We start from the raw sequence: 121,896 nt of genomic DNA on the forward strand, positions 1-121,896 counted from the left end.
GTGAATGTCATTTTGCTGCTCAGTGCACTGCCCCAGAATGTTCTGCTACCTGCAAATGTCATCGTATTCAGGCTGCTGTTTGCTGAGGACACAGATTAAGAAAGCAGTTGGGTTAGTTTCAATCCAGGGTGTCTGTCAGAAAATTTACAAATCCCAGCTGCTCGGCAGGGGCGTGATTTTGCACTAGCCAGCGAGCAAAAAACATAAAATTAAAAAACAAAAATAAAGCTAAACTGGTTACTCACTGCTGGCAGGGATGCACTGGTTAAATCTTGCAATTAGATTTATTCTTGGTCCCTGCTGGTCATAACACAGAATGCAAATTTTAGGCAATTCATTCATTTTTATGTTATCTGATTATATTAGTTAGAAATTAAATAACTTAATCCCATAACCCTTTCAGTGTCACTAAAGAAAGTTTCTTAGTGACACCACCAAATGTAGTGATTGATAGGCCCAATATATCCTTCATGGCAGGTTAAAGGAAACTTTAGATGCTTTCATGACAACAAATCAATATGCTGGGACACTCAGAACAAGATAATGTACTTTAACTTTTAGAAATCCTACAGCTGGAAATTCACGACAGATGTTGACAGTTTTGCAGAAAAATAACGTCATAATTAGTATTTTTATCATAAATGTGCATCCTTGCAGTGGTGTGATGTTGACTAGAGGGAATAGCTTTAAAGATAGGGCTCACAAAAAGACCAGATAGCTGAACACATAGTTCCATCAAAGGAGGAGACACAGAAAATGTAGTTTCCATTATTTTCAGTGTTTTCAACCATGTAATTCTACATCCACATGCATGCAGACTCTCACATTCGTCCACATTCATCTAGCTTTCTTTTTTTTAACTCATGCCATTGCTCCTAGCTGTTAAAGTAAAAAAAAAAATGCATTCATATGTTCAACTAGCAGAAATGATCATGAGAAATGTGTGAAAGTGCTGCTTATTTATTCAACCTTTAAATAAAAAAAAATCAAGGGAGGTGGAAAAAACGTTAATCACAAAATGGCACCGAAGCCATCTCATATAGCACACACACAGAGCTTCTATTTGTTTTGTTGCTTATGTTTTTCCCTCACATTTTTTTCTCACAGCAATTTAAAACCATGTGTCTTCAAAGGTTTAAAAAGTTACAGTATAAGAAAAAGTACATCCATGTTTGATAAGAGCCAACCCTCATTTGTTTGTACTTTTCTAGAAAGGTGGGGGAAAGGTGCAAACATTTATTGAAACATTGCAAAAATAAATGTAACTAGAGTATATAAGAAAACAGATTATACAGTTATAACCAGCCTTGAAAATGTTGTTAAAATTCCCCTTTATTCTTAAACACAGTCAGAAAGCTTACAAAAACGTTCTTGTAATTTCTTCATGTAGTCTTTAGAAAGAGTTCTCCAGTTTTCTTGAAGGACAGTCAAAGCTCTTCTTTGAATTCTCTGTCTGCTTCAATAATATTGAGGTCTGGGCTCTGGGGAGGCCAGTGCATGACTGATTATGTACCATTGTGTGCTTTTCTATCCCAGTACACTTTAATGTATTGTTTGGGATCATTAACATGCTGAAATATGAAGCCTCTGCCAATCAGAAATCACTATGACTTCCCAGATGGCACTGCAAGGTTGATCAAAAAGTGACAGTACTTTTGCAGCCCCAAACCATGACTGAGTCTTTAGGCACATCTTTTGTGCCTACTGACAATGATTTGATCAAAAAATTTCAACTTTGGATCAAAACTGTTGGCACTGATTTTTATTCAATTTCTTGTGTAATGTGGCAAACCTTAGCCTTTTCTCATTGTTTCCCTTTCTTAAGACTGGCTACTTGACAGCCACCCTTCCAGTGAAAGCATTTCCGATGAGGTTTCGGTGAACAGTCGATGGATCAACTGAAGCTTTAGATGCATCTCTCAGGTCGTGTGTCAGGTCCTTTTTGGATTTCTTTCCTATTTCCTAAATACATGATGTTCAGATACTGTTCACCTGCTGTAGACGGTTTGTTAGACCTGCCACTTCTTCTTTTGTCCTACTCTTATCCAGTTCACTCAAAGAGATTAAGGATACACAGCATGCCATGCCAAGATATTCCAAGTTTTTAGCTCTTTGAGAATCACCTTGTTAGTGTATAAATACTAGTTTTTGCCTGTCAAACTGTCTTATCTTTGGCATTTTTTATAGATTCGACTAAAGAAATGGGAACAAATGATGTGTTCTTGTAACAGCATGCTAGCAACAAAGTACCAGCAGATAAAATTGGTTCTTTGCTATGTTGTCTCTTATGTATATGCATGCCTTTTTACGCTTTAATGAGTAAATGAAAAATTGAATGAAATAAAAAAACAAACAAACATTCCTCTGAAAAAGGTCAGATACAAGGACAGGGCTTGTGCCTGATAAACTTTGAAAAACCTTCAGAAAGCCCAGAGAACTATTGCTCAAAACAGCTTTAAAATTGACCAGAACGTCTAGCTGCATGAAAGCAAAATATAAAGAAAAGTAAATCGGAGTAGTTTGAGACTTTTGCCTAATCCTGTATACATTACAAAGAATTCACTGGGAAGTTTCTCTATCTTGGTTTACCAAGGCTTTTTGATTTTGTGTTTGTTTTTTTTTAAATAAAACATATAAAGTAATAAAATGAGGGTCCCTAAAGATTAGTTTAAAAGTAAAAAAATGTATGAATGTTCAGCCGCCTACAAATGTGCCGTTACACCAACAGTACCTACCTGCAGCTTTTAAGATGCCATACTGTAACATACATTATCATCATCCTACTCAAAATAGCAATGAGAATGGGCATACTTGTTAGAGTGCATCAATTTACACAGCCAATGCTTGTTTGTCATTTATCCTTGTGGGCAGTGCATTTTCATAGGTTCTTTAACACCATTAGAGGAAGACTGTAGGAAATGTAATGCAGACATGGTTGGATGGCGATATTACCACACTTGTATATTTTGGATTCTGAGTACCACACTAATGTGACAGTGGGAATACTGATTAGCTCAATCCAGGGTTTTAAGCTTGACATTGATGTTATGCTAATGCAGCGCCACTCTCCTGTGCCCAATCAAATGGAGCAGTTTCTACCATTAGCCGCCAGTTTCATGTGATCTGTCGATAATGGAGAGCCATTTTATTCAGAGGAAGTGATGGAGGATACCAGGTATAATCATAGCTGTGAAAATTACACCTATTCATCTTTGTCTCTTACGTTTGTCTCTTATAACTGCTCCACATAAAGATGCAGGATTCCCCTGCAGGACATAACATGATGTTCAACAAAAAACGATATATGACCTCTGTATTCTGTACCCAGAACACAAAACAAGATGGATTATGAAACAAGCTCAGGCCTATGAAACATAAATCATCAGCTTGTGTGTTTAATTTTTAAAGTGAAAATGCAGGATTAACCCTGCCTTCACAGGTTTTGGTGGTGGTATGTCAATATCATAGAGACAAACAACTCTAATCAGCATGACAGAAGCCTCCCCGAGGTAACCTGAGTGAGCATCACTGTGGTTTTTATTTTAAAAATCAATTTATCATGCACGCATGAGGCATCGGCTAAACAAACCCAGTGTTTTAATAAAAGTGACGGCCTGCTGGCTGGCACATGTTGCCACTTGTATGTCCTTATGGACGACTGCATGTGTGTCTCTGTGAAAGTGTCTTTATCTGGTACTAAATCTGATTTCAACACTGAAGGGTGCTCCGCTATGAAAACAAGACAAGTAGGTTTGAATTTACTTATGACGCATGGGTTTTTATTCAACCAATCATCTTTCCTAATAATGAATGACAATGCAAGTATTTAGTGTTGTAGCTCACTAAAATGCTACAAGGGGGTGAGGATATAATTTTATGTTTGATGCTGTAGCTTTTCCTCTTTTTCAGCAAAGTAATTCTACAACATAATAACTACAAAAAGGAAAAATAAATAAAGCAGCTTTATGATTTTTTTTTTTTTTTTTAAATTGTTGTCAGGATAAATAAATGTTGGCTAAGTAGATCAGTAAATGAAAATGCTAATTGGGGTTATCTTTGGAGTGCTTTCTGCTTTGTGCAAAAACAGCAAGTCAGTGGGATTTTAACTAACCTCCAAGATAAACCATCAACGTTCGCTCCTCTGGCCATTTCCATTGCACTAATATGCTGAACCAAGCAATTGATCTAAATGTCTTAATTACTGTGCAACCTGAGATAATGCTTGCATTAGCCTCCTTGAGCAGGGATGCACAAATGCAAATGCACCCACTTATTACGCCTGAATGTTAAAGCAAGGTTAAAACACACCTTAGCGTAAACACCTTTTGTGTATACATGGTGACTGATTATTTCCTGCTTATGATAGAGACCGATGCGTGTTTTTATTTATACACGTCCCCTACAATCTCAGTGGCGTTGACAGCTGTGAGTATGACTTGTAACAGGCTAGTGAAAAAAGAGCCATTTAGGAAATAGCCTCTCACATCTTATATCCCTCAGGATGCACTGCTTTCCTTGATAAATGTTGCTAATTATGTATAGAAGGACTTACGTTTTAATTATAGCTGGAGATTATTTTCAACTAGGGCAAGGTATCTTGAGAAGCAACTACCGTTTACCTTTCAAAGTACATATGAAATGTTATGTTACCTGACTTTATTTTGACATTTTGGGTGACACTAGCTGAATAAAAGTCAGCACAGGACTTTTGCAGCATCCATAACTTTGAGGTTAAAAGACTGTGCATGGGATTGATATAGTCTATTTCTTGTACTAAGAGAAAGATCTTTAGGACACCCTTAAAGCTGATGCTCAGACACATTCACTGCTAGACCTTCTTTAAGAAAGTCTTCCAATAAATGAGAAGGCAACATGATTTTTTTCCAGAAACCGGTAAGGATCTGTTACATTCAGCACGTGCTAGATCGTCAAAGTCTGGCAGAATGCTTGGGAAGCATTGCTTCAGTATTGCGAAATGAGTTCTTTTCCATCACTCTTGCAATTTAATTAAACCCAGTATAAAGCGCCTATCTCAATTCAAAACTGAAGGCAGATTATCATCTGCTCATTTTCAATTGAGGGGTTTTAATCAGAACGTGTACTGTTGCAGTATTTAGGAAACTAGAAATTGGGTAATTAAATGTTTGCTTTCCATGTAAACTCTGTGGAAGCGTACAAGGGACTATGATAAAATGATAATGTAATGCAAATTAAACTCTACAATAGCTGTATGATTGTCCACATGTTTGTTAATATTATTTGGGGGCAAAAAGTAAAAAGCAAATGTGCTCGGATAATTTACAATTTTATTTTCTCTTTCTCCGTTGGACGTCATATCACATTAATTTGGTTAAAAAGTAATCCAGAATTAGGTGGCCAGTATTTAAATGTTAAAAGCAATAATTGACTACTATCAATGAAACATGGATGGCAGCTGACCTGGGAACATGGTTCTCTCCATTTACAAAGGAGTCTGAACTGAACCTCATCTGCCTGACTAAACATGCACTTTAATCTAGTTAAACATTTTCAATAAAAGTTATTTGTGTCTGTGTGTGTAACTGCGTCAGACTCACATCATATTTATGTCTTCTGCACAGCAGACACGAGGCCCACTGATCTCCAGGGGTTCTCAGTTTATGCAGCAGACAACAGAAATGGACCCCACTCTTGCCTTTGTGTGTGTGTGTTTTGTTTTTTATGTTTTTTTTCTGTAGACTTAGTTCCTGTTTTAAAAGGCATTTTTGTTTCTAGGTATTCTTTCTGGGCAGGTTAAAATAAAGGCAAAGCACAAACTGTATGGAAAAGATGGATGTAGCCACCACTGCATTATTCACTGAGTGCCAGCAGGAAGCCTAAAGCTGATCTGACTGAGGGGTGGACCTGATGCTGCTGGTCACTAGTTTAGCCTCGCTCGTTCAATAATATGAAATCATTTTTTCAACCACAGGAGTCTCCCCCCGTTTCTGAACAAGAAAAATGTAGCTTTAAGCCATTTTTGCATTGGCTTCACTATTCAAGAACTGTTGTCTGCTGCTCACAACATATCAGCTCAGTCCTAGATGTCTAGTACTCTTGCCAGCTCCAGTACATGGACAAGCAAAGTGAAAACGTTAGTGAAGAGCATGCAGGTAACTCATTACAGATAGCTATGATCAAAATTCAGGAAAGCAACCATAATTACTGCAGGTCACACAGTGTTTGCACCCTTATATTTTGCTGTTGTGTTGAGTGTATGGGAGGGTACTGACTGTATAGGCTTCGTGCTTGCACCTTCCTGTACTGGGATGGACCGCCTGTGTTTTAAGAACTGCCTCACTTCTTCATGGCATAGATTCAACAAGGTGTCAGAACCAGAGATTTTGGTCCATGTCACATGACAGCATTATGTAGTTGCTGCAGTCAGCGGTGCATTCATGACGCAAATCTCCTGCTCCACCACATCTGAAGGTTGCTCTATTGGAATGAAATCTGGTGACTGTGTTTGCAAAAAGTAAGCTCATTGTCATGTTCAGGCAAAACAGCTGGAGATGGTTTAATCTTTGTGACATGGCATGTTATCCTGCTGGAAGCAGCCATCAAAAGATAGTAAACTGGTCATAAAGTAAAGAACATGCTCAGCAACATTCAGGTAGGCCTTCTACTGCTCTTGTGCCATTGTAGCCTATCAAGGTTCGATGTGTTGTGTATTCAGAGATGCTCTTCTGCATCCCTTTGTTGCAACAAGTGGTTATTTCAGGTATTGTTGCCTTCTTATCAGCTTGAAGCAGTATGCGCTCTCTCAGACCTTTTCTATCAATAAGGCATTTTTACCCAGAGAACTGCTGCTACTGAATATTTCCTCTTTTTCCTGACAATTCTCTGTAAACCCTAGGGATGGTTTTGTGGAAAAATCCCCATAGATCAGCAGTTTCTGAAAAACTCAGACCAACCTGTTGGGCACCAACAAGTATGCCACAATAAGAGTCACTTAAATCACTTTTCTTCTCCATTCTGATATGTTGAACTTTAGCAGCTACATGCCTTGATGCATTTAGTTGGTGCCATGTAAATAACTGATTAGATACTTGTATTAACAAGTATCTGTATGATCAGGTGTATCTATAGATAGTGGTACAGTTAAACACCACCTGTATATTATAGTTTATATTTATATTATAGAGTATGCTTTTAGAAAAAGTTTTACTGATGCAATCCCATTCCCCACACTTGTGTGTCAAAGACTTTGGGGCACATTCCCTCTAAGTGAGCGGGGATTTGAAGGTGTCAACATGTCTAAAAGTTAAGTGCATGGGCTCTGATGTAGATGCATGCAATTATACACCCCATGATTCTAAATATCTGCAGAATTTTTGAAGGGACTAGAATTCATGTATAAACTAGTGACGGAATGTATTAATTGTTCTGGTCTCCACAAAAGGCTCACCACACCAAGCACTAATGGTAAAGTTTTTTCTGTTACTAACAGCAGCATCTGGTTGCTTACTCCACATTGTTTGTGTAATTTTCATTCAAATCACATGGGCTTCACTTGTGTTCATGGCTTCTCTTAGTTTTGCTAGTTTTATAGAAATAAATGATTAAAAAAAAAGCTTTGAAAAATGTAATGCTACAAAAAGAGTGATCAACAAATAAAAAGCTTTTTCACTCTAATTGCAAAGCTTTATTTGTAGGTTTGTCGTATTCCTCCTTTTCATGCCATTTTGAGGCTTTATGAACTCATACATTCAAGCACTACAGCTGGGCGCACATACAAATTCAATTAAGGCTGTGAGAATTTCAGTGATTAGGCCTTAGGGTGGAGGTTGGGGAGGGAACACTGCCATTAGCTGCTTATTTAACACTGTCTCATTCAGAGTAGAGGCTCAGATCAAACCTGGTTACATTTTATGTAGTCAGTCAGGGGTTTTCTTATTAGTACCAGTTAATTTTTTTACATTCAGTGCTGACAACAAGGAGCCTTGTCAAACTATAGATTCTAATTCAACACCTGTGAAATGACAAAAATGTTAGGATGCCTGGGTCGTTGACCCAGAGGTTTGAGTTTATTATATTATTTATCATTTCTAGTCTTTGGTTTCTTGGTCTGTGTTCTGTCTTATGGTTTACGTCTCGGTTCCCTCTGTTGCAGTGCCTGCGTGTGAGTCTGTCTTTAGTTCAGTCTGTGTTGTTTCCTGTTTTATTTTGAAGGTCCATGTCTTATGTTAATGTATCTGGTTTTGCTTCCCCTGTTTCGTTAGGCCTGATTTGCCCCAGCTGTGTTTCCCTCCTGTTACGCATTCCCAGATTGCTCCCTCTGTGTATTTAAGCCCTGTGTTTCTCTGTCTCCGTGTCGTGATCTACCCTTATCTTGCTGTGTGTTCTGTTAGTCTTCCGGTGTAAGTTTATTTTGGTATATCCAGTTTGTTACCTTTTGAGTTCAGCATTAAAGCTGTTTTGAGTTCACGTTTTGCCATCGAGTGTCTGCACTTTGGGTCCTCCTACTACCACTCCTGCCTGCACACAGCCTTCACATAACAAAAAAGCTGAAAAATTTGCTTTTCATTCTTCAAGATTTGGTGTTAAACAAGAGAAATTGTTGTTTTGCTTTGTTTTTTAATGCCCTAAGGGATTCAGTATCCTTTTCCAACATGTTTATGCTGAGGTAGTGGTAAAGATCTATCACGCAATGCAGAAGTTAGCTTGTTTAATGGCAAAATAGTTAGTATATATTGATTCCATCTTTTGAATATCTTCTGGGTCTGTTATGTAAGGTTGATTTGATGTTCAAAGACAACTTTGAAGGAAGTGGTAAAAGGTAAAGAAAGTCTAACTACTGCTCTGTTAAATTGCTATTCAGTGAAGAAAAAACATTTATAAGAACTTTAGGGTTGAAGCACTTCAGCGTCTGACAGTTATTGCCTATGTTTACAGTTACAGTGACAGTTATTTCCCATTTCCTCTTTTAGATTAAACACATAAACCCTCATTACTTCATATCTACATTCTTTACTAATGATACAGGGAAGTCCCACTGATACCTATTTCAGTACACGTGGAAGCCAAAAAGCATGTTTTACTCCCTTTCTCACTGCAACCCACTGACAGCGAAAATATCAGGAAACAGCACCTTCGGTGAAACACCAGGCCATTTATTATTCTGCTCTCCGGCTGTGACGGGTCTTTTAATTCCACGAGACCTTTCACTCTGCTTGCAATCAGGCCTCCTCGGTGGGCAGTGTTGGCCTTCTTTGCGGGGTTGCTCTGCAGGTGGAGTCAGATTGTTGTCAGCATCAATAGTCCCACACAAAGCCCACCCATAACATATACATGGCCTCTGAGGTCAGAGAGACACACCCTGGATAAGACGAAATGGAAGGCTCAGCTAGACAGCTGACTCAAGGTCAAGCCTCCGTGGAGCTTTAATATTCTTTTTGAAGTCTTTCTATGACTGGCTGTCTAGAAAAATAACTTAATTTCAGGACTGCTTTTTTTATTACTTCACTACATCTTCTGGTTGTATCTAAAAATTAGATTAAGGGACTTGCTCAATTACATATCTTTACAGACGTTGCACCCATGGGACATTACTTATTTTTAAGTAGTCAAGTCTCAGTTGAGGATACAGTATTGTAGTTCAAGCTGAACAAATGCTTAACCTGTATAATCTGTTTACACTCCAAAACATCCCAAAACCTCCTAAAGAGCTGATAGCATACTTAACATTGATTGATCAACTTGATACACTGAGTTTTAAAATGCTTTCTGTATAAACATGATATTAAAATAATGGAATACAGTTACTCATATTTTGTATTTTAAATACGTAACGCCAATACATGTATTCCGTTACTCCCCAACACTGGCCATTAAGCAAAGGTATAACTACGCAGTGGTGATTCTATAGCCTGTTGTGCCCCCCTTACTACCTTCACCATTGTGTTAGCATTCAGTTAGCTTGTTTGGAAACAGCTGTTATCAGTCAACTTGAAAAAAATTTGTGTTCTGTTTGCTGATTTCCCCCTCCAAATCACTTCCCTACAGGTGTGCTATAAAACAACAGGTAAAACTGTACTCTAAAAATTTCAGAGACCATATTTACTTTGGTAACAATGCCTAGTTAGACCTAGCTGACTTCTTTTAGCCTGCTAGCAACACTAACAAATCAACTGGTGGTGTCTTGATTCTGACTCCCAGCCATGGCTAGCCAACCCGGACACACTAGTTATTCAAGTCAATACTTAACAGCATCTAGCTATTAAGCGTTATATTTATTCATCTTTTCTTTGTTCTACTTTCACTCCGACGATAACTCCTCTTCGTTTTCATTCAGTGGCCTTAATTGTTGTCATAAAGTTCGCTTCAGTATAATCATAATCATCGTTTGAAAAAGAGTGAGTGGAGTCAGGTGGGACTCCCTTGGAGAACTTGGTTCACTCCTACCATCTCTACAAAAATTTCACATTACCACTGGTATGGTTTAAAGTTTTTGAGCCCTATTTGACTCATACTTGTGTGTTTCCCCAATCAGTTGCTTCCCTTGCAACTGGCAACCGGCTTCAACTAACCATCTTAACTTATTCAGACAGTTTGTGACCAAATCAAAAACCGGTATTTCCAGTAATACAAACTGATCCATTACCCAAAAGTTTTTCAAGCCTCCTGATGCATTCACGAAGAGGCTACCTAGTAGCTGGATGTAGGAATTTTTATTTTCTTTATATCAGTTCGGCCTGCACGAACTGTGGGGGACACAGTGCAGACGCTGTTGGGCCTTCTTTAAAACCGCAGAGGAGTTAGAGCTCCATTGGAGGTCTGTGCACACCCAGAAACTTGAAACTGGAGACCCTTTCCACACACTCCCCGTTGATGCTGACAGGCTGCAGCTCAGACTTCCTCCTTCTGAAATCAACTACCAGTTCTTTTGTCTTGTTGGTATTGAGGTCCAGGTTGTTATCTACACACCAATCTGAAAGCCTCTGAACTTCAGCTCTGTACGCTGTCTCATCTCCCCCAGAGATGAGCCCCACCACGGTGGTATCATCTGCAAACTTGATGACTGCGTTGTCTGGGTGGGTACTAACACAGTCATGTGTGTACAGTAGGGGACTCAGTACACAGCCTTGTGGAGAGCCGTTGTTAAGGCTGAGGGCTGAGGAAAGATGAGGCCCCACTCTAACTCCCTGTACACGGTCTGAGAGGAAGTCTCTGATCCAGCGGCAGGTGGTAGAAGGAAGTCCGATTTCCAGCAGTTTAACTATTAGTCTGTCTGGGAGTATCGTATTGAAAGCAGAGCTAAGTCAACAAAGAACAGCCTGGTGTAACGGCCCTGCACTTCCAGGTGAGAGATGGTGGTGTGGAGCGTTGTAGCAATGACATCTTCAGTTGATCTGTTGGCTCTGTATGCGAACTGGAGCGGGTCGAGGTTGGGTGGCAAGCAGGACATGATGTGACGTCGGACCAGTTTCTCGAAGCACTTCATTATAACAGGTGTTAGAGCAACTGGTCGGTAGTCGTTGAGGCTGCTAATGTTAGTACGCTTTGGCAGTGGGACAATTGTGGCTGACTTTAGGCACGGCGGGATGTAGGACTGGGACAGTGAAGTGTTGAAGATCTTAGTGAAGACCCCAGCCAGCTGGTCTGCACACTCTTTAAAGACCCTTGCGGTTACCCCATCTGGTCCGGCGGCCTTCCTGGGGTTCACTGCCGTCAGTGTGCCCCTCACCTCATATTCCTTCACTATTAGGCTAGGGCTACTGCTGCTGTCCGATGTTTTTGCTGCTGCTGCCTCTGGTCCCTTCACCTCAAAGCGTGCGAAGAAGTGGTTCAGCTCCTCCGCAAGCGCCGCGTTACCCTCAGTCAACGTGGTATTGCAAGGTTTGTAGTTGGTTAAGTGCTGAACACCCTGCCATACCTGTCGTGAGTTGTTGTTGCTGAAGTGGTCTTCGATCTTTCTCTTGTACGCTGCCTTGGCTTCTCTGATGCCTCTTTTCAACTCAGATCTGGCTGCACTGTAATGCATACCATCACCAGATCTAAAAGCGGCGTCACGTTGCTTCAGCAGGACCTGGACCTCTTTAGTCATCCAGGGTTTCTGGTTGGAATACACCCGGAGACGTTTGTCCACAGTGACACTTGTTGACTGCAATCTGTAATCTCAGTTCGTCAATTTTGTTGGTTATGGACCTGACGTTGGAGAGGAAAATACTCGGAAGCGGTAGCTTAAATGGCTGTTTCTTTAGCCGTGCTAGTGGGCCCGCCCTGCAGCCACGCTTTTGCCTCCTTTGTTTACGTTTCCTCTTTGTCCTGCCGCTGGAAAGAACCAACCACGGAGACCCTGGAGCTCTCATTATGTCCTCCGGAATGCTGTGAAAGTTGTGGTAGTCCGACGTAATGCTACTTGCACAGCGTAATCCCAAGATCAGAAGGTCCTGACGACTGTAGGTGGACTCTACTCGATGTATAATAATAAAAAACACACTCATCCACACAGATACACGTAGAAAAAGTAAAAAACAAAACGCCGAACGTGAGGAGCAGTGAGCCGCTGCGTCTGTGCACGCCGCCATCTTGCAATGGCGTCTTGCGTCTTGCAATGCCATCTTGCAATGGTGCTCTGTCAGGTGAAAATTTTTTTTCTTAAGCTTCTGTTTAAGTGTTTAAAATGGTAAGAAGAAAACATATTTAAAGTAACATTGTTGATTTTGCAGCTGCTGTATATTTATATATTCACAAGAAACAGGAAGAAGTTAGGAAAAGAAAAAACTTTATTATCGTCAATAAAAATCTCACTTATTCAAGACAGATTTAATTTGCATCCTTGTCATGAAATACCTGTCATTCAATGAATATTTCCACAAGACTAAGCCTTCCTTTAACTTCCATCAGCATAACAGGCAGTCATTATTATTGATGGCTTGACAGGCACTAAATATCAGCAAAAGGTAAACTGGCAGTTATCTGAAGTGCAGTATTTACTACAATGATGTGTTTGTGAGATGAATGATAATTAGAGGCAGTACTAGAAGCCCCACAGAAAGCAGTGGATGGAAGAATAGAAAGTTTAAAAGAGATGCACACAGAAGGAGGGGACACTTACCCCTTAACTCGAAACTATGTGGTCTGTAATTGAAAGGATAGTGAGCAAGTCAGCTCTCAATCCCAGTATCTTCTATCAAAAGCAGCCACACTACAAAGGCTCCCACAGTTCACTCATGCTCACTTCTTCAGTGTCTTTATAACGAGGCTGTCCTTCTCTAATACACATTGGAGCTGTGAAAACAAAGCTCTTATAATTAGATATCGCCAACCCTGACACGATTAAGGTGTGAACGCACCCACATAAGTGCGCCATCACAGAAGTTCTTACCCCCTCCAAGGTTAAAAAAGGAGTTGCTTTTCTGAATCTTTTTTTAAACCCTCCAATTTAATTTGTGTCACAGAGACCCTTCATCCTAACAGGACTACTGAAACTGCAAGTACTGAACACTCAGTACACTTCAGTCTCGCTTGTAAAAGGAATGCTGTACTTTAAACTGCAAGAAAGCAGTTCTTGCAGTGAATAGCCTAATCTGATTGCAGATACCTGTATAGGTGCTATATACCAAATTTCTTCATTTTGCATCATCTTTAGGTAGTAATCTGGACCCAGCACTGTACTTTACATTGTGTTAAGTTTAAAAGAAAAGAGCCTTTGAGTAATTTAGTGCTCTTTGTTTTTTTCTTCTTGACTCTTGTGTAATTGTATTTGGCATGTATTTGGTATTTGAAAAAGAAGAAGAAATATGATATTGATTTAAGCATAATTATAATACAATTATGAACTCTTACAGTCCTTGGAGTACATAACCCAGGTTATTACCTAACACAACAATTTAGGTTCTGGGAGAAGAAAAAACTTAGATAAACCCTGACAAAATAGGTGATTTCTTTTAGTTTACAGTAGATAGTACAGTACAATATTATCTAAAGTACTGCGTCCAAGGAGCCAGAGTTTCTTGTAATTTTAAAGTGGTCTTGAGCAATAGTTTTCTGGGCTTTCTGGAGGCATTCACAAGTTTTTCATTTGGGCATTTGCTAAATCCAAACACATTCCCAATGCAATTAAAGTGCATCTGAGTAGAAAAACACGTGATGGAACACTATCAGTCATAGAATGATAACATAACAAAACTTGCGACAACATAAGAAAACAAATGCTTTGGAATGTGAATGTGTTTGTCCAAAGACAACCTGTCCAGGGTGTAACTCGCCTCTTGTCCTGTGCTAGATAGACTCCAGTTCATTTTCATACTTTTATAGTAGTGGGAAGCCTTTTAGTTAATCTGAGAAATCATTCCGAAGAAAAATCAAATTTTAGACCATGGAGGGACAAACCAAATCTACAACCATGTTAGCAAATAGCCACATGCTACACTTACATTCAAGCATGTATCTTACAATCATGTTGGTAGGTATGTCTTCATTTTTTCTGCTGTTATAAATTTGTGACAAATTGAGTTTTTGCCTGGAATTAAGGCATTAGCAAAGTTATTATGTGTCAGAGATGTGTTATATTCTTTCCAGTAGTTGAGTGGTTGTTAAAGTATTTCAACAGTGGACTGTCAGGCCGACTGACAGTGCCACCCAGGAGCATTGCTGCTAGCAGGCCTAAAAATAATCATGGTCATGGCTACAAAATCTAGACTCCAGGCCCCATTAAAAAAACAAAAAAAAAACAAAACCATTATACATCATATTACCAGTGAATGTTTGGCAGTGGATTATATCCTGGGCCTCAGCCGTGCACTGCAGTTTTCATATATGCATTCACTGATTCCTGTTTGAGAAGTGTGAGCATGTGCTACACAGCTACACATTTATATGTTGACAAGTTGTGTAAGTGTTAACGTTTCTTGTCATTTTACCTTTTAATCATGCTGTGCTTATGCAGATAAGATATTTAAATGCTAAGTGTGTTCAATAACAGCTGACTGCTGTTCTAACCAAGAGGAGATTGTAAAAGAAAACAGAAATTCCAAGATCTTTTGTTTTGGGGACTAACTTTCAACTTTCAAGTTCTCTTAAACATACACTACATCAATGATTTAATCTAAAGTAAAAGATTAAATGAAAATTTAGAAACTTTAAGAATCTTTTCACCAAAATGTATTTATCCATTTAAAGCAGCACACATGCAACTGACCAAACTCTACCTCTAACAGTATTACAAAAAATTACTTTTACATCTATACCCATTGTCAACAATGTTGCAGATTTAGCTAAAGAGAATGTGAGAAAAGAAACATAGTTTTGAATAGAAGTTTGAGGTCACATTCAGCACTAGCCTTCTGGCATATAAATGAATCAAATTGTTCTCTACAGCACCAGGTTTAAAAAGAAAATAAAGCCACCTAAATGTTGTGACTCATGCACTGTAAGAAAGGAATGAATGGCAAGTTCATGCAATCGATGTAAGATCTGTCTATCTGCTTCGTCACTGCTTTTGTGATGAGTTTGCAAACGGTTTAGGGTACCAGCTAATGAGCCAGGCAGTAAGTTTTATTTGCACATTTAAAGTGAGTTCCAATAAAGGTAAAAAAAAAGGTTTGATTTAAACAGAAACACATATGCCCTTTCAGGCCTGTTATTAAATGGGTGGAGTCCTATGATTTGCTGTCAGACACTGCTTTATAAGCTTTCATATTTGCAAGCTAAATATGCAATATTTAGAATTAGAGAGTAGGAATATGTCTGTGAAGGTTCTCAGTCATCCAGGTCATCGTAGTCAAAGGAGTTTGCAAAGAAAAGCGTCTGGACTTCTTTAAGTTGCTTGAAGACGTTTCACCTCTCATCTGAGAAGCTTCTTCAGTTCTAAGGTCAAATGGCCGAGAGTCCCAGATTTAAACCCAGTGGGAGTATCCCCCCAAGGAGGGACAAAGGACCCCCTGGTGATCCTCTAATCACATGCGCCAAGGTGTGAAAGCGGGTGTGGGACCTAATCAGCCAGGGTTTCGGGTGAGCCCATTGTGAAACCTGGCCCCACCTTGTCATGTGAGAGGCCATCTATGTCCACTGTGAGCGACCATCTTTGAACAGAGGCGGTGGTTTACGACACCAACTGTCTGCCATCTATAATCCAGTTTTGAGTTCCCTCCCCAGACGCCTTAACGCCCACTCACATCCTGGGCCATCTGACCTCAGGAATTCACATGACAAGGTGGGGCCAGGTTTCACAATGGGCTCACCCGAAACCCTGGCTGATTAGGTCCCACACCCGCTTTCACACCTTGGCGCATGTGATTAGAGGATCACCAGGGGGTCCTTTGTCCCTCCTTGGGGGGATACTCCCACTGGGTTTAAATCTGGGACTCTCGGCCATTTGACCTTAGAACTGAAGAAGCTTCTCGGATGAGAGGTGAAACGTCTTCAAGCAACTTAAAGAAGTCCAGACGCTTTTCTTTGCAAACTCCTTTGACTAGAGAATAGGAAACTCATTAATCTCCTAACACTGTTCAGAATGGTGACTAACATTATCAGTCAGATTACACCATCCGGGGTCTTATGTAGTACCAACAAAAGGTAACTGAAAGAAACAAGGCAGTGCCACAAGTAAACCAAATGAAGTCAGAGCATGCGGGGTCTGAACATCAAAACAAAAACTGCAGGTGGTCGGTGTAAAGGGAAGTGCAAGAAAGGTACAAGCCATAAAAGATAGACAGATAAGGAAACTTCAAGAAATTCATTTTTTTATGAACACAGATCCCCTCCTCTATTTTCAATACTTTTATTGTCTTTGAGCAGGGATGTATCCCTGGTAGAAACATACCCTAAAAGACTGGCAGCTGTAATTGCAGCAAAAGGTGGTTCTACAAAGTATTGACTCAGGGGGCTGAATAATTATGCACACCCCACTTTTCAGTTATTTATTTGTAAAAAATATTTGGAATCATGTATGATTTTCGTTCCACTTCTCACGGTTACACCACTTTGTATTGGTCTTTCACGTGGTATTCCAATAAAATTGATTCATGTTTGTGGCTGTAATGTGACAAAATGTGGAAAAGTTCATACTTTTGCAAGAATACTTTTGCAAGCCACTGTATCTAATAAGCCAATACATTGCAGAGACTCTAGTCTATGTCTGGTCTAAGTAGATACAGTATCATGCACGGATGTAGATGTTGACTCAAATCTGCAAAGTGCTGCTTTAAACATATATATTAAAACTTAATGTGTGTAATTTATTAGAATGCCATCCATTGCTCCTGTCCTTCGTGCCCATGTGTGACCTTTTCTTGGGTGTAGTGGTGGGTGAGCTGATATACCAGTTAATAGATGAATACCATCTAGACAGAGAAGTGAAAGAGGAGCAGAGGGAAGAGAAAGAAAGTTCAAAGTTTCTAATAGCACAACCAATAAAGATGCCTGTGAGAATTTCGTTCTATAGTTATGTCGCTGTGCAAATTTCGCTCTGCCTTTGGCCTTTTATGCATCACCATAACTAACCACACTTTTTTGTTATGTTAAAATCTAAGCCTTTGATCAGTGTTCATGACAGCATTTACCCTTGTGTCATCTTGTCACATATAGAAATTGTTTCTCCCAAAATTATAGCCATTGTTTTTCTTATTCATTTGACTGCACTTAGCCCTTTCATTTCTACTTGAAGCACAAAACTATTTCCTTCATGCTGTGCGTGACAAAACAAAAGTATCAGCTCACTGGAAAAAAATAAAAAGCAAAAGCAAAAGGCAGTCTGACATGAAGCAATACTTGAAAAGTCCCTTGTTTATTGCCATCTTAGGTGGAAGAAACCTTCAAATCAAACGTTAATACACACTCTTTTTTGCTGCAGTTTCTTTTTCCATGGAACTCTGTCACTTTTGTAAGGTTGCTGAGCTTTTTTCCTTTGCACACACAAAAACACACACATAAGCACACTTACAGCATTGTAAAATGTATTATTTGTGTACATTGCGAAACTGTCACTACTTGCCTACACATGTTAGCAACTCGATACCCTGTTACCTAATTAATAGACTGTGTAAATAATTACAAAACACAAAGATTTGGTTTGAAAGAGACACAAATTCCTATGGGCTTGTATCAGGAACGGTATCCAGAGTTAAAAAATCTGGATGCCCTGACCTCCCTGCTGTGTGGTCCCGTGTAACTGTGGTATTCTGCTTTGACTTTCCAATATCCATGAGCACTCCTTTACCAAGTCTGTATGGGATTATGCTTTTATAGGTTCACTGATAGGTAGAACTTTTTGCAATTGGCAACCTAGAAATTGGATATACGATAGAAACATAGTCCAATAAGATCAGCCATTTGTGCCCAAATTAAATGATGCCTTATCAGTGTGTCAAACTCAAAAAGACATGGAGTGCCAATAAAATTTGGCTTGTGGCTAGACATGCATTTTGTCAGGGGTATATTGTTCCAGATTACAGGGTAGGCTGAACAGTTACTAGCTATTGTACTAACTAGGTTTACTACAAAAGTATAACTATATTAATACAGTTAATACAAATACAATAATTATTTCAGAGCTTTGCATATGTTGTTGATATTCATGAAATAGACATGCCATCTAAATTTACAATAAGTCTAAAACAAAGATGCTTTACCAAGGATCTGGAATTAAGAAATAGACATAATCCATCCATCTATTTATTTTCTTAAATATGTATCCAGCCTATTCCAGGTGGCAATGGGCAAGAGCCAGTAAAACTCTTGACCCATCCATTACAGGGCTAACACAGAGTACAGAGATAATGGATACTCCGGAATTTATAGGTAGATGTTTGGCTTAAGGAGAATACATATACCCCAGCTACAACAAGAGCGTACAAAATCAAATGCTGATTAGTCACAAAGTTATCACATGGTTCACCTCAATGAGGAAGAAGCACAAAGGAAATATAGAAGATCAAAGGTGCACTCCTGAAAAGTGTAGACATTGGCTACAGTATACAGTTTTTAGCACTACAACAAGGATCTTTGTATGTTATGACTTCTGTCTTCTCCATGGTAGGGGCTTAACTGAAGGACCAACAACAACAGCAGAAACATAAAGAAGAGTAGTTCACAGCTGGCCCCCTGGTGAAAGCACACAGCTACATCATGAAAATATTGATCTGCAAAGCTCCGCTAGTACCTATGGACCACCATCAAACCATAGCATACATTAACCATGCTCAAACTCAGAGTTCAACAACTAAGACAATGCAGAGGTTGAAAAATCCAAAGGACGGATGATGATTCCAGATGTTATCAGATTCTTTCTGACGTTAATAATAATTATATTAACGTTATGATAACATATAACGTTAATGATCTTAAAATCTGGATCCAAAATGGGTGACATTTACCCTTTTCTCATCACACAGTGACCACATTATAAAACCACTCTAGACTCAGTTGGGAATGCAAGTTCTGATTTTTTGAAATACAGTTGTATTTTATTTAAACTATTATTTTTAGATCTAAGAATGACTAACATCCAGACCTCTGTCACGTCACTGCTGGGTACAGTCAAGGCTTTAATTAAATGAAACATTTTCTCCTCTCTTAAGGAACATGAACACCCAGAGATTATTTTTCACTTTCAGTTTACACTCTTAGGCACAAAAGCAAACCCTTTTAGTCCACATGCCAACATGTTACAAAATGGTTTGGTATCTCAGTTTATAAAGTGTCTGTTTTTCTTTTGTAATTAGAAGCATAAACCTCATGTTATTTTTTAGGGTGTAAAGCCTCTCTGTTTTTTAGGTTTTATATATTTTTGCTTGATTTTAACATCTCAAAAAAGATCAGCCCAAATAAAACTATTACTATGATGATCAGGATTTTACAATTAAACCCAGTAATGTCCTGTCACAGTGCAGTAAAGCCAATACGTGCTCCTTTTAAGTAACAATAATGTGCACATATAGCCACATGGCACAGCAGTTGTGACTTCATTATCACTGAATGAAATAGATAAGCGTCCTGTGTTCTTCTTCTAACACGTCAGCTGTTACACACAGATTTCAGGTTTATAGAGTAGAACTGTTTGTAGTAACAGAACCCTGAATCCTATGATCCATCAGATATATCAGTACTTTTTTTGTTATTAAGATGTCTGTGATTTACACACAAAAGTTAAGTTTTAGTATTAAAGAGGATATTTTAAGAGGATATTAAAAAAATTTACTTTTTAGGAGGCTATACAAGCTCTCTTCCTCAATGGTGTATTTTAAAGGTCAGTATGTCCTCGTTTTTCTCCTCTTGTAAGTTTATTTCTAGAAATAAGACAGAGAGGATTTTCTATCCAGTAAACGATGACTGTGAGTATCATGATGGACTGTTACCAGTCACACTACAGAAAACAGCTGTTAAAGATCGCAGCACAGTGATTTTCCACTTTCTTTTTTGAGAAATATCTCTGTCCACATGAAAAAACAATAAAACAAGGTCAGAGCCTGTCAAAAGCAGGGCAAAGGAATAGGTAACGTTATAATTTTAGCCATATAGAAATAATGGCCAAACAGAAGCACACATACAAAAATACCATGCACAGTCTGGAAAAAAAAAAGACTTTTAAGTTACAAGACACAACTTCCATTTTCCTGAGTTTGTGAAAATTTTCACCTTGGAAGGAATTTATCACTTTTCAGTGACATGAAAAGCTTTTTCTCTGTGACATAAAAGCTTTTCACATGCTAAACAACTTAGGAACAGCTACACTTACCATAACACCTGTGTATGAAAGAACAAGGCCTGTGTGGCCTTTTTTTTCTAACCATCAGTCTGTGATTGATTATGGTGATATGCTGTATATGTACACCACCTCCTCAGTTTTATGGTGTCTTGATTCATAGAGCTGTACAATGCATCCCTGTGTTTTATTACAAATGCAAAGCTCTGACTCTCTGACTCACCATTGCATTCTTTATGACTTTGTGGGCTCGCTACGACTGACCACTTCCAGAACAGCGCTGGTATATAATTCTTTATAAAGTGATAGTAGGTAAACTTCCAATTCACTTTAGTAACCTTTTCTGTTCCAGTACTAATGGTTACCAGATATGATCCTCATGCCTTTTGATGTGTCTAGTGTTCTAACAGATCTGGGGAAAACTAGTTTTTGTTACTATCCACTGTAAATATGTAAATTAAAACATGCTTTTATTTATTGTTGAAGTGAGTAGCACAGTAAAGTAGATGTTGCTGCTGTTTTTAAGAGATATCTTGAATTTGTATGGGTGCTACCTTGGTCAGGTCTCGCTTCTAAGAGAATTTTGATCTCAATGAGGCTTCCTGAATTCTTCTTCTTCTTCCTGGTCCCTTTAGGGTTACCACAGCAGATCATCTGTCTCCATCTCACCCTATCCCTAGCATCCTCTTCTGTCACATCAACCCTCTGCATTGCTTCCTTCACTACGTTCACGAATCTTCTTTGTGGTTTTCTTCTATTCCTCCTGCCTGGCAACTAAATCTTCAACATCCCTTGTCTGATAAATCTATCCCCATCCCTCCTCTACATATATTGTTTGTCTGCTTGCCTATTAATTCCTCTTATCAGTTCTCTTTGCACTTCCACTACAATCAGCTAATTTCAGTTTGTGTGCTGGAGGAGAAAAATAGTGGCGCAGTCTGCAGCATGGATATGTACATTACTTTAATTTTTTTTATTGCACAAAAGGACAAGAGTGTGATGGTAAAATGCAAATTGCATCCACAACAGAAACAACAAAAACTAACACAATTTCTGCACTTTGCAAACATGCTAACACCTGCTAACGCTAAGTCTGCCAAGAACCCAGAGTTATGTTAAAGCTTAGTGACTGCTAACCCCAACACAGCAACCAGACCCTGAACTTCAACATGTAACAAAATTATGAGGAGTCAGTCTGTAGCCGCCATTTCTACCTGTTCATGTGTCTCCAGTGGAATCACTGTGCCAATTGCTCTGAAGCCTCTTTCACTGGTTTTCATCTTTGTTTTGCGCTCTTGGCTTTGTTCATGTCTAAATCCTAAGAGAAGGATCATATGTGTGTCCTCTTTATAATAGGGATTTGTATTGGTGTGTGGGACTGTATCCTATAGGTTTATATTATTAGCTGGTAATTATGAGACAATGTGTTTCAGGTCATTTTATGAAGAAATGTGAAAAGTAATGTAAAGAGTAGCAGGTCTACAACAAATTACTTTCTCCTGGGAGTAACTAAGTAACATATTGCACTACTTTAGGAAAGTGCTCTGTGTAATATGTGTAATACATAAAATATTTTGAGTAATGATGTCAACACTGTTCACAACAACGAGGGGAAATAACTCCAACATGGCCAAACATTTGATCATGGTACTGATAAGGGGAACTGGTGAGGAATCGAATCGATAAGTGATATTGATAATGGAATTCACTAAATGCTTATCAACTCCCATCCCTACTCATTCACCTTTACTACCTCTGCTCCTTGTAGTCTGTCTTGCTTCTACTGACTGCCATTCCTCTTTTCTCCAGACCACACCTCCACCTCTTCAGGCTCTCTTCCAACTCCTCCCACCACTCACTGCAGAATTTTCTGGTTAACTAAAGGTAGTAATAATAATAAGGCAATTTAATCTAACTGATTTAGATTTGACAGCTTTGCTCCAAAGGCTTTCCTTATCCTATTTTAGAGGCACCATCAAAAAGGGCACTGCAGAAAGCAGTAAAACACCTCTCCTGACTGCCTGCACCTCTCCCTCGGAGACACTAAGAAACCTGTATGGAAAAAAACAACAACAACAAAATGTTTATTTAAAGAAATGTTGTTAAAATGAACTCTATTTTTTCAGGTAAAACTTAGGGTAACAGGGTAACTTTAAATCTGATAATAATCTGAACGCAGACTACACAGAATCATTTAGCTAACCCTCTTGTCTGCTTTGGACTATTTGCCTCTCTTGATCTCCAGCATCTTGATGTCCCTGTTCACAGTTGCTTCATTCTCTTCTGCAACCACCCAAAACTTCCCTGCTCTTTGTTGTCCTAATTTAAGATTTGCTCCATCTGGCCCCTAGCTAGAATGACATCATCATAACAGATGGTTTAAAAATGAGTTAAGATGGTCAGCACCTTTTCATGTGTGTTTAGTCATCTGTTTCTTATGGATGCGACTGTATCATTACCCCAATTAGGCAAGCCCTTAGAGACAGATTACCAAAAATAGAAAAAGACTGATATCTGTTCAAATGAAAAGAGTTAGGAATTACTTTATTGGTGTGGTTGGTGGAAAGAACATTCCCATGAGATTCACTAACATGCAGATAGTGGCATTGTTATATAAACCTTGTAATGTCTCAGGTGGTTACCATTGTGAGAATTTGCAGTTTGAAAGAACGCCAAGGACAATAAAGGTTAGAGCTATTTATTCAAAATAATACTCCTACAGCTGTTTCACAGATATGTGTATACTCAATGCACATGCTCAGGTTAAGTTGTTTAACCAGTGATGTCTATCAGTGCTCAATTACCACCGCTGAAAAAAAGAAAAGCATATTCTGCATCAAAATATTGGTAATGACATTTTTGAAGCCCGGAGAAGAATATCAGTGCATCAGATCTTACAAAGGCTTAAACTTCAGAGACGGGTGTTTGACATTTGGACTCCCTCTTTGGCATGACCTTTGCAGCAGTTCACCAAACATATCTAGTGTCAATCTAACCGGTTGCCTCTGAAATTTGAATTCACATTCCTGCTGACTAGTGTGACTGGGAGAAAAGCAGAGTGTTTTATAAAGGATGTGACAGCAGAACAAAAGCAAGGCTCATCAGTGTAAAAAGTTCAACTGTAGATATAGTCTACGATCTGATGTTATGAAATGGCATAACGCCAGAACAAAATGGAATTTTTCCTAAACATTGGTACCTGTCATCTGTAGATAATGAGAAAGAAACAACAGGCAGAAATGAAAGAAAAAAATGTTAATGATGATCTATAAGATCAGAAAAAGATAGATCCATCCATCTATTGGTGTATCTTAGATCTATCTATCTATGAGATCAGTAAAAGTAAGAACAAAGTGTAACAACACTCTCCATGCCCACAGCGACACAATACTAATAAAATGTTAAATATAACAAGCCCATACAAAGCAGGTAGGACTTTTTTTTCCTGCAAGATTAAATGTATTCAATATTAAATGCTTTATTCCGCTGGTCACTTAATGTTGAACGACTGTTGCAGTGCAGAAAAGTGACATGAAATGTTAAGCCACAGCTCCACTGTGTGGTGAAGTAATAAACCTGTAGTTTTAACTATGTCTTGACAAGACTTCTGAGGAGTAAGCAAAATGCACAACATCTGAGAGAAAAAAAAGGTTGAGGTGGATAACAAGCCGGACTTTGCACTTCAGCTAAACTAAACTGTTTTGTTAAAGAAGGTGAGAAGAAAAGAGCATTTAGCCTGATGTTCACATCACTTTCGAATCAACAGCTATCCAAACAAACATCTTTCATCGTTCAGAGCTATTTACCTTCAGATAAAATCATATTGCATTCTTGGGGAACAGGTTTGTTTGGAGTTAATCCAGCAGCCAAATGCATTGGCGGATGCTCAGACAGGTTAAACACCTGTATTCAAAAAATCTTACACAATGCCTCATTGTCTTCATATCACCATTCAATACGACTTTTAGTTGGCTTATGTCACCTCAGCTGCCTGCGCAATGTGATAGTTCTGTTGCATTGTCAGAGGCTAGTAGTAAACATGTTTTCATACCTTAACTGTACAACAAGGTCTTCGATTGGAATATTACTGCACTAAAAACATTACATGCACTGAGTAACTATGTGTTGAGTGCGCCTGATTATAATCCTCTGTGTTTCCTGTTTCATTGTCACACTCAATCCTAACTCAGACAAATTCAATTTGTCGCACCTCTTTCGGCCCAGAGTGGCAGTCAACAACAGCATGAACTTTTCTTTTTTTAATTTCTACTATAATGATGGATTTTAATATGTCAGATCTTCTTAAATCTAACTCATTTTGACAATAGGGACATGTGTTTTTAAGTCCTTTGCTGCACACCAACATTCCAACTGTACTGTGCACAGCCCTATAGTCGTTTTCTGGTATTCCAGTTATCCGCAGGCCTTGCCAATATTCCGAAAATGCACCAGGAAGTAAGACTTTCAGTAAATCAAAATTTTAAGCACATCGTTAAAAACTCATTAGACAATTACTACCTTCAGCATGTCTGCAAAGCTCAGGGTTTCTTAATTTTCTACTGAGTAATACCAAATGAAAATGAAAACAAAAACCTAATGTGGTTTCATGTTACAACTGTTTCGTTAGCAACGAGATTATACACAGATAAAAACAAGATTTGACTTCTCCCCTCAGCCCCACCCAGTCACAGTTGATAGCTGCCCTTTAGTAAGCCTGGTTATGCCACATGTTTCTTTCACTTAAAAGGGAGATTTCTCTCTCACTGTTGCCAAGTGCTTGCTCATAGGGTGTTATCTGAATGTTATAGTGTTATCTGCCCTGAGGTGACTGCTGTTGAGATTTGGCAACATGTAAATAAAATTGTATTAATTTGAATTGAGATACCCACATTTAACAACAGCTACACAAATCACCCCCAAAATATTTAAAAATCAAGCAGAAAATGCACAAGCCCGATTCTGAAAGGCCTGGAATGACATGTAAAATGGAAATAAAACAACTGATTGCTATGATTTGCAAATCTCTGGAGCCCATATTTTATTCACAAGAGAATACAGAAAAAACATATAAAATGTTGAAACTGAAAATGTTTTAATTTGATCGCAGCAATACATTTCAAAAAACGGTCATGTTTTCCACTCTGTAGCATTCCCTTTTCCTTAGACAACAGTCCATGAATATCTGGAAACTGAGGAGGAAGTTGCTGGACTTTTAGCAGAGGAAAGTTCCCCCAGTCTCCCCATCCATCCAAATGTATAGAACTTTGGATGCTCTTTGTCATATTTTTTTTCTCGAGATGTGCCAAACTTGGTGAAAGGTCTATAGACTATGCAGGCCAGTTGAGCAACCGCTCAACAAAGAATCTGTGATGTTGTAATCAGTGTTGGGTAAGTTACTTTAAATTAGTAACTTAGTTACATTACTAGTTACTTCTATCAAAAGTAACTCAGTTACTTCAAGTTACTCGTTACTTTCAGAGTAACTAGTTACTAGGGAAAGTAACTTTGGTTTTACTCAGAATTCTCTTGTTAATGTGTTGCTTCTGTAACTGGATACCCAGCAAGATTGCCAGTCTTCTAGCTTGCTTACTTGCCACAAGTGCACTGTGCCACCTACCAACAGAAAGGAAAAAATAATGTGCACATTTCCACGAGAGAAATCCCACGCCTGGACCGTCGTTGACCGCCGCATGATTCTAGCCTGCTTTTTACATCCAACACAAAAACTGCAGTCGTGGTGCTTTCGATTGTACTCAGAACTCGGAAATTCTGCCTTCTGAATAGGAAGTTGTAGGTAACACCAGACTGCAGATGAGCTGCATACAGGGCTGGACTGGGACAAAAAAATCGTCCCAGGCATTTTGACTAGAGACCGGCCCGCCATTATAGGAAAAATCATAAAGCCTTTGAATGAAAATAAACACTGTTGTGACAGTGATATACACTGTTCTGATGGTATATATGTATCAATCTATCAATTGTTTGTTGTAAGACTCAGATAATTATTTATTAAAAGCTAGACATTTTAAATGAGAATAAGAATGAAAAGTATTTCTTTGTGTCCCCCTTTCCCTGTTAATGCCCTACCTGGCCCCCTGGCAACACTTTGCTAGACCCGCCCCTGCACAGTTACCAGCTGTCAGCTACTTAGAAAAGGATCCTGGTGTTATTTGTCTCTCAGAAACAGTTGATAACTTCCCTTCAACTCATCCATGTCACCTAAAAGGTAAACCTGTTTCTCCATCACCTGTTCAGCTCTGATGATTCAGGACATCTCCTGGTTTCATCTTCAAGTTTCCCTCTCACCAGATAACCAAACCGACATCATGACCAGCAGCTTTACAGCTGTGGCTCCAGCAAACATCAGCTGATACTAGAAATTAATATTAAATAAATTCTAACAACAGCTGATCAAGCTTAAACGTGCTGCTGTTGTTTAGCGCGACATCCGCTGGTTTCCTCTTTCTGGCGCACAGTGGGCGATAAATAAACAAGAGAGAAAAGCCGATCAGCTGATCATTGATCAGTTTCATGATTGAAGTAGAAACAGGAGAGGAGAGAATGAGAGAAGAAGAGGCAGCTGTGCAGCTTCAGCTTTGTGTCTTTTTCATTGTAGCTGAATTACGGGACAAACTGTGTTCCTTTTCACCTCAATTCGAAACGCGTAATATTTTCTCTGAATACGAGACGATTCCGTTTTTTACAGGAAGGTTGGCAACTCTAATAATTAACCGTATGAATAAAATAAAGTTCAACATCAGTAACATAGCACCCACACAGCTGTATAGAAACTCCGTCATGCTAGCTAGCACGCAATACGAAAATGTCAGCATACCGAAAATAAACTCCACCTAAACTTGGTTTATATCTGACTCAGATAGACTGCAGGTCATAACTTCTTACCTGAAGTTCAGTTCACCTGACACTCGGACGGGCGGCCGCTTCGGGTCTCTCCTCTTGCCTCCCTTTTCCTTCATCCACCTGCTGGCTTCCACCACTTGCTAATGTTACTGAATCTGTGGAAGCTCCGCGATAGCACCACACGAAGTAACGAGTAACGAGCCTATCTAAATCCCAGTAACGAGTAACGCGTTCCTGGTTTTGGCATAATAACTAGTTACCGTGCTCGTTACCACAATAATAACGTAGTTACTGTAACGCGTTACTTAATAACGCGTTAGTCCCAACACTGGTTGTAATACATATTTCGGTTGTGCTTGTACTTCCCCACATGCATCCACACGCATTTAAAAATGACAACTATGCACTGTGACAAGTGTCATCTTTATTACAGGTCAAAAGGTTCAGGACACAATGAAAAACTGATAAGAGCAGGTTAAGAAGACAGAAATGACACAATCATGACACAGCAATATTTGAACATTGCTTGCAGGCATGCTTAAAGCATCATTGTTTTACGTGAGAACTTTTGGGGGGAAAAGTTTCTCAGTAGAGCTGCAATTAGGTCAACAGGTTATCATTCCATTAGACACTGGGAAACTTTAGCTTTAGCAATCATCACAGCTCTCAGGGGTATCCTATGAAGAGACATGTCAGAGGAACAGGTAATAGAGATGTGGAAAGAACATAAAGACTGCATCAGCAAGATCTAATATCCCAAGTTACTACATTGCTTTGTTTCTTAGTTCATTCTTGATTCTGCAGTTTATTTCAGTTGCATTAGAGCTCTGAAGCTTTAAACTGGAAGACCTAAGGGGTATATCGTGAAGCATGATGATGAATGGATTAGTGAGAAATGCTGAGCTTAAAGTCCAGTTCATCCAGTTGTGTTTATGCTAAACCAATTCAGAACAGTCAAACTACAGGTCCCTCAGTATTAGAAAGAAACCCCCAACAATCAGGCAATTGCCTATGAGCAAGGAAAAACTTCCTGTTAACAGGAAGAAACCTCCAGCAGAACTAGGCTCAGGGAAAGGCAGCCATCTGGAACTGGTTGGGGGGAATGAGGGGAAAGAAAAAAGAAAAACAGGAGCATAGGGAGACTGGACAAAAAAAGGAGACACAATTTAATGGCATGCAGTAGGACTATATAAGCACATGCGGAGTGAAAAGATGAGAGTGGATCATGGAAAGTTCTCCAGCGGCCTAGTCCTATTGCAGCATAACTAAGAGACAATTCAGGGTCACCTGATCCAGCCCTAACTGCAAGCTTTATCACAAAGCAAGTTTTAAGCCTATAATCTTAAAGGTAGAGAGGGTGACTGCCTTCTGACTCAAAAGTAGTTCAACAGGAGATGGGCCAGATAGCTGAAAGTTCTCTCCCCTTGGTGCTAAGAGAAATTCCACAACTAAGGCTGAACTGCGAAGCACTGTACCGGGATGATGTGGTCCTGTGAGGTCTCAAAAATATGATGGGGCCTGATTATTCAAGATCTTGCATGGGAGGAGAAGGAAGTTCAATTCAATTCTAAATTTGACAACAAGCCAGTGAAGAGAAGCTGATATGTGAGAATTACGGCCTCTCTTTCTAGTCTTAATACTACTAGTGTTGTGTTTTGGATCAGGTAACTATTAGGACAGCCTGACAATATGAAATTGCAAAAATCCACCCTAGAAGTAATGACTGCACTCACTTCTCACTGAAACTCTTCAAATAAACTATTCCTCTGTAAATGATTTGAACCACTTTGTTGGGAAAATAAAAGGAATATTGTAAATTGGTATATAATCAGCTACAGCAGCTGGTTCAAGTAAAGACTGTTAAGGTAATGGTTTAATTACAGAAACCTTGAATCCTATTAACAAAGAAAAAGCGATGATCATATTTAAAATCAATAGTTTAAAGGAAAAAATGATTTTAACTTAGCCAATAGAGATCAATAGGAGAAAAGTCCAAATAATTATTATGCTCTGTGTGATGACACACTCCAATGGTTAAATTTTTTTGTAACTACATTTGTTAAGTCCTTACTACTTTGAACTAAGGAGATACGAGTTTCAACAGAGCTGTGGTTCTTTGTCAGCTTGACTGCCGTGCTGAAAACAAGCCTAGGGTTATTTCTATGATTCCTTTTCTGTCTTTCATATTCTGGAATGCTATTCCCCTCCAGCCTATATGCTCTTTGCTTTAAGGTATATTATATTAGTGGTTCAAACTAGTCAGATTAGTTGCTCTCTTTTTCAGAGGAGCCAATTGTTCCTCTATGTTGTCCTATGCAGTGACCACGCTGCACTATATGCTATATACTGCACCCTAACTAGATCAAGGATGTGATTACAACAGTTAGTACCCTCATTTACATTTTAAGACAAGCTACATTAATCTAACAATTAAATCAACGCACGGTTGAGGCTGTTGTTTTCAGCATCTACATGAATGTTAAAGTTGTTCACTATAATTATTTTATCTGAATTGAGCACAAAATCATATAACAAGTCTAAGAAAAACATCATCATAACAACAATAAAACAGTTTTTTTCCAATTGGGCTGCAAATGGCCGCCAAAGTCTTTGGGTGACAATTAACATAGACAAGCCTAGAAAGACTGCTACCACTCCTCATCATCAGCCTGTGCTTTAGGGCTTTTACAGTTAGTATGACTTGAGGGGGTTAAACTAACTATTCAGGTTTCTGTAAGCCAAGGTACTAAATCAATATGTGAATTAATTGCAAAATCATTTACTAACATAGACGCAAACCTGGTCTTTAAGTGATGACGTGATAAACCCAGATCCAAACTACTCTGGGTTTATTAAGGCTGTTGTGTTTTTAACACGTTTTAATGCTTTGTATCTTGTTCTATTTAATCTGAACAAGCCCCTAAAAAAGGCAGTGATCACTGTCGGCCTCGGTTTTTATTACCACTTTTCATTTTAAAGCTCGGTTTTTAAAACCTTACGATGTAACTACAGCTCAGATCATCAGCAATAAATGAATGATTAACCTCGTATTGTGGATTCATTTTCTCAGTTGTTCTCCTGATTGACGTTTGGTCTGTTTACAGCATCCTACCATACAATGGCATTTGTCCCTAACCATCGGGAACCCCCACATTAACTTTTATCGAGTGGAGAAAAGTTAGCCATCCTCCAGCTTTACTGTGTGTTTTTATATTATGCTAACCATAGCTGTGTAGCTAGCCACCACGTAGCACATCATTATATACCAGCTAGCCCAACTTAAGTAACCCTACAAAGGTCATTACTATTTAGTTTTCTGTCTTCATTTATGTAGGAAGCATATCAGAGCTGTACATTTGAATTTTTTCAGAAATTCCTCAATCAGAGCATGGTATATTTTTGGGGGGGTAGAAACTAGCGAGCTAACTTCATGCTAACTTCTAACTCCGTTAAATTTCATAAATTGTGTTTTCGTCTATGTTAAACTTAATTGTTACCCCCTGTAGAACAGCCACACCAATCATTTTATTAAAGATTAAAGAATTTAGATAGTTTTTAATTCTCAGTGATGCTGCAGTGTTCATTTGACTTACGTATATGTAGAGAGAGAGAGAGAGAGAAAGGAGGCCGGGGACTGTCAGTACCACAGTCCAGGATGAGACAACAAAAAGGCTGGGGTCCACCACCAGGCAAGACCCCAGGTGCAGGTCCCCACCCCCCCAGGGTGGACGAGAATGACCGTGCAAAGATCCTATGGGACTTCCAGCCGATGAGCAAAATGGTGTTGGTTAACCAGCCAGATATAGTCGTGGTGGACAAGCAGAAGAAGACAGCCATAGTGATAGACGTAGCAAAACCGAATGACAGCAACATCAGGAAGATGGAACGTGAGAAGCTGGAGAAGTACCAAGGGCTCAGAGAAGAGCTCGAGAGGATGTGGAGGGTGAAGGTTACAGTGGTCCCAGTGGTAATCAGAACGCTAGGTGCAGTGACTCCCAAGCTAGGCGAGTGCCTCCAGCAGATCCCAGGAACAGCATCCGAGATCTCTGTCCAGAAGAGAGCAGTCTGTGCAGGACCCTCAAGCTCTCAGGCCCTCACCCTAACCCGCAGGAGTGACCGAAAAATTATATATATATATATATATATATATATGTATATATAAAAAAAAAACACCCAGCACGCCCCTGCGGGCGGTTTATCCTTCAAGCTCGGGTCCTCTACCAGAGGCCTGGGAGCTTGAGGGTCCTGCGCAGTATCTTAGCTGTTCCCAGGGCTGCGCTCTTCTGGACAGAGATCTCCGATGTTGTTCCCGGGATCTGCTGGAGCCACTCGCCTAGCTTGGGAGTCACCGCACCCAGTGCTCCGATTACCACGGGGACCACCGTTACCTTCACCCTCCACATCCTCTCGAGCTCTTCTCTGAGCCCTTGGTATTTCTCCAGCTTCTCGTGTTCCTTCTTCCTGATATTACTGTCATTCGGAACCGCTACATCGATCACTACAGCCGTCTTCTTCTGTTTGTCTACCACCACTATGTCCGGTTGGTTAGCCACCACCATTTTGTCCGTCTGCATCTGGAAGTCCCACAGGATCTTAGCTCGGTCATTCTCCACCACCCTTGGGGGCATCTCCCATTTTGACCTCGGGACTTCCAGGTTATACTCGGCACAGATGTTCCTGTACACTATGCCGGCCACTTGGTTATGGCGTTCCATGTATGCCTTGCCTGCTAGCATCTTGCACCCTGCTGTTATGTGCTGGATTGTCTCTGGGGCATCTTTACACAGCCTGCACCTGGGGTCTTGCCTGGTGTGATAGACCCCAGCCTCTATGGATCTTGTACTCAGAGCTTGTTCTTGTGCTGCCATGATTAGTGCCTCTGTGCTGTCTTTCAGTCCAGCTTTGTCCAGCCACTGGTAGGATTTCTGGATATCAGCCACCTCCTCTATCTGCCGGTGGTACATACCGTGCAGGGGCCTGTCCTTCCATGATGGTTCCTCGCCTTCCTCCTCTTTCTTGGGTTTCTGCTGCCTGAGGTATTCACTGAGCACGCTGTCAGTTGGGGCCATCTTCGTGATGTATTCGTGGATGTTTCTTGTCTCATCCTGGACTGTGGTGCTGACACTCACCAGTCCCCGGCCCCCTTCCTTCCGCTTAGCGTACAGCCTCAGGATGCTGGACTTGGGGTGAAACCCTCCATGCATGGTCAGGAGCTTTCTTGTCTTTATGTCAGTGGCTTCTATCTCCTCCTTTGGCCAGCCTATTACCCCAGCAGGGTACCTGATCACGGGCAGGGCGTAGGTGTTGATGGCCCGGATCTTGTTCTTACCGTTCAGCTGACTCCTCAGGACTTGCCTGACCCTCTGCAGGTACTTGGTGGTTGCAGCTTTCCTAGCGGCCTCTTCATGGTTCCCATTCGCCTGTGGGATCCCCAGGTACTTGTAACTGTCCTCTATATCTGCAATGTTGCCTTCTGGTAGTTCAATCCCCTCAGTTCTGACTACCTTCCCTCTCTTTGTTACCATCCGACTACACTTCTCCAGCCCGAATGACATTCCAATGTCATTGCTGTATAGCCTGGTAGTGTGTATCAGTGAATCGATGTCTCGTTCACTCTTGGCATACAGCTTGATGTCATCCATGTACAGGAGGTGGCTGACAACCGCTCCATTCCGTAGTCGGTATCCGTAGCCAGTCTTGTTAATGATCTCACTGAGGGGGTTCAGGCCTATGCAGAACAGCAGTGGGGACAGAGCATCTCCTTGGTAGATCCCGCACTTGATGGTGACTTGTGCTATGGGCTTGGAGTTGGCCTCTAGTGTTGTGTGCCACATTCCCATTGAGTTCCTGATGAAGGCTCTTAGGGTCCTGTTGATCTTGTACAATTCTAGGCATTCCAGTATCCAGCTGTGGGGCATTGAGTCATAGGCCTTCTTGTAATCAATCCAGGCTGTGCACAGGTTGGTCAGTCTGGTTTTGCAGTCTCGGTTGACTGTTCTGTCTACCAGTAGCTGGTGTTTTGCGCCTCTGGTATTCTTGCCAATCCCTTTCTGTGCCCCGCTCATGTATTGACCCATGTGCCTGTTCATCTTAGCCGATATGATGCCTGACAGGAGCTTCCATGTAGTACTGAGGCAGGTTATTGGTCGGTAGTTGGATGGGACCGGTCCCTTCTTGGGGTCCTTGGGGATCAGGACCGTCCGACCTTCGGTTAGCCATTCCGGGTGTCTCTCGTCAACTAGCAGCTGGTTCATTTGTGCTGCCAGACGCTCGTGGAGTGCAGTCAGCTTCTTCAGCCAGTAGGCGTGAACCATGTCGGGCCCTGGTGCTGTCCAACTCTTCATACTGGAGACCCTTTCTTGGATGTCTGCCACTGTGATGGTTACTGGACCCTGTTCAGGGAGGTCGCTATGGTCTGCCCTCAGATCCACTAGCCACTGAGCATTGCCGTTATGGGTTGCGTCCTTCTCCCATATGCTCTTCCAGTATTGCTCCGTCTCCAGCCTTGGTGGTGCTGTTCTCTTATTGTTCCCTTGCCACTGAGAGTACACCTTTGCTGGTTCTGTGGAGAACAGCTGGTTTATTCTCCTGCCTTCTATCTCTCTGGTGTACCTCCTCAAGCGGCTGGCCAAGGCTGTGAGTCTTTGCTTGGCAGTTTCCAAGGCCTCAGGTATGGACAGCTTGCTGTATTTCTTATGCACCTTCTTTGTCGCGCCTTTCTGCAACTCCGTTAGTTGGCTAACCTCCCTCCGTGCTACTTTGATCTTGCCCTCTAGCCTCCTTCTCCATGGAGGGTACTGCCCCTTGTGGCTGTTCAACTTGTAGCCAAGCATCTCACTGATCACTGCTGCCGTAGTGTAGATCAGCTTGTTAGTGTCGGTAATCGTGGTTGTAGGTATCATCCGTAGTGCTGCATTAACATCATCTAGCAGACCTTCTGAGGGTACTTCACGTAATCTTGGTAACCGGCTAGGGGGGTCCAGGTTATATATGTATATATATATATATATATATATATATATATATATATATATATATATATATATATATATTAGGGGTGCAACAATACTCGTATCGATATTGAACCGTTCGATACAGTGTTTTCGGTTCGGTACGCATATGTATCGAACAATACAAAACAATACAAAACGTTTAATTTATTTTGTCAACTTTTCTTCTGACGATGCTGTCTGTGTTGAGCGCTCAGTGGATCTGCGTTCGACTTCTCCGCCTAGGCTGCACTGTCGAGTGCAGATCCACTGAGCGCAGCACAAGCTAGCAAGACAGAAGCTAAGCTCGTTGCAACATGGCAATTGAGCCTCCCCCACCCTCATTCAGATCTGGCGTTTGGAATTATCTTGGTTTTCATGTGAAGCATGACCCTGATGGTAAGCGCGTCATGGACAAAAGTAAAACAGTATGTCGGATGTACCACGCAATGCTCAATTGGTGGGAACTAGTGCGTTAGCGCAGTTAGCTTGTTAACGTGTTGACACCGTCCAGCCCCACGCACGGGGCGATCCGTGGTAACTCGTTAACGGAGATTTGCCGCGTTATGGCGTTAATGTCATTTTAACGAGATCAACGCTCACAGCACTAGTGGGAACACAACGAATATGACTGCACATTTACGCCAACATCATCCTAGTGCAAAGACAAGTGGGAGCAGACAAAAACAACAAGCACGCATGCTACAAACTTTACCCGAGTCATTTAGACAGCCGTCAGCACATGATTCTCCTTATGGGGATCTGATATGTTTAATATGCTGCTGAGAATATGCCCCAGAAGAAGGGTATAGTATAGCTTTTATTTTGGAAAGAGCCATTTCTCTGTAATAAACTCTCTTTTCCAAAGATGAGTGATTTCTCAATCAGATAGATTTATTTTTTTAATTATTTTGTTGTTTCAGCAACATTAAATTTAAAAACTGTACTTTTGAAATAAAATATATATTTATAATTTTAATAAATGAAAAATTAAAAAGGCATGAACATTTTTTTGTATCGAAAAAATATCGAACCGTGACACCAAAGTATCGAACCGAACCGTGAATTTTGTGTATCGTTGCACCCCTAATATATATTGTAGCGGCCCAGGGCTGTTCGGATGTTATGGACACTTGTGTTCTGTTTTGCAGTTATGTTCTGTTGTCATGTTGCCATGGTTACAGGTGACGCTCTCTCTGCGACGGGGTGTTTCCGGTGAGAGAGCGCCTTTTGTGTTGTTGTGTTGTTGCCGCGCTGAGCAGAGGGCTCGCGCCAGTGTTCCTCCTCTAAAAGCTAAATAAACGGCTGTGCTCCCTGGCTAAGACGGCGGGTAGCAAGACCAAAGAAACCTCTGTCTCCTCCGTTTCCTGAGCTCGCCACATTGGTGTCAGAAGTGGGATAGCTCACCCTCGCCGGAATGGAGAGAGACACTCAGAGGCTGGAGCAAGCCGTCGAGGAGAGTATTCGCTGCTTGGGAAGCCGGCGATTGAAGAGAGAGGAAGCTAGCAGCCATGTAAGTGCCCCGACGGGTCCCGATGGCGCGAGCGCACAGCGGCGGCGGCCCGCCGCGACCGACGCTAGGGCGATGCTTCACGGGCTGCCTCCGTCGGCCGACACACCGGGCCCCCGACAGCGAGCAGTGACGCCTGCAACGCCAGCTAAGGTACCGAAATATAACGGGCTAACCCCGCTAGAGCCCTACCTCTCACAAGTACGGCTAGCCGCGAGACATAATAGCTGGAGCGACGAAGAGGCTGCTACACAGCTAGCGCTAGCATTGGAAGGAGATGCACTGCAGGTACTCCATGACCTAGCCGCGTCAGAGCAGCATGAGCTCCAGGCCCTCACCATAGCACTCGAGAGGCGATTCGGGCAGCGGCACTCCACTGAGCAGAGCAGGGAGCAGCTGACCAACCGGAGCCGTAGGCCGGGGGAGAGCCTGGGCACTTTTGCAGCGGATGTGTTGCTGTATGCTCGTCGTGGCTACCCAGAGTTCCCAGCAGCAGCCCGTGAGGAGCTTAGCCTGCATGCTTTCCTGCGAGGACTTTTTCCAGAGCGACTACGCCAACACGTCCGCCTAGCCATGCCTCAAACTCTCCGTGAGGCGCTCCTTGAGGCTGAGAGGGCCGAGCTGGTGCTCACCTCGCCACCTAACCAGCATGTGCGCCCCCCAAACTACCCTCAAATCAGAGCCGCAGACTACGACAGGGAGGGAGAGGTCCCGGAGGTATGCCAGCTGCAGCCCTCGGTGCCCTGGAGGCGTCCCCGTCAACCGACCGACCGCTGCTACCGCCCCAAAGGCCAGAACTATATGGCCTCAGGGGGATGAGAGAGAGAGCGGTACAACGAAGGGACCACCGCTCCAGCTTCCTGCCCCCCTCCAAGAACGATGCACGGTGGCGGGCCTAGTCGGGCACCTCAAGGGACTCTACCTAAGCTGCTGTGTTGAGGACCAGCCCTGCCAAGCCCTGGTGGACACGGGGTCCACCATTTCCCTAATACGACCTGGTGTGTTTCCTGGAACATCCGGGCCGCTTGTGATGGGTTGGTCACCCACCGACACCCAGCTGATGACAGTGACGGGGGAGAGAACTGACATGCGGGGGAAGAAACCGTTGCGGATCCGAGTGAAGGATCTGGAGCTGGTGCACGACTTCTGGCTTGCTGACATCCAAGAACAGTGCATCATCGGCCTTGATCTGCTGACCCGCTGGGGGGCCTGCGTTGACACCGCGAAGCTGGCTATCACTGTTGGTACAGAGACTCTGGCCCTCCAGTGCGGTCAAAAGCAGGGAACCGGAGACTGCAGGCAGACTCGGCTGGTTCAGCACACCACCGACACCGGCTCTGCTCAACCCATCTGTCTGCGCCCACGCCAGCTGCCCCTCTCGAAATGGCAGGGAGAGCGGGCCCAGGAGGCACGGGGCGTGGCTACTGCTCGGGCCACAGCCGGCGGAAGGGGGTGGCTCTCGTTGACCATGCAGCAGCTGAAGCAGGAGCAGGAGGCTGATGCGACGTTGGTTCAGGTGGGGGCCTGGCTGGAGGCAGCACGACGCCCAGGCTGGACAGGGGTGTCAGGACAGGGGCCCGAAGTGAAGGCCTACTACTCCCAGTACAACACCCTGGAGACCCACGACGGCCTCCTGTACCGGAGATGGCGGGCCACCGGGCAGGGCAGAGATCTCTTGCAGCTGTTGGTGCCTCGGACGCTGCGGTCGCAGGTGCTCGAGCTCGTCCACGGCTCGGTGGGGGCCAGCCACTATGGAAATGCTAAAACTCTCCGCCGTCTCAGGGGACGGTTCTACTGGCCTGGTTGTCGACGGGATGTGGAACTTCATGTGCACTGCTGTGACACCTGTATGGCACGGAAGGGCTCCGCTCAATGCTTCACTGTCCCCCTACAGCAGCATCGGGTGGGGGCCCCGATGGAGAGAGTGGGAGGAGACGTCCTAGAGCCTTTCCCCGTCCCCGAGGCAGAGAACCGGCACGTGTTGGTGGCCAGAGACGGCTACAGGAGGCTGAGGGAGCAGCGCCAGGCCCAGGTCAGTGCCGGAGCACGACAGAAAAGAGCCTGCGACACCAGGTGCCGAGGGGGAGCTTTCGTGCCTGGCAACAAGGTTTGGGTGTACTGCCCGGTTCGCAAGAGAGGGGTGTCCCCCAGGCTGTGCGGTCACTGGCAAGGGCCGGCGGAGGTCGTGGGGCGGCTAACAGAAGTGGTGTACCGGATCCGCATGCCAGGTCCAGGACGCGTGGCGGTGTTGCACCAGGACAGGCTCTCACCGTACTGGCCGCCCGCTCCAGCAGCCGCCGGGGCAGGGGATGCTGGTGGCACCCCAGGTTCTCATCCAAGTGACTCTTCCCCTGCTGGTCGAGATCGGCCTGCGCGCAGAAGGAAGACACATGGACAGTTGCAGGACTTTGTGTGGGGTAATGGGGTTGTCGGGGACGACTGACCCCTTAGGTGGGGGCTATGTAGCGGCCCAGGGCTGTTCGGATGTTATGGACACTTATGTTCTGTTTTGCAGTTATGTTCTGTTGTCATGTTGCCATGGTTACAGGTGACGCTCTCTCTGCGACGGGGTGTTTCCGGTGAGAGAGCGCCTTTTGTGTTGTTGTGTTGTTGCCGCGCTGAGCAGAGGGCTCGCGCCAGTGTTCCTCCTCTAAAAGCTAAATAAACGGCTGTGCTCCCTGGCTAAGACGGCGGGTAGCAAGACCAAAGAAACCTCTGTCTCCTCCGTTTCCTGAGCTCGCCACAATATATATATATATATCTATATATGTGTGTGTGTGTTTGTATGTGTGTGCGTGTGGATGTGGATGTGGATTCTCTACTGAAGGAATACATGCAACCTGGTGTGCTATATCTTACTAAAAACATGAAAGAAAACCCTTTAATGTTTCAGTCGATCCAGCTTATTGTTTAACAGAGCTAATGTGCAGCAGTGACATTATCAGCACTGAGGGTGCACCAAGCAGCAAAATAAATATTTTAACTCAAGTTAGCCTGATTATTTTATTTCTTCCTGTGATTAACAAGCTGTCCATTCATTCAGACTTCGAGGCAGCAGTTTATCTCGGCTTCAAGATCCTTTTGCGACAGCATGTGATAATTTCAGAGTTGCAAGAGTTGTTTTTCTTGCCATACAATGACTCATCATTGGTTGACGCAGTCATTTCCCCTGAAAAAAATCCCCAAGCGTTCCTTCTACACTCGCCAGATCTGGACAAGATCAAGACCAGAGGCAATAAGATTGCATTGTTGTACTATGTGAAAGGTGATAGAGACAAGTTCTTCACTGAAGGAGTTTCATAAAAGAAAAAAAAGAAAAGAAATAATGTGTGCTATGCTTGCAGAAGGTAAGCATAGCACACATTATTGTCACAAAGACAATTGAAAGAAGAACCTATCATATGTCAGAATACATGGAAGCTATTTTAAGAAGAAATGAACAGTGGTGTTCTGTGCTGGCTTGCCTTTTGAATGTGCCACGGGCACAAAACGTTTTGAATGTGCCACAAGCACAAAATGTTTAAAACCACTACTTGACTGAATTAAGGTTATGCAACTGTGGAGGGCATTTCAATAGCAATGGCATAGATTTTAGTGTGTAAAACAGCAAAAAGCATAAAAAGTACCTGTACAAGGCCACCTGCCCTTTTAATTTAAAAAAAAAAAAAAAAAAAAAAAAAAAGATATGTAGGTGAATAATTACCTAATTCTTCTTTTCTTTTGTTGACTAATCAACTTTTCTGAAACACTGATTACTGAACAAATTGTTTACAAACACATGCATCTGCTTAGGGACATTGCCCATTTTACACCAACAAGGAAACTTTGCTTTTAGTTTGCAATTAGTAATTACAAACAAATCAATGCATAATTTTTATGACCAAAATAAATGAAAATGACTTTAAAGTTCTGTGTGTAGGAAAACAGAAAGGAACGCTGGGAAAAATGCAAGTGTATAAAATAACAAAGGTCTCAGTAGTACTATTTCAAAACATGAGAATGTTTAGATACGATAAACAGGTTGGGGATAGGAAGGGTGACAGGATGTCAGCTTACGTGTCATTTGTGAAATTTAAATTAAAGCTAACTTGTAAGGTTTACTCCATATGTGGCCAGTCTCTACTCACATACATAAAACATGACTAGGCGAAAATGGCCACAGCAACATGGTGGCTTTCACAAACTGGTGCCCACTCCTGTGTATTTTAAATGTACTGCAGGTTTATGACATAGTATTAATTTGTTGAAAAATGTAATTGTGTAGAATTCTTTTTCTTCTATCAAATAACCTTAAAAATAAACAAATCAGTGCTATTTTTTTCTCAAAAAACGACTTACTGTAGCTTTAAAGTTTTGTCCATGGGAAACCGGGAAGGAAAGCTTGAAAAAAATGCCAAGCATATAACTTAAGAATGGTCTCATTATTACTATTTCGAAACAGGAGAATGTTTAGATACGATAAACAAGCTGTCAAAAACACTTAGAAAGGAAGTGATAACCTGTCAGCTTGTGTGTAATTACGTAAGCTGGCAGGTTATTTTAAATAGATATGAGCTGTGCCATGAAATTTTAGCTTGCACTTTAGTGAGAACACACTTCCCAGTGTGACAGCTCTAATTTTAAGACACACGAGAATTTTAGCCTAAATCTTTCACACTACATGAGCAAGTGAAGAATAAATAAAACCAGATATTAAACATCTACTTGCAAAAAGCTAAGTCTACATGCAAATTTGGAATAAGGTCAACCAAGCTCCAAGGTACTCTGTTTTTAGGATCATATGTTAACAGACCAATAAAACTGCTTGCAGCCAAAGGGGGACAAAAGCAAAGAATAACACATACAATGAGTTCTAAGTGATCTTGCAAGAATGCTGACATTAGAGAACTAATTGGTTAGTAGGCAGCTGGTTAGTATGTGATAACTTCGCATCGTGAGAATGACCTGCTCCAGTTTGCATGCAGTGTACCCCGGTAAGACAATAATCTCCTTCGTAACACTGTAAAGGGAGGGTCAACTATGACGTTAATTCGCTAAGCTGGAATTCTTGCTTCATACTACAAGCCTCTAGAGTCACCCTATGAATTCAGGTGTAAATTCATTATTAATCAATGTAATGTGTAAGTTGGGGTGACCATATTTTGATTTCCAAAAAAGAGGACACTTGGCCCAGTCATGAAGAATAATACAATAATACATACAGTTTGTTTGAAGAAAACTTGGACATATTTAAACAATGCCCTCTCTGTGAGGTTAATGAATGGTGAAATAAAAAATGTCATATAGGCTTTTACAAGTCAACCAGTGCAAAAAAAACCCAGGACGCTTGGTCACCCTAGTGTAAGTTTCATATGAGGCATGTCTTCACTGTCATTTACGCTGCAGTGTTAATCTGCTCAGAGCACATTGTAATTGGGAAAACAGATAAACGTGTAAAAAAGCACTGTCTGTTGACCAAACACTTCTCTTGGACAATAGCTTTGCCAATATTAAATGATCCCATTGAGCTCTATGACAGATCATTAGAGGGTTTTTAGTTTATAGAGACTGTCTAAACCTTTTGGCTTTCCCTAAAGACCATCATGAGAGAAACAGATTCTCAGAGCAGGACTCTTTGCTCAATCGTAACCATTTCATTATACCAAAACAATTCTTAAAATCCTAAATTTCACTATTACACTTTTTACCCCTAAATTAGTTTCTTTTCCTATTTCCAGGATCGTATAACATTGTCTGGGTTGGTGCTGTAAAAAATGAGGCTACAACACCCAGAAAGTTGGTTCTATTCATTTATTCAGCGTTTTCAGTGGGAGAAACGTTTCATCACTCATTCAAGTTACTTCTTCAGTCCAAAGCAACACTGAATAACAGTGGGCCATGAGGTCAGTTTCTTGGTCATTAATATGCAAATTATCATGACCACTGATCAATGACCATGAATACCAAAGCTGGTATTTTAATATTAGTCCCATCTACTTCTGTCCTAATGCAAGAACCTATTACACAGTGTACGTTCTTTTTTCCAGAACTTGCTATAGTAACAGTAGTACTTTTATATTGCTGATTTATTGGCTATTGTGTAGAAATGCATGCCTGGACTTGTTAATGTTTGTAATTGGTTATGTGTCGCCAATAATTCCTATTATATATGTGTGCACACCTCGTACTTTATTAGAGCAAGCCTAAATTCCAGTTGAGTTACCAACTAACATCTTACTCACTGTTTTGTCAGCATGCAGATTTGTGATCAGGTGAGGCAGGTATGGCAGGCTTGAGGCCTGAGACACTGGTTGCTTTCTTTCACTTGCATTTTCAAGTTATTGCAGGAGATGAGCCAACGGCAGAAATAGGGAGGCTGAATATTCTAAAGAGAAAGTTTTTCAATTCACTTCAATTCAATTCAATTCAATTCAATTTTATTTATATAGCGCCAAATCACAACAAAAGTCGCCTCAAGGCGCTTTATATTGTACAGTAGATAGCACAATAATAAATACAGAGAAAATCCCAACAATCATATGACCCCCTATGAGCAAGCACTTTGGCAACAGTGGGAAGGAAAAACTCCCTTTTAACAGGAAGAAACCTCCGGCAGAACCAGGCTCAGGGAGGGGCGGCCATCTGCTGCGACCGGTTGGGGTGAAAGAAGGAAAACAGGATGAAAAACATGCTGTGGAAGAGAGACAGAGATTAATAACAGATATGATTCGATGCAGAGAGGTCTATTAACACATAGTGAGTGAGAAAGGTGACTGGAAAGGAAAAACTCAATGCATCATGGGAATCCCCGGCAGCCTACGTCTATTGCAGCATAACTAAGGGAGGATTCAGGGTCACCTGGTCCAGCCCTAACTATATGCTTTAGCAAAAAGGAAAGTTTTAAGCCTAATCTTGAATGTAGAGATAGTGTCTGTCTCCCGAATCCAAACTGGAAGCTGGTTCCACAGAAGAGGGGCCTGAAAACTGAAGGCTCTCCCTCCCATTCTGCTTTTAAATACTCTAGGAACAGCAAGTAGGCCTGCAGAGCGAGAGCGAAGTGCTCTAATAGGGTGATATGGCACTACAAGGTCATTAAGATAAGATGGGGCCTGATTATTTAAGACCTTGTATGTGAGGAGTAAGATTTTGAATTCAATTCTGGATTTAACAGGAAGCCAATGAAGGGAAGCCAAAGCAGGAGAAATATGCTCTCTCTTTCTAGTCCCTGTCAGTACTCTTGCTGCAGCATTTTGGATCAGCTGAAGGCTTTTCAGCGAGTTTTTAGGACATCCTGATAATAAAGAATTACAGTAGTCCAGCCTGGAAGTAATAAATGCATGAACTAGTTTTTCAGCGTCACTCTGAGACAGGATATTTCTAATTTTAGAGATGTTGTGCAAATGGAAGAAAGCAGTCTTACATATTTGTTTAATATGTGCATTGAAGGACATGTCCTGGTCAAAAATGACTCCAAGGTTCCTCACAGTGTTACTGGAGGCCAAGGTAATGCCATCCAGAGTAAGAATCTGGTTAGATACCATATTTCTAAGATTTTCAGGGCCGAGTACAATAACCTCAGTTTTATCTGAATTAAGAAGCAGAAAGTTAGCGGCCGTCTTTAAGACATTCCTGCAGTTTAACTAATTGGTCTGTGATACCTGGCTTCATGGATAGATAGAGCTGCGTGTCATCTGCATAGCAGTGAAAATTTATGCTATGTCTTCTAATGATGCTGCCTAGGGGAAGCATGTATAATGTAAATAGAATTGATCCTAGCACTGAACCCTGTGGAACACCATAATTGACCTTAGTGTGTGAAGAGGACTCTACATTTACATGTACAAATTGGAGTCTATTAGATAGATATGATACAAACCACTGCAGTGCAGTACCTGTAATACCTACAGCATGTTCTAATCGCTCTAATAGGATATTATGATCAACAGTATCAAACGCAGCACTGAGGTCTAGCAGGACAAGCACAGAGATGAGTCCACTGTCAGAGGCCGTAAGAAGATCATTTGTAATCTTCACTAAAGCTGTTTCTGTGCTGTGATGAGCTTTGAAACCTGACTGAAACTCTTCAAATAAGCCATTCCTCTGCAGATGATCTGTTAGCTGTTTGACAACTACTCTTTCAAGGATGTTTGATATGAAAGGAAGGTTGGAGATTGGCCTATAATTAGCTAAGACAGCTGGGTCTAGAGATGGCTTTTTAAGTAAAGGTTTAACTACAGCCACCTTGAAGGCCTGTGGTACATAGCCGATTATTAGAGATAGGTTGATCATATTTAAGATTGAAGAATTAATTAATGGCAGGACTTCTTTGAGCAGTTTTGTAGGAATGGGGTCTAAAAGACACGTTGATGGTTTGGAGGAATTAATTATTGAAGTTAACTCAGAAAGATCAATTGGAGAAAAAGAGTCTAACTTAACATCGATGGTACTAAAAGTAGCTGTAGATAATATTACATCTGTGGGATGATTATTGGTAATTTTTTCTCTAATGATAAAAATTTTATTTGTGAAGAAGTTCATGAAGTCATTACTAGTTAACGTTAAAGGGATTGTTGGCTCAGTAGAGCTCTGACTTTTTGTCAGCCTGGCTGCAGTGCTGAAGAGAAACCTGGGGTTGTTCTTATTTTCTTCAATCAGTGACGAATAGTAAGATGTTCTGGCTTTGCGGAGGGCTTTCTTATAAAGCAGCATGTGAGCCTGAAAGTGAGCCTTTATTACCTGAAAAAAGTCCAAAGGGGTAAATACGTAGAAATCCAACAGTCTGATAGAGCCTATCCCAGCTGTCTTAGGCCGAGAGGCAGGGTACACCCTGGACAGGTTGCCAGTCTGTCGAAGGGCTAACACATAGACAGAGACAACCAATCGCACTCACATTCATTCTCCCATTCACACCTATTGGCAATTTAGTGTTTCCAATTAACCTAACCCCACTAACTGCATGTCTTTGGACTGTGGGAAGAAGCTTGAGTACCTGAGGAGAACCCACGCAAACATGGGGAGAACATGCAAACTCTACAGGTTATTGTCATAACATTAAATTTTTTGGTAACGCAGCAATGTCACACATTACTGTATTAAATCCAGTAAATACATTAAAGAGTACAATTATGTTATCACTTGCTTTGCAACATCTCTTCATCTGCACCTTAGGCAGTAGAAAAAAGGGAAATCATATTTTTATTCACACGTGTGCTATAATCAACTGATTTGGTGGCGTGGTCTCGGTTCTGAATAGGCTGGGTTTCCGCACTGATTTCTATAATTGATTCGATTCCAATTCATAAGGTCCCGTTTTGATTTGATCCATGATTTGATTAGATTCAGTATTAACTCAGTCAGAAATATTATAATTCTGCTCATTTATCAGTACATATCCATATTTATACATCTATGTATGAAAACAAAGCTGACACCCGTGAGACTTCATCAGAGGTGCAACATAAAACATGAAGGCCTGGCTTTTGATAGCAGATAACCCCCTTAAAAATATTCTGCAGTAGATCAAAAACGGAAGAAAGGCATGATTCAACACATGAACATTACCTGTTCCTGCTGAAGTGAAGCAGAGCAAGGTTTTATTAGAGACACAGCAAAGCATCTAGCAATTTGGCATAATTTTAAAAAGTTTACATTTCTTTGGTATTGAACAGCAGAAATGAGGCTTTCTTGTTGGAAGTCATTTTTGAAAAAAAAAACAGCGTACACAATGGTAGACTGGTGTGTAATAAGCAAGCGAATAATGCAAAAAACAGAGATTTGAGATGGGAAACTGTTCTTAAAGTACGCTGAGCGAGAGAGAGAGCTGTGTGGGAACTGTGATTTTATCGTGATGGAAACAAAACAGCAAAAGTAAGAGGAAATTAATGACAATGTTTATCAAACGTGTAGTATGAGGGGCCGTACAAGCCAAAATTCATTCTTTCACTCTCACACACATACAGTCTTCTTTCACACACATATATTTTCACTCTCACATACCATACATATATTCTTCTGTCAGACACACGTATTGTCACTCTCACATACATATATTCTTCTTTCACATACATATACTTTCACTCTCACATAGTTTTATTTAAATTTTTATATTTAATTATTTTTATTCTCATGTTTACACATATTTAACACAGACATTGCAATATTGTGCTCTCTTATACATGTATTTTAATGTACATATTTACAAATTCTCACTCTAACATACATGCATTTTCATTTATGCATTCCTACATTTTGCTCTCATTTACATGCATTCAATATGCATTTAATCTCACAAATAATATATGTATGTAAGAAGAGAATGCATACATGTCTGAAGAAAATATATGTATGCAAGAGAATAATGTATGTGAATGAAAGAGTATAGTGGAAACGGAAGGAGTTTAATGGAAACGGAAGGCTGGGTGTCTGTACCGCTGTGATTGGCTGAGAAGCACGCGCGGGTCACTTTCAAGTGTCTGACAGCATTGAGGGGGGAGAAGAAACTCGAGTTCTTCAGCAAGCTATCGGGGTGTTAAGAAATATTTTATCATCTCCTGAAACGGTCACATCTCCACAGAGAACATGCTAACGCAAAGCTAGCCAAGAAATCAGAATGATGGTAAAGCCAGTGCATGCAGACCCCAGTCCAGCAAAGACAGTGATGGGGAGTCGGGCTTGCTGCGCTTTAGGTTTCATTCCTATCTTTATATGTTTCTACGACAGTTGAACCACTATGGCAATTGCTTTAAAGTCTCTTTGGGCTGGTTTTATCGTTGCATTGTGTTGTTGGCTTTGTGTTCATATTTAAAAACTAAAAGAAAGATCATCTGTCATCATTAGGATAGGGATTTGTGGTATATGGACTGTAAGGTTTACCTTATTAATTGGCAGTTACATAGCAGGGTTTGTCCTCTTTGTATTCGTCCACATTTTGGACCGAGAACACAGATGGTTTGAAAGAGGCATAGAAGGCCATTTATGTCCACTGTGAACAGAGATGGTGGTTTATGACACCAATTATAAGCCACCTACAATGCAGTGTTGAAATTCTTTCACAGGCACTTCATCCCCTGCTCACACCTTGCCTCACCTGAATTGGTCAGTGGGGTGGGGCAATGTCTCAGAGGTTTCACTCCGAAACGCCCAGCGATGGTAATGACCATTGCCTTTTTTCACATCTTGACGTACATGAAATATTTCGTAACATAGTAACATTTTGAATTACTTTCACAACACGTGTATGTATTACACATTACAAGTAATGTGTAATACATAGAATACAATAGTTCTTATGTGTAACAGCCTCAGGCGGTAACCAACGGCCCCAACATTGGTTACCAGGTGTAAATTATAAACATAACCTATTTACATTTATTATTATTATTATTGATATTATTCTCTGCCAAGGAGGTAATATTTTTGGCCGTATTTGCACATTTACATATGTGTCATTCTGTCAATAGTTAAAAATCCATTTAGTACACGGGGATCTGCCAGGCCCGGGAGCCGTCGCCAGTCCCCTTCGAGGCCTTCCCCAAACCGCAGCTTAATTCATGTCCAAGCATTCACCTTACCTACTAGAATGCTGTCAAACCTAAAATGAGGACATGGGCCCAGCTAGTGAATTAAAAAGTACAGCATAAAATTTTAAAAATGATATCGCATTTGACGTCTGACCTCTCCTTTAATGTCAATAGATTGATCTGAAGATGTGATAATAATAAGTTGGATAATAAGTGAAAATAATGATATATTGACCTATTTAAAACTATATCTTATTTGTATTAACAACATATAGGCATTTAGGGAATGATGTATGGGGATTCTAAATATCACATTATAGTTTGCATCCAAATGGCAAGCCACAGTTAACCTGTGATCTCACTTTCACATTTTACATATGACTTTCCCGTTGACCCAAAATCTTTTATATCTACAGCGAAAGTGTCAAGACAAGGAGAACGAGCTGGTGAGAAGTTAGAAATATACAGTGGTATAGTGTTACATAATAACCTCAGGTTATTCATGTCCAGTTTTTTACAAATCAGCACCTCTTATCTATTACATGCTCCTTCATAATGATGTAATCAAAGTAAATATCTGTCATGCTACCATCACCTGTTTTTTACTGCACTACAAACATTTTAAAATGCATTTAAAAACAACAATGAAAAAAAGAATATATACAAAATACAATACTATTCTATTTTAAGTAAATACTGCCCAAAGTGTGAGGTATATTGGCAGGAGCTTTGCGCTGTTTGAGTGCTTCGCTTTATTATCATTATTATTATTAATAAAGAAAGAAGACGAGAAGCCTAAAGTTGAGGCTTTAAAGTGCAAAGACACATCCACCCTTTATATACAAAATATAAAATAAAATAAAAATCCTCATGTACAAGAAATGTATAGAGAAATCGATATTACCCAACACCTTGAGATCTTGCTTAACTGCATTTACAGTTGAACAATTGTTATATGGCATAATTCTTTTAAATCTGCCAGATAATCATCTTTGGAGTATCTCCAACTGACCTTCTTTTACTTCTGCCCATCTTGACATGCCCTGGCAAAAAAAAGATTAAAAAAGATTAATTGCTGAAGCATATAGTTAAGGCTGGATCAGGTGACCCTGAATCCTCCCTTAGTTATGTCCCAGTAGGTGTAGGCTGCTGGGGGATTCCCATGATGCATGAGTATTTCCTTTTCAGTGACCTTTCTTTCTCAACATGTGTTAACAGAGCTCTCTGCTGAATCACACGTTATTAATCTCTGGTCCACAGCATGTCTTTCATTCTGTCTTCCTTCTCTCACCCCAACCGGTCGCAGCAGATGGCCGCCCCTCCCTGAGCCTGGTTCTGCCGGAGGTTTCTTCCTGTTAAAAGGGAGTTTTTCCTTCCCCCTGTCGCCAAAGTGCTTCCTTATAGGGGGTCATATGATTGTTGGGATTTTTCTCTGTATGCATTATTGTCTACCTTACAATATAAAGCACCTAGAGACAACTGCTGTTGTGATTTGTTGCTATATAAATAAAATTGAATTGAATTAATTTACAGGTTGTGTTTAGGTGTTAAACTTTAAGGGTTAATTACATTTCGGGTGTAATCATAACATACTGTTCTTGCAGGAACAAGACAATATGAATATGCAGCTGAACCAGTATCTCTGGAAAAAATGTTCACTTGTTGGCTTTAAAGATAAAGGTCATCTTTTTTTTCTTGAATTTTTGTCCAATTTGTCTTTTTATAAACAAGTTCTAATAGTGTCAGACACCAAGGACTTTATACAACGGAGGAGATGTGAGGCATCTAATATTTAAGGCTTTTTCGAACAGCAATGTAAAACTGTGTACTTTTATTGAAAAACATTACATCAGGCTGTAGTTTTCCATTCTTTTACTTTGCATGGTATCGTGAAAATAGAAACTGTGATTCATTAGTAGGATTTAGACTGTGATAAAGGTTGTTTCAGGTGGATGACTGCTTATGTCAGTAATACTATAATGTCTTGGGCATTTGGTACAGGGTTCACGTGGTTATAAAGACCGGTTCTGCAAACATTTTTTAATTGTCTAATATCTGGTGGGCAGAATAGTTCTGCCCAGATAAAGTCGGACATTAATTGCTTGAACCAGAAATAAAAAGCAGCAGATAAAATAAACCACAGATATGTGTATATGAATGTACACATAAGGTTTATTAATCTTTTTGGGATGGGCATAATGAGGCTGCTGCAATTATAGCAAGGATTATGGCCCAGTCTGGTTTCACAGCAGCACCACCTACATGACTAAAAAGCCTTCAAAAGGTTGTTGGTGATGTCTGCAGCTGAGCTGGAAAGCTGCAGCTGCAAATTGTGTGTACAGCAACCAAGCGCAAAAAAAAGATGCTGAAAAGCATGCAAACATTGTCAGGTCTATATACATATATAGGGCCTCAGATGTACATCAACTCCTAGATACATGCATGCACCTGCAGTTTCCCTGTTTTGTGTTTCTGGAACAAGTCCACTGTTGACAAATCCCTAATCTGTGAAGCACAATTTAAACAAATAATATTCTGAAGAGGAACTAAAAAGGATTAAAACTTTCACCCATATTCCTTCTTCCAGTATTGCATCGTTATTTCATTTGTGCTTTGTGAAAGTTCAGTGTTTTGATAAGGCCAGTCGCCACACCCCAACGTTGAACAACGCACAAAGACTGGGAGGAGTCAATGCAGACAGATGATATAATGCTGCATTTCTCTGCTTAAATTACAAGAAGACATTAGTTATACCTTGTGTTATGCTACATATTTGATTTTAAAGCTCCACCCTTGAGTTCAATGGTCAATATCCATTTTTTACATTCACCCACATTCGCCTACATCTTTAGTTATTTTGAAAAGTAAATAACTTTTTTATGAATACTTGTCTCCTGTCAGCTTTAAACTGAGAATGAAAGAATTGTCCCTGAACTGAAACGAATGAGCTCTTCTTTTTCTATTCCAAATAGTATTCTTCTTTTTTTAAAAAAAAAAAAAAAAGCTCTTGTAAATACTTACTTCTTTGAAAATATTTATGTTCAGCATATTCTGAATCATATCCACCACCTGCTATTGATCATTTTATTATTTTCGGACTTACTTTAATACTCCCACAAACTAAATAGAAGCCTGAGGGAGTTATTTTTTTGTCAACTCAACCGGTTTAGACTACTTAGCCATATTTCACAACACCAAATATAAAATGGTGTGTTGAAATAGTATTTGAAAACCCTCCAAAAATCTCTGCCCTTCACTTATGTAGGAATACTGAAAAAAATAATGAAAGGGACACTTTTTCTTCAGAGTACACCATCGAGGCAGTTCAACTTCTGGAACACAGATCTGGTCAGTTAAGTAACACAGGGGGTTGTTAATCAGTTTCAGTTGCTTTGGTGTTAATGAAATTCACAACAGGTGCGCTAGAGGGGGCAACAATGAGACCGTTCCCAAAAGCCGGAATGGTTTTACAGATGGTGGTCACTGATGTTTTTTTCCTCTTAATCTTTTCAAACTGTTTTTTTAGTAGTTTTGCATTTGGCTAGGGTCAGTGGACCCTACAGAGGTTGCACAGGTAGTCCAACTCCTCCAAGATGCCACATCAATGTGTGGTATTACAAGTTTTGTAAGAGAGTTGGACAAGGACTGTAGAGGGTACTTAACCCATCTGCTCCTTTGTGCAAGAAGGAACAGGATGAGCTCTGTCAGAGCTACAAAATGATCTGATGAGCAGGACAGTGGTGTGAATCTCTGTGACAAAACAATCACAAACAGACTTCATGAGGGTGGCCTGAGAGCCCCCTTCCTCCGGACAGTAATTGTCTGGAGATTCTCTGGCTTTGCAAGCATTTTTTTAAATGTCTAATATCTCCAGACAGAGTTGGATATTAATTACTTAAACCTGAAATTAAAAAGCAGCAGACAAAACAAACCACAGAAATTAATGTACACAAAAGGTTTATTCATCTCTTTGGGATGGGCATAATGAGGGTGCTGCAATCAGAGGCACGCACAGACCTGATTTCAAGATTAAATCCTTGAAGCCATTGTCAGTCCTTTTGTTGGGCAATGGGTCCTGGTTTCTTACTGGTGCACGACAATGAGGGTGAGGGAATTTACACAGCTGACTAGCCCCCACACTCATCTGGCCTAAATCCAGCAGGACACATCTGGGACACTATGTTTCGGTCCATCTGACGCTGCCACGTTGCACCTCAGACTGTCCAGGAGCTCAATGATGTCCTGGACAGACATGGGAGGAGATCCCCTGGGACACCATCGTCTTCTCATTAGGAGCATGCCCAAACATTATCTGACATGCATACAAGCACGTGGGGGCCAGAAAAACTACAGAATACCATTTTGAGTTGCTGCAATGAAATTTCTGCAAAACAGACTAGCCTGCTGCATCATTTTTTATTTTATTTTTGTGATAATTTTGATTTCCTTCAAAAGATGTGGCATCCTTTTAATCCTAACACTATTGGGGATCAGTAAAGATATCACCACCATTTTTTGTCTTTGTTTTTTTTTTTTAACTTTAACTTATTAATTTAGTTTCTTTAACTTTTTTGAGCAGTGTATTATCGTTCACTGAGCTTTTTATATATTATAATATGATCTGCAATAATTTCCACCGGTTTCCTCATTATTCTACCAATATGTGAAGCATTTGACAGGAGTACACGGTTTTTGGGCGCATGCTGAAGAGCAAGTTGAACCAGTTTGGCGATAGAAATCTCAGCACGAAGACGTTAGAGTAAACACCCCCACTGCTAGTTTCTCACATTGTCACACAGACACTGGAGATAAGTTCATGACTGACACGACAAGAGAGTAGCAGCAGCGATCTTTGTTTGTTTCAAATCATCCGGAGAAAGTACAAACCACTGTATTAGAGTAGTAGCAGACAGCTTTTTCTCTGGTCTAATCGGGCAATGAAATAACCTTACCTATCCTTGTTCTCTCAATGGAAACACAGGTGAGTAACAGCATTTCTGATAGAATCCTAAAAATAGTCACCCTGTAACTGCATTTACTTATGATCATCAAAAAACTGTTTAAAAAGTATGAGGTGTTTATCATATTTCACACAAATAACACACAAGTAACAAATGTTTAGTCATGATGCACAGCATAAAATAATTCTCCTTTTAACTGCATTCCCAGGTACAAGTGAACATGGCACACAATGAATTCAAAGAGCGACCCAAAGAACTGGTGGAGGAGATCACAGAGGAACAATTTCTCAAAGATCTCTACCTTTTTATGAAGAAGAGAGATACACCAATAGAAAGGATCCCACATCTGGGCTTCAAACAAAGTAAATATTATTTATTTCAAATTTCAGCACATTTGGATTCACAGTTTAAGGATGTGTTAATTCACAATTTTATAATGTGGGGAAAAATTATGTATGAACACTTTAGAAAGTATAATTATAAAATATTCTCATTAGAAATATTATTCCTTTTTCAAAAATGAAATGTTTTGATGGTGAACCTACCAATAAATCAGTAGTATCGATAAGAGTAAAAGAAACAATTTGCATCTCTTTGCTAATTTGTGTAGATGTAACTTTGGCTTAAATTTTGAGCTAGAGCTAGATGTAAATATTTGTTAAATTATTCATTAGCTAATTAAACAAAGATGAATTATTACAATTATCAAATCCAGTTTCTTTAGAATTTGTCAATCGTGAATCCATTTTCTTTAAATGCTATGAAGAACATATTCTTCTTGCTTCTTCATTCTGTTTCATGCTGTTGAATCAAGTTTTAAATGCTATCAGCTTCAGCTCTGAGAAACTGTGATATGTAGTTCTCAGTTATTTAATTATTTGAGAAAGTAATTTTTTAAAAATGGTTTCTAGTGAAATTAATATTCCTAAATTTGCACAGTCGAGTTTTAACATGTATGTCTCTCCATTTTTTCAGTTGATTTATTTGTGATGTTCAAAACTGTCAATGACTTGGGCGGCTACCACCAGGTAATGATCTAATAATCTCATTATTATGAGAATGATTATGATAATGACGGTTATTATTATAATTATTATTAAAAGTATTAGTATTAGTATTAGTAAGAGTAGTATTAGTATTGTTGTTATAGTAGTAATAGTTGTAGTAGTAAGTTAGTATTTCTGATATTAAAGGTCTTTTTAATTAAGCTTGCAGTAAAAAATAATATTATTAAGATGTCAAAACTCACATTCACACTAATGCTACTTTCATGCCATTCATAGTCAGATGAAAGACATTGTTGTGGCTGATGATTAATTAACAGGCAGACAGTCTAGGAAGGTGCATTGCCAATTATCTTAAGATATGTATGCTGAAATATGTGATACTGATTGCGTTCCACACAGCATAAACAAACATTACATTTTGATTTTTTTTGTATTGCTCTAGGTGACTGCTCAGCAATTGTGGAAACAAGTTTACAATACACTTGGTGGAAACCCTCGAAGTACAAGTGCAGCCACCTGCACCCGCAGACACTATGAGAAGTAAGTTCATATTACGCCCATCCATCCGTCTGGCTGTGAATGGGAATTATATTGTCTTTATCTGATTCATTTTTTTTATTTGTGTAGGCTGCTGCTGCCCTATGAATGCCACGTGAAAGGCATATCCATCAGGTCCATGCTGCCTCATCATCAGCCAAAGCCATTCCACTTTGTTGCCGGCTACAGTAAAGAAGAAGACGACGGTGACCAGAGACCAGCGAAACGCAGGCTGGTATCCGTACCAGTCTATCAGGTTGGTATTGTTTTTTTTTACTGACATTCACACAAAAAATATTATAATATTATATTAAATTATATTAAGTGAAAAATGATTCTATATTGAACAATTTACTCTTGTGGCTATTTAGAGAACCTGTCATTGTTAGTTTAAAATTTTATCTTTAAAACACAATAAATAAATCATTACATTAAAGGAAAGTTATGTTTTGTTTTGTTTTTTTGAAGAATGGGCAACATAGAAAGTTACCACCCTCATAGATTGTACTGAAAGTATGTAACAGGAGCCAAAGCCTTGTTAAAGCAAAGATATAAAGAAATTAACAACTATCAGGCTAACAGTAACACTATGTAAAGTTTATCAAGCAGCAATGAGAGTGGAATTACTTTCTTCTGTAGCTCCATAACTACTCTTCAAACACCTGATGAACCATTTGTGTTTCTTCAACAGAACCTTCATAACCTCCAGACAGACCGACATGGAAATCTCTTCCCTCTGTCTCTCCACTACCCTCCCTACTATCACTCAAGCCACAATGTTCTGCCCCCGTATGTCCCTGTGCCCCCCTCAATATTGGCCACACAACACCCCCCTGCTCCCAAGCCCCAATTTCCTTACAGTCAGCCTTGTCTAAACTCAACAGAGAGGGTGAAGGAACCATTAGAGCACTTGCGTTACCTGGCAGAGCGGTACAAGACCACATCCGGGCTGGCTGAGCCCCTGAACCTCAGCGTTAAAGCATCACCCCAGGACATCAGCAACAACCCTGTTTCATCATTTGCTCCACCTTCAGCCAGCAAGAACCCAAAGTTTTTGAACAAACCATCCACACTATACGCCCATCATCATACCGGGACCCTGACAAATGAAGGCTCTGAGACACAAGATGGCGAGTCAAGTGATGGAGTTGCACCCTCTCCTTATACCATGAAAGCACAGGATGAACAAGTCGTTGATGTCAGTGTTACAGCACCCTCAAGCAGTCCCGTATATGACTCTGCTCTGCCACTGGGAACAAAGGCTGCTGCAGTGGCACCAAAACCCTGCTCTCCAAACACAGACCTTGCAGTCATGCCAAAAGAAGAGACAAAAGTGATTCCACAAGTGATGGGGCTCAATCTTAGTCAAATACTGCCCAGTCTCCCTCAAGAGAAGGATGGAAAAATGGAAATTGAGATACCCCTGTCAGTGTTTCATAAATTGCTCAAGATGTGCGAGTCCTCAACAATGATGCATGAAAGTAAGGCTCCTCAGCCTACTCAGGAAGGACACCCTACAGAAAGGAATTGGCCCAACACAAACACTTTCCCTACCAACCTGTCATTTCACACGAATCCCCAACGCCACAGTTCTGCTGAAGATCTAACCTTCAGAAATGTGCCAAACCTCAGTCGCAACAATAAAAGCCAAAACCAATTCATGAGCTACAAGTTTTTGGCTTCAGGTGGCATTTTGAAAAATGCAGTCAGCCAGGATGTCTTGTCAACTGATCAGCAGGATATTAATAAGTCATACAACTCCAAGTCACCCAGTTTCTGGGAAGCCCATAAGAGAGAGACCCAGTCATCCCCCATTGAAGTGGAAAGTGACTCTAGTCCCCCCAGGACTCAGCAAGACTTTGCTTATAAATTCTACTCAGACGTCCAGGGAGGGAAGCAGCAGACGAAGACGGAGTCTTCAGCTATGCTCACGGTCAATTCCAGCTCTGCTCCTCTCTTTCAGCTCACCACTGAAGAAGTCATGAAGCTGAAAAAAATCATCTCAAGCTCATTGTGAAGGCCAGTTAAGACAATACCACAAGCACACCAACACCATGTCAAAGCTGACTCAAGCTCATGTACATACTGTATCATATTACAGCTTTATATTTTGCATATACTTCAGGTTTATTGCCAATCAATTTGTATCAGCTGAACACAAAAAAGGAATACAAGCAATCCTTCAAATCATTAAGCAGAGCTTGATTTAAAGATAATCTGCACTATTTTTGTGTGTTCTGCACTGAAATATTGATTGCATTTAACACTTCAGTCTCATTGTTGTGCAATCCTGTTTAAAGCACATGAAGAAAAATTTTCTATTTGTTAATAGAGTTGTTGTTTTTTTTACACCAGTTATATTGTGAAATGAAACTGTTGAAACAATAAATTCTTTTTGTAAATCTTTCCCAACTGGAGAAACAGTTTTATTTTGGAAGATCTGTAACTGTAACGCTGTGCTTTCAGATGGAAGAGATGAGAGGAGAATTACTCCCATTAGATATAAACATTTTTCCTTACTAGCTAAATGTCTACACATTTACATGTAGTGAACACTATTTTATTCTTCCTTTTTGTGAACCATTTCTCTTAATCCTCTTTTTTCAGTTGTTTTTAAAGCAAGACGCTATATCTGAACTTTCCTATTCAAATGTTAGATTTACTTGTTCTTTTTTTAATCAACATTTTGCGTAGTTGCAGTAGAATAACAGGCATATATTCACTTTAGTGAAAAGAAGATACGTTAGTCGTCCTTTAGTGACCATTGTTTTTATTTGTCATACCTGAATGTTACATAAGCAGCTTACTATCTATTTTTATTTGTATTTATGTAATTACTACTCTTTGATTGAAAACAACATGTGGAATTTTAAGGTGTGACAGCCACATTGAAAAAGAAGGGACACTCCCACTGCAGTAGACGTTAATTTATTACGTGCAAATTGCTAATTAACATCACAAAGTCCTACAAAATCTATTATGATCCCATTTTCTTTTTGAATAGTGCTTTAAACCATTAACAGTGGGAACAATAGTGAGTAGATCAAACTTGATCCTACTGTTTCCTGGGTTTGTTTTGTTTTTTCTTTTTATTTCCCCTAAATGCATTTTTGACATTTCAAAAAGCTTGAAAAAAAACACTACAAACCAACAATGCCTGTGACATGTTCAGACAGGCATTTGACTGTAACTACACAGCACAGTATTGCTTAACTGGGGCCTCTGTATGGGTAGTCAAAGTTATAATCATATAATAGTCATGTGTTGTCTTTCCATTTATCCATTTTCTTCCGCTTATCCAGGGTCAGAGCTTAGCCCAGCTGTCACAGGGCAAGAGGCAGAGTACACCCTGGACAGGTTGATCAAAAATAGCGTAAAAATCAGTTGACAGGTTTACTAGCCCAGGAAACCCTCAGGCCTAACGTAATTTAGTGCTTCCGTGTTACACATAATCTATTTAAAGAGCGGAATGCAGTGTGCTTCACATCCTCAAACGTGCGCACTGGCATCAAGTCAAACTACTACAAACCTAAGTTATCAGAAAAGTTCACTTTCGGATGAATAATTTATAAGGAAATTTGTAATAATAAAAATAAAGCACACAATGTATTTTTTAGTTTTACATTTACAAATTGTTTAAAAGTCTTTTATAATAACATACGGAGCTCAACAAATGTATTAGACCACCATCCAGTGTAAAGTTAATGTCATAATTATTGCCATAAATTAAATTAATCAAAATAATGTCTTATCTCTAATTGTTGTCCACCAGTATGCTCAAGCTCTTAAATCAAAATTATATTTTTTAAGAATGAAATGTAATCTGTCATCCATGAATTTTCAAGTTTCTTTTTTCACAAAACAAGGCGAAAACAAAATACTAAAACATAATATTTAAGATAAGATTCTAGCAATTCCTAATTGTGACGTGAGGCCTCGAAGGATTCTGTGCATCCTTGGTATCTCCGGGTACCAGATTAGATTAGATTAGTGCTAATTACTTATTGCATTCTCACACGTCCTCTTTACCAGTAAGGCATGCCCAGTGACGAACTTCTGAGAAACCTGTCAATGATTCCTACCCGAATTCTCCATAAATATGCTTTTTCTGGCTCCACAGGATGTTGACTGGAAGTGTAAAGTTTTACATGCTTCCAAGAGGTGTGGCCAAAACAAGCATAACATCAATGAAACTATTTGTAGACAATGCAAGGAGTGCTCTTGATTTACAGTAAAAAGATTTTCTTCCTTGAGTCTTGTCTTATGACTCAGTAGAAATATGGCAGACTGCTTCTGTTTTGTTCTTTAATAGCACAATGTTATGGTCAATCCACGTTGGCATAACTAAAATTTAAAGCATGTGTTGCTGTGTAACAATGAAACCAGGCGAAAATATAAATGCACATGTTGCTGCACGTGGTACATAAATTAGCGACACGTGATTTTCTCCAACTGGGTTCCTAATAAATGGATGTTTTCATGTTTAGCACAGTAACTAAACTTAAGGGGTCAAGGTAAATGGAATCAAAATTACAACTCCAAATGAAATCTGATTATATCGCCTCCACTCCAAAAATTGCTAACCATTGTTGTTGGACAAACAGTTTGGATCCATTCAGGAGTAGCATGAAAAAAGTAAGCACAGTCAAGTAATTCTGGTGACCTTCCAAATCATGAAAGACCACCAATTATCAACTCCTTGACCGGCCATGGTAACCAGAAATGGACAGCTGAGGAGTGTGTGTCACATTTTCCCAGTGTATCCTTGGCAGGGTGATCAATAACTGTAAAAAAAAAGGGGGACAACACAAAAAAAGAATAAATCAAAGAATCAAAGAAAACAAAACAGTAGCTTAAAATCTTATTAAATAAATCTTATCTTTATTGGGTAATATAGATGTCTGTAGATGAAAATCATCCTCCCTTTCCCTCACCCATTAACATTCCCATTATCTATAAAAGCATCACACCCTCTTGGCAGTTGAAGTTATTTCAGCAAATGGGCCTCAAAACCAGAACTCCAACTGTGAGTTTCTTATCTGATGATCTGTTGGTATGAGGATATGGTTGCTTTACTTACAAGAATAAGCGTATGTTATTTGCTAGATTACTGTCACAAGGATGTCAGTTTGTCTGTTTTCCAGGTAAGTCCAAGTGGTTTTTTTTTGTTGTTGTTTTTTGTGTGTTTCTGTTTGTCTGTTCTTTTTACTTCCGCCAAGACAGTTACATTTTTGATATAGTTTGCATGCATGTCATTCTGTTTGCAAGCACAATACCTCGAAAAGCTTTGAAAGAATTCCGATCAAACTGATCAAACTTTAAAGGGGTGCAGAGTGGGGTCAGGTTAACGAGCCATTAAAATTTGCATTACATCCACCGAGTTCTACAAGGTTAACTTGTTGTGTATTGTTAACGCAATGCACAAATTTGCACACAAATCGCTGAAGTTGTATATTTGTGTTATTCTGATCGCGATGCAGTGCAGGTCTTTAAAGTTGCACATTTTGATGAAAAATGACAACAGCTTTTCATATTAAAAAGAACATGGGCTACTTTTTGAGTATAGTTCATAAATTTTACATTTGTTACGTACATTACAGTAACAGGTTATCACCGTTTAAAAACGTAACAAATTGAGTTCATGTTCCTGAATATCTATTTTTCTGGAAAACATAAATAAACTTGCTTAAAGGCTTTTCTCATTTAATATGAGTTACGATTCTATTAAACAATGAAATGAATGTTACACATGTACGATAGACACAAAATAAATAAATAAAAATAATAATAATAAAGTATATTAAAATGGGTTTCAGTGGTGCAAAGTGTTATTTTGTATTTTTGTTTTTCTTTGTATTTTGTGTTTTGTTATTAAAGAATAAATCTACCTTATACATATATGAGCTAACTGATTAAACTGTTATGCAACCTCACTAGGTGCAGAACTTTGCAGAATTTGTCTTTGGCCATTGAAAGGACTCAAGCCCAAAATTTTATTACTTTTTGAGACATTATTTCTCCCTGCCAAACATTTTTCTCTTAAGACAAAGTTGGAAAACTGTCAGGTAGTTTCATATATGTAACTATTCTCTAACCCGCAGCTATGCACAGCATGTTTATGCATGCGGTGTAACAGTCTGACTCATTAGTGGTATTCTGTTAAAAGAAACACTGTTGAACCACAAACACAAAGTATCTGAAAACTAAACAAAGCCATCACTGTGAAAGTCTGTCTAGTCATCTTCTCTGCTTCTTACCTCACATATATCAACTATCAAACTGTAAAACCTGTTCTCTGAGATATGTTTTGACTGATCTCTGGCCTCTCTCTGTGCACAAATCACCACACTCCTGAACACAGTATGTTGCTTTTGACAAGGTGTATTATGTGCATACTTGAACTTGTAACTTTTGTTTGCTAAGATCAGCTAGTGTTTGAAAAACACTGTCCAGATTACAAAAGAGAATGCTTGTATGACTTTAAGAGGTATTCATCTTGCTTAACTGTGACCTGCATTTCTGTGTCTCCTGCTGATCTCGATGAGCGCATGAAAGACACAATTGTAACCACTGGATTTGTGCACGCTTGTATATATGTACTTTTGCTGTAAACTTCAGTACAGAATGAAAATCACACCTTTCACTTTAATTATTCTTTAATTATTCTTATTCTTAAATCCAAGACAGTTGCCAATCAGATATTGTTGTCCAGATTGACTCAGTTTAATATCTCCAGTCAGGCTCTTCAGTGATACAGGGGTTCCTCAAGGATCTGTTCTTGGGCCCTTATTGTTCTCTCTTTTTATCAATAACTTACCTGAAGTCTGTCCAAATATATTTGCTCAAATGTATGCGGATGATGCAGTTATATATACGCAAGTAAATAGTGTCCAGCAGGTGGCAAAAGATCTTACAGCTGCTTTAGCATTAATGCATAGCTGGCTGGAGGACTCATGCCTAATGTTGAACACCTCAAAAACTGTCTGCATGTATTTTTCAAAACGCCCCTTAAACTTGAAGCAGTCAAACATATTCCTGGATGGAGTAGAGCTTGAATTAGCTCCAGAATTTAAATATCTTGGGGTCATTCTAGACCCAACATTATCCTTCAAGAGTCACATAAATAAAGTGTCCCAGGTACTTAAATTTAATAATCGAAATTTTAATCATATACGTAATAATTTAAATATGAATGTTGCAAAAACGTACTCAATGATCCCGTGTGATCATGTATAAGTTGTATAGTTTTAATGTTTTATTTGGGAACAGAATGGTGTGTATGTGTAAGTTTGGTGATGGAGTTTTTATTATGAATGAATGATGAATTTTTATGAATTATTATGTCTATTTTTTTATGTTTAAGGACAACAGATGGAAATTAGCCCTTGGCTATAATCTGGTATGTTTACATTCATGTAATTTTTTTTTACATTTATGTTCATTAACATGCACTGTCCTAAATAAATAAATTAAATCCTCCCAGGAGCAGACATCCCAGCAAATTCACCACAATGTCAGACTGTGCAATGCTCAGAACGCAAGAGCTACATCTCAGGCTCTACAGGCCTCAGTTGGGATGTTAACTGTTTAAGTTAATGACAGTACAGTGAGACAAAGACATGTTTGGAAGATTTGCCAGAAGAAACTTACTTCTCATGCATTGCATTTAAACAAAGCGCTGGAACAATGTCTTTTAGACAGATGAGAGAGAAAAAGATAATTGTGACCTAATATACACAACTTTGTGCATGCATTATATATGACAGAGAATAAACTTGACTCACAAATAGGCTTAATGTGCAACTTGTGACTGTATGGTTCCGCTTACAGTCACAAGTTGCGGTGTTCACAGTAATTATTCTTACAACTCAAAGAGTTTAAGATAATCAAGACAGCTCTACATTATATGGGCCAGATGTCAGGCATATTAGGTATACTGTAGCCACATCTAGCCCACAAAATATACCTAAGTCATGGGCCTTGCCTACGGAAAACTTGCCAGGGTCATAGTGAATATTAATTGCAAAGTGTAATGTTTCATTGCTTGTAGTTACAAGGTAAGCTGTGCTGGAATGTCATAATAAAACAAGTGATTATGCGTGTGGTGGTGAGCATTAGGAGTGGATTTACTATTTAATATGACTAAAGAGAAAGCAAATCCTGCTGGCAAATAAATGCAGGTGTATTTGACATGCTTTTAAAAAAACTGCACCCACAGAGGTGTAGAAAACCTACCTTTCCTTGTAGTATGTAGAGAGCAAAGAGCGCATATCAGTATTTAAATCTGGAACCTCAGTTTGCTTTCTGGGCGAGGAGGGTGTTGCTGAAAATATTGAGGAAAGAAAGAAAGAATAGAAGGAGTAGAAGAAAATCAGTTTTTCAGTTGTAAAACTCCAGATTGATTATCTTAAACAACTCAATTTCTTACTGGAGACGTTTCAAACTGATTAGCAGTTAACTAGGAGGAACTAAAAGACTCTTTTCCTCAACAGCATTTTTTTCCTTTTAGAGTCATTTTCTTTCCTTGTGACTTATTTTAGCAATAGAGATGTTTCGAACTAGTTTCGAAAAGAACATTTTGTTATTTAAACACCCGGTGCTTCATTTATAACATGTTGTCATTCCGTCTGACTGACATGTTAGTCAGAAGGTGTACGAGATAATGCGGCTATTCACGTCAACAGTATCAGATTTGTTCTTTTGTGTCATTGTTCCGTAGTATTATTTGTCTCTTAGATCCTGCTATTTACTCAAACTCGTTTGTCAAGGTCTTACTCAAGCTTTTTACAGGTGATGAATGTCTGAATTCCTGTTATGGAGAGACAAGCATGTATAAAGAGAAAGACGAAAAAACTGTGTTCCCTAGTCTACAGCACATTTCCCTTCTGATTAGGGGAGATAGTGTTTCCCTGGTAATTCCACATGATCTGTAAATCACTTAAAAATGATTAGGTTTACACAGGTTGTGTAGTCTCATCGGTCATTATCCAGTTTTAAATGGATCCCACTCCTTCTATTTCAGGCAGCCGTGTGATCCATCTAAATATATGTGAGTATATTAAAGATAGATGTAATCTCACAATCTGTAAAATGAAGCCAAAGCAAGTCTCTCAAACATGCACGCTTTCTAATTACCAGCAGGGGCGACTCCTCTGGTTGCAAAAAAGAGATGAATGTATAGATTTCTGTGTAAATAATTCTCTTCTTCTTACTTGATTTAAATACATTAACACCTTTTATAGTTACAGTCTTATTCGATAAAGTATGATGATTTTCGAACTCCCAAAAAGTTGATTCTGTTCATCTGGACGTAGCATTTTCAGTGGGAGAAACGTTTCATCACTCATCCAAGTGACTTCTTCAGTCTCAGCTGGCTGCAGGTTTCCCCAACCTTATAAACAGTGCATCGCACAATTGAAACCAGCACCACTGAATGAACAATGGGCTGGGAGGTTAGTTCCTTGATCATTAATATACAAATTAACATGACCATTGATCAGCAACTACTGATCAAAGTAGTGACCAAAGACCATTGATCAATGGCCATAAGTACCATTCACAGAGACGTCGCTAAGTCAAGATGAACAGAATCAACCCTTTGGGATTTACTTACCTGGATGATTGAGCATGCATCAAGACATCATTTTGTAAAGTAGAGTGACATTTGAGAGTTAAATGATGAAGCAGGATATGATCTGTCTAAGGCTACGTCCACACGTACACGGGTATTTTTGAAAACGGAGATTTTCCATTTTTAGTTTTAAAAAAGAATCCTGTCCACACGTAAACGTCAAAAATGAAGGAAAACGCTGCCAGGAACACGCCAAAGCAACAGGTGGCGATATATTCCTAACTGTGTAGAAATGTTGGACAATCAGAAGTCGAAGCCTCGGTGGCAAAGAGTAAACAAAGATGGCGCATAGAAGCAAAACTGAGTCCTATGTGTGGGAGGACAGTAACTGTGTGTGTATATGTAAGCATTTAAACACTGCAGAGAGTAAAATTAACAGTAACAGTATTTTATCTAAGTCTGCCATTGTAGAAATTCATTTCACCGAAACAATAACGTGGCGCACAGTGTGACGTCAAAAAAGGCGCATGCCTTTGACGCTTCGTTTTCTCCGTTTTCCTCCTCGTCCACACATAAACGCAAAAACCGAGTTTTCGAAAATCTCCACCCTGGCATTTAAAAATCTCCGTTTTCAGTGACCGAAAACACCGTTTACGTGTGGACGAAAGGTGCAAACGCATATAAAAATCTGTGTTTTCAAAAATACCCGTGTACGTGTGAAACATTTGATTTTAATAAAGGGTGTCCAATTTGAGGAATAAGTACAATTATGTGTTTAGGTGGTTTAAGTATTGATGGAAACATGCAGTAGTTTAGTATTGGTTAAAATACCTATAAAGAAAGATATATTTCCAGTCATGATTTAACTGTTTTAATAAAAAGCAACTGCGAAAGAGGTGGAAAATCAACACCATAGCTCAACAGTGTTTCAATATCAGAATCTGACATTGTTTCAATGTCAACAGTATTAGAAAATATAACGTCGAATCAATGTCAGGTTTCAACATTGACTCAACATCAAAACCTGACGTTGTTTCAACGTTAAAAAAGGGTGCAAGAGTGACGTTAGGTCAACATCACACTTCAGCGTTGATTCAATGACATCGCCTGATATTGACTCAACGTTGTTTCAATGTTTCCTTGCTATCTGGGAAATCATTGAATCCAGGTGTTCCAATCACTTCCACGGCCATAAGTGTATAAACTCAAGCGCCTCGGCATGCAGACTGCTTCTGGGTGGGTCTCAGGAGCTCAGTGAATTCCAGCGTAGTACCATGACGGTTTGCTAGCTGTGCATCCTATGAAGTTCAATTGTGAAATTTCCTCACTAATTAATATTCCGCAGCAAATTGTTAGTGCTAATATAACAAAGTTGAATAGACTGGGAAGACAGCAACTCAGCCACAAGGCAGTAGATCATGTCAAATAGAAAGTGGGGTCAGCAGATGCTGAGGCTCATAGTGAACAGACTGTTCTACAGAGCTCCAAACTCATGTGGCCTTACCAGGAGAACCCTACTTGTGTGACTGCATTGTGCCAAGTGTAAAATTTGGTGGAGGGGCGATTATATTGTGGGGCTGTTTTTCAGGAGTTGGGCTCGGCCTCTTAGTTCCAGAGAAAGGAACTTTCATTGCTTCACCATACCAAGACATTTGGACAACTTCATGCACCCAACTTTGTGGGAGCAGTTTGGGGATGGCCCCTTCTTGTTCCAACATGACTGCGCACCAGTGCACAAAGCAAGGTTATAGCTGGAAAGGGGTGGACTCATATTATATTAAACCCTATAGATTAAGAATCACGTTCATATGCATGTAACGACAGACAAGTGAATGCTTTTGACAATATAGTGTAAGTGTTATATGACAGGGGCATTTGGCTTGGGCTGAGCTACTAAGCTTATTTGTTTTGCATCACTCTTATGCAACATCATTGTTTTTTAACCTCAACCCTCTGAACATGCTCTTCACAAATAGTAGCAAACCAAAGTCAGGAATAGATAAGATTGGAGTGGATCCTCAACTCTAGCAACAAAAATATTGACGCTAGCAATATTAAGAGACAAATATTTCACTTGCAAGTTGCCAATAAACCAAACGTTGGTAAGTAACAGTGCATACTTAATTTATACGTCAGGTGTGTAGAAATGTAAGTCTAAATGCTTATGTAGCTCAGCATCTGGAGGATGTGCAACCAGGCAACACCATCTCATGCTACTGCTAAGTTCCTCTTATGCCATGTGGTCAACAAAATTCAGTAAATGTAGCTTTCATCTATTTTTGATACTTGCAGATTGAGTCAAAGTGAAAAAGTCTATTTTAAAGTCAATTTGAAGTAAACAATTAATGATAAAAATTACAGCTGTCAGATGTAGAAATTAAAGTCAGTTACTTTTGTGGTTGTTGTTTAACCAGGAAGTGAAACACTTGAGAATAAGACTTTCCTTGGCCAAGTTAGGCAAACCAAATAACTGGTAAGATAGTTTAAGGTTTTAGTTGAACAGCGTTTCTGGGGCTGTGGCATAAGCAGGTATCACTCGGTCATCGCTCATGTTACTCTACCTATTTCATGGTATAGAGATCCCTGCTTCATCGTTATTGATTTCCTGGAGCTCGGCATTTGTATCTTCATGAGGTTGTCACAGCACTGTTTCCAATGGCCTGCAAAAATAATAATAAAAGTATTCCAATTATCAAGCAGATGAATAGAAAAAATTCAATCCAAAGTTGACATCAGCAATTATCTTGTCAAATTATTTTGAAACTAGCTGGCAAGCATGTTTGGTATTGCCTTGAGTGGGTGTTTCGGTATTGACCAATATTAAACCACATTCACACTGTACAGTAATTTCAATATTCTTGAGCACCGAAAGACATTCCCACCTGATGACACAGTCTTGATTTACCTGCTGGACAAGAGGCAGGGCTGACTAAAACCACTGAAAAAACAAAAACTCTCAAAACTGGAAGGCATCATGAATCGAGCTTATTTAATCTGCACTCAGATTTGGCTTGTGTGCACACTGTCTGTATGCAGTTAGAATTAAACAAGCTTATGCTTCTTTTCCCTTTTTAACATGTTATTTATTATGTTCACGATTGTTTCATTTTCTTTATGTATTGCTTTAATAGATCTAATATGTAATTTAATCACAACAGATTCTTAGAAATCTGAATGCAGGAATGACGAAATAACAGCCACTTATTTTCACATCTCAGTATACATTTTGCATTTTATAAAGACCAATGTGCTAATGAAAATTCAGCAAATGTACAAGGTGCTTTGCCGTTGCATCTTTTTTTGCATGTTGCAGCCCAAGGGACGGTTCTCTGAATACTTTCTTTCAAAAATCGATAAAATTTATAAATAAATCAAAACTGACAGATCACTGACAAACAAGGACTCCCTTGTTAACACCGACAAATTACGCAATGTCACATTCTCCTACTCACAATATCACTGTAGAAATATGTTCTGCAGTTGCCTTATTAAAAGAAGATTCCAATGAAGATTAACAGTAATAGCCCTGAGGTATGTAGATTCTATTTTTATTTAGAGACACACCTTCTTTTTTGTACAATCATGATTTCTCCATGCATGACCTTTCCGAAGAAAGACAAACAGGAGTCTCCCTGTGTATGTGGGATTAGTAAAATAAATATGCTGATGACCCTCCCTGCTTGGTTAATCTGGGAACAAGGCCACACGGACACCTCTAGAAAACAACCCGGGTGACTCCAGGCCTCGTCATTTAATCCAATTAAGCCCTAGACACATCTCATGGAAAATCACCTGATCGCGTGTGGAGTTCAATGCAACACCTCTGTTTGGGCTCTTAATCATAATTGTAGAACAATTTAGCTGTCTTTTCAGTATAAGTATAGGTTATTGAGTGTACATAAATGCCAGTCGAAAATGAAACAACAGAACAAAGTATTTGAACTGTTGACTACCTCCTCTGTCTACTGGTGTGTGAAAGAGTCACATACCAAATGGTCTATAAACTTGGCTAACGCACTCACTTTACACGCGAACAAAATCCTTTCAGTTCAGAACCAGGAAGAGATACAAGATAAACAGGAGGGTTATGTCAAGAAGGGCATTTGGTGTAAAATTTGTCTCGATTCATTGTGGGGACCCGTTGGGAAATACGGGCGTAATCCATTTAACATCTCACGATGTGCAATATTACAAATACACATCAGCTGATCTGTTGATTTTCTATAATGTCACCAGCAGCATTGGGGATACAGGTGGAATGATATATTGATGCAGTAGATAACCCTTACATTCGTCCCCGTATATAGATAAATATTGCATTTTTTTCCATGTTCGCCAGATAAGAAACAGACCGAAACACCTTATCAGATTTCAGTTCAACATTTGAGAGATTTTTTGTCTGTAACACAAAGTACAAAAACTGTCACGCAAGTTTATCTGATTCTATGAACAGCACTGATGAATGCAAAGTGTAGTTATTAGCATGTTATATAGAATAATGATATATATATAATATGTAGCCTCCATCCGTTCATAAGAATGGAAACTGAGTTTGATTCAATTTCACTTTGTTTTTCTAGCTCTATTGTATTAAAAGACAGGTGTGACTGTAACTATGCTAATCTGTATTTTTTTTGTCAGTCATGCAAAGAAATATCTAATGGTGGCATACCGAATGTGCTGCTTATTTACAGTTTGAATCTGCCCACTGATACAGCAAACCTTGTAATGTTTTAGTTAACCACCAGCTTACTCTCAGCAGCTTCTGTGAGCTTTCATTAACTATACAGAAGACCAGGTGTAGTTTTTTATTTTTGTTTTAAAGAAGCCATAGTGATCTTAAATACAGGAACAACTTTAGAAAGGACCAAGTCAGGGAACTAGTATAGATCACTGGATTGAGAAGGTGTCTCATACACTGTAAGGCGAATGCAGAGGCCTGGCTTTGCCTTGAAGCAGCCATTTAGTTTTTCTCCCAGCTTTCCCAGAGCTTTCTTTTCACCATTGTTCTTTCAAAATAAAGGCTAAAACTCTAAAAACTAAAGCCCTAACCCCAACCCAAAATAAGAATGAAGTTAGAATGAAGCTAAATATGAGCTGGTACTTGATTTCTATGGTGCTACTTTCTGATTTGATTTTTTTTCTGTGCTCCTGGAACCTTATCAAAAACAAGATCATGCATCTTGAAGTAATACTTCTACGTTTTGGCACAGGCCTACTAGGGTACTAGGTATGAAAACCAACGACATTCTCCGTAATCAGGGCTCAACATGATACTGCAAACAACTACCAACTATCTTATGTATGCAGAAGGAAAAAAAGTGGGGAAAACAACTACCATGGCTCCGCCCAGAGACAATAAAAGTAAAGGAATTCCATATCATCACTTTTTCCCGAACATCCGACTGAAACCAGACGTTTTTACGGCCGAGGTAGACGTGAATGCTAATAAACTGATTGTGATACAAGGTTATGTCACCTACCAGTTGCACCTTCTTTGTTTAATGCCGTCTTTTTGTTTTTAATCTCCTTATGTTTCAAGAAAGCATCATAAAAATTCCAAAGTTGCAACAGAACAACAAATCGTGTGATCAGTTTCGGATGTCTATGGGCTCGCGAACTGTGCTGCACATGTGCTTTTTGGTGCACGCACATCTCCAAAACGTTTCATTAAAATCATCCTGCAAGTTTGATATCGTATTTTGGGGGATTATGCAAGCTTGGCAGAAGTGTGAACTTTCTTTGTTCAAAGAGTGTTCACACTTGTTGGTTTAGTTCTGTGCACACCCTGTTCTTGTATAAACGTACTCATAATTTCGTTGAAGTAAAAACCGGACAGACAAAACTTCCCTGTGACGTCTCCCTTGCAAATCCAGCCTCATTCTGTGTAAAGATAGTGTAAGATGTTCTGCTAGTAGATAATGACAGGGATTTGACTGTCAGTGCTTGTAAAGCTCAAAGAATTTAAAAAACAAACAAGCAAAAAAAAACAAAGAGTTCACTCAGGCCTCACTCATGCTATAGATGTGCTGACAGAGGGTCTTCCTCCAGCGCTGTGTGTCTTCAAGCGTGTATGTGGTAAGCATGTAAGTTATGTCCTCCCCTTGATGTTCTGTATTGATGTAAATATTCTGGCAGTTGGCAGGATCTCTGTCAGACATACAGACAACGGTATCCTGGGAGGAAAAACAAACAATAAGTTTTGATTTTATTATGAAAAAGTACAAAACGAGAGCTTTCCTGGAGGTATGCAAAAAGCTGGGACACTGCAGGTAGCCTCAATGCTATAGCTGATCCACTGAAATACCTTTGTATTACCCAAATGGCGTCATCGCAGGCAATTGACTGCTCATCACTGCATGCATACTGCATGAAAAAGCTGAATGGTCATTGTTAACTAGTAAAAAGAAAATTCCATTGTATGTTTCCATGATGCTCACCTGCAAAACCTGCCAACAAACAGCTGCTCTGCACATACCCACAACATGAAGTCACCATTTAACTGTATCACATGGTAAAACTGAGCTCCTCAAAAACGAGACTCCCTGAAAATCTTGCAACTAAAATCTCACACTTAAAGAGAAAAACTATACTCAAGTGTTTGCAGTTCTCATTTTCTTAAGTTTCTTAAGTTCTTAACTTTCTCTGTCTTGTGGCGAGTCTATCCTTCTATCTCAGTGTTGTTCCCTGCCTAAACAGAAAAGGTTACATTTAAAAATGTGCCTGTCTGTGATTATTATTGGCTTTACAAAGGTAGAAATAAGAGGGGATTCAAGGAGATTTTTTTATCTCTAGCTTTGACATACATCACTGTTTTATTAATTAGAGCTATTAGAATATAATTTAAAAAAACTGTTTTGAACTATGTGAAATATTTCAGTCTCCTCACCCTTACAACACTTTTCCTCTCCACTAAATAATTCATCAGTGCACTCTAGTGGCCTTGGCGTGTAATTATAATCAACAGTGACAAAATGCTAAATGAATCACTTTCTTTATTCATCAGACTTTGCTTGTTTAGAACCAACCTTTCTGATTGGAATCTCAAGCAAGGGATTGTCCTGAGACTCCAGGTCTTCTTGACTTTGATAACAGAGAAGGGCTTGCCTCTTGAGGACGCCATAGACAGTTTCAGGATAATTACAGTCCTCTTCTGAGCTGAGCTGAGCAACAGCAGTGAGAAAAGTCATAATGTGAACAATAATGATAAATGACTGAAAAAATAACAATTTTGAACAATAATAAAAAGAAAAATTGTCACCTTGATTTTGATTTGGCCACTTATCACTGGCTGAATCATGCACAGAGGCTGAGCAACTAAGCAACAGCACATACTTCCATACAAAGGCAACCAGAATGGATTATCCTCTGGCAAAACATTAAAAAGGATTAAGAATTTTAAAAAGATTCTTTTTTAATGTATATTTAGATTTCAAGGAGGAGACAGGAGATTAGAGGAGAGGACAGGAGACTCACCTGTTGCTGAAAGTGATAAATCGTGTGTCTTGAAACCTTCCCGGACATGTTCAATTCTCAGGGTTGTGTGAGCCAACAGGTTGTACTTAGGTCCCCTTCAGAAAGAAAGAACTTTGCACAATCATTCTTGTTTTTTGTTGCTTTTTTCCAAGAAACACCATAAAATGTTTCCTTGTAGTGCCATGCTCACAGTGTCAACATGTCGGGTGATAATGCTGGTGGCACGCTTCCAGATCTTACATCTCCTCCACTGGAAATGGATCCGCAAACAGCTGCAGACTCGAATGCAGCACGGATCTTTTTCCCAGAGGAGCATCCCAAAGAGCCCCCTAGACGGCTCACTCTCCAGGATCCTATGGCCCCAGGGGAGAATTCATCGACCACGCAACTGCTGTACAGCTCAACACGAAGCTGAAACCCTGGACTTACCTCGTTGCTGCTCACACAGAGAAGATGCATCTACTTTTTTTTCAACAAAAGCTTGCAAATGTCTTTTTAAGGCTTAAAACTTAGCTTTCAAACTGAAATAAAAAAAACAGCTGACTTACAATATTATAGTGTTTTCAAAACAGATGTCAGTCAAAGTCCTGTCTACCATCACCAGGTCAGTGTCATGGATCTCTGTGCCACACTGGATCAGGCAGAACACTGCACAGCGATGTAGTTCTACAAGTAAGGAGAACTTTAGGTAAATTAAAGTTGAAAAACACTTGTTATATATTGGGAATGAAGAATCTTTTGTGTGTTTGTGTGTTTAGCCAGTATATAGGGATTTAGAGCACATAGTGAAAATCACATGCCCTCTTTTTTTTTACATTTTGACTTACCTCCTTTGTTTTTGAAGTACTCTGAGTCTTTCCACATGAGGGGGATTCGCAGGTCTAGAGAGTGCACACCATGGTGTTAGAAATGTAAAAGCCTAGTTGAAAGACTTTTAGAAATCCTTTGAAACGCACCTGAAAGTGCTACTTTTCCTGTACATGGCACCAGATCATCAGATGGCCTGCAGTAAATTACGTAGTATGTCAATCAACCACTCAGAATGAGGTTAGGTTTGGGTTTGGGGTCAAATTAAAGAGTTAGCTTGCCTGAACTCTAACTGCTACTAAGCGGCATGGATTTTTGCACAAACATGATTTTTTTCTATTCTATGATAAAAGTGTATGTCATCTTTCTCAATATATAATTCACTTATCTGACCTGCATCCCACACTTTGTAGGATTTGTACTTTCCTCATCCTCTGTAGTTGGCTGAGCAAGGCCAGAATGCGGGCATTGCAAGTTAGGAGGCTCTTGGAGGCCTCCAGGGCCTGCTCTCTTTGGGAACATGCTGCCAGTAGCTTGCAAGTTCCTTCACGCATGCGTACCTCCCTCTCAATGTGCTGAAGCACCGCAGTATCCTGCCACAGATTTGTGTAAAAGAAAAGACAATGACATCAGAATACAAAGGTCCAAAACATTGCATTTTTATTTACACTATCTAGATCTTACATCATTTTTGCTTTTGTGCTATTGTCAGCCCAGTAACTTTAATGTCGCTGGCTTTAATTACCAGCTGTTACATAAGAGCTCAGAAGATGTTGGTGCATCACTTTAATCCTTGGATATAGTTCAGGCATCAGACACCAAAGGATAAACTGATTTCAGGTGAGCTGAAAGCAGTGCCAAGGTACTTGTTAAAGGTTTGTGTTAACAAGGACGTTTTTGAGAAGTCTAAATATATTAGTGTGTCTCAAGCACAAAGTCCATGTGCAGCGGATTTAATTCCTTAAAGGAATTCTTTATGCACCATCCACTTGAAAGCAGGTTTCCTAATGAGCTTTTCTCTGTTTAAGAGTACTGGTTGTTTTTTACTCAACAATATGGGCATTACAATGTAAAGATGCAAAGGGAGTGAGTAGACACACATCAGGTAGCTTGACTATCAACAGTAAATTTCCAATCATTATGTACTTATTGCTGTTAACTATCCAACCTGTTTGACAAAGAGCTCTTATTCACACTCCTCTGAAGTGATTAACAAGTCATCATTTGAGGTGAAGTACAGCTTTAGCGATCAGAGGACTGTTGCATAATTCAGTCATGTTTTCTGAGCCTAAGCCTTGTTGGTATGTGTAATTCACTATGAACAGAGCTCAAATAATTAAACAAACTCTAGTTTTGCAGTTGTTTTTCTCCCAGATCTAGAAATATGTTTTAGTAAATTAATTTTTCTTTCACATACAGTACTGTGCAAAAGTGTGCATGGAAAATGGGAAATAGGTTAAGCAATTTATTGAAACTTGCAAACATTAATTGAAATATATTATAAAGGCAAAATCATAGTTTGTGTAATTCTATTGAGCTTGAAAGTCAGTATTTGGTATGACCACATTTACCCTTCATCACAGCCTCAGTTTTCTTAGACAAGCTTTCTTGTAATGTCTTTAAGTAGTCTTCAGAAATAGCTCTCCAGGCTTCTCAATGGACATTCAAAGCTTTTCTTTGGATGTGGGCTTCCTTTTGCTCTGTTCTGTATCAAGATGATCCCACACTGCTTCAATGATCTTGAGGTCTGGGTTCGGGGGAAGCCAATCCATGACTGACAGCATATCACTATTTGTTTTTGTCCAGGTATGCTTTCACTGCATTGGCAATGTGTTCTCAATCCGACATTTTTGATAAATGAAGCCTTTTTACAGATGGCTGCAGAAACTCACCGTTGTACATCTGTCCTGACTTCATCCATAAGCATTTGAACTAAAAATGTCAATAAAAATGTCAATGTCACAGCCAAGTTCTTGCGCTGTTTGGCATAGCTAGGGCTTTTCTTCCTGTATTATCTTCCTTAAGAATTTCTGATTCTGATTCTTCGTTTCTGATGAAGCTTCAGTGAAAATTAGAAGGATCACCTGAAGGGCCAGATGCATGTCTCAGGTCCCGTGTCAAGTCTTTGCTGCATTTTATTCCCCCTTTCCTAATGAAATGGCTTATGCTGTAGATAGTTTTTAGGCCTTCTTCTTTTATGCTCAGCTGGTCCAGTTTCCTCAATTTTTTTGAGGTCACACTGGACACCATGCTAGCTAAATAGCGTTGGCGATCTGATTTGTTTTGCAACAAGGTGCTAAAAATACCATTTAAAATTGTTTTTTTGATAAGTTTTCTGTTATGCATGGACATCATCCCTAACAAACACAGTACTTCTCTGAAAAAGGTCAGGTACAAGGACTGGACTGTAGTGGGGTAAAACAAAAAGGCAGCCAATGTTCTCCAACAGCCTGGAGAACTATTGCTCAAGACCACTTTAAAAAATTCAAACAAAGATGGCACATAAGAAGCAATATATTTAAAAAAAAAAAAAAGACTTCTGCTCATTACTGAATAGATTTCTACTGTCTTCAAGGAACTGATGGAAATGACATTTACAGATCTATTAATGTAACAATTAAGGTTACATTTAACACCTAGATTGTTAGATGTCATCAAAAGTAAGGTATCAAATCACTATTTACATGAATCTAAAAGTAAGCCAATATTTTAAATAATATGCTTTTACTAACCTGTGTATTATTATTCATCTTCCTTGTGTGCAGGAAGGATTGTTCCACCCACCGCTGAGTCAGGAAGTACACTGAGCAAACTGGATAATCTCACAGCTGAGTGAAACAGTGTTAAGAGTGGACCTGCAGACGGAGCAGTCAGTTGCTCAACAGAGAGATCAAAACAGTCTTAAGCCTCCCTACAAGAGGTTGCAGCATGAGGGATTAAAGTCTCAAACGTTTCAGTCTTTTATTCCATCAGCTCCAGCATAAGTACCACGAATGCCTAAATATAGAGCAATTCAAACACAGGTAAACCATAAAATATAAGATAACCATCTTTGTTCAGAACAACAATAAACAAGGGAACATTGTAAATATGCATCCAGTGTCCAAAACTGCATGACATTTTTGCTAACCTGTTATAGATAATCATGAAATTAATAGAAACAATCAAAATTTAAAAAAACATGGCTTGTCAATTAAATACATTTTCATGCTACTTTGTGGCCAACTAGGAAGAATTACTGCATAGCAATGATGTGATCCTGAAGTAGTGTACAAGGTTTCACCTTTATTAAAATTTATACAGAACCGGTAAGTAATGGTGAAGTGGTACTTCAGTAATGAGGACAAACTAATAAGCAAAGGCAATGTATAATACAGGATTAGCAGTTTTAATGCCACAAATTATGAATACTTGGGTTTAGCAACTTGTCATTATCTGGTATAAGGTGCCTGGATAAGCAGTTGTTAGGGAAGAAGTGATGCTCTACATGTTAGCTTACAGTTAGGTCCCAACTCATTCTTAAGCATCTTTATTATTATTATTTGCTTTTTTGTTTCATCAGTAGGCTGTAAACCCATTTTCAACAGCAAACAAGCATGTATGTACATTAAGACAACACAAATGTAGGTGTAATACTTTTTAATCGAATTACAGAATTACATCTTTCACTTTCAGTGAGCCAATGTAACCCTTAGGGTAGAAAACACAATGTGTTTCTATGAAACAAAAAGTCAAACAGTGCATAACTGTGCGGTACAGTCAGTGACTACTACTTCAACACTATATACAAACATATTAACAGCAGAAACTCTTTGATAGCTTGATTATTACGTTTTGAATGGGTTCCTTTTTTAAAACAGAATTTCTGTCTTTATTTTGCACATATGTTACATTTTTAAAGTACACAGAAGAGACATTAGAAAAGGCTATACACTGAAATGTACAACTGTACATGGTCTTAATCTACCGAACTGTGTTTTTCTTCCTGAGGTCAACGTTATCTGAAAATTGATCAAGAATGGACAAAAAAAAATTTAAAAAAAAAATTGCTACCATGTACAGTATTTACAAATTCACAGTTGCATCAAAAAAAAAAAATAGTTAAGACATCTGAGGTTTGAAGTATAATGAAAAATTCAGCAAAAGCTGCCACCACTTCAGTCAAACTATGAGTCACAAATGTTTTGTTATCCATTTGTACAGTGCTTTAATATTTGAACTAACGGAGGTTTAAAATGTCATTTCAACCAACTGATACTCTAGTAAATGCTTGCAAACGTGAAACTGTATTTATCAGTATGGTAAATAAAGAATTAAAACTAAAAGCAAAAAAAAAAAAACAACAACAACAAACTCTTCAGTTATAAATTATTATTTACAGAAATAAAAATTTGAAAAGCCAACAGATTCCACTTCTTAATCCAACTACTTCGGTGGCTTTTACCCCTCATCCACCTCTGTGAAAATGTTGGTTAAGAAGTACTGAGACACACTGGTGGGCTCCTCTTCAAGAGCACAGCTGTCCACGCAGTCATTCTGCTAAGAGGGAACAAAATAAAGAGCACACCTCCATGTGAGCGTGTATGAATTAAAAACAGCTTCAATTCACCTGTACCTTTCTTACCTCTGTGCACTGTGAAGTGCTTGGATCTGGGCTCCTGGGACTTCGATCACAGGTCTCTCTGATGTTCACTGCTGTTTGTGTTAAGAGTGTAATCGATGTTGAACGGGTTTCCTTCACTGGCTGTGTCAAACTTCGTGTGGAAGGGACATCATGTGATGTGGAGGCTACAGGCTCTGGCAAAGATTGTTGTCCTTCAGTCACTGGTGTTTTAAGCTTAGATCGCCTGGAAACTGGTTTGCTAGGTGGAAGATTTTGTGGAGGGCTGGTTTTCTTTGTTACAGAAAGCGAGGAAAGACAGCCTCTGGGTTTTCTGTTAGATATTAGAAAAAATTAAACATTTCTCAATAATTGATAGAAGCCAACATGAAATCAGAGCAAATTTTTCAAAATGAAACCGTTCTTCACCCACCTCACACACCTCTGTGAAGTTTGAGCTTCTAAGCTGCTGTTAGTGCCTTTTCCGTCTGTCACAATCCCCTCATCATGGCTGCAACTTCCCCTTTTTGCTTCTGTGACAGCATCACTGGCTTTTGGCTCCTGGGTGGTGTGTGTTTGGATAGGCGCTGACTCCGCTGCTTTCACCGACTGGGTCTTGCTGGTTTGTTTTCTCCTCGCTGCATTGGGTTTAACCTGCAGCTTGACTGTCATTCATACAAGTTGAAAAAGATGTGTGAACATTTTTTAAAGTGCATTTGGTGAGTATGTATTTATCTTCTGCATACCTCTTCTTCCGATACTTGTTTGTCTCTGCTTGTTAAGGGCTGCTTCGGTCTCATTATTGTCCACTGCATCTGGAAACTTTGGTGGATTGTCTGTAGTATGTTCTGCTCAATTAAAGCACAAAATTAAAGTTACACAGCATGAATCAGCATGACAATCATTAGCTTGAAAGTGACAGAATAATGCAGTCACTCTACCCTGTGGATCCACTGTTTTCTGGATGTTATGACCCTGATGGATGAAAAAAAAAAAGTGTGTGAAATTTTTTTTTAACAAAAAAAATCACATTCTGACCACCAACAGTTCTTTACAGCTTCACTTACGATCAGTGTAGATGGGCCCGGCTCAGTCTCTTTCACATTGATGAGGCCTGTCACACTCTTTATCTCTTTGAACATGGGCATGGGGACATTAGACAGAGACCCCTCTCCTGCTGCTGCCACGCTCTCTCCAGAAACACCACTAAAGGATGAAGTATGGTACAGAATTAGACACCAAACAGACTACACGCCTGCTCACACAGCTAGTTGATTAAAAGCAGAAACTAACCTTGGTTGAGGTATTGATGACTCTGTTACAGAAAGACAAGAGGGGTTCTCAGTTGCACTGTTCACCACCTCCCCTGATGAGGACAGCGGGATCTCAGTCAGAGAGAGGATGAAAAATGGTTCGTCGGGATCTGAAGGCACCTTCTCTGGCAGCACTGAAATTAAAAAACAAAAAAGCAAATAAATAAATAAACAAATCAAGAAGAACATTATGTAAACTTTACAGAAAATTTAAGTGATATGACTGGAACACAATATATGATTGACTTACTCTGTTGAAATATTGGAAAACTTTGGATGTCGTTTGTACTTAACGTTGATGTATTCTAGGATTAGGAGAATTGGAGAAACATTTAAGGAAACTCAAAAGAGGCTTTTTCACTATACAACTCCTGCTACCAGAGAATACCTCTAACTACCCCTGTTAGGATTGGATATATAATATTAACTTACACTAATTAGCAAGTCTTTACACAACATTAACAGATTTGATTGCAAAGCTGGTAAAAGGTTTAAAGACCAGACAAAACAGAGTCATTATTGATCTTACCTGGGTAGAAGACACTTGGGTCACAGGAACCAGAGGGACTTCAGAATTACTTGAAGGGTGGTCATGTTCACTTTGTTGTTCATTAACTTGTGCCAAGCATCCAAGAGGAGAGCTGGGATCATTTGGATGGGGATCTTTACTGTCTAAGGTGCCCAGTGCTTTCTCAGAGTCTACAGGTTGAGACGTTACTGAACAGACTTCTACATTTAATGAACAATGTCCTGATGTTAGGTTTTTCTCTGACATTTTCACAGATTTCTGTGCATCATTATTGTCCCCAGGGTCTTGTGCTGATGCTATATTTGAGACTGTATCAACATGTTCTGCAGGTTTACTGACATCAGCTGGCTGTAGTTTTGTCTGTGTAATTCTAGAGGATGATCCCAAATTAGGTTTCGGTTTGACCTTGGGAAACCGCCGCAATCTTTGTGGGATATTTTGTTCCAAGCTCACTGAGCTTGACATTGATCCACATACAGCATCTGTCTTTTCCTTCTCTGCTGAAGATATTTCCTTTCGGCATTTATTAGAAGAGCCGGATTTTGGTGATGGTTCAGAAACTGAATAAGTATCAGGACTTTTAAATTCATTTGATTTTTCTGGAGAGGTAGGACTGCAAGATGGCTGTGCTTCTGCATCTTTCATTCTGTAGTCACTTGATTCAGACACACAAGTCTGGCTATGGGATTTTTCCACAGCCTGCGTGTGTATAACAGGGTCTTTTGTGGATTGCGAGTTAGACTGCATAGTTCTTGGTGTTTGTGGCAGGTTTGGTTTGGGTTTGATTTTTTGCAATCGACGACTCCTCAACTGAGAAGCAGCTTCAGCTTCACGTTTTTCTTGATTAAGCGGTGACTGTTGAACAGGTGCAACAGGAACAGCCTGGTGGACGCTGCTGTCTTGGAGTGAGGCTGATTCTGCATCATCTGCTTCCCCAGCTTGTGAGACTGCGACTGCTGAGTCAGGTGTTACCACATTTTTACAACTACTCATAGATGTTGTAATACAAGGCATATTTTTTTCAGGATCAGATGCTGACTTTGTCTCATAGCTGACCTGATCCCTGCTGAGTTCAAACTGTGATGCAGAGAGGTTCAGGTTTTCTGGGGAACTCTGATCTGTAGTTGCTGCACCCAAGTCAAGTCTAACATTTGTTAAACTAGACTCCTCATTTGTTGATAGTTCCTCTGAGAGTGTAGATGATGAAACTATATTTATTGATGGTTTTAAAACTGAAGCAGGGTCAGTGTTTTCACTCAGTTTTTCAGAGGACGGGGTGCATGCTGGTTGTGGTTCCACCTCTGCTGTTGTTTTTTCAGGTGATCTCATGTTTGAAGTTGGGCTTAAGTCCTTCTCTAAAGCTGGTTTTACGGTTTGAGGTTTACACCTTGAAATTCTTGAGGACTGTGCTAAATTTGGTTTAGGTTTGACCTTTTGCATTCGACTCCTTCTAGATTGTGAAGTAGTTATGTCTTTGTTCACTTCTTTTTGCCCGACAGGTAAATCTTCTGGATGTGAAACACATGGAGGTTTTTCGGCGCTCTGTTGACGTGGTTCTGATTCTGTGCATGGCTCATGTTCAACTTTTGAGATTGCCAAGTCTGATGTTGCTGAATTATTGAAAACACTCTTGGCTGTTTCAACACAGGACTGAACTTTTTCCTCTGTGGGCTCAGATGACGACTTTGTGTCATTAGTGACTTGATTCTCTTTGAGATCAAACTCAGATTCCGAGTTCTGGTATTGTGAGGGACCGCAATCCGTTATTACTGCACCTAAGTCTGGTCTACCATCTGTGGTTGTTGGTAAAACAGGATCTACACTTTCTACATGTTTTTCAGGAGAAGCGGAGAATGATGGTCGTGGTCGTTCATCCTCTGTGGTTAAGCATCTTGATTGTTTGTGGGATTTGGGGTCTTGCATTGGGATGGGGTCTCTCTCTTCAGGCTGCTTTGTGGTTTGGGGTTTAGATCTTGCAGTTCTTGATGTCTGTAGCAGATTTGGCTTGGGCTTGAATTTTGGTAATCGAGTCTTTCTCAACTGAGATGTAGATGCTTCACCCTGAACTTCACCCTCTTTTTGAATTACTGGTAGCTCTTCCGCAGATGTGGTAAACACAGGAGGCTGGTCACTACCTTCTTGGACTGGGGCTGAATCTACATTAGTCCCTTGTCCAACTTGCGACACTGTAAGTGCCGAGTGAGTTGTCACCACCTTATCACAACTACTCTTAGTAGTTTCAACATGAGATGTCATTTTTTCAAGAGTGAACTCAGAAGTTGACCCCTTGTCACTGCTAGGTTGCTTGCCATGTTCAAACTGGGATTCAGAGTTCTGGTTTTCCTGGGTACTCTGTTGTGATTCAGCATCTGACTTTTTCTCCTTATTTGTGGACAGTTGTCCACAAATTGTTGGTGTAGGAGCAGAGCCTATATTCAATAACGGTTTTGCTGAATCCAGGTCTGGGCTTTGAACCTGCTCTTCAGACGTGGTGCATGACGGTTCAGCTTTTCTGTGGAATGTAGGGTCTGAAATTGAGCCTCTCTCTTCAACCTGTATTGTGATTTGAGGTTTAGACCTCACAGTCCTTGAGGTCTGTGACAGGTTTGGTTTAGGTTTGACTTTTTGCAATCGACTCCTTCTAGATTGGCAAGTATTTGTGACTTCACTTTCTCCTTTTTCAGTGACAGATAATTCTCCAGCGTGTGTTTCACCCGTAGGAGGTCGATCACTGCTCTCCTTGGCTGGGGACACAATTGAAGATAACTCCTCTTCAACCTCTGTGATAAATGACTCAGAGATTGGTGGATCCTTAAAACCAGTCTCAAAAGGTTCAACATGGGAAGTAAGTTTTTCATCTGTGGGCTCAGATAATGACTTTGTCTCTCTTGTGGCCTGATCCCTACGTGGTTCAAACGTAGATTCAGAAAAGCTGCGACTCTGGAACTGGATTTCTGCACCTGATTCAACGCCAACAATATCTGGTTGACTCTCAGATGGCTCTGCTGTTAGTTTAACTTCAACAGAGGAAATGTCAGCTTTTAGCGATGCTGGAGAACAATCTTTAATGTTAGGAGACTCTGTGTGGCTTTCTTCAGCTGCCCCTGCTGCAGATATCTGTGGTTGGGATTTTGATTGTGCAGTCCTGGAGGCTCGGCCAAGGTTAGGTTTAGGTTTTATTTTGGAAACGTGACCTCTCTTGGTTTGTGGAGTACTTTTGTTTGAACTCTCTGGATGTGGCTCATCACTGGTTTTAACTGCCATTTCATCACTGACTGTTTTGCTAACTTGTTGTTCCACAGTGGCCGTAGTCTCCAATGTCTGTGTGACTTCCTGATCAAATGTAGACACGGAAGGAGTGGCACTTTCCTCCTGTACAGCAGCATCTGAAACAAGCTCTTTTTCTAGGTGGGTGGTTTCATTCACATCAGCTGATGTCGTCCCTGCAGTTAAATATAATGGCACATTTTACATTGTTGCTCAGTCTAACAACAAATGAAACTGTCCAATATAAGGACTGTTTTCTGTCTTTCTAACCTGTTATATGATCTAGTATGTCTACTTGATTCTGTTCCGACTGAGAGACGTGAGTCAGGTTTCCGATGGTCAGGAGGGTTTGAGCAGCCTCGTTGTAGCTCTGATCTTCAGACACTGAAATAAAAAGACAAACAAAAAATGTGAACTTTAAATCTAAAACTGTATATAAAATTCATAAGCAGATAATCACAATACATCTTCAACATACCTTCTGCATGTTCTGAAGAAATAAATTCTATAACATCCTGCAAAGCAAACACACATATCATAAATAACACCAAAAGCTCTGAAAAGCTGTTTTACAAAAACATGAAGTACAGTACATTATGTTTCATTTACATTTTCTTTTCCACATCTGTACACATCTGTACATCTACAGTGGACTGTATAGCAAATACAGATGTCATTTTATAGCACCTTTCTAATCTTATTGCTCACTGAACTGGTTCACTACAAACCACATTGGGATTTATGCATGTTATAATTTTCACCGATCAGGCATAACATTATGACCACAGGCCTAATATTGTGTTAATCCTGCTTTTGCTGCTAAAACAGCCCTGCTCAGTGCTCCATGGTTCAGTTCTGATGCCCAAATGGCACTTTTGGTGAAGGATAGGGGTCAGTAGGGGCACCCTGACTTGTCTGTGGTATGCACCTCCATACATTGTGATGCACTGTTTATTCTGACACCTTTCAATCAGAACCAGCATTAACTTATTGATATGAGATACTGTAGCTCATCTGTCGGATCGGACCACACAGGCCAGCCTTGGTCATGGGTGGCCAAGGCTCACTGATGCACGTTCCCCACATGCATCAGTGAGCCTATCATGACCCTAACGCTGGTTCACCACTCTTCCTTCCTTGATAGATACTGCAGACTGAGAACATCCCAAAAGAGTCATCTAGCAATCACACTTTAGGCCTTATCAAACTCAAATCCTTTTACATTTTGCCCTCAAATTTACTTTGAGAACAAAATGTTCACTTACTGGTTAACATAGCCCACCCAGTAACAGGTGCAATGATGATGAGATAATGAATGTTATTTACTTCACCCGTCTGTGGTCATAATGTTTTGCCTGATCGCTGTATAAGTAATTCAACCACATACTGAATACATGTATTCAAAACAAAAATGGAAAGACACTGCAGAAAAAAATAAAAAATAAAAATAAAAGTTTGAACTTACTCAGTGTTGATCCTTTAATAATAGATAAAACTGTGTTTTCATGATTAGTGCTCTGGAATGATAATCATTAACCCCACATCTGTTATTAGGGGTTAATGATTTAATTAACTTGGTACTACTTCTTAAGCATAGGTCACTTACAATCAACAGGTCCAACTGATGTTCACATGGTTCAGCTGACCCTGTCTCATGTTGTGCCTGCTCACAAGCAGAATCAGGGCAAAGTGCATCTTGGGAAATGCCCAAAACATCAGGCATAGTGGCCAAGATATCAAGCTACAGGTGGCATAGGAGGAGTCAGAGGAAAATTGGAATGTAAAACCATGCGCAAATAAAAAGTAAAGCAAAACATAAAAATGTTTGTCACGGGAATTATTTCAAAATAAAAAGAATGATTGGTGTTTTAATGAGGCATGTGATGGAGAAAGTGTTTATCATACCTCAGCAATTGTCTCATCCACTTCTTTAATCTCAGGACGAGGAGTGTGCAGGCCGGCAGGCACAAACACAGGTGCACTGCTGTCTTTACTGGGGCTACCTGCCAGTTCCACCTCCTCCACTTCTTCATCCTGCCATTGATGGCTGTCCTCGTCACTAAATTCTGTCTGAGAAGCCGTGAGAGTGACAAGTTTACACTTTTTGGATTTGGGGGCCAAATCTGGCTGTGGTAGGATTCTCTTCTTGGCTGCCTGTTTGGACTTAGGTTTAGCAGCAGAGGCAGTGGACCCAGCTGCTGAGGCTGGTGTACTTTCAGATGCAGAGGAGTGTACTTCGTCTTTGGCTGGATAAGTCAAGGGCTTGATGGGTTTAGGCACTCTACCACATCTACAAAACAAAACAAAACGAAACACTAATGAAAACACTTTATTTATGATGAATAGGAATATTGTTCTTAAATCTATCAGCCAGACAGACAATGTAAGATGACAGAGCCACCCTGTATTAACAGTATTGATAATTACAAAAAACATTTTCATATGTTTCTGTAATGGTTAATCCATCAGTATGTGTAAACTCTTTAATCAAAGTCATATTTTTAATGCCAAGGTATAATTTTTATTGTAATCAATCAGTTTTCCAATTTACCATCTTACAAAAATGCTGAAAAAAGTAGTAAAGCACATTATTATTTTTTGATTAAGATGGTAAATGGCCTGTATTTGTATAGCGCTTTACTAGTCCCTAAGGACCCCAAAGCGCTTTACACATTCAGTCATCCACCCATTCACACACTGGTGATGGCAAGCTACATTGTAGCCACAGCCACCCTGGGGCGCACTGACAGAGGCGAGGCTGCCGAACACTGGCACCACCGGGCCCTCTGACCACCACCAGTAGGCAACGGGTGAAGTGTCTTGCCCAAGGACACAACGACCGAGACTGTCCAAGCCGGGGCTCGAACCGGCAACCTTCCGATTACAAGGCGAACTCCCAACTCTTGAGCCACGATCGCCCAAGATGTCAAATTACAGCTATTTACTTGCTTCGTGAACAGAAACAATTGTTTGATTGAACGTTATCCTTGATTAATTGCTAATTTCTCAGAGAAGTCTAGTGTGCCGGCTGAAATCTGAGTATACAGAGGGTACATTCAGTTTGAAATCCTTCACTCCTGGACAAATATGCTGAACAAATATTTAATTTTTAGTTTTAAAAAAAGTTTATGACAGATTTCTAAAATATTTGTATTTTCTTATTTTTATGAAAGCTGGTCTAACAAATTTGTTAAGCGCTGTATTTGGATACAGTGTCAGAATGAGAGTTTTTCAGTAAATTCAGTTCATGTACCTGGTAGGTCTTGGAGGTTTAACGATGGCATCCTCCTCCTCTTCTGAGGAAATATCATCACCGACTGGCTCCCTGCTAGCTTGGCTTAAAGATGATGCATCTTTATTTACCTACAGTAAGTTTCAGTAAAGCAAAGCCAGTACTTATAAACAAGGTTTCAATGCTTATAAACAGAAAATAAAATAACCTTATTACAATTTCAACCACTTACACTCTCATCTTCTTCATCCAATGAAGTACTTTTAGCTGCCGTACAAGGTGAAGGCTTTTTACCCCATTTGCGGCCTAAAGGCAGTAGTGGTTTTGATGCTCTGCCTCGTGAGAGTTTAGCTGGCTTGATTGCAGTGTCCTTCGCTGTATTTGCATTCTGAGTTTTCTCTGACCTAAACATTTGAAAGAAAATGATTTTAATCGCAGAGATATGTACAAAAAATAATATTTACAGCAACATGATTTTAGTGTCATTACGTGTCTGAATCTTTGTGGTTGTCAGGCAGCTCTGCCTCAGGATCTTCATGTACACCGTCCTCACCTGAGAATTTAAAAGCAAAATAAAAATGGCGTGGCACTTTAACAAAAGCCAAGAAAACATGGAGAAACGTGTACTGATTTGAGGGGGAAAAAGTTACTATCCTTAATTTTCAGGAAATAGAAAAACCAGTTAGACAAAAATAGTTACCACGAAATCACCACATGCCTATATGTTTTGTAACAATGGAATCTCTCACAGTCCCCGTACCTTGCTCAGTGCTCACTTGTTTGGTTCTCTTGTCATTTGGTTCCTCATCCAGAGCAATTTGTCTTTTCTTTCTCTTGCCTCTTTTTGTCTTAGCGTCAGAAACAGGAATTTCTCCATCATTACAGAGATCCTCATTCTCTTTCTCCCCTTCCTCTTCTTCCAAGCCCAGGACCTCTTTCCCATCCTCATCCTCCTCATCTTCCTCCTCCACATCACTTAGTTTCTTTCCAGATTTTTTGGCTGTAGAAGGAATAAGAGCACAAAGACTTTTGAATTGAGAAAAGCTAAAGGAGAATTCCCAAATATTCACATACAATCAACAATGATGCACATGAGAAAAGAAATCATGTATCTTACCTTTTGTCTTTCTCTTGCCCTTTTGGGACGATTTCTTCTCAGCCACTGATCTCAGTTTCTTCTTACTTTTCTGATATTCCAAAATCTTCTCTAACAGCTTAGAGAAGTACTCTATGTCCAGTTTGCGCCTCTCTCCTGCAAAACAATCATCAGCCAACTTAAATTAAATTTAGAATGTACCCACAGAACGTTAATCATTCTGTTATTTTGATTCCAAAATGTTTGGCAACTGTGTAAAATGGCAGGAAAAACATACAATGCTGTGAACACTTTGGATTCTATTATTAACTAAACAAAAACACAGAACTTTGTGTGCGTGTGTATTTCCCACTATGCTGCATAATCTCCTTTCTCTCTAGTTATGTTACTAATTTATATTATATTACCTTTAATGCTTCTCCAGGTGTTAACATTTCTTTTTTTGAAATTTGATATATTGTCTTTTTACCAATTTAAATTAAATATAACCTTTAAATTACATACGTAAATAATAACATTTGAAGATTATTCAAACTTTACACAGCATAGAGCTACATAGTTAACCTAACAAAACATCTAACTAAATACTTACTGATAGCTTTGTCAATCCTCCAAACATTCTCTCGTTCTTCTTTCTTGAATTTGTTCTGAAAGATCAAATTCAAAACTGCAGTTCTGTGTATTCTGTGTATTTAGTTCAACTTTAAACTCTTTCTTCTTATCATGCATATTTGTATTTATCGCTGACCTTTATCTCTGATCGAGCTCTGTGTGGAAACAGTTGACAAATCATAGAAAAATCTGTCCCCACCATGCTAAGTGCCAGGAAGAACATGTCTGTCTCTGATGAAAACAAATTTAAGAAGAAAAGTCACAAAAAAGGCATCAAAACAAAATAATAAAAACACTTATATGTGTCTTATCTTACCTGATAAGCCACTGCATTATAACCATTCACATGTGAAATGCACAGAATGGACTGTGTGGTTATAATGTTGTAATTTTCTGCATTCACATGCAAGTGAATGAACCTGCAGACACATGCCACACTCCTAAATATTATTGCAGTCTGTATATAAAAGATGGCTTCAGGACCTGAAAAGATAGGTCAGTGCAGACGACCCTTTACCTGCAATATTTCTAATAGCAAGTAAATTATAATGGAAATTATAAAGGATACAGCAAGCTATAGTTTAGTGCAGGCAAACTTGTAATTAACCAGTCATTACCATATAAACGTGGCGTGTCTCAGATTAACTTTGCTTATCACGTTTGGTGAAAATGCTCTGCATGAGGCTTCAAAACAGGACTTTGCTAATCACCAAATTATATACAGTATATGTTGCAACAGTCCCTAATGGCTTTAGCCTCCTCAGAAGAACAATGCTGCCCGCAACACAACAAAAACTGCTCAAGCAGGAGTCAAGGAGAATAACAAAGAGCACAATGAATTGGCCCAACCTAAGAACTCCTGAGATCCCAATCTGATAAAGTATCCGTGGGATGGGGAAACGAGACCCATCACACAACCCACGGATTTGCTTCCAATGTCTTGTGCTTTTGCTCTGCAAGGCTAGTGCTGCTTTGCATAAGGTTACTTTAATATTGTGGCTGTTTCACCTTCGCTGGTCCAGCGTTTTCCATGGTTCAGTTTCCTGAAACTTGAGTAAGTTGTAGTGGAGCCTCGTTCAAAGATGGGGTCTCGATTCTCTGCTGGGTTTGGCCCTTTGGCTCGCTGGACTTCCACAGTTAAGCTGAGAGATAAGATGAAAGGGTTTTAAAAAGCCTATAAATGGTTCAAACGTTCTACAATATCACAACAAGAAAGCAATTATTTTATATGGAGGGGGGGAAAATATCACATGGTCTACAAATCTCTACTAACCTCTCTTCGTCAATAATCAGTGAGCCATCTTCTGCAACTTTGACTTGAGGAACCATAAGTGCTTCTTCCTGCTCTTCCTCTGCCTCCTCTTCTTCTTCCTCTGTGTTGCCCATGGTGTTAGGGAGGACTTCAGGTTCCTGTGCCTGCTCTGGAGACCTTCAAACATTAAAAAAGAAGAAGAAAGAAAATAAAAAGAATAATCAATTTGATTACAAGCAACTGGTATACAAACTTTCTACACATTATGAAATACGCAGCAAGCCACAGTTTTTGAAAGACAAACTGGTTAAAATGCACTGCTGCCATAACAATTATGTGTGCCAAAAAGTTCAAACACTTAAACCAAGTTCTCTGTTGTATCAGATGTGCAGTCACTTTGCAGTGATTCAAACAGATTGTGAATTAACACATTAAAAGAACAATGTTTGGCTTGAGAATGTGTGAAACTCAATTCTAGTGTTCAACTTTGTTTTGTTTGATGTTTTTTTTCCATAATACTTTTTTGTGATGAAAAACTGCTTATGACTCTTTCTTTGAGGAACAACAGATGATCAGCAATTGCACACAGTGAGAACATGATTCATGTGTGTTCTTCTGCAGCATTAAAAAAAAGCATATAAAGCAATATAAAGCAATAAAATAACTTTTTTAACTTATATATTATAAGAAAATGTGACAGAAAAGCATTTCAAACATTGGATTAATTCCCATTAGAATTACAGGGCTTAACATAGAAAAACCATTTAAAAAAACAAAACATGATTTAAGAATTTGAAAGGACAGTCATACGCTTCTCTTCCCGGTGAAGGTGGGAGCACAGTCTCATTCTCTTGAGTCAATTCTTCTACACCAGATCTGGAAGAATTTCAAAATTCAGTTTTCTCAAGTAAAATCAGTGGTCATCAATATAAAACATCATGACTGAAATAAATGGTACATGGACTGGACTGTTCTACAGGAGTGCACTTTATGCAACATATTTAATTCACCCATTTACACACACATTCATAAAAGCACATTTTTACATCTAAGTGCTTTCTACCTAACATTAACACCGATGAACACATCGGAAGCAACATGTAGTTCAGTATCTTGCCGAGGATATTTTGGCGTGCACAACGGAGCAGTCGAGCGTCAAACCACCAACCTTCTGATTAGTAGACAACCTGCTCTGCCTCGTGAACAATGACCTCCCCTACACTTTAACATCACATAATTACATGAGTTTCACAACTTTGCAAGATACTCACGTCATGGGGTTAGACGTTGGAAGATAATGGATAAGGTCCCGCATGGTCATTTTGGCAGGATCTAAATTAAATACCTTCGGACAGGCCTTAGCTTTCTTAAGTTTCTGCAGAATCAAATGACATCACAACTTTCAGTTAACAAATCATGATAAAGCTGACAGTTTATATCTGATTAATACATCATTTAACTCAGACAGCTGAGAAAAGGTGGATAAAAATGCTTAGTTAATGACGAGGACTCACCTTTTCTTTACGGCTCTCCTCTCTGAGCAAATCTCTGAGCTTCTGAGCCTTCACAAGCCTTTGTACGTCTGATGGGTCATTCAGAAGTCTACTCAGGGAGAGTGCCGATGGTGTCAGTGAAGGCACAGTCTTTGATGATACAAGTGTTTTGGCTTTCTCTGATAGTTCAGTACATTCTTTGCCCGGTATGGAGGGTCTATCTGGTGGTCTGGGAGGAGCTTCCTTAACTTGTCTGTCTGAAATGTTTTCTGACTGTTTGCTACTGTCTGCTGGAAGATGGGTTTGTTCTACTGAGTGTATAGCTGGGGAAACAGCTGAAGGTTCTGAAGCGTCCAAAGAAATGGAGGTGGGTTTAGGTTGAATTTTAGGCAGCTTGCTGTCTTCTGAAGGCCTGCGTCGCCTTGGAGACTGGAGTCCCTTCGGAGTTGCTGTTGTTCCCGTTTGGCTGGATGCTGTTGGCTTGTCAAGGCCCACACCAGAGCAATCAACAGATGTTTGAGAGACTGCTTTGACGGGAGATTTTGGTGTCCGAGAGAGAGCGGAGGGGCGGCCAGGGGCCACTTTAGGCTTAACAGAAAATCGTTTCCTTCTTTGGACAGCCGCTGAAGAGCTGGTACCATCCACATTTTGCTCACTGCAATCCGTAAACGGTAGTAAGAAAAGTTATTGTTGTCAAACATAACAAATAGTCTTAAGGCTTCTAAAATAATTCAAAGACAATTTACTTTAAACTCACCCTGAAGTTGCAGCTTTTTCTGACAGGGTAATGTCGGGCTTATCCGTCAGAGCACTAGCATTGTTGCTGTCCCCGGCCTCTCTCAGGGCCTCACTGGCCTCCTGATTTGCTGGAGTCGCTTCCTGAGGTGTTGATGCTGATCGCCCTGCTGTACTTACATTGGGACGCACACTAAATCTTGACCGACGGAACATTTTGACCTGAAAGCAAAGCTGCATCAGTACTGAACAAATGGCCATGACATCAATCTGCAAATGAAATACTGCTAAACTCCATCTAACGCCCTAATACGCCATCAAAATTTATTCAGGTATTGTAAAGGTGCTCTGGAAATCAACCAAGAAAAGATGCCTCTACAGAACAGCAGTCACAGGTGGGGATCTTTTTCTGCACCAAATCTCGTCTTTACATAAACTTTTTCAGGACATTATTTGCGGAATAGAAATGAACACAAACATCTCTCCATGGATGGACACTAATATGCATTTGCTTCGTCTCAGTGTTGACAAAAAGCTACTTACTCTGCTGCAGCTTACCAAATTCCGCCTACAAAACAATAAACTTCGCCTGCACAGAAAGTATTTAAATGATCTCTTCTTTTACTGAAAAATGCTAAACTCAGCTACTTTGTTGACAGGGCTGGTGACGATGACAGTGGAGAGGCCGTTAAGTTTGATGACAAACGCTTTAAAATCAATCGGAAACACCGCCAGACGCGGAATAAGCCAACAAAACACAATTTAAACCAGTAAAAATTACGCAAAATGCAATCTTAATGGTGGAGAAAGACTGGGAAAGTGCACGAGCTGGACTCAAACTCGGGTAAAAACAGTTTTAAGCGTGTCGCTCTGCATGGGTTGGGTCGCCTTTTTCATGAAGTTTTGCAGCTAAGACCGCTTCACTGATATTTTTATCACGTCCACATCTTTTACTTTACTTGTAATAACGTACCTGGCTAAGAATATGTCGTTTTGTGGAAGAAATAAGCCTTCATTTACCGACGAGGAGTGGTAAGTAGCGGACCCAATGCACACGCTAATCCGCCATGTTTTTGTGACGTAATATTTCCCCGAGTGAAGGGGGTTATGGGAAATGTAGTTGGGTTCAAAAGAGTTGGATGAGGTAAGACCGCGCTCTCTGTAAGCAATCTTGTCTGCGCATTACTGTTTAAGATTTACGATACTACTACTACTAATAATAATAATAACAATAATAATAATAATAATAATACCAACAACAACAAAGAAAGAATAAAAACGCTTTAGTGTAAAATATAATAAAGTAAATAAAGCATATGTAAGTATAAAATGTAAGTGTAAAAAAATATGTGATTGTAAATTGTGCCTTTCCTCAACCGTGTTTTATCTCCTGAAAATAACCCATGTTTTATTTCCGGAAAATAACTATACATATTTAAGTAGCACGAATATATTTATTTTTTTATGGTGGTTTGTCAGGTTAAGTTTACATGTAAATTTAGTCTTAAAACAAAGAAACCAAGATTCCAGAGTACTAACTATTATATAACTATAACTATTAACTGGTTTATCGCTACCCATTACTATAAACTAATTGAACCAATAGGTTAATAATTGGTCATTCACCTAATGTATATATTATATATAATGTTCTCCCCCCCCCCCCCCCCCCCCCACCCCTTTTTTTGCACAAGTCGAGGAGCGTGTCAGGTTGCATTTCACTGTGTGTTATACCTGTATAACTATACATGTGACGAATAAAGAACCTTGGACCTTGAACCTTGAACCCCATGACTGACTCTAAATCTGTGTAGGATTTATCTGTTTGGTTTAGGTAAACAGGACCTCACACACAGTGCCCAGCAATTTCTATCAAAAATATATTGATTCATTCAGCTTCCTCTGATTAATCTGATTTACCTCACTGTTTTCAGAAAGATCTTCTTTTGGTGACTCCCTTTAGCGGTCACTAAAGCAGATTATCCACCTCCACTTTACCCTAGCATCCTCTTCTGCCACACTAACCTTCTGCATGTCCTCCTTCACCGCATTCATCAATCTTCTCTTTGTTCTTCCTCTTTTCCTCCTGACTGCTAGCTCCATATTCAACATCTTTTGTTATTCCTCCTCTGCACATGTCCAAATCACTTCAATCTTGTCTCAGCTCAACCTAAGCTGTCCCTCCGATGTTCTCCTTTCGAATGCTGTCCACTCTTTTTTTTATACATCATGGGTCTCACCACCATCTTAATTGCCCTTTGGGGATAAATAAAGTCTCTCTGATTCTGAACCTTTCTCGTTCACTTTCTGTCCTTCTGTCACAAATCACCACTTAGTTCCACCCACACCACCCTAACGGCACTCTCTTCTTCAACCCTTTTGTGCAAGGCTCATTGCTTTGCATGCTTGACGCTAAGTATTTAAACTCATCTACCTTCACTACCTCCGCTCCTCCTTCACCTTCTGACTTTCATTCTATACCTCCACCCAGGAAGGTAAAATTAAAGTGGTAAGAAAATAGAAGGAGTGACATAATTAGGAAGGGAGAGCTTCAGATATTCGGGTAAAGCAATGGCTACTTTGACCATGAGTCATTGTTTAGTGCTAATAGCTAAAGTGTAGCTTTAGCTTTAGCCACGTGGACCAAAAATGCCAGGGCCATTTTTTTCCCCATGCAGTGCAGCCCTGCCTCCATCTCTCCCTTCCACCTGCTCTCAATACAGAGCACAATGTTGTCTGCAAACATAGTCCACAGAGACTCCTGCCTGAACTCATCTGTCAGCCTGTCCACTGCAAACAAGAAGGGGCTCAGAGTGGATCCCTGATTTAATCCCCCCAACTTTGAATGCATCTGTCACTCCAGCTGCAAACCTCACCTGTCTTGCTGTCCCCATACATCTCCTGCACCACCTTCACTTCACTTCCTTATGCAGAAGTGAAACACCACAGTGCTTTCTCTAGACCTATAAAGACACAGTGCAACATCTTCCGACCTTCACTATCAAGACTCTGAAAGCTGTAATTCTCTTTCTCGGCATGACGGTATACCACTGCTTGCTGATCGTCACCTGTCTTTTTAACAATTCTTTCCCATAGCTTTATTTTATGACCTATTAAGGTTATCCTTCTTAAAACTGGTACCAGTACGCTTCCTCTCACTCTTCAGGATTGTGTAAAACAATTTATTCAGTGAGTCCACAGTTCTCTCAAGTAGGCATCTCCATACCTCCACAGGTAGGTCATCTGGACCACCTGCCTTTCAAATCTTCATCCATTTCATAGCTGCCCTCATATTAAGGCTAAAAATAATATTTTGCCTTTTAAGTTACAAAGATTATTTTTAATGTGTTCGGTGGGAGAAGACAGCAGAAGGAAATTTTATTTTAAGCATCAGCTAGCTAGGACTACACAAAGATTAATGAGTCCAACGGTTAGGGGTATACGACTGTGGAACTCTCTTCATTATAATTTAAAGAATTGTATAAATTTACATTGTTTTAAAAAGTGTTACATGTCTAAAACGATAACTCAATATGAAGAACGTGAACGAAATTGGAGTTAATTGAAAAAGGATCCATTATTTTTTGCCTCATTTTATTTTATTTACTTATCTTTTCTCCTTGTTACTATGTGGAGTGGTATATTCTGATTGTAAATTTGTTGTTTGGTTTGCGTTAGGACCGGAGATAAATGTTAGTTTGTTCCTTCATTTTTGGTGCCCACTTGCAATATAAGTTGGATTGTAGATAGGGGGCAGGGTTTAATAAGAATATTTTCCTCTTCCTGCTCCTTTTCACACATGGTTGCAGTGCTTTACCGATAGAAAGTGTGGTTGGTTTGTCTGAAAGAACTAACTGTGGAAACTGTTGTACCAAGTGTGAAATAAACAAATAAATGAAATGAAAAGAAAATATCCTCCCCACTAATCTTCTGCACTTCCTGTCTTCCTCCCATTTTCTTTGTTTATCTGTGCCTCAAAGTACTCTTCTCAATCTTCTCTCGTTACTGGTTAGTACATTTCATTGCTATCCTTAATCCCCCTAACCTGCTGCAAATCCTCTCCAGCACAATCTCTCTGCCTAGCCAGTCAGTTCAAGTCCTTTCACACTTTGTAAACATACAAGTCATTATGAATGTTTCTACTCCTTTCTTTCCTGTACACCTAGTACAAGAGTACTTAGTCCGAACACCCGTCTACTTTCTTCATCTACCAGATTCCCTTTTTCTTTGTCAATCTCTTCTTTTGAATACTTTCCTGTACTTTCTCACTCCACCACTAAGTTTTCTTGTTCTCTTTTCAGAGAATACATCAAACACCTTCTTGGCAGTTTCCTTTACGCCTACTCCATTTTTCTTCCCATCTACCAAGGTAGAACAGTTTAAATCCACCTTTAATACTCCTGGCTTTGCCTTCCATCTTGGTGCTTTCTAACACACCCACTGACACCCAGCTGGCCAACAGTACCAGATTGAGTCACTGTTAACCCAGGCCATTACTGATCTAGGATGAAAATGTCCTTCCTGATGTTTGCTTTGGCAATGACTTCATGCTGGATGCTCTGGCTGATGCAGCCCTCACCGGGCTTGGGACTGGGACACTGGCACTAAGAGTACACTGACGTGTGGCCCCCTTGTGGCTGGGAGAGAAGCAAAAACCTGAGCTTACACTGTTACTTTGGTTAGAAGACCAACATCATTCTGTCCCTCATCGGGTTTGCTGGTTTTTGAGACACCAATTTGTGCTGCTCATGACAGAATGCTGGTTAATATTCAGTGGTTCGCACTGTTAATAGATCACCGTGCGACTGTGGTATTACAGTAATTTGCCCCACTTAGGAAATCTTATAAACATACATACATACTTACTTTATTTTGCTACAGTCACCAGATGGATAGTCAGCAGTGCAACTTTTCTCATTTAGGATTTCTATGACCGCAGAAATATTCTCTTCATCTCTCACTTTTCCCAGCTGACACAAGACCAAGTGATAGGTAGATCAGAGGGCCCGGTGGCGCCAGTGTCCAGCAGCCTCGCCTCTGTCAGTGCGCCCCAGGGTGGCTGTGGCTACAACGTAGCTTACCATCACCAGTGTGTGAATGTGTGTGTGAATGGGTGAGTGACTGGATATGTAAAGCGCTTTGGGGTCCTTAGGGACCATAAAGGCGCTATATAAATACAGGCCATTTACCATTTTACCATCTACTGATCCCAAGACGCCAAAACAGCTCTGCCTGATAAATGCAGATGTTCCCCTATGAATACAGGAAATATGACTTGCAAAACAGGAAATACCAGCAACTGGCAGAAATGTATCAAAGCTACCTATAGATGTAATTTCAGTTTGTTAAAAGGGATGTTTTAAAAACCATTATCAGAACCAAAGGAAAAAAAGAAATACATTTGTCAAATAACTTGCAACTTTATGAATGATTCATTTTATTTCCTTAACAAAGACAGCATCAGCAATAAACCACTTTGGACATCCTCTCTCACACAGCACATCTCTTTCTTCAGCAGATTTTGACATAACATTTACTTTGTAGATCAGTGGTCTTCAAAAATGAGGGAACTACTGATTGGAAAGGGGAGAACCCCCCCCCAAAAAAAACCAAAACACCATCAGGGGTGGAGATCTAAATAGAAGGGTGGGTCTGGGACAATAGTTCATTTCCGGATTGTCGTGCACAGAGCAGCTTCTCCCAAACATTGTGATGGTAGTGGAAATCTTCATTTGTTCCATTTACACCAACTATGAGGGCAAATGAGAAAAACTGTGACAACTGTCTTTGCTCTAAATGAAATCAGAGGAGAATCATAAAAAACATGAACATGCACTTACTTATGGACAAAGTTGTGGTCAAGCAAAAGGATTTCCAAAAGGATCCTCAAAGGCAGCTGTTGAACCAGAGCTCTGACCGACAGATGTATTCTGTTAAAAAAAAAAAAAAAAAAATTGAGGGAAAAAAAAAATAAAAAATCTCAAGTATAACAATATCCTTGTTGTCAAAATGATCATTGGGATTAGGATAATAAAGTGAAAGGTGGTCATAAATAAAACTCTGTACCATAGCTACAGGTGGCACTCCAAATGGACTGGAGTCAGGGGCTCCAAATGCTTTGTCAAACATGTCCTGACCAGGTTCTGGTCCCTGGGGTGGTGCTGAACTGTTTAGGATGGGAGCAGAGGAGAAGGCAGCATCCAAGAGCCCAGGAACTGGAGCAGCAGCAGGAGCAGCAGCTGGTTTAGAGGCATCTAAATTTGCACATTACAAACACAGGACACAGTTACCAACAGGTCACAATCATCAGATTATGACATAAGCCATTTCAGCTAGTTTAGCATTACCAATTGACGGCATCTTATTGATTTCAAAGTCATCGTGATCTGCAGCGTCCTGCACGAGGCCCACTTTAGTGGAGAAGTATTGATCAAATGCCCCCGGTTGTTTGCCGCTCGGAGCTGGATCTGACACGGCTGCAAGCTCTCCTTTCCTGGCTGGGATGGCAGGAGGCTTGGCGAGCTGGAAGTCCTTGAACATGTCTTTCCCAGTCTTCTTCTCTTTCTCGCCGAGGGGATCCAAAGCTGTGAAGGCACTGTTCTCTACTTTTGGAGGGCCCTGTTTAGCAGGTGCCCTTGGAGGGGGGCGTGATGGACCTTGTGGATCACCCATTCCTGGGAATGCATTAGGCTGGAAAGGATTGGTCGAGGCAGGCTGACCCCAAGAAAGGTGGGGTGGAGAGAGAGGAGCGGCAGCGAACTGTGGTGGCATCTGACCCCAACCTGTTGGTGGTATGGGTGGACCACCAAAGGCAGACGGGTGTGGGAAGGCGGGCCTGGGGCCTGGAACTGTCCCTCCTGGCATGGGGAACATGTTGGGTGCAGCACTGGAGGCTCCCCACATGGTTACAGCAGGGACACTTGTGGTAGCTGGTGGACCCAACTGGAGATTCCCTAAATATATCAAAAAGAAGAAAAAAAAAAAAAAAAAAGTTTACAGGCACAAAACAGTTTTAAAAATCGCAAAAAACAAAAACACAAAACAAAGGTGTGTGTGAAATACAAAGTCCCCTTCTTGTGTATTACCCAGAGCAGCTATAGCAGAGGGAGCAGAGTTTGCCGGTGTACTGTTGAAGAGGTCTGGAGCAGATGACCCCTCAGACTGACTGGGAGCAGCGAACAGTTCTGCTCCAAACAGATCACTTGATGTAGACTAGTCACAAAACAAATAATCAAATAAATAAATAAATAAATAAATAAATAAATAAATAAATAAATAAATAAAGCAACACATTTTGTTAGCAACTCACAACTATGCGGCAGTTAAGATTTAACAAATGCTTGACAGAAACTAATAATTGACTATAGTTAAGCATACGAATGCATGCTTTGCCACTTACCCCTGCTCTTTTCACTGAAGCGTGAACATTAGGAAAATAGATTATGAGCAGGTGATTGTTAAAGCCATTCATTCAAGCCAGTTTGAGAAGCATGTGAACACCAGTGCATGCATAAAGAAAAGTTATCCAAACAACAAGACCATGACCAAACGTCCAAAATTATAGTCCCTAACCCAGTGCATTCTCAGTGCCATATCCTGTCGAACACCAATGCATAACCCAAAAGCTCAAGAAGGGAGATGTTAGCTCCAAACGTGTAGTAAACCTGTTTTTTTTATTAAAACGCTTAACACATGCAAGCCTACTACCATTGGCGTAGCCGTGTTATTTCACCTTTGCGCTCCTTCGACCTCGTCCAGACTTAGAGTTGTGCGGAGGCGGGCTTATGAGAACTGAATCCTTGCTATGAGTCACTGGCAGCTCTGGGTGATGGGTCATTTCATTAGAGACAGGGGAAGTTTTCAAAGAGTCAAAAAATGGATTTTTGTTTGAGAGAACTTGTCCAGATTCATTTCCATCCATCATGGTAGTCGTGTTTCCCTGAGTTATTTTCCCCCCCAGCGGCCACTGTCCATTACTGAGCGCGAGGATCATGGTTTCCCTGGATAACCCATTTATTTGCTGACTGAGATGTTCAGAGTCTCCATTTAAACCACCATTAATAATTGTCTTACTAGTGCTGCAAGCAGTGTCGTTTAGGTGATTGGTGGTGGTGTTGATGGGGATCTGTGCATTATCAGCTGCCAATAGAGCGGGTGATTTAGAAAGGGGGTCATCTCTGAAAGGGTCACTGTCTGGGGTTGGGAAATAGCCAAAAGTTGAGGAAAATGGATTCTCTGTCTGGGGATATGCCCTATAGTCAGGGGCACAGGAAGTTACAAAGGAATTTCCCTTTATGCAATTTTGATTGCTGTCAACTTCAGCAGAAAAGTCCAGTAAGAGAATATCATTAGAGTCCTGGTTAACACGAGAGAGGACAGTGAGAGAAAGAGAAAAGGATAAATCATTTCTGCAGAAGGGAGGTAATGATGTGTTAACAAGAGGAACAATGAATCACATGGTGTGAAAAAGGAATGCCTGTTTAAAACTGCTACTTGCAGATTATGAAGCATCACTGTCAATTTAATGCTGATGACTGGAAGGTCTAGGGTCCACCTTCTAGCCCATTTACTGTAATCCTTCTTGCTCTGAACAACAAGTTGGACTACAAGTCAAAGTCGGTGCTCCCTACTTGCCCATAAATTCAGGTTAATGAGACATTTCAGCAGCACCGACGTAAAAGATTTGCCACAACTCTAAATCTAACAGATTCTACTTGTAGCAGTTTTAAAGTCAACAACAATGAGACTAGTAAAACACAAAGTATAAACTCAGTTCCTAAAAGACTCTTCATAGATTCTTAAAATGAATAGAATCTGATGAATTGACAAGTCTTTTCAGAAAAGAGTTCAGAGGGCGTTGAGATTTTCCTATAGAGTCATTTTTCTTACAAATACGTTCATTCGGATCTAAGAAATCTGTTACATAAAATCGTGATAATTAGCAGGTACACAATTGTGTAAATACAGTAATACACTTCAATTACAATTCCCATATTAAAAGAAATATTTACCATCATGGTGTGACACTTACATTTGGAGCCTGAATGTCTGGAGGGGTTGACATGTCTCCAAAAAGGTCATGCTGCTCTACTGGCTGGATGTCAAAATGAAACAGAAACATGCCATTTAGGTTAAAAAAAAAAAAAAAAAAAAAAAAAAAAGAAGAAAAGAAGAAAGCACTCCAACATTTCATTCATTGTTAAGATGGACACATCATTACAGTAACTCTTACTTGAGCCGATTTTACTTCATTGTCCATAGATAGCAAGGCATTTCCATTCTAGAGGCAGAAAGTAAAAAAATAAAAATCAGTAACTGCTTTAAGGAAAAAAAAAAAAAAAAAGAAATTCCAATTGCTTACCTCAACTACATCACTGCCATTTTCAACCTGTAAACAGAGGCATACTGTTAATGAACAGACTTTCCATTGAAATGACGCATGCATCACTAAAATGAAAAATGGCTGAGGATGTGATTCACTGAAAGAACACAGAGAGGCAGTGTTGACTTTCAGGAGGTATATACAGTGTGTACCCTGTCAGCACTCCCAGAGGACCACATGAAAGTGTTTTTCCTTTCACAAAGAAAATGCTGCCATTGACTGACTCTTGGAGAAAATTTTTTCCAGTCTGAAGTTAAATGCTTGTGCTTCCATTACCTTCTGTGTTCCCTCAGCCTCTTTCTTCCTCAGGTTGAAGATGACTTGGAATAGATCCTTCAAATCGATTACCAGTGGCTCTGCCTGTATGGAGACAAACACCAAAAAATCTTTGGAAATTGGAGTCAGTTTGTCTTTGGTGCCTGTGGCTGTAACACTTCAAGCAGTTTCCAAAAGAAGGTAGACTCGAATGTTAAAAATGTCCAGCTTCTCAGTTAAAAACAAACAAAAAAAAACAAAAAGAAAAAGTTACCTAAGTAAACCTTTTACCTTCATGACAACCATAAAGGGGTTAACTGCTGTTTTATAACATCAAGTTATACATTATTAGACACATGGCTGATTGACAGTTACATCCCAAGTAGCTAGCTGTTAAGCTTTTCCCTGAGCAAATTTGAGTCAACTTGATGTCTCAACCACGCTTTAAGGTTGTCTAAAACAACATGACTTGTATACTGACCAAAATTTATGCTTTAGTTTACGCAAGTAAATTCTACTATTTTATTTGCTTGCTAGCTAATGCTAGCAAGCAAATATGTTTGGATGAATGTGCACTCTACAGTTCATACAAACATGGCCACTTCTGCCTATAATGTTAAAACTCAGGTTTAACAGGCAAAGTTCACAAGCCACTAGGAGGCACTGTAGTGCCTAGGCCTCTTATTAAAATGGAGAGTCTATGGCAGGGATGTCAAAATCATTTTATATCATGGGGCACATGACAGCAACCTTTAATTTTAAGTGATATGGACCAGTGAAATTCCCCTTTCTGTCAGTGTACAGAAGTTTACACAAGTTTAACAACACATTTAATCCCTCATATCTTAATGTAAGAAGAAAAAAAAAACGAGGTGTAATTATAACAAAAAGTTTCAGGCGTTTGACTAGACAAGGAAATGCTGCTGTACTAAATGATAGAAATCCATCAGGATGACTCTTTGGGCCCAAATTGTAACAAATTAATGTTTAAAATTACAGATAATGTTCTGGTAGCTCATTGCCTGGACTGTCCTACAAGTGTGTGTTAATTTGCAGAAAATGTACTTTTTTTTCCCCCCTATGGTGGATCCACTTTAAAAGGCAAAAACAATTCTTTAGTTAGCACTGGAAAAACGGGAACTTTACTGTCATTTAATTGTTTATCTAGTACCTAATTACTTTGGCGTGGTATGAATGGCTGTGTGTGAGGTCATTATCAGTAAGGAGAAAAAAAACAAAAACAAATGTAAAACTTCTGAAAAACAAAATCTATGCTCTACTTTACATTTTCCAACCTGTCCAACGGACCAGATTGACACACCTGGTCTATGGCAGGTCTGTCGGTTACCTGTTGTGCAGTCTTTATGGCAAAGAACTGATGCTGTCCTTCGGCTCCACACACATATCCAAAAGCCCTGTTATCCGTTACATCTCTGGCAATGAAGGAGATCTTATTCACCACATGCTCGTGTTCGATCACCTGAGAAATGAGGACACGGATTTTTGGTTTTGTTTGGTTGGTTTTTTTTTAAGGAAGGCAAATACATTCTGCGAAGTCCAGATTATATTGCAACAGTAATCAGAACTCACGCCCGATTTCTCATCAATGATCTTGATGCCCGACATGGAAATGTTGACCCAGATCCTCTGTTTGTGCTTGCCTTGGGACCGAGCAGCTGCTGCCATACCCTGGAGAGGAAATTTTTTTTTTTTTTTTAAATACTACTCTATTGAAGCAAATGATACCCACCAAACAGATGTATATACCAAAGCTCTACTTAACAGCTTTAGGAAACAGTTTTGATATTTTCTTCATGAAAATCAGCGCTAGAAGAAAAAAAGTTTCTGATCCCACGTGGTACCTTAAGTTTCATCATGGAATCCTGGCACATCTTGTCTCCACGAGCCTCTGGAACATCGTCAATGCCGATCAGTTTGGCCTTGTACCTGACACCATCCCCTTGAAACCTGCCCAGCAGGTATTCATCTGTCTTCTCTGTTACTGGATTAAAAAGACAAAGAAAGAAAGTAGTAAAATTATAATCTCGGCCACATCTCGATAGTTGATGAAAGCAGTATCAGCACCATTTTCTCCACCACTCACCTTTCTTTTTCTCTTTCCTGAATGGGACTTTGGACACCTGTGCTGTAGGAGAGTTGGGAGGGGTGTTGGAGGTTGAGGCTGTAGAGGTGAGGCTGGGATCGGCAGAAGATGCGTGCGCTCGGTCTACCTCTGCAGACATGGTGTGGTGTCAGTCTGTGGACAAGTGGGCAATCAGAGGTAAAGCAGCTCCGTAGTCAGGGGCAATGAGGTCGTCCAAGCATATGACTTAACACCCACACATGCTTCTCTTGGCGTTGCTCTGAGGCAGAAAAAGTGAAGAAGAAGAAGAAGAATAAAGCACACTACAGTCTTTTCTGGTAAACCTGTTTGTTTGGGGGGGAAGGGACTTGCACTGTTCTATAGTTTGCCACTGAAACAATTTTTTCCACATCATAAGCAATCATTGTATTTAACAACGCACAGTAAACATTTACAACGAGAAAGACACAGAGGGGAAGCATAAAACATATGACCAATAAAATAGGCATCTCATAAGAAGGCATAAGACACTGTAACACTGCTTTAAAAGCATGCTGCGTCAGATGTTTGTCTCAATAAAGAGGTAAACCGTCCTAAAGCTTAAGGATCTCCTGCTTAAAGAGACATCTTGGCATATCCATCATAATAACAGCCAAATCTGAGTTAGCAGCATCATGCTGGTAAATTGCTTTAGAGAGTGTAAACATATCTGATTTTAAAAAAAAGAAAGAAAGAAAAAAAAAAAAAGAAGGTTTTTCTTCCATGCTACATGAAATCAATGAATTCCTTTACACTCACTTGTAGGAAATGCATGGCATTGTCACAAGAGGCACAAACAACATCACAGCAGATTATAGATGAAGCAACAGCATCACCTCATTCCTCATTCTTATCATGTTAGATGTATCATACTGCTGTTACTTGGAACACAGCCATTATCACTTAGACACATAATGAGTTAAAAAGATGTGTGCAACTCATGCATGTTCTGACAAAAAACAAAAAGAAAAAAAATAATAAAGAAAAGAACCCCCCCCCCCCCCCCCAAAAAACAACAACAAAAGATTCCTGCTCTATACGTGCAGAACGTACATACCTTTAGGTCCAGCTCCAGAGGCTACACTGGCTAGAATATCAGAGTAAAAAGCCTGCGAGTACCGTAGGATAGTCCAAAGGTTGAAAACGAGCAAAGGTTGAGCAATTACCTGAAGTTAATCTTACGCTAGAAAAGCAAAAGATCTCGTGATGTTGAGCTAAGCAAGAACAAACGGAAATTGGAGCCTTTAACAAGAGTTTACCTACAGAGTTCTGACTTTCAAGGAAAAGCTACACTTGACCATCTGATACTCCAGAATAACAAGAAATAAACCATCTGCAAGACAAGCGAAAACACAGAGCTGCACCGTGAGATCACGCAAAAAAAACATAAAGAACAATATCTACTCTAAAAATAACTGCCTCTGCCTAGGCTCAAACCAGTTAACCAGACAACTGTCCAAAACCCATAAAGGAAGTGAGAGGTAGTCAGGATAAGATAAGAGAACTTTATCTAGCTTTGTGGCAGCTTTTACTCTTTTTTTTTTTTTTGCCTAACACCTGACCACAACAGAGACAGACAGAAAATAAAAATTCTGCAAATTATCATTTTATTTCCCCTCAAAATTAAAATAAATAAATCATCAAGTAAATTTTGATACCATGAGGGATGTCCCACAAGTGCTACTGCACAACTGTAAAACAATAAAAACCAGAACAAAACTTTTCATCTGCCTGTTCCAGTTCTGGAGGCAGATAAACAAGCAGAGTAAGCCCTTGTTTGCTTGGTTCACCATGCTGTCATGCAAGTTACCACAAATCACACTGACAGACATGCTGTTTGTGCTGCACTGCTTGGAAGCATAGAACGAGCCAACCCTTAACACTTGCTGCAAACCATTAAGCCTTCACGAGCATGACACATGATTGCACTTGTGCAGTGGTGTCGTAGTCCCAGTACCTGGCAGTTAGTCTAATAAAAAGGGTAAAATGTCAGCAGTTGATTGAAGATTTAAGTTAAAGGATTACATTTTAACAGCTCTCTCAGGCAGCCACAAAAACTGGCAGATAAGTGTGGGGGGGGGGGAATGTGTAGCATCCAGCCGTGTCACAACACAAACACTCGGCCTCAGACAGCAAGCATAAATTTATGTTTGTCAGCAGAATCGCAGAACTGCAAAAGACAGAAATGTCACAATCCTGGCCTCGTCAGGAAACGTAAACTGCTGCACATCTGGAGGAAATCAGGGAATGACTCAGTCTGCAAGTGTATGAGATGGTGAAATACCACAGGCCCACTGAACACAGAACACTTTCATACTAAAGGGTTCTGCACTCAAACACAGGAGTCGTTGGAAGGTACAGAATTGTGAATGCTTAATGAAAATTATGTGAAATAGCTCAAGATTCAAATACAATTGTCCAAGTCAGGGTTACAGCTGAAAGAAAGAGTTCACAAAGAAACTTAGGGAGAGAGTGTTGGACTCCCAATAGAGGCAAAAAAAAACAAAAAACTCAAAGTAGGCAGCAGAGGGGGGAAAAACATTATGACCAAGTTTTCTTCCAAATTTGGAACATTTAAAGTAAGACAGTTCAGCCTTTGACTGAAACTGAACTTTGGCTTTGCCTGCCTTTAGTTTTTATTAAGTTTATGAAAAACTTCAGGCAAACATTTCTGTAAATACCCGCAGCTTTTAAAACGAGTACCTGTAGGATAGTCCTCTTGCGGATTCATAATTCATGCAGGGATGTGAAAACAAAGTTAAACATCACACTTACCTGTGTTTGGAAACGCGCAGTAATACGCCTTCTGGAAAAGAGAAAGGGGTTTTCTCTGCCGTGTTGCCTCCGCGATTCGGCTGCGAAATGAGTCGAATCAAACACAGCTTGGCAAAAACGAGCGAGAGTGTGATGTTTTCCGCCGACTGCCCTGAACAGAACGGAGAGACTGCTCCGAACTCCTCGTTTAACCCTTCACTGACTGACAGGGCTAACTCGCTGCAGATTTCAATTGGTAGGGGGGCGGGCTCTGTACATGCAGGCCAACAATATATCGCCATCGGTTATAGTGAGTGGATCGTAAAAATTAAGAGCGTGATGTACAATATGTATGTACCCGTCTGTGTATTTAATCAGATTTGCTTACCCAGATTTTTTGTTTTCTTTGAAAAAAAAAACCAAACTTTAAAAAAGGCAGAAAGAGGCAATTGATATATTATTTATCCATTTATTCATTTATTTCGACCTATAGCCTGCATGAATGACAGTTAGCAGTCAGCAGTGGTGCAGGAATTAGCCAGATTCTGAACAAATAAAGTAAAAATATGTTGGCCTAAGAATGAGCAGGAACAACTTGAATATCTTGCTGTTATAAATTGAGTCAAAAAACTGATATATTTTTTATGTGTTTTAGTGTTATGTGTTTAGTGTTTAGTGAGCTATTTTCCAAGTGAAACTGCTGTTAAAAAAAACATGGTGGAAGAAGCCTGTGGGCTACAGCCGCCATTCATTAGTGAATTTCTTGCATTACTCCTCCCATAGCCACTGACATCACTGTTTTCATGCATGGACTTTCTATTTTTGGTAGAAATATGTGGGACCTATTCTAGATTTGGGACTGGCACCGGTGGATTGTGCTAATACCAGCTATTATACAATGTTTTGAGAAGCTGGTCCAGCAATACACTGTGCATTTGGAAAGTATTCACAATGCTTCACTTGTTCTACATTTTATCAGGTTACAAAATTATTCCAGAATGCATAAAAATAATTTTTTACCTCAAAATTCTATACACAGTACCCCATAATGAGAAAGTGAAAACGTTTTTGCAGATTTATTAAAAACAATAAATTAAAAAAAAATGGAGTTCAGGCACATCCTGTTTTAACTGTTCAGATGTTTCTACAATTTGACTGGAGTCCACCTGTGGTGAATTTAGTTTGGAAAGGTGCACCTTTCTATATCAGGTCCCATAGTTGACAGTGCATGTCAGAGAACAAACCAAGTCATGAAGTACAAGGAATTGTCTGTAGATGTCTGAGACAGGGTGTTCTATCAAGGCATAGATTTGCGAAAGGGTATAGGAAAATTTCAGTACCATTTCCCACTGTGCCCAATGGGACCTTAATTGAAGATCCCAGTAAGCACAGTGGCCCCCACCATTTGTAAATGGGAGAAGATTTGACGAAGACTCAGTGGTTGTGCTGACAGAGCTCCAGTGTTGTTCTGTGGGGAGAGAAGAACCTTCCAGAAGGATAACCATTTCTCCACCACTCCACCAATCAGGCCTGTATGGTAGAGTGACCAGACAAGGGCCACTTTTCAGTAAAAGGGACATGACAGCCCAGATGGAGTTTGCCAAAAGGGATCCAAAGGACTCTCACACCATGAGAAACAAAATTCTCTGGTCCGAATGCCAACTGAAACCAGGCACCGCTCATCATCTAGCCAGTACCATTCCTGCAGGAAAGCATGGGGGTGACAGCATCATGCTGTGGGGATGTTTTTATGGCAGCAGAGAATTGATGATAACTTGCTCCAGAGCGCTCTACACCTCGGACTGGGGCGAAGGTTCACCTTCCCACAGTACAACGACCCTAAGCACACAGGCAAGATAGCAAAGAGTGGTTTTGGGATGTGGTTTTGGGATCACTCTGTGAATGTCCATGATTGGCCCAGCCAGAGCCCAGAATTAAACCTGATTGAACATCTCTGGAGAGATTCAAAACTGGCTGTGCTTAAGGCTAGTTGCTCCCAAATGTTTTTTCCACTTTGTCATTGTGGGGTTTTTTGTGTAGAATTGAGGTGAAAAATTAATTAAAGTCATTTTGGAATAAGGCTGTAAAATGACAAACTGTAGAACAAGTGATTTGATGTGGATATTTTGCAGATGCACTGCACCCGTCTTTGATTAATATCAGTTTGAGACAACAGATCTTCAGAGGACACCATCACAGCCATTCACACTGCAGTGTGCCATCTTGAATGCCAGGGGCTCTATGTGAAGTGCGCTTTGTAGGCTACAGCGAGAATGTTCACTAAATTAGCAGTTTTGTGGTTTTTGCTGAGCAACTGATCCTTAATTCAAGAATATTCATGCTGTGTGCTCATCCTGAGCTCCTCTCTGGCTGCTTTTCAAGCCTCCTACTTTGCAAACTATATAGATCTGACTGCACCTGCAGAGTGCTATCATCAGGGTCATTGATGGTACATTGATGATGGGGCGCTTCTCAAAGAAAGGTGAGACAGAATTTCAGAGGCTGGCTAGTTTGTGCTTAAATAATAATCCAGATCTGACACCTCCAAACCCAAAGAACTCCTCACAGACTACAGGAGGACAATATCAAGAGTGTTTGTTACCATCCAGTTGACCAACAGGAAGGCTAAGCAGCAACTCTGTTGTCTGAGAATTCTTTTAAAGAGCTCCTAAACTTAAAAAAAAACAAATAAAAAAAACAGGTTTTCTTCTGCTGACATTCCTTTGACAGCGTTCTGAAGGTTGCATCTCGCAAGGTGCACCTCAGGAGAAACAGGAGAGTTCTCAGAGGGTCATTCACACTGTTTACAAAAAATTTTCAACTGCCCACTTCCCCTCTTGAGACATTTACAGCCCCCACTGCCTCAACCGAGCCAGTAATGTCCTTTAAGACTCATCCAAGTCAGTATAACAACTCTTTGAACTGATGCCGTCTGTATCTAAACAGAGGATGTATTGGAACAGGAACAACCACAATCCAAAACAGATTTTATCATTGTCCTTAACTCTGCTTATCCCCAAAATATGAAGTAGATACGCTGTGATTACAACAATAAACTCATTTTTTATAGTAAACATATCGAGCCCACTTTAAACTATGTGGAATATACCTGATGTTAAAAACATAATGTGTCATATTTCACTATACTTACATTATATATAGTTATAGGTATACTATTTTATCATTTTTAATATATATTACTGTTACCTATACATGTGTTCATTTTGCATTTGGACAGACAATGTTTTTCTGTGCATTACCACAATCAATTTTAAATGAAACAACTCAGATCTAGTTTAAGTGCAGACTTTCAGCTTTAATTCATTGGGTTGGACAAAAGGATTGCATAGAAATGTGAGAAACTCAAGCATTTTTAACACCATGCCTGGATTTCAGGGGCACAAAACTAATTAGACAAATTAAATAACGGGAAAAAAAAAAGGTTCATTTCTGATACTTGGCTAAAAACCCTTTCCTGACAATGGCAGCCTAAAGTCTTGAACTCATGGACATCACCGGATGGTGGGTTTCCTCTTTAATGCTCTGCCAGGCCTTTACTGCAGCGGCTTTCAGTTGCTGTTTGTTTTTGGGCCCTTATCTCTCCGGGGTTTAGCCTTCAACGAGTGAAATGCTGCTAAATTAAGAGGTTAAGATCAGGTGATTGACTTGGTCATTTAAGAATATTCCACTTCTTTGATTTAATAAACTCCTGTGTTGCTTTAGCTTTATGTTTTGGGTTATTGTCAATCTGTATTATGAAAACCATCAATATAATTAAAACAAAAGGTATTACTTCCTAGATTTTTATTTTTATTTTATTTTTTAAAGGCGTAATGGAATGTGTGGTACTTTTGCAAGAAAACAACTTACCCAGTTACAAAAATTAACACTGCCTCACAGTTGGTACAAGTAGTTGGACAGTTGCCGTTACACTTCGCCTAGCAGATATGAGCTGAGCATTTACTACTTTAAGAGTCAAACACAAGCAAACCTGCAAGTTTATTCTCAGGCAGACAGACACACAACTCCACATGAATGCTGCTTTCTCTGTATGAAGTTTAAACAAACTATTTGACAGTCCTTGAGAAATGTCTGTTCAAAAGGAATTTGTCAATGTTGTGTTTAGAACTTTAAAACGTGTTTAAAATGTGAAAAAGTCAATTTCACTTTTAATTTAAAAATTATTCTTATTTTTCAAATTGGATTCATTTAAAAAAACTAAAGTATGTGCAGGGCAAAATTAGCATTTGCTCCACTCAGTGATTGATCTTGGAAACTGTTGGATGAGTCATGCTGACTAAATAACACTAAAAAAAACACCAAGGTGAGTTGACTGAAGATTTTCTAATTCTCTCAGACAGTAATTATGTTGAGTTTTCTTGAATGTTGTAATTAAATCTCTTCCTGAGTAGTGTGCATCACACAGCTGGCTTTTGTCATTTATTTAAAGGTGTACTTTCATCATTAGGATTTTTTTCCTCAAACATGTGACATGAAACATATTTCCATCTTTGAGTGAGTAGAGATTGAGCAATGCTTGACTGACCTATTTAAAGTGAGATGAGGGAAGAACAGATTCTTATTACTAAACTAAGCTATATGGAGCATTAATCTCCACCACTGTAGGTCTACAGTACGTACTATTGAACTATTGAAAAATTAATAATAATACAGGATATAAGAGCTGTATATATATGTAGACTTATAATTATTAAATGGAGGAATGAGAGGGAACTGGGGAACGTCAGCCAGAGTGGCAAAGCTCAATTGTCGCTAACACAGCAAAATTTCTAAAAGTGCAGGCCTAACATTTTCTCTGCTATGCACTAATCTCACCACAATTACAGTAAGCTGAAGGTTGAAAATGGGTCAAAAACTTCCTTTGTCTGTTTTGCTTTTGATGCCATATGGTGATTTAGCCATGTAATAACCGTTTTTGCATTTGCTGCTTTTAAGTGGCAGGTGTGGCGTTCCCAGGAGGAAAATATTCAAGTAACATAGAAAGTGTGTTTGTTTCATGTTTGCAGAGGCATCAATAGATGTTTGTTTGGGATAATTAAAAGATGGAGTGTATGTATAAGCAGAGATGGGTACAATTACACAGACCAAGGACTCCAATTTATTCAGCAGAAGCAAGCTGTTGGGAAAGGAAAGCAAGTATGTGTAGTTACTACAGAACTAATAAATGCCAAGTTTGACATCCACAGTGACGTGAGTAGTGATGTCAGTGTGGTTCTCACTTGAGAAATGGTTAGTTTCACTTCTGTAAATGTGTTTTATTTTCTTCATTTCATTTCATGTTATTTATTTATTTAGTATTGTGAGCTAATTAATGTGAATTAATGTGAACCTGATAATAAAATAGAAATGATAGGAAGTGATGGCAGAATAAAAAGCAAGTTAACAGCCCAGTGCTGGTACCATGCTGCAGAACTGCAAATATTAGCCAACTGAAACCCCCCTGTTTTTATAATCAGTTGAAGAAACCACCACATATTTTCTGATTTCACATTTTTTCCAGTGCGAAAGATACTGCTTTTCTTTGCTTGATATGATCGTTGACACATTTGGGTTTTGCAAAACAAAACAAGAGAGTTTTCATATTTTCCTTTCAGTTTTATCCAGTGAAAATGATTGACTCATTAAAAAGTAAATAAAATAGTTTTGCAATGATAATAATTTTTAGTTTCTATTTATCCCCCAATTGCATTCATTGTAAATGTGAAATAAAAAGGAGAAATAATCTCGGTATACCTCAGCTAATTCACCAGATTGCAAATTCTGCATGAGGACTTCAAACCTGATCCGTGTGCAGATTTCTCAAAAAGTGCAAGCGCGATGTGTTGTTGATGTTAACAGATGTACAGTATATTGTGTTTTGTGGGTTTAGAGCTGAGAAATGAGAGAGAAAAGGACAGAGGAAGGATGTCTTTCCTGACTCTGTATCCTGTGTTCTGCTGACGGAGGCTGGTTTTTAGGAGATGAGCCCCACGGAAGCCAGATTACTGTCTCGCTGAGAGTCTGTTTTCCCCTTTGGTCACCAACCGCTGGAATGGTCTTTTTCAGAACCTCTTATTAAAGACTTTGATGTTATCAGATATTTGCCTACATTTGCAGATCATCTGGAAAGAATATGCATGTGACAACATGCTGTATTTAGACGGATGTTGGTAGTGTCTATTATTATGTATGGTTAGTTGTTTTGTTTTTTTCTTCCATGCACATCAGTACAAGAATCATGTTTTCCTGCCATGACGTGTCTTTCCAATTCAGCACCATTGTCCAGTGACTTGTGATAAAAGATATGGTTCCTTGTTCTTCTAAAAGTGATTCATTGTCAGTTGAGGTCAGTGGCACACCCAGTGCTACTAGCACTTGCACACACAAGTACATGTTTGATGCTACTGTCTGTACTTAAAAACTACGTTTTAAGAAACTCTTTGCAAAAACAGAAAAAAAACAGTGTACAGATGGCAAAAGTCAGCACTGGCACATTAGAGCCTTTATTTCATGATGGAATGCTGACAGAGAAAGTCTAATGGGAAGTGTCCTTCCCTTAGTTTATGACAGGAAGGCCACAATCCAAACATCAAGCATTTTAGGGCGTGAATCCTGGGACTGCCTGCCACCACAGCCAGAACCAAAGATAGCCACTTATCTCCAAGCCATAATTGAGGTAGATTTTTTTTGTCTATGTCCCTCTTTGTTCTTTAACCCTCAAGTGTCTTTAGCAGCTAGTTCTTAAAGAACAACACACAGCAGTGGGGCAAATGGCAGTGCAGGAAGCACCGTCATGGTATTCTGATAAATACGATGACAGCATTCTACTGGTAGTAGAGCGACTGTGTAGTATGCTGTCCCACAAGTGTTTCCACACAGTTTCAGCTCCCCCTCAAAAAACAGGAAGTCTTTCTAGTCAGGAGAAACATTTGCCAAGCACCTTAACTACCCTTTGGTTTCCTGGGAAAGCAGGGAGGAAACTGTCGAAACTCATAAAAGTGGTGACTTCAGCACATATTTGTGCCTCTCCATTAGGCCACGACCACACAGCCCCTAGAATACCCCAGCTTTGTTTGCAGATACAGGGAAAGAACCAGCACGGGGCAGCCCCCAGAATGACTCTGGAGATATCAGGGAAAGGACTGAGTTTATTTGTTGAAGTCAGCAGAAAAGTACCTGTGAGCATGCAGAATATTCTGGAATTAAAGATCAGTGTTACTCCCTCAGAGCAACAAAAGCAAAAACTTGTCAGCCCTTCACCTCCCAGCACTTTACAAATGTTCTCTCTGCTCTGTTAATAATAATTGCCCCGATCGTGACTAATCAGCTTTTCAAACTTTTATTGCAGTTTAATTATTGCTTGCCTACATTTAAAGACTACTTTCAGCATTCTTCACTAAGAACTAATCTATTTTGCCTTAAAAAAAATTATACAAACTGCACTCGCTCCACTTGAAGAACAAAGTTCTGCACACTCAGCAAAAGTCTCCCCGATCACATGATAGATTGGGTGCAACAGTTCAAACCTCACTGTGCGTTGTGCAAGGCTTTTTTTATTTATTTATTTTTAAAGGTATATTTAACAAAGAAAACAGATACTTGAGAAATACTTGGATTCATGTGTATGCATTACACATTGCTTTCCAGACTCTACAACTGCAGAGTAAACAATGTTCCTTCCACCTAAACCCAAAAACTGAGTATGAGTGAAAGAAAGGACAAAACTAACACTACTGTTTCCTGTTCAGCGTTGCCATCTGGTGGACAAAGAGCTCTACTTCAGCACACCAGCTACACTAAATTCAACCTTTTTTTTTTCAGCAGTGGGACTGAATGAAAATTCATTTTCACATTTAGTGTTGTCATTCCATTTCCCAATCTTAGACGATGACCTAAATGTACCGTGGATGCATCATGCCAATGTATTACAACAGTCAAGAACTGAGTCTTTAAATATTTGTTCTGCTTTGCTGCAGACTTGTTTGCATGGTTGCGTAATCCTGGAAACACGAACATGAACAAATGGTCTTAAAAACAATGTCTCAAAAGAAGAAATCTGAAAATAAACAGAAAAAAGAATAATTATATATAATTTCTAAATGTGCGTCTCTGCTTTAAACCCAGTGCTTGGGATCATTTACACCTTCCCATAGTTTTAAAACACATTTTTATATTTACTTAAAAATTGAATAATGGTTCATTCTTTTTTGTTGTATATTAGGCTACAGATGAAATACGTGGTTCTTAATAAATTCATATATTTTCAATTAAATTAAATTGTGAATTAATATTATAAAGAGAATCCAATAGAAAATATCCAAAGAGCTATGGAGTGTAGCACTTTTTTGCCCAAATAAATTTAATAGGGTGTCCAATTTGCACTTTTATCATTTCAATGTATTTTTCATTTGTTATATTTTGGTGGCATTTAGCAGGAAATTGTAATACTTAGAAACACAATCTTTCTCTGTTATTGTAGTAAATCATGGTTTTCCTTACCAACACACTAGCTCATAACTAATCAAACAAATGAATGTAATGAAAAAAATAACCGCTTTCTATAGATTATGAAAGGAGAGGATTTATTACTTACTTTTATAGTAGTTATTGTGTTTTTGCGGGTGCTTTGCTCGCATTGTGAAGAATAAAAGATTGACTTCACTGTGTGAGTAAGATGTTTATATGCAGACAAACACTGTAAAGTCTGCTTTGGGAGTTTCCGAGCACTGAATTGATTTTTGCTGCACCTGAAATCCAAATTATTGACTGTGACAACAACAAAAACACTGTCCTTTTGCAGTTGGATAATCATTAACAAGGTGGCAGCTTAAAGGACTAAATGGGGACAGGCACGGTATCATTTGTGCTGTCAAAGGTTCATGATGAGGCTTGAAGTCGCTCTCCAGTTGGCCCTCGCTGGCCTCTGTCTAACTCTGGCACTTCTTGGGGAAGGCATGTATGTATATTTCCTGCTTCACTTACACAACATTAAGGATGTTTGTTTAATCATTTACTATTATTATTTAGAGAGTTTATTGTGTCTAATTTGTGTATTTTAGGGCTAATCCTGATCCACCAGCTGTGGACTGTGCATGGAGTCGTTGGTCAGGGTGGAGTTCTTGTGATCCCTGCACAAAAACCAGAGTGAGTCAATTAGGATTTTGGTCAGTGTCAGAGACTGTGAACTTTAGTGCCCAAGCTAGAATGCTTTTAACTTTTTAAGTCTATAATAATAAATAATCAGACTAAACAGGGTGAAGTAGGGGTCTGCTACCTATGCACAGTGCGGCTCATAACAGCCAATCTTCTTTTGCAGTGCTGCTCTCTGCCTTTATCTTTAATGTGACACTATGTATTATCCTCAGAGGCGTTCTCGAAGTGTAGAAGCATTTGGCCAGTTTGGAGGTAGAGCCTGCCAGGAATCGATAGGAGACAGGGAGTTCTGTGTAGCTGATGGTGAATGCGAGCTACCGCCTCCCCGTGCATGCTCAGACTCAGAGTTCCAGTGCGAGTCAGGTACCACAGTATTAGTACCTCTGTCTTTATCGCTTTGTTTTTGGGGAGCAGTATCATGCAATTCTCTGTCTCTGCACAGGGTCTTGCATTAAAAGGAGATTAATGTGCAACGGAGACTATGACTGTGAAGATGGATCAGATGAAGACTGTGAGACAGAGCGTAAACCCTGTGGCTCGGCAGTCCTTGACAGCAATGAGCAAGGCAGGACAGCAGGATATGGGTAAGTTATTAAAGAGCTCAGTCAGTGGGAAATAAAGAGTCAGTATAAATTAGCAAAGTAAAATGAATACTTGGTAGAAAGAGTAAATCATTTACATTGGGGTGAACATCTACATAAACATCTATTGGTGATAATGTTTACAGAAAACCAGCTTCCTAGCAGAGTTGGCGTTTTAAATGTGAGCTGCTTTTGAGCAAAAAAATTCACAGATTTTGTTTCTTAATATTTTTAACAATAGCTGGTCTGTTATGAAATTTTTCACCAAAAGACTGATGAACACCTTAATTTCACTGATAGGTGTCATAAATGAGGCAGGAAACAAACCTACAAAAAGATATCGGCTTATAAAAATGCAGAATCTTCAGGCAAGGGATAGACTTTGGGTACTGGGAGCTTGCTGTGCGTACTTAATTTGAGGCCACTAACCAACCATGCTTGGCCAGGTTTGAACTTTATCCTATTAAACAGACAATTTATCTTTTTATGGCTTTTTATATTTAACTGAAATCATAAAGAATGACCAGCTCACATAAGAGGAAATCTTTGTCTGGATGGAAGTACTGGCTATTTTACCCAGAGTCTAAGCTATTTAACCTGGATCTTCCGACTTTAACATCCTGTTTAATGGATAGATAGAGTGCACGAGTGGTATCAGTCTTTTCACCTGACTCTCACAAAGAAGGAGAATGAGGAGGCCTTCTATAATATTAAAACTCTTGAACTGGGATAACACTGTAAAAGTCTTAAAGTGGCCTCTATGTTCATCCACCAGAATCAACATCTTGGGTACAGATCCTCGAATGAACCCATTCAACAATGATTACTTCAATGGGAGATGTGATCGAGTGAGGAATCCAAACACTGGGACGTTTGACAGGCTGCCCTGGAACGTCGGCGTGCTTAACTATCAGGTTAACCATGGCAACAAAAAAAATTTCAGTATTATAAACTGATCGTGAACACATGTAAAGGATTTTGTTTTGCCACCTAATACTGATATATGTATTCCGTTGTCTCAGACATTAGTGGAGGAAACAGCTTCGAAAGAACTCTTCGAAAACACTCACAGCCTTCTGCGTGAAATCCTCACTGAGATGAGTGTCAACATTGATGCTGGTCTTTCTTTCAAATTCACCCCAACTGAGGTGTCTTTGTCCAATACTTCTCTAAATTTTAAACTAGAGAGTCAGTATGAGAAGAAATCAATGATTAAAACGGTCACCGAAAACACCAAAATTAAGGTAAATATCCTCTAATAATTTCACAGAATCTAATGTACAACCCAGAATAATCAATATTCTATGGACAAGCTGCATCTCTATTTTTTTCGACCCCACAAACTTAGAACAACACCTTTATGCGGGTGAAGGGCAAAGTACAATTGAGCACCTACAGGATGCGCTCCCGTGAGCTCAAAGTAGCAGATGAATTCCTGGCGCATGTCAAATCTTTACCTTTGCAATACGAGAAGGGAATTTATTTTGCCTTCCTGGAGGACTATGGAACCCATTACACAAAAAATGGGAAAACCGGCGGTGAATACGAATTGATCTATGTCCTCGACCATGACACCATTAAGCAAAGAAGTATGTCTATTTGAAATAATTCTTTTCTGCTATGAAGCTTCTTCAGCCTTATGGTATGTTGATTAAATACAAGTGATAAGCACTAATTATCTATACTTTATTGTTCTTGCAGATATGACGCAGAGAGAAGTTCAAGAGTGCGTCACATTAGGCATTGAAGGAGGCCTCAGTTCCATACATACGACGGACAGTTTAAGCGGACACTATAAGCCTAAAAATTGTGATAATAAAACAGAAAAGAACGAAGGTTTGCATTCCCTGTTTTTCCAGGTTAAATGAACAAAGCTAGCATGCTTGATGATTCTGACTAAATTCCCAACCACTTTTCACAGTTTAAGTGTATTTGGGTGTTTTACTTCAACTAGTCCGGAAAAAAGAAAACGAAGAAAGGAATGCTGTATGCATGAAACTTAACTGTATTAAAACAGTAAAGTTCAAATCCAAAGTTAAAGTCTAAAACTGAATTTGGAGCGAGTCACTGCACTGATTATGAAAAGTCACTAAAGTTTCCTTTTCTGTTGCCACACAGGTAAGGCTGAAGGAAAAGCTATGGTGGATGAGGTGATGACATCAGTCAAGGGAGGTACCCTACAAAGTGCTGTTAGTATGAGAGCTAAACTAAATAGGGACGGAGTGATGGACATTGCAACATATCAGGAATGGGCCCGGACCATCACAGATGCCCCTGCATTGCTCCACAGTGAGGTACGTATAAAGGTCACAGCAAGGCGAGAGCAAGTTAAACTGAATTACACATACTGTATAAATGTATGTGTTTATGCGGGAGTTACGTTCTAAAAATAACCCGCAATAAATGAAATCCGCGAAGTAGCCAACTTTATTTTTTACAATTGTTATAGATGTTTTAAGGCTGTAAAACCCCTCACTACACACTTTATACACTTTTCTCAGAAAGGCATGAACATTTTCACACTTTTCTCTCTTGTTTAAACTCTCTCAAAGTTCAAACCTTTGTAGAAAAATAAGTCCAGTATTATAGAATGAAACCAAAGGCACCCGCGGTCCAGCACTTCAGAGTCACACTGCTAGTGATCGAAGATTTATGTAAATTTGACAAGCTGAACGCATTCTGCACTGTACAGGAGACACGGCACGAGATTGACTGACCATGGTCTACAGCCAATCAGGACGCAGAACACGATGCGCTGTAAAAAAACAAAAAGCGTGCAAAATTGCACACAAAACAGCGAGGCGCCAAAGGTGAACCGCATTATAGCGAGGGACCACTGTAATGCCTACATTCTGGGTATTTTACCAGAAAGGATACACAAATTATACAAATGCTTAAAGGTAGGCCTAGCAGAAAAAGGAGGTAACAAGTCAGGTTTTTACATGAAACAACAATAAATATGCAGTAAGTATATAGTATAAGGCAAAATAAAAGAATAATGGACTAATAAAATTCATCATGCACACCAACATAATGAATATTAAATCGATTTCATTAAAAGCTCCTTTGGCCGTAGTATAAAGTGTTACCAAAATCTCTTAAGGGATTGCAGAAATTTGATCTAATGACTGTAATAAAACCAGACTTTTATATTATCTAGGGCTATCATCAGTGTCTTCACTAAACTGGTGACATTAGCTAACTCAATGAATTAGCACAGCATTAATACAGCTAGCTTCTACTACACATATGCCATTTACTTTTCTTCTGGTGCAAACACATGGTTTAAACGTTCTCAACTGTGAATTGCTGTGAAACTTTATACATAAATGTCATCCTTAAAATGAACTGCCATACTCCCTACTCTACACTTTCCCTTTGGGGAATCTTATGTAGACAACAATGTAGTGAGCTCATAGAATTTTTTCAATGCCACTGAACAGTTGCAATGTGATAGATGAGTGTTTACTAAAAAAACTTAATACAGACGTGTGTTTTGTTACACCTCTGACCTAATGGATTACTGACTACCTGACAGGCACACTTCAGTATGTGTGACTGAGCAGTGCTCAGTGTGAGTTGATTATATGTACTACAGAATCTCCACAGAGGACTGTACTGTCTCTGTTTCTGTTCACCTTGTACACCTCAGACTCAAAATACAACTGCGGGGTCATGCCACCTACAGAAATACCCTGACAGTTCTCCAGTGGTTGGATATTATTAGCAGCTGGCGAGAGGAATAGTGCAGTGGGTGATTGTGCAGAGTTTTCTGGGAGGAATCGTCTTCTTCTGAATGTAAATAAGGCGAGAGAAATGGTAATTGACTTCAGATGCATCGGCAGCTACATCGTCCATGTCTATTCTGTTAGAGGATCAGAATCAGAATACCTTATTAATCCCTAAGGAAATTATGTGTTGATGTGGAGAAGGAGAACAAGTACGTCGGTGTCCACATCATCAATAGGTTCAGATGGAAGACCAAGAAAGGGATGAAGAAGCTTCTTTTTTTTTTAAACTGAGATCCTTGAGTGTGTGCAGCCTTAATTGGAGCTTTTCTATCAGTCATAGTTTTGACTTTGCCAAGGCAAAGGCTCAAAGTTTAAAGGCTACTTTGTGTTCACCACTCACTGCTAAATATTAGCATGCTAACACAACAAATTACGATAAATATGAAATGAAAAAATGTTAATATATTCTAACAAAACTCATTCTAATATATGTTCTAATGTATTCTAACATATTGCATATATTTTGTTGTTTCTGGCAGCCAGAGCCCATCCACATGTTAATTCCACTGGAAATCCCAGGCGCTAACTCCAGGATATCAAACTTGAGGCGGGCTACAGCAGAGTATGTGGGAGAATATAATGTATGCAAGTGCAGGCCCTGTCAAAATGGAGGCACTCTTGCTCTGCTGGATGGAAAGTGTATCTGTCTGTGCTCGCAATTGTTTGAAGGCGCCGCTTGCCAGACTTACAAGCGTGATAGAAATAGTGTCCAAGGTAAGACTAAACAGTTGTTTTCTCAATGCAACCCAACTTCAACAAACGTTGGGATGCTAAGTAAATGCTAAATAAAAGCAGATTTCGATGATTTGCAAATTTCATAAACCCATATTTTAGTCACAGAATGTAGATAAGATAAAAAAAAAAATTGAGGCAGAAACTGGGACACAATTCAATATTGGATGCCTCAGCTCTTTAGACAATCAGGCGGCACTGAAACATAGTTTTCTGCGCCATCCACAAATGCAGGTTAAAGCTCTTTTGTGCACAGAAGAAGCCATATGTGAATATGATCCGGAAACACTGCTGTCTTCTTTGGGACAAAGATTACTTAAAATGGACTGAGACAAATCAGAAAAGTGTTCTGTGATCAGATTAATTGATATTTGAAATTCCTTATGGAAAACATGGATGCCACATCATCCTGTCCCAACTTTTTTGAGATTTGAGATTCAAAACAAGTTCATATTTTTCCATGAAATAGCAAAATTTCAGTTTAAACATTTTATATGTTTTCTATGTTCTATTGTGAATAAAATATGGGTTTATGAGATCTGCAAATAACTGGATTCTGATTTATTTACATTTTACACAGCGTCCCAGCTTTCTTTTTGGAATTGGGATCGTAAATCCTATCATTCTAACAAGGCCTCCTTCATGTTGCTTTAAGTAATTTTCCCTGCATTTGTTAATTTGAAAAATGTGTGCCAGGTACAAGACCGGCTGTTGTTCATGAGGGTAACTGGTCTTGCTGGTCTGCCTGGTCCAACTGCAGTGGAGGGAAACGCACCAGGACACGTGGCTGTAACACAGATGGTGTCCCTGGAGCTGCGTGCAGAGGAGACAGAAACAGCGAAGAGTACTGCTAATAGCAAAAGAACTAATTTAGAGAGTTTCTTTCTCTTTCTCTCTCATACATATATGGCACAAACAAAATCTTAAGGCATATTTTTGACATGTCGAGGTGTAAAAAATATGTTATCGGGATCTAAATTAAACATTTAGGTTCAAATGGTCTTTGTCTTTCTCTGTAACAGTGTGCATCTTTCAGCTTTGCTTCACTCAGATAGCGTTGGGTGAATTATATTAATGGGCTAATAGCTCATCTTTAAACACATGTGGCCACATTCCATCTGGCTGTACCGTGCAAATAAGAACCAGATGAGTAGAAGGCAACTGGGTGGAAAGAAAACTGACAACTGAGGACAAATAGAGACCGTCAGTGGACAGAGACGAGAGATTTGGAGGTGCTGGTCATACAGCAAACATAAAGGATGACATATTTCCATTCTACTTTGTTTATATGTAATTAAAAGTCCCCAAAATATCTTTAAAATCTTAAAGGATCATAAGCTATTGAATGTGGAACTTGAAATAAATGTAATTCTTGTGTTTAATACTGTTTATGAGTGCCATTGAAAATTAAAAATACACCTTGTATATTCCCGGAGAATACACGATCTATTGTGGATTTGGGATCAAAACTTTAATTATTTTACTTATATACCTGCAACTCGGTATGTAGCATGTTCTATACATACATGTTTGAGAGGAGAACGCTGCGTCCCAGTTGAAATTTTCCTGAAAAAAGTACATAGCATGTACAGATACAGATAAGTGTAGTTTGGATTTACAAATTCCAAATCAGAGAAAAAATGTAAATGAAATGTGTTTCGGTTTCTGTTTCCTGGTACCGTGCATGCTGTCCAGGAAATTTGAAAAGCATCAATCTTATTGCCAATAATATTACAAACACCTGTGCTTTTTATAATGTGAGAAGTCAGAAGTCCAGTGCTGTAATATACAGTGCCCAACCTTTTTCACTGTTTTCCTTCCTTTTGTGAAATACTGGCACTGGAGTGGGAGGATTTTCCAACATTGTGCTGCAGAAGGCCTCATTAGGCAAACAGTAAAACTGCGATGAGTGTACAACTCATAAAATATTTTGAAATGTCCACAAACCTGTTGAAGATTTTCAAGCAGTAAAATGCAACTCCAGAATCTTGGACATACTGTGGTGAAGTAATTTGTATCTATTACTTTTTCCACTATCAGATTTCTGGGAGTATCACTTCCTGTCATTACTTAAAGAGTAAGTTAAAAGTCCAAAAACTTGTGTGTTCGTGTGAGCGTGCATATGTGTACATGTCTGTACTGAGTGAATGGGTGTGTGTCTGCGTGAAGGTTGTGTGTGGGGGAATGAATGCATACTTGAGAAATAACCGTGGGGGGTGGTGGCCCCTGGCCTTTAGGATGTCAGCATAATGGAGTAAAACTTTGGGACCGTATTGAGCTCCAGGGAAACTCCATTCACTGCAGTCAGCAACCCAGCCTCAAGCTATTATCTTAGTCGAAAACGTTTTGTTCTTACCTCCGTCCTCAGCAGCACCATTTGCACAAAATAATGAACTCCTCTTCATCAATAGACTGCCCAGTTCTCTCTCTTTCTTTTTTCTTTCTTTTTAACAAATATTAAACACATACTGCATACTGAGTCACACGGGGCCATGTGAAAATTTGGACTCTAAGAACTCGTTTGGATAACTTAACAGGTTAAATTCTACAGTGTTGTAGTCATTTTTTGTAGAGGGACAATATTTATGCATATTTAAACTGCATACTGCATATTTTCATATACATCTGTATTTGATGTGCTATGAAGGAACTGTGATAAATACTAAATATTAATATGCTTTTTCTTAATCAAATAGTCTATGACAGTGGTCCCCAACCTTTTTTGCGCCACAAACCGGTTTATGTCCAACAATTTTTTCACGGACCGGCCTTTAAGGTGTCGCGGATAAATATAACAAAATAAAACCATTACCGGTACAAAAAAAGAGAAGATTTATTCATAACACATGTGAAAAGACCCAGTGAAACCGATTTAACGATAAAAATGATTAAAAAACATAACGATAAAAACTGATAAACACCCTGAAAACCATAAATTTTCACACCCGAGCCTCAACTCTTGCGGCCTGGTACCAAACGACTCACGGACCGGTACCGGTCTGTGCCCCGGGGCTTGGGGACCTCTGGTCTGTGAAGTATCTGGTTATTCACAATGGGGGAAAATAAAATTTGGGGTCACTTAAATAAAATACACTTCACAAGTATGAATAACTAT

At 39.7% G+C, this 121,896-nt stretch overlaps 5 protein-coding genes across 13 annotated transcripts; 2 read left to right on the plus strand and 3 right to left on the minus strand.

Moving 5' to 3' along the window:
* The first annotated feature begins 52,082 nt into the window (after positions 1-52,082).
* arid6 (AT-rich interaction domain 6) lies at positions 52,083-56,435 on the plus strand. The gene is made up of 6 exons (XM_005454487.4): positions 52,083-52,504; positions 52,693-52,846; positions 53,460-53,512; positions 53,934-54,031; positions 54,119-54,284; positions 54,720-56,435. Exons 1-6 carry the CDS (start codon positions 52,493-52,495, stop codon positions 56,043-56,045), a joined length of 1,809 nt encoding a protein of 602 aa, XP_005454544.1. The 5' UTR covers positions 52,083-52,492; the 3' UTR covers positions 56,046-56,435.
* A 22-nt stretch (positions 56,436-56,457) lies between these two features.
* On the minus strand, positions 56,458-75,127 carry rtknb (rhotekin b). The gene is made up of 13 exons (XM_005454488.4): positions 74,615-75,127; positions 72,276-72,475; positions 72,032-72,078; positions 71,903-71,956; positions 71,624-71,741; positions 71,266-71,511; positions 71,076-71,170; positions 70,861-70,967; positions 70,628-70,762; positions 69,613-69,775; positions 66,161-66,259; positions 62,264-62,351; positions 56,458-58,812 (listed from the first exon to the last, which is right to left on the minus strand). The coding sequence occupies exons 1-13, from the start codon at positions 74,630-74,632 to the stop codon at positions 58,806-58,808; spliced, it is 1,377 nt and encodes a 458-aa protein (XP_005454545.1). The 5' UTR covers positions 74,633-75,127; the 3' UTR covers positions 56,458-58,805.
* Positions 75,128-75,506: 379 nt separating this feature from the next.
* zgc:162472 (transcription factor TFIIIB component B'' homolog) lies at positions 75,507-91,097 on the minus strand. Of its 5 annotated transcripts, none has more exons than XM_013274065.2 (27): positions 91,032-91,097; positions 90,034-90,233; positions 89,298-89,931; positions 89,055-89,158; positions 88,594-88,659; positions 87,805-87,960; positions 87,540-87,673; positions 86,668-86,762; positions 86,512-86,566; positions 85,941-86,075; positions 85,584-85,823; positions 85,313-85,376; positions 85,056-85,227; positions 84,845-84,954; positions 83,497-83,881; positions 83,198-83,332; positions 82,070-82,106; positions 81,862-81,975; positions 78,325-81,767; positions 78,046-78,100; positions 77,776-77,929; positions 77,550-77,688; positions 77,424-77,457; positions 77,229-77,330; positions 76,916-77,147; positions 76,507-76,816; positions 75,507-76,421 (listed from the first exon to the last, which is right to left on the minus strand). In XM_013274065.2, the coding sequence occupies exons 2-27, from the start codon at positions 90,225-90,227 to the stop codon at positions 76,323-76,325; spliced, it is 7,398 nt and encodes a 2,465-aa protein (XP_013129519.1). In that variant the 5' UTR covers positions 90,228-90,233; positions 91,032-91,097; the 3' UTR covers positions 75,507-76,322. The 5 variants fall into 5 exon arrangements, with proteins under 5 accessions (XP_013129519.1, XP_019216207.1, XP_019216206.1 ...); XM_019360662.2 differs by having other exon boundaries at positions 76,925-77,147; positions 90,985-91,097; XM_019360661.2 differs by having other exon boundaries at positions 75,507-76,418; positions 90,985-91,097.
* Positions 91,098-95,424: 4,327 nt separating this feature from the next.
* On the minus strand, positions 95,425-113,246 carry LOC100698597 (DAB adaptor protein 2). 5 transcript variants are annotated; one of them, XM_025909027.1, is made up of 15 exons: positions 113,118-113,246; positions 101,753-102,011; positions 101,511-101,650; positions 101,239-101,337; positions 100,997-101,128; positions 99,670-99,753; positions 99,373-99,399; positions 99,244-99,291; positions 99,043-99,105; positions 97,744-98,367; positions 97,097-97,223; positions 96,359-96,964; positions 96,078-96,265; positions 95,852-95,941; positions 95,425-95,761 (listed from the first exon to the last, which is right to left on the minus strand). In XM_025909027.1, exons 2-14 carry the CDS (start codon positions 101,889-101,891, stop codon positions 95,870-95,872), a joined length of 2,349 nt encoding a protein of 782 aa, XP_025764812.1. In that variant the 5' UTR covers positions 101,892-102,011; positions 113,118-113,246; the 3' UTR covers positions 95,425-95,761; positions 95,852-95,869. The 5 variants fall into 5 exon arrangements, with proteins under 5 accessions (XP_025764812.1, XP_005454550.1, XP_003449671.1 ...); XM_005454493.4 differs by lacking the exon at positions 113,118-113,246 and adding an exon at positions 104,546-104,776 and having other exon boundaries at positions 101,753-101,905; XM_003449623.5 differs by lacking the exon at positions 113,118-113,246 and adding an exon at positions 104,546-104,775.
* Positions 113,247-113,327: 81 nt separating this feature from the next.
* On the plus strand, positions 113,328-120,163 carry c9 (complement component 9). The gene is made up of 11 exons (XM_003449649.4): positions 113,328-113,480; positions 113,584-113,668; positions 113,890-114,040; positions 114,120-114,261; positions 115,034-115,172; positions 115,281-115,502; positions 115,607-115,847; positions 115,960-116,094; positions 116,377-116,552; positions 118,529-118,763; positions 119,478-120,163. Exons 1-11 carry the CDS (start codon positions 113,404-113,406, stop codon positions 119,633-119,635), a joined length of 1,761 nt encoding a protein of 586 aa, XP_003449697.2. The 5' UTR covers positions 113,328-113,403; the 3' UTR covers positions 119,636-120,163.
* The last annotated feature ends 1,733 nt before the right edge of the window (positions 120,164-121,896 follow it).

The sequence above is a fragment of the Oreochromis niloticus genome, linkage group LG7, assembly GCF_001858045.2.
Source record: "Oreochromis niloticus isolate F11D_XX linkage group LG7, O_niloticus_UMD_NMBU, whole genome shotgun sequence".
Taxonomy (NCBI): Eukaryota; Metazoa; Chordata; class Actinopteri; order Cichliformes; family Cichlidae; genus Oreochromis; species Oreochromis niloticus.

Coding starts and splice junctions, on each gene's coding strand:
- rtknb (XM_005454488.4), bottom strand. Junction 71,742..71,902: donor GTACTTCAAAAACAAAGGAG/GTAAGTCAAAAT, acceptor CCTTACTTGTAG/AACTACATCGCTGTGCAGTG. Junction 69,776..70,627: donor TTGAGATTCCAATCAGAAAG/GTTGGTTCTAAA, acceptor TTTTCCTCCCAG/GATACCGTTGTCTGTATGTC.
- zgc:162472 (XM_013274065.2), bottom strand. CDS start 90,227: ATGTTCCGTCGGTCAAGATTTAGTGTGCGTCCCAATGTAAGTACAGCA. Junction 86,763..87,539: donor AAAACGCTGGACCAGCGAAG/GTGAAACAGCCA, acceptor TGTTTTCATCAG/AGACAGACATGTTCTTCCTG. Junction 86,567..86,667: donor GAGCTCGATCAGAGATAAAG/GTCAGCGATAAA, acceptor TTGATCTTTCAG/AACAAATTCAAGAAAGAAGA.
- LOC100698597 (XM_025909027.1), bottom strand. CDS start 101,891: ATGTCTGCAGAGGTAGACCGAGCGCACGCATCTTCTGCCGATCCCAGC. Junction 101,129..101,238: donor TCATTGATGAGAAATCGGGC/GTGAGTTCTGAT, acceptor CTCATTTCTCAG/GTGATCGAACACGAGCATGT. Junction 95,942..96,077: donor GAGTGCCACCTGTAGCTATG/GTACAGAGTTTT, acceptor TTTTTTTAACAG/AATACATCTGTCGGTCAGAG.
- arid6 (XM_005454487.4), top strand. Junction 53,513..53,933: donor ACTTGGGCGGCTACCACCAG/GTAATGATCTAA, acceptor GTATTGCTCTAG/GTGACTGCTCAGCAATTGTG. Junction 54,032..54,118: donor ACCCGCAGACACTATGAGAA/GTAAGTTCATAT, acceptor TTATTTGTGTAG/GCTGCTGCTGCCCTATGAAT.
- c9 (XM_003449649.4), top strand. CDS start 113,404: ATGATGAGGCTTGAAGTCGCTCTCCAGTTGGCCCTCGCTGGCCTCTGT. Junction 115,503..115,606: donor CCGAAAACACCAAAATTAAG/GTAAATATCCTC, acceptor CCACAAACTTAG/AACAACACCTTTATGCGGGT. Junction 116,553..118,528: donor CTGCATTGCTCCACAGTGAG/GTACGTATAAAG, acceptor TGTTTCTGGCAG/CCAGAGCCCATCCACATGTT.